This window comes from Melanerpes formicivorus, unplaced genomic scaffold, assembly GCF_026170545.1.
Source record: "Melanerpes formicivorus ecotype bairdi unplaced genomic scaffold, bMelFor1.0.p_v2 SCAF_3, whole genome shotgun sequence".
In the NCBI taxonomy this organism is placed as follows: Eukaryota; Metazoa; Chordata; class Aves; order Piciformes; family Picidae; genus Melanerpes; species Melanerpes formicivorus.
The window spans coordinates 12179737-12301632 of NW_027142355.1; the positions used below are offsets into that span (position 1 = coordinate 12179737).

The window sequence follows — 121896 nt, forward strand, 5'->3', positions numbered from 1 at the left end:
CAGTAGGGGAAAGGCAGTAGAGCAAATTTCAGTTTTGTGGTTAGAAAATAAGAAAGCTTCATTTAGCAATGCCCATGTATTGTTTAAACATTTATCACTTAGCTCTGTCTCAGAAGTAGTTCTCATCAATTTATCATGCGTTATGTTTTGCTACCTACATTCTCTTATCAGCTGCAAGTCACTTTGCAAGCTGGTGGCTGGGGTTCTGAATACCTGCTTCTAAGCACTGAGGAAAATGTGTTAGAAAACCCCAGTGCCTCTCCTCTGATGTGAGCATCCATGTGTTTGCCCACTGCCAGCACCCACCTTCTCCACCAGGACAGCCAGCTACACCCCAGGCACTGAAATGAGACCCCAGGGAGGTGGAGGAAAATAGTCTTGGGTGTCTCCCTTGGCCTCCTCTGTCCACCTTGGCAGCCACGCAGTGTGCAGCATTGGCTGGGGGCACACAGTTGTGCCCATGGGCTTGGAGCTGACCAGTGCCCCACTGCAGGGCTGTGGTGAACAACTGCAGTAGTGGTACCTCCTACCTGGAGAGGTGGTCAGGGTATTCATCAAACACTAAAAGCTACTCTTCTGGCTCTGGGTTCAGTGCCTGGGACGGTGTGCCAAAACCTGGATGATCCCTGGACATATAAAGGCCCTCAGCTACCCTCCTCTACCCTCCATGGTTAACCAATTGCTTCCAGGTACCGTAGGGGCAATGGACATTCAGAAAGCCAGCAAGAAAGAAAGGTGTATCTCCCTGTCCCTCAATGGCACAAGGACATAGGGTGGTGGAGCCCTCTCCCCATGCTGACATGGGGACAACTGGGAAGTGGAATTCTTCCCATACCTATCATCCCAGAGGGTTTCATGCTGCATCAAATTCCAGTTTTGAAGGTTTAAGAGCAGACTGCCTGCTATCCCCTACCATGCAAGAGTTGTTTCTTTACAACGCATGTTTTATTTATAGATTAACATTAGCATTTGCAAGAGGAACGACTTTGGTCTTTGAGTTATCACTTCCTATTAACCTGAAATTATTGAGTGTCTGAAATTTGTGAGGAAACCCAGTGAGCAGAAAGTAACAGAAAAACGTTCCTTTCCTTTCCTTGAAGCACAGAGAGTAAACAACCTCCTCCCTTTGGAGGGGTGTGCAAAACCACAGAAATGTCAAACGAGACTGCCAGGCAGTAGTCATTCTAAAGAATCACAAACATTATCCAGTTTTCATCTAATGTGTGGGCAGTCCTTAATATATATTGCATATCATATACATTATCAGATTCCTATTTGCCATCAATAATTGATTTTAGACTACACAGAGGAGCAGACCCTGCAGCCTTCTGCTGTGTGTTACAGCCCTCACTCCTATGGAAATGTTCCCCTCTATCAACAATGCAGCAGTCCTGGGGTTTTGTTTGAACAGGCTTTGAGAGGCCTGGGGGTGGGAGTGGTGGGGAAGGTCCCCATTGAGCTATGCACAGAAGAGTATGGGGAGCTGCAATGGCTCCCTTGTCCCATAACAGTGGGGCCAGCCCCACTCCCATCCCCCTAATAGGGGATTTCTGTGCTGACTTGCAGACAGCTTGGGACATAGGGCAGGACTCATCTCAGCAGGTTTAGACACTGACAATTTATGCATCTTGTTAATCTGATTGCCTAGGTCCTTCATTCATCCCATCTGGGTGTTAGCTACCCCACTCTGAGATGGCTGAACAGTCAATAAATAGGTGGGCTGAGCTTCTCCTGTCTTTCTCAGTGATAACAGGAGGAACTTCACTGATTAGCTCTTGAGAGATGTCTAACATTTTTTTGAGATGTCTAAGCAATGCAGCATGAAGCTTTGTCTGTGAGAACAGCAGTCCTCATACCCTCAGGGTAACCCCTGCAATTACACAGAAAGCCACTCACTGTCCCTGAGCCCAGATATTGGTGCAAGGCAAGCAAAGGAAGTTTACTTTTGTCATTTAACCTCCACATCTGAACTGCAATATTTTTAGTGCCTCATTTTCAAGCATTCTTCTTCTTCATTCATTCAAATCAGGAATAATCACTTGCATTTATGTAACAACTTTCAGGCAGAAGAAATGTGAAATGCTTTAAGGATCTAAGATAGCTATTTACATTGCTTTTTTTATTTAATCCTCATGCTCTGGTTAGGGACAAACCACTATCAATCAATTCTTTCTATGCTTATGCACTTTCATGATCTGTGACTGACAACTTTAATAATCCTCATTATGAAGCCTAGGCAGCATCCACGGCAGCACCTAAATGGTCCCCACGAGCTGTAATTAAAATTAAGCTGCCCATGGGTTGCTTTGATTGCAACAGGGCAGGCCAGCTTAACCTTCAATTTATGCTGAGTTGAAAGATGGTTCATACAGAGAACCTGTATGAGAGAGAGAGAGAGATTTGAATTAATTATGATGATTCTCTGTTTTTATTTTACTATCTGATTAGGATTACAAATGAAATCACAGTCCCCTTCACAAAAGCTTTATTGCAAATGCCAAGTTCCAGCAGCCTGCTGTGGGTACCTCTGGGCTTTCCACTAATTCTCAAGCACAAGAGATGTGTTTGGGCATCTGTGGGAGGTGGTGATCTGTCACACACCCTTTGCTAATTTATTGCTGGATGCAGACACAAAGCTTCTAATCTGATCACATAACTGATGTGTGTGTTCTGAGCATGAGCAGCCCCATGCAAACCCCAGCTCAACCTGATCCACCCTTTCCTACTGTTTCTCAGAAATGGTGAAGGTTTTGGATGTTCCTTGTCTTCCAGCCACATGGGAATAGGCATTTGATTAGCATTAACTATATCTGAAAAACTAATTAGAAAATACAGTTTCCTAGGTAAGGTAATTTTCTAACTTCTGTGTACTAAAAAATAGCTTTATATGGGGTGTTTAGCATAAATTAAGCTGGGTGTGCCTCATGTTGTGTAGTTTGAAAAGCCAGAACTGCAAGGTGGTGGATGTATTTCAGCAAGGCTATAATTTTGTTACAGTCAGTTTTAGAAAATACAAAACAGAGATATGAAACCTTCTCTCCCACACAAATTTAGCAAAGTCACTAGTACCAGAAGATTGGTATGTCTCATACTTTGTATTCTTGTTCAACGTATTAATAATCGTGTTTTTAGAGGGTTCTTTCTTTTTCTTTCCTAAAAGCTTGTATCATATCACCAACTGAACTACAGTCTCCTGCACACAGTATTATTTTCCGGTCTGTTGGCAAAGAACAGCTAGAGAATTTATTTGAATGCCTGTTTTTCTCCTGTCATGGTTTAACCCCAACACAGCCACTTGCTCACTCTCCCTGTGGGATGTGAGAAGAGAATCAGAAGAGTAAAACAGCAAATGCATGAGTTGAATGAAAGACAGTTTAAGAGGTAAAGCAAAAGCTGGGCACACAAGGAAAGCAAACCGAGGAATCCATTCACCACTTCCTATCTGCAGGCAGGTGTTCAGCCATCTCCAGTAAAGCAGGGTTCCATCACATGTGATGGTTACTTGCTAAGTACCATCACTCTGACAGTCCTTCTTCCCTCAGCTTTATATGTTGAACATTATGTCACATCCTTGAATTGGGATCTTTGGGATTGGGGTGAGTTTGGGTCAGCTGTCCCAGCTGCGTCCCCTCCCAGCTTCTTCTGCTACCCCCAGCCTACTTGCTGGCAGGGTGGTGTGAGGAGCAGAAAAAGCCTTGGCTCTGTATAAGCACTGCTCTGCCATAATGAAAATGCATCTGAATTATCATCACTGTTTTCAGCACAAAAGAGCCTGATACTAACTACTGTAATGAAAATTAACTCTATCCTAGACACAACCAGCACACTGACAAAATAACACAACATCCTTTTAGAGTGGCAAAGACATGGTATGTACTTTTGCTGCACCTCATATAGGTCCAGCCTGTCCTTTTCACTGGAATCTTTTAATGCAATACATAAAAAAATCTACTATGCCCTGTTATTGCTAAGTATAGCATGAAATAGGTTTACACTCTTTTTCTTGCTGCCTCTTGTTAGACCATGAACAGATGTGCAGGCTGAGACCAGAAAGTAACCACTGTTGGATTCCTGGGTACTGGTGTCCCCAGAGACCATCTCATAAGGGCAAAACTATCTCTCACACCTCTTTGCTAGGCAGCAGTCAGGTGTCCTGACTTGGCTTATTGAAGAAGGAGAGATCTTCATCCCTCTTTGCATCTGCAAAGTGTTTGGGGACATAGAGAGATGTGTCTTGAGAATAAGGGCACCCTGTGAGCAGACTGCAGCAGCAGCACAAGCTCAGTGATACACCAGAATCTTGTTGAGGATAAGAAATTAATGCCAACCCTGTCTTATTGCTCACATTCATTCTTTAAAGTTTCTCCTTAAACTAAAGGCTGTTCAAGACACTACTCTTGCAAGTTCAGGTTGTTGATATAACAATTTCTGCTGTTTTCCTGTTGAACTGAGGAGGTATTTATGGGGAATTACTGCTCATATCCTGTATGGTTTTTGGTCCAGCAGCCAAGCAGTTCCTTCAAACATCAGCTTAAAATGTCTGCCACAAAAGATGGCAGAATCATATGTGTTTTGGTAGGCAGCTTTTAGAGAGTTCAAGTGTAAAATTATTCTCCTTGTCAACTTCAGGCCCTGAGCTCTTGCAGCGAGAGCCACAGTGCTGGAGAGGTAGTAGATCTTACTCTGAAAAGGTTGTTCAGGAACTTGCCAGGTATTTGTCTTATCCTGCACTGTCTTCTGGGTGTTTTAGGAAGGCTTCGTGCCTGTTGTCTGAGCTTTACTTCTTCATTTCCACAAATTATTAAACTGTCAGTCTTCATATTGCTAGGGAAATCTTATTAAAATGGTTCAAATTATCATCACAAATTGAATCTTCTCTCATGTGTCTCATATACTATGAATCCTATTTTATTAACGTTGCAATATTCCAGGTCTAGAATTAAAGTCAGATGGGTTAGTATAGTAATTAGTCCTTGAAATAATTTTATCTCCAGTGCTTTGATGCCGTTTAACATTTGGTGAGTTAATGACAGATCTCTTCCTAGCAGTGCTTCTGTATTGTCATGATATTACAAATAGAAACTCATCTAACTGGGAAAGGGCTGGGTCCAATTATCCACATCAGTTGAGGAATGTCTTTGGACAGTGGTTGTAAAGGCAAGAAAAGGGGAAGGGCCAGGCTTTGTTTTCCTTTCAGAGAACCTGGGACACATGCTCAACATCACAGCCTGACAATGACAGAGCATCTCTAGGGGAGAGAGATGGTGGCAGGAGAGAAAAGATGTGAAGGAAAGGGCTGAGAGAATCCTTTGTCAGTCTGTGCGGTACCTCAAACATTCCTGTGCAGCAAAGGAGGAGCCCAGAGCTTGTCTTTGCCTTGGCTGCATGTGAACTCCCAAAGACATTTCTAAGTGATCAGTTTCAACCCTACACCTTCTGGGACCACCTTACTTGCTAAGTCCTGATCTATGGCAGCTTGGACCATATCTTCTTTCTAGGGTGGCTTCTCGATAAAGTTCCCTTCACTGACTAACTTGACCTCTAGAAACCTTAGCCACAAAATCACAACTAATTGGTGAAATATACATTTCAAAGAGGGTCTTAAACAAGCAAGACTGTACAGGGAGGAGGATCAAGAACCACAGCCCCAAACTAAGCTTGGATGTGTGAATTATTCCTGAAGGCAAATATATCACTAGTACCTTCTAGTGTTTCAAAAGGGTGACAGCTCCCTCCCCTCCCTCTGCTTGTATCCCAGTCTTGTATTGGCTTAGGGAGAATGGGAAACTGGCTTAGGACCTTCACAGGTATACTGGTTGGAAAGGACTTCAGGAGGTGGCTAGCCCAGCCTCAAGAACAAGTAGGACAAGACACAATCAGCTTTTTGTACACCTGAATCTTGAGGACCCCCATGGACCATGCTTCCACAGCCACTCTGGGTAGCCATTCCCTCACTGAATGTAGCCTTACTACGGGTGATGTGCTGAGCAGCAGGCTTTGGTGTATCCTCTGCCACCAGCAAACAGCTTGCACTGCTGCCAGGGTGGAGATGGGTATTACTCCACAGAGGGATTGTGCTCCACTACTTTGAATACCTAGCCACAATTGGGTTTGATTGCTAAGACATTCTGCATCACTACTGGGAGACACAGCTCTTGTAGATGGTCTCTTAATATCAGTAGAAGCTAAAGCTGCAATTGTTACCATTAATTACCTGAATATATCTTTTGCGCAGATAGGTTAAGTTTTAATTTACCTCCTGCTGTGACTGTGAAATGTCAAGAAGACAAAGTACATTATGAAGCACCACGTAGAGACAAGGTAGATATGGGAGGTCAGTTAACAGTTCAGATCCCTTTGAAATCTTTTGGTTTTCTTTTCATAATTCAAATTAATGTCTGTTTTCATGGCTGCTTTTTAATATGTTGTTAATTCCCCCATAGAGCTCTTGGTAGTGTGCAGCTGATAGGCTGATGTTAACTACTAAGGGGTAGATTATTTAGTGTAACGGCTCTGAGAAAAAGAAAATGGGAAAACCAAACAAAACAGAATTAAGTCAGTTTGCTTTGGGAAACAGATTTCAGTAACTAAAGAAAGAGAATAGGAAGTAGTTTGTAAAAAGTAGTTTTGAAGAAGAGATAGTTCAGGAGAATTGTCAGCTCCTTGCAGAAAATAATGTTATGATGCATCTGGAAATCTTGCCGAGGTATAGGCAGGCTGGAAATTGCAGAAGAAGACCAGTTTGGATACATTCCAACTCTTCAGTGGACTCACAAGAAAGAAGTACCGAGAAAATTGGGCAAAAGGTCAAACGAGTAAGGATGACTATCAAATGACAGCATGTGCTGGAGGGGAGAAAATCAAATTCAAGTGAAAAAGAAATAAAAAATAGCAAACCCCACAGCCTATGGAAGCACTCGTAGAAAAAGAAATAGCAGAAGACACATTGGTCCACTACACACTGCAGAACCAAAGTTAATGGCAATCAGTGCCAAGAAGGCTGACCTGCAGAATGCCTTTTTAGCCTCAGTTTTCACTAAGTGCACCAGTAGTGATCAAACAGCTAATATAACAGAAGGGAAATGGTAGAAAGGAAAGAACAGGAGATGTGTTAGAAAGCACAGTAATACACAAAATAGTTTGAAAATGTAGGAGCCTGATGAAATCTGAAAGTTGAATACTCTCCCAGAACACTTTAAGAACTGTCTGGGCAACTTCAGAGTGGAAGTGAGCAACTAAGAAACTACATAAAAGAAAATTGTATTTCTTGCTAAAGAGAGGCACAAGGAGGCTCTGCTAAATGCACATTAGTCATCGATAGGTGCTGCAACAAAAAGCGTATACCAGTTACAGCCACTAATAATGTGTATTGGTGGTTTTGATACCATCTTATGTGAGATTTTCCTTAGTAAAGTAGGTGGATAATACTTAGAAAAAGATGAGGGTGGGCACAAGTTTGGTGTAGAGATCAGCAGCTGTAACTAGGTCACTGCCCAAAGGAGCTTGTGGATCAGTTGCAGTTTCAGAGCAATCTTGCTGAGACCAGGGACCTACCAGCATTTTCACCCACAGCCTGGGTGATAAAGGGTTTATGCACCAGGTTTTTCAAAACTTTACAGAAGTGGAACAGTTACTGAAGGAAGGGAACTGGACTCAGTGCTATCTGTGAATATAGTGAAAATTACCTGAAATTTTTAGTTCAGTTCAACAAAAAGGAAGTCCTGTGTCCAGGCAGAGCCACTTAAATGCACAAATAGACAGCGCATGATCCCAGGTGTGTGGCAGTCCTGCAGCACAGGCTGTAAGGTTTCAGAGGACTAAGTGGAGCCACAGCATGCTGCTTGGGAAGGCTGTGGGTAAGTGAGCCCACAGGTGGGAGAGGAGGACCATAGAAATGGATCAGACCAACATCCTATCCTGCTACAGGACACAGCCTTCCCTGAGTGAACATGGAAAAAGGCTTGGGCCTGCCAACGTGCTTCTCTGACAAAGAACCTAGGATAAACTGAATTCATGTCCAGGCACCCATTCTGCCCTGCGTAATGCATATTAACAAAGTATCGGCTGGTGGCAGCTGTGAGGGCTGGTGGCAGCAAAGGCAGGTGGTGCAAGAGTGACTTCAGATGAGCCAGGGACACCCTTGCACTCCTTCTGCATGTGCACCCACAGGTGTTCTGGAGGAGTCCCCCTGCCCCAGTCCCTGTCACAGGAGCTGTCCACCTGTTATCCCACTCCCTGCTCTAGCGTCCAGGCTAGGAGCTGCTTCCCCTCTTGGTGTGGGGATGAGTGGAATCACAGTTGCAGGTGTCCTGAGAAGTTTTGTTCCTGGAGACACTAAAAAATTAGACAAGCAAAATATGAGCAGTTTGGTTGGAAGTAGGTGAAACTGAACCTAAAGCTGTTCCAGGACATATAGGAATTAATTCAGATAATTGTCAAACATGACTGATAAAATGATGGAGGAAAAACTGATTTGCATGCATTCTGCTTCAACAGGTCTTAACACCTCAGCTTTTTCTTTCTAGCTGGTTTTTAAGAGATACATGAATAATTTTAACCCTAGCTAGAGAGTACTGAATAGTATCCTTCCATTTATTTAAATTATTGCACATACTGTCAGTGTTTTCCAAGTTTCATTACTCAGATGCAGCTAGCAAAGCCTGATCCACAAAAAAAATTAGACTGTGCAATGTGAAAAATTAATTCATGACCACTGTCAAGGAATGTGGATATAATAAATGAGGAAAAAAGTGTTTCTTGCAAAGCTTTGCCTAAAACACTGTTCTTCTGGAAAGAACATTTTAATGGGACTCTGTAGGTGAAAAATGCATTAAAAGCAATTATCTCTGTAATTACTATCTTGCTTTCTTGACCTCAAAAAACACATTCCAGCACTCATTTTTAAGGAATTATTCTTGGGACAGATGCCTATATAAATGGGGTCAGACATGAGAGACATTTAAGATCAACAGATGAGAGGAAAGCAGAATGATCAAAGAAAACATGCATTGTTCCTTGATGAGGAATTGTGCAGAGGCTGAGCTCGCAGCATTTCTCACCTCTGCTGCTCTATGCACTCACACGACAACCATGTCTCTGGCACTGAGCAGCCAGTATTGAGGCTATCTGATTGCAATAGTATTCTGAACTGCTTCCAAACACTGCATTATTTATGACTGCAAAGAAGTGCACACAAGCAACTGAGGCTCATATTCCACTTGTGATGGTATCTGGCAGTTAGTCAAAATGTCCTGGCAGCAGCCTTTGTGTCATAAGACAGATGATGACCCACCCCAGATGTGCATGGAAGCTGCTGCTTTCTAATGAGAGATATATTTAAAAAAAAAAAAAAAAGGGGGGGTTGTGCGGTGGGTGGGTGTGGAGTTTTATTGTGCCCTTTAAGTATGAGCAGATTAATATTTGTGGTGCATTCCTGCTACCTACCAACAATAGCAATTCTGGGGAGAGCCAGTGCTTGTGCAACTTGTCAGTGCAACCCCGATCATGTCAGGGCAGACCTGGCTCAGGGCTGGCCCATGGATCAGGAGCTGTTACAGCAGCACTCCCATACCTGACCCAAATGTCAAGGGGCTGATGTGGCTTAGGAAGCTCCAGAAACCACTTAGCTGTTGGAAGGATGCAGCTGTTCAGATGCTCAGATCTAGAGGTTAGGATGAGCTGTCCCCAGCACAGCTGCTATTTGAATCACTTCAACCATTGCATCTAATTCAACAAGAGAACCTAAAGTACTGTTAGCTGTGTCTGTCCTATAATGCTTAACTAGGGAATCTGGGGATGAAACAGAGGGGGCAACAAAGCTCATGAAGGGTCTAGAGAATAAATCTTGCAAAGAGTAGCTGAGGGAACTGGGATTGTTTAGTCTGGAGAAGAGGAGGCTGAGAAGAGACCTCATTGCTCTCTACAACTACCTGAAAGAAGGTTGTAGTGAGGTAGATATTGGTCTCTTCTACCTAGTATGAAGTGATAGAATGTGAGGAAAGGGCCTGAAACTGTCCTAGGGGAAGTTTACTTTAGATATTAGGAAAAAATTCTTTACTGAAAAAGTAGTTAGGTGTTGGAGTTGTTGCCCAGGAAGGTGGTGGAGTCACTGTCCCTAAAGGTGTTCAAGAAATGTGTGGATATGGCACTTTGGGACACGGCTTACTGGCCATGGTGTTGCTGGGTTGACAGTTGGACTTGATCTTAGAGGTCTTTTCCAATTCTATGATTCTCTGATATACCTATTTTTTTTTTTTTTTTTGGTCCAACAACATTGAGGGGTGTCCATCAGCCTGGGGCTGTGTCAAACATGTTCAGGTAGATGGGACACTAGGTGTTAGGTCTAGTCATGTCATAAAGAGCTGAAATGACAGGGCTGAAGAGACTGCTCTAATTTTTTCTTAGAGGTAAGAGCTTTAAACTCCTGATATACTGGGGCAGACAAGACTGAATGCCCTGAGAATTACAGCCCATCAAGAATGAGGAATTAGGGAACATGCAAGGAAAGAGGTACTCTTGGTCTCTATTTTTGACTTAAACTAAGGGCAGATGATTGAAAACAGCATGTGTGACAAGGTTTATCTATAGGTATGACACCTACTTGTAAGTAAGCCCTCATTAATCATGTCAACTTGACACAACATAGTTGCAGCAATCTCCTCTCCACACAGCCAAGAGAAACTTCTAAGGAAATGATCTGCCTCCACAGATAACCTTGTTGTAAACCATTCTTCAGGGTGAAAGTACTGCTGGCTCCTCTTCAGAAGGAGAACCAAGTTCCCAAGCAATGCCTGTATTGTCTTCAGGTGAATTGTCTGCTCCTAAGCAGGAGTAAATTAGGTTACCCAAGTTACAATTCCTGGGTCACCCTGGTGGTGAAGCTTTTTATGGGTGATGTCAAGGGACCTTTCCAGTGATATGAAATGCAGATTTGTAAAGAGTAAAAAATTCCTTTACTTGCTTCATCTAATTCATCCATTTCTTTTATGCTTGGAGCATCTTCTGGCTGTTAGCAAGAAGGACAGAGGCTGTCTGGTATGCTGGATGCTGGAGCTGGAGGGGACATTACCAGTTCTATGCATTGGTCTCACTCCTGAAAAATCTCAAGAGGAACTATTATTTTATTTCTGGTTAGGCTTTCAACCCTCTTGCATCCAGAACAGGTTTTTTCTGCACTGTTCCGGGCAGTATAATAGTCAGAATCCTTTTCAGAGGCGCCTTCATACACTGAAATTGGTGTACTGGTGAACTGGCACATTGCCAGTTATTTGTCTTGGAAAACAATAAGACATATTTATTGTCTTTGTATTTGTAATAATGGCAAAATACCCTACCTTATCTTCTGAGATGCTTATGTGGCAACGCTGGCATTTTCTCCAGGAACTCTTTCAATGCTTTTAAGTCTATTAACACTTTCACATCCACTTTCTTACAGCTGTATTTGAGTTGAACTATACAATCTGCTCAGCAGAGTATGGGCTTTGTGCTTTGTAGTAAGTTCTGTGTTTACATGATAAGGGGTGGAGATCAGTGTTTTTGCTTGGTAGATATAGAAGAGAAAGGAGCAACATTCTCCTGCCCCAGAAATGTGAATGCCTCCAAGCAATGATAAATCCCTGGGGTCCACACCCTGCAGGGAGGTGTGCAAATCAAAAAGCAAGGCTTTTGAGGGCTGTAAAATAACACCAAAGCACAGTAAAATAGGAAAGCACAGGTGTGTGGAGATTGCACTAAGGAATGAGTAAGTTAAAGTACAGCATGAGAAAAGAAAAATGTATAAGAAAAACAGGAAATATTCTGATGCATTATCAGTGTGGACTAAAAGGAAATACATTGGAGGAATATTGCCTTGTTGTGCCTCCTGTATTAAACAATTATCTCCCATTAAGATCTTCAAAACAGCGTATTTTCTTGCTTTAATTTGTGACCTCACCCAATTCCCATTGATTAAACACAACTAAATAAATTTAGTGCAACTTTAACAATGGTCTGAAAGGACACAAAGCCATCGTGGTTCTGCTTCATTACCAAGCAAGCATTTTATTTTTTTTTAATGTCACATGCAGGGGTATAAGACTTCCTGCTAGTTGTGTTCTTTTCAGATCCTCATTGCCCTTTGGAGACTTCTCATTGATTTTTCGCAAGGCTTTGTGTACTTCAGGTGTGTGCATGTGTAATCAGATCATGCAGGTAATTTTTCTGCCAGGCTGGAGAGTGAACGAGTTGGTAATGCAAAGAGAAACAAACAACTGGGAGAAGCAGAAGTTTTTAGTTAAACTCTCTTGAAAAAGTTTTACTTTTTCTTCGGTGCTTACTATCTCCATCTTCCCACAGTGATCTGGGAATATCACTGCCTGCAGGAAGAGGTAGAGCCAGTGAGATGAACTATTAAAAGGTCCAACACTGCAGACGAAGGCAGCATCTCACTTCATCCCTAAGCATCTGGCATCCTGGCATGCATCAAGAATAGTGTGGCCAGCAGGAGCAGGGAAGTCATTGTGCCCCTGTACTCTGCATTGGTTAGGCCACACCTTGAGTACTGTGTCCAGTTCTGGGCCCCTCAGTTTAAGAAGGACATCGAGACTCTTGAACATGTCCACAGAAGGGCAACGAGGCTGGGGAGAGGCCTTGAGCACAAGCCCTATGAGGAGAGGCTGAGGGAGCTGGGATTGTTTAGCCTGGAGAAGAGGAGGCTCAGGGGAGACCTTGTTGCTGTCTACAACTGCCTGAAGGTTGGTTTCTTCTCCCAGGCAACCAGCACCAGAACAAGAGGACACAGTCTCAAGCTGTGCCAGGGGAAGTTTAGGCTCAAGGTGAGGAGAAAGTTCTTCACAGAGAGAGTTGTTAGCCATTGGAACGAGCTGCCCAGGGAGGTGGTAGAGTCACCATCCCTGGAGGTGTTCAAGAGAGGATTGGACATGGCACTTTGTGCCATGGTTTAGTCATGAGGTCAGTGGTGACAGGTTGGACTTGATGATACTTGAGGTCTCTTCCAACCATGGTGATTCTGTGATTCTGTTCAACATCTGCAGGGAAGGTTGAAGCTTCTTCCATCGTGCATTATTGGGATGGCAGGTCAATCCGTTGCTATTTCTAAACTGAGATTTGTGATGAAAGGGAGTGACACAGACAGTCTCAATAGGGATGAAAGACTTGGAGGTGTCAGAGGGCAGCCACAGTCTGCATGTGTAAATACCAATGTCTGAGATGGTCTTCCTTTATAGTCATCTCCAGAGAGAAACAGGCACAGCCCCTGTGAAAACTCGCTTCATCTTAATGAAGCTGCCTGAAATAGTCCAGTTAAGTCACACCCAGTAAAAATCCATTTCTCACTCTTCACTAGAAAGGGAGATCAGAGTGATGGGCTCATCTGTAGTTATTTGCACCACAGACATCTAACATTAAGGCAGATGAATCCTTTGATTCCTTCATAGCTGGCTCCAGTTCCAACATCTTCTGCCTCTGTGTGTATATTTTCCTGTCTTCAGAAGTATTATATATAAGTTTCCTCAGGAAAAGAACAAATAAAATTAATCAAAATGTACAATACACTCTTGATACAGCAAATAGATGACATGAGATGAAAACCTGTCAATATTTAAAGGCCTTATAAATGGATAATTTTAGCACAGTTGTGCTGATTTGCAGCCTGCCTGCTTCTGTAGAGTCTAGGAGTGGCCCCTTGCTCCTGTTATTAGTAGTTGTTGATTTTCACCACACTGCAGACATGCAAATTGTTTTGCAGTCAGAGAAACTGACCTTTGGAGGGTGTGCATGGTCCAGAAAACCTCTTAATTGCCCTGAAAACTGAAGCAAATAAAGTAGAGGCCAAACCAAAATCCTAGTCATGGTGTGATGCCCTTCTGGCATCTCTCTTCCTCTGGAGGTTTGACTATCATGCTCATACAAGCTCTTCCTATATTTCTATTTTCTTCCACTGTTTGTTGCCTTTGTCTTTGAAAGGACATTAGTTAACAGTTTTGGTGGTTCCCCAGCTGCTCTGAACTCTTTTCTCCCTGTATGCTGAACTTTTGGTGAGACTAGTTTGACATGGTGGGACTGAAAGCTGGGAGAGAGAAAAAAATATGTGGTATGTGACCCAAGCGCTTTAGAAACCAGCTTAGGAGTTATTACTGAGAGGAAGTGGTCTGTGCTCTTTGGTCCATGACATTTGGAAGAAAACTTTACAGGACTTTGAGATTACAGAAGAGAGAATCGAAATAGATTCAAACGGTAATTTAAAGACAGACTTAAGAGACGAAGGCAAAGCCGTGCTGCCCATGGCTGGCCACAAGCATCAAAATTGTGTTCGCAGTTGACCGATAGCACAAAGGTAGGATGGGAATAGGTCATTTAGCACAACACTTGGAGCCTGGCAGGAACCAGAGCCAAAACCTGCAGACTGGAAAAAATCTCATTCCAAGGTTAACAAAGTCCTTGCAACAAAAGCCCCCCATGCTTGGGGTAAATGGCAGCTGGTAGGGTCCTCTTCCTGCAGTGAAGCCATGTGCTATGGTGAGGGGGCAAGTAGGCATCCCTCTGCAGGAGACAGCAGGGCTCCCAGGCTGCAAGTGGAGTCTCAATAGCACTTTGGGAGCAGTGAGCTGCAAAGATTTATTATCTATCCTGTAAGGCCTCTTTTCTGTTATCAGTTTTAATTTGGACAGGGGATGCATTGCATTCTTTCACTATATCACCCTGTTCTTTGGGGAGAAGCTTCAGAGAAGCACCTGATTTATCTTCTCTCTAATACTTATTGCTTTGTGCCTACTACAGCATCCCCTTTTTTTTTGTCTTAGTTAAAGCCTAATGGATCCAACCTTCTTGGTCCCTTCACATGGCAGTCCCAAGGCATTTCTAACAAGAATAAATCATAATTTCACATTAAAGTTTTTGAGATCCAGGGGGAGGCCTAAGGTACAGTAATCTAGAAGATGTGTACTATCAATTTGTGCAATGACATTTAAATTGGACTCCAGTGACTGGAAGCTGATCCTGGATAAATTTAAGCTAGCAGGAAAAATAAGGACTTTCAGCAGAGTATTATAAAATGGCTGGGGAGGTGATGGAATATTCTGTGCCAATTGAAGATCACATGCCCTCTTTAGGAAAGATGAAATACTTGAATGTCTTTTCTGGTCTTCTCCTTTACTGGCATTTTCCCCCCCCCCAGATTTGAACACTTTAGAAATTATTTATTCTAACTGAAGCAAATATTAGCACAGTGTAGTCCACAGGGAAGTGCTATGATGTGGGGCATGCTGAGGGAAAGACCCTAATGGTTGCTATCTCCCTCCTATATTTGTAGGCCTGATTTTGAGTCCATGCTCTTCTCTGCATCCAGTCTACTGCTCTGTTTGCATTTTAACCTCCAAGTGACATCACTACTCACAGCCTCAGGAAGCTAGAGCTGGTACCTTGTATTTCAGCAACACCTAGGGCTTTAGAGAGTGTGTGATGTCTATAGACACATACAGATCAAGTAGCTGCTGTTGAATATCCATCTGCATATCCAGGTTGCCTTGTGAGCTTCCAAGCCTTGGCAGTGCTGGCTCAGGAGTCACCCAACACAGTTCAGGCAGGGAGGTCCCGAACTGTGTCAGATTGGTGCTTGCCCTGTTCAGAGGATACTGTTTACAGAAACTATGTTTTACCCTTTGGCATCTTCTTTTCCTTTGTGCAGTTTTCTCAGTTTGTGATTGGGGTTTGAGCTACTTAGTAAATTAGTCTGTTGAGATATTCAAATTTTCTTCAACCTGTTTGTTTGGCATCCAAGTGTTTAATGAGTGATTGCACGTAAGGGTAGTCTGCATTTTTATTATGTGCTTAATCAGATGAAAGAAGGGTCTTGTAGAGGTTTTCTTTCTTTGTTTCTTTTATCTTTCTTTATTCTTAATGAAGAAAATGCCTAGAGTTGTTGTACAAAAGGTGTAGAGCCTTGTGCCTCCTAGATAGGAGCAGGCAATGATGACAGCGGAAATGTAGCAGATCCTTTCAGATCTGGTTATGGAGGTAAGTGGCACTGACATGATAAAAGTGGTAAATGTCAGCTGCTAACACACTGAATGCTCTGCCAACCTTTGACGACTGCGAATGCACTCATTAGAACAATGTATCCCCATTTATTTTTATAGATAAATACATAAATTAATATATGTAATTATTATATGGAGGCTCTGTTCTTTGAGGCTAGTATTGATTTAAGCAAAGCAAGAGTATGAGGAAGGAGGGGGAAAAAAAAAAGGTTAATTGAGAATTAAAATCCCCTTGAAGAGTTCTCTGCTCTGCTCAAGCCATCTGCTTCTCAGCTGGGTTTCTCCTGCCCTTGCAGCAGGAACAGATCCCTGGCTGGACACCAGGCCCTAGAAGGACCCAATTTTATAGCAACTTCCCCACTTTTAGGTCAGCAACAGTTTTATCCCTTTAATATTCTCTTCATAGCTTTCTGTGGCATTGATATTCCTTTTGGGAACTGAGGCTGTGCTCAATTATTTTTCCTGTTGCTACAAAGAATTAGATACTAATACCCCTACAGTTTCCCTCTTCCTTAAGGGAGCCCCCGTGAGCCACCTGCTTTCCCCAGTGGATGGGTTCACTGGGAAATAGCATCACCAGTGTTGGCCTCTGTGAAATCCAGTCCCCCAGTGTTGTGGTGCCCATAGGTGACTGCAGTGGTGGGGCTGCACTACTCTTCTTATTCTGCATTTGTCCCTGCCATAGTACCACCACAACTACCCTTTGGCCACACACCCACCTAGCCACCAGCCCACTGATGTTCTGGCAGCCACCTGTCTACTAGCTGCAGGGCTGCCTTCTGATCTGGGAAAGAAGTGATAGGAGTTTTTGGGTCCCTTTGGAGGTGTGCCTGTGTTTGCAAGTCCTTGTGCTATCCTCTAAGCCCAAGACAGATGCTCATGTGCACACAAGTACTGGCACCTCTTTTCTGTTCTGCTTCTTCCACAAGAACCCGGGACAACAGCTGAAAACCTCCCAGACAACCTTTCCTTGCTCTGCAGCCAACACTTGACTTGAGAAGGGCTTTTCATTAGTGTCAGGAAGCACTGCTACATTACTTCAAGTGTCAAATAGTTCTATTGAATTTAAATCCTGGAGACTTTCTTGGAGAGGCTCCTTGCAGGCCAGGACCCTCTGTAAAATCACTCCCTGTCCTCCAGTGACAACTGGACATCATTTGAGGTGCTAGCCAGAGGCTCTTGTCACAGGTTGTTGAATTTCACCTGTTTTCCTATCTTTGATTCTTGTGAAATTTGCTTCTGGATGGTGGGCTATTCTTTTCTCTCCTCCTGTAACTTTTCACCAGAAGATGAGCAAACGGTGATTTCCTTGTGAAATAAAAAAAAAAAAGAAAGGTAATTTTCCAGAGATCACTGAGGCTCTGGTTCTGCCTTAACTCTATTCAGGTTTTGCTTTGGTTTAACTGAAGGTTCAGCAGCAGCTGCATAGGTGTAGTTAGAAATAGCTTCATTCCTGATTCATTCAATGCTCTACCGCATCTCATATAATCAAGCAAGAGTTCTCATTCATATACTTCAGCACAGACTTTGCTCCCAAGAAGCAGAACCGTGGGCAAGAGTGGCTGGAATGTTAGAAAAGACTTTTAAACTGAGAGGGCTGGTTCTGGCCTCCCTGCCAGAAATGACTTTTTAATCTGGGAGGTCATCACTTGTCTCCCATCTCCTGAGCTCTCTGCACCTCTTGACAGACCTGACAGTTCCCCCTGTTGATGGGGTTCTCCCAACCACCTGGCCCACAGGTCTTCGGATGTCAGCTTTCCTCTTCTACCAAATGGAAATAATGGAGGAAACAAAAGAATTCACAAAAATAATTCCTTCCTTTGTGGCTTTGATCAGCTGTGTGTCACTTGTTCTCCTGCTCAGTCTGGCTTTAGGTACAGCTGGCTGCTCTATGTAAGGAGAGCTATTACTTCTTCCTAGAACAGATTGTCTGTACAATGGATAGACTTTATATGTAATGACTCAATCTCTGTGAATACAAAAACAAAACCAAACCAACAACCAAAACACAAACAAACAAGTCCAGGAGAGGTGCTGTTGAACCAGCCTGCTGGGCTGGGGTGGAGGCAGTACAAGACAGCCATCCAGATGAGAGCCTAGAAGAAGGCCCCCACTAGCCCTGCTCCACTCACCCAGAGCCCACTGATCTCCTATCAGTCAAGCCAGATAACTGTGATGCACCAAAGGGTGGCTGTCACAGTGATGTCTCCATGCTCCAGCCCTGGGTGCAGAAGAAGGTCTCAGACCAGATGAAAATAATACCAGAAGAAGGGAGCAGAGGAAAGTATGACTGCTCTGGCCCAGTGAAGCTTTGATTTAAGGTTAAACACAGCACATAAACTTCAAACAAGCAGGTAACAGAGTGTTCAAAGCATGTGGGACCTTATTCCTCCTCCTCTGCCCAAGAAGAATAGGCATGAGCATGAGCTGGCAGGGAAGGCAAAGCAGTGCATCCACCCCAACCCCTGCACTACAATTCCTAATGAAATTTATGCAAATTTTAGAAAGTGATTGAGATGGCTGCAACTTCCTCCACCTGCTTGTTTCTAACAGAAACTGTAATGAGGCACCCTGGAGGACAGGATCATTTCGTTTTCTTTACAGTAATCACAGTTTTGATGCTCTGTAATATAATAAGAGCAAGAAGGGAATGGCAGCTGGAACAGCTCTCCAGCTTGTCAGGCCTGATGAGCTTCAACACAGTGGCCAGGCCAGCCCTGTCCTGCCAAGCTGGGAATACAGCTTTGCAGTCCTGTCTTGCAACAGAAGCTACCCATTGTTGTCCTCGCTGGTTGAGCACAACTGGAGGCACAGCCACCCTGTGGCCACACACCATGTTACCCTGATTGCTCTGTGGCACCTCTTGCAGCATACAACAGCCCAGCACACAGTGAAAGACAGCAGCTGCCAGAGGCAAAAGCACATTGTTTCAGCTCTTACTGACTCATCTGAGCCTCTCCAAGGGCTCTTGGTCACCCAAGTGTGTGCGCAGCACAGCCTTAGCATCTCACAGCACTGAACCTAGAGCACAGTGGCACATCTGTCCTTAGAAAGTCCCAACTTGTGTCACAGAGCATTACCTTTAAGCTCAGAAATTTTACCTGCAAACCATGAACACAGATCATGGTGCACCTGTTTATGTATTTTATACAGGAACTTCCATGCACCCACCTCTGCAAAAGAAATATCCTCCCTCCTGCACTGTGCTGACCAGTGACCATTTAGTTTGTTCCTTTCATGTCTGAGCAGGGCTGGCATTCATCAGCTGCACAAAAGCTGCAGCTCATGTGTGTACAAGGTATAGAGCAGAGCTCACCCAAGCTGCATCCTTACCTACTCTTCTGAAGAGCAAAAAAGCCCTTTTTTACTGATTAAAAGGCCCAAAAAGGATCTGGCCCTTCCTCTCCCTGAGTAGCTGCCCGCACTGTTAGCACAGGACAACTCTGCTGTTCTGTCTTTTCCTCCTGAACCTGCAGGAAAAAGAATGGGAGAAGTAAGCAGAAACCAGCAACCCACAGACATGTCTCACTGGGTGTTTTCTTGGGGGGTTGAAGCAAAGAGCATGGCTTGAGGAAAGCAGCTGAAGGCCATGTGCAGTCTCTCAGGGGCAACCAGCATGGGGATGTTTAGTGTCCACCCAGCCCACCTCCAGCACAGATCACTGGCTGCTCAGGGGATGCAGGCGGGATCTGGGGCTTATTGCCTCCAGCCCTGCCAGAAGTAAATCAGCTCAGGCACCAACACTGCTGCCACCTTCTCCCCGCTGGGACTGTCATTCAACTGATTTCACCTTCTCTAACACTCACATTGGCAGCTTCATCAAAAAAGGGGCTTCAGTACCATCTACTTCTGCTTCATTTTCACCAGTAGTAACTTCTCTACCTCCTTCCTCTTAAGGCATCCTGCTCTGTCAGGCTCAGCCATTTCCTAAAATGCTGGCTTATCATTTTGTGGGAACCTCAGCCACCTGTGCAGCACAGCAGGAGCCATGCTGCTTAGGTCTATCAGCATGCAGGTGTGAAGGAAGTAATCAAAGAGGATACCCCATGCCAGGAGATGTCCTGAAGGTCCTAGAGGAACCATAGCAGGCAAAAAGTCCTTGGGCTAGGCCATGGTCTCAGCAGCTCTGTGGCAGGCAGCTGTGGGGCTCTTAGCTGGAGTGTCAGTCCCACCAACAACATTGTAAAGTAAGAATGTGGTCACTAATTATACAAAAATCACTATTTTTTTAAAATTGTGTTTTCTTCAGCAGCACTTTCAATTGTCATGCATATCCCTCTCCTGTAACACCCCCTCAGCTCTCTGGCATGTCTCAGCTGCCAGGCACCTGGCACTGATCTCTTTCCATCCCTTGATCCCTCCTACACTGCCCAGCAATTCTGGAAGAGGGCCAGGCTCATGGCCTGTGGTTCTCATTGCTGGGGCAAATGATGCCGCAAGACCACCCAGTTCTGATGTCTCAGTTACAATGAAGCTAGCACAGGTTTTGCGTATCACCAGGGTATATATCGCCTTGTGCTGGGGTCCTTTCCTGTGTCCATAGTGGTTACTAATTAATGTATTTTAAAATGTGTATGTTACACTCATAATAATAAACTAATTAGGCTTACTGCTATGATTCTTCATTGTAAAACTGGACTTCCACCCACAATACAAAAGCGAGTCCTATGTGCCTTATTGTGTACCAGGGTGTGCTTGCTGGTGATGGTGGATGATTTCCCCTTGCTTCACACAGCTTTCTTGATTCACTGATGCCTGTGCTAAACCAGGATAGCTTTACAGGGCACTTTTCTGTGAGAAAATGGCCCCCAGTGGTTGGCTTTTATGTTATTTGCTGTGATGCTCGTGTGAGTATCCTCAGGCCTGAGCACTGTTCTGGCTTTCCCAAGCAGAGCTAGGAGTGTGTACACTACCCGGGGCACTGGCTGCAGAGCTTTGGTGGCATGGGATGCCCAGAGCATGTGTACTGGGAGGGAAATGCTGTGCTTAAATTGCAATCCAGATTCTGGGACATGACTTGGCAGCTCCGCCAGATACAACTTCACATTGGCTGGGTGTCTGAGCTCATTTAGCACCTCGTTCACTATGCCTACCTGAGCTGCATCTGGCTCTGTGAACACTGCCATCACTGCCGTGAGACAAGTGTTGGAAGAGCAGCTCCTCCCTCATGTTTGTGATCCCATTCAGCACATCAATGGCACCAAATTCAACATTCATTTAATTTTGTTCATGCAGTGTGGGGTAAGGTTAAATGCCCATGCAGAACTGGGGAGAAGGAGCTTGTCTCTGTGGTACATGATGGGGATGGAAGAGAATACAGGAAAGGGAGGGAGAGCAAGGGAGCATCTGCCCAGAAAGTACAGCAATTCTTTAAATATCCTCTCTTTCCATTTTCAGTCTAACAGGTTTTATATAAAGCAACACCTCAGCTGTTGTTGCTGTTGGAAAAAAAAATTGGTTTTGGGAGTCTGTTACTTCCTTGCAATGACAGGTAACAGACAGATCTATTGATAATGACAGTGCATGCATGAATGAGCATGTACAATGTCTCTGTACTGTGAAATACCTAACAGTACCAGAAAAAAATAATCTCTAATACTGTGGGTGTGTGCTAAAATGTGCATTTCTTTTCTTTCTAATTCTTCCAGGGCGGTGGGAAATGTTGCAGTGCAGTTGACAGCATCTTTGAAGTAATGAAATGCTGCGATTCAATGGTTTTCCACACTTGCAATGGCATCACTTTCTTCCCATTTATATTCCTCCAAGAGGCTTAGCAAGATGAGAAAAGCTACTTCAGAAACAGTTGTAGCGTGTCTGCAATTGGCTGGTGAGTTTGGGTGAGTTTTCTTAAGGTGAGTTTTCTTGAGTTTCTCTTATGCTGGAGAGAACTTAGTGAGGGACAAATAGCTAGTTTTGCTAGCAGATGTAATTTCTCCATAGTCTGAGTTCTACTGATTGAATCACCAAATAAAATACTAATAAGAAGTTCTATTCTAAGCTTTTTGAAGGGCTACAAAAGGGACATTTGCAAATTAGATTTGTAGAAGTCTAAGTTAAAAGTAACAAGTTTTGAGATCTCAGTATGAAAAAAAAATGAGGATAAAACCAGTGGGGTGTCTTTTATCAAATACTTGTCATGGGTCCAACAAAAGAATGTCTGCAATTCTAAGAGGAGGAGGGAACTATTAGCTTGACAGAAGGTCTGGGGGAGACAGCATGATTAACCCATGGCTTGCATTATAGAATGATTTTCCCTCCACACCATGGAGGTATTTATCTCTGAATTTTCACATCATGAATGTTGATAATGCTAATCCAATTATAGTTCTATTCCAACATCCATTAAACATTTCTTCAGTTCTTAGAGAGTTAGTTGTCTATTAGAAGAGAGTGAAATAGAGATATGAGGAAAATACTAGTTTTGTTACTGAAAAAAAATGTGTGTTTCAGTAGTCCAGTGCTATGAATCTCAAAGTTCTAGTTCTAAGGCGCTCTAAGTAAAGGATTATAGGGAATATTTCCCTTGAGTTTTTTGCTGGTGTTTTTGGTTTTAACAGTGTCTAGAATGTGAGTTCTGTCTCCCAAGCTACTATGTATCAGTCACAGTAACATGGTGTGGTGTTTGTTTGTTAAATGACAGATAATGATATCTCACTGAGTACATTGAGCCAAGGTATTATGACTGTAGAACTGACTGTTCTTAATTACCAAAGGGAACTGAGGGCTAGTGACATTGAAAGATAAAGTACAGAGAGATTTTGGTGCCCAGTTTGCCATGCCACTGACTTGGCTTACAGTAGTACCCAGAACCATGTTGTGGGCCACACTGGACACAGAGATCCTTTCAGCTCCATTGCTTCACGCTCTTTCATGAGACTCCCTCTCTGAACAGGTGCTTTCACACCCAGCTGGAAGCACTGATGACAGCAGCAAGCTGGCCATGCTGCTTGCCTTCTCCACCATCCATTCTCCAGGAGCCTCTGTAAATACTCTGATGAAAGAGAGTCTCATGCTGTGAGTGAGTGAATATTGGGGAATTAAACTCTCAAGTTATCACAGGCAATAATATAATGCATGCTTTTTCATAAACTCATTTTATCTTGGAAACAGGACAGATTTACTGCTGTCTTAACACCTCATTGTAGTTATGCTTGAAACTTCAGATGGGACCCCTATCCTGTTGTCCTCTTGCACAAACTCACTTGGCATGTCTTGCTCCTCACCTGACATTCACCATCCTAGTGTGACCATTGTGAGACTTCTCCTTTCCTGTAACCTTTGGTCACACACATGTATGGTCATCTCACCTGTGAACCCATTGGAAATCTACTAAAAGCCTTTCTCTTCACCAGCCTGTTGAGTACCTCACTTTGAAAACGGATGACTGTAAGATCACATGCATGAAATCTTACCAGAGCTCTCCTACTGCCTTCCTACCCACTCTCCCAATGTGTTATCCTTGCCTCTGTCTTAATTGGGCTTCCTACATTTGTGGGATTGACAAGTGTGGCTTTGGGCGGATATTTAAGTATCTAATGTATTATTTCCCTGTTTGGAAGGAGGCCACACAACTAGGCTATCCCCAGTGGCTGTCCAGCCTATTCTGAACAATTTCTAAGACAAAGTAGATGTAATTTCCCTGAGATGCGCTAGAAGGGGCCTCCTGTTTGCTAGGGAATTGTGTCTATCAGCCCATATAAGCCTTCCTTGCTGCCAAAGATGATGTCACCTGTCATTGCCAACATTTGAGAGTAGCTCGTTATAGCACTCCTTTACAGAGACACACCGCTAGCAATTCTCTCTGGTCTTTTGCATATGAGACATACCCAGATACTTTAATTTTTTTCCTCAGAGATTAAAAACCATTTCTCCCTGCCTTCCCTGAGGTCTTTCAAAATTGCCTGCATCATCCTGCAAGTGTGGCCCCACAGTCCAGACACAGTGTCAAGCTAAGTTTCAGCACATTTTAGCCTGGAGCAATGATTATCTCTCTCCCCATGTGAACACAACCACTGTTAACATCTACCAGGGTGATCTTTGCTTTTTATGCAGCAGTACCACAATTTGATTCATATTCTGTTTGGAGCCTAGCTGTAATCTGCAGATTGTTAAATCCAGAACTGCTGTTTATCCCGGTATTTTTCATGTTAATCTCATTTGTGCTTCTTTATTTCCCTCCTGAATGCTGTATTTTCCACTTTTTTTTTTTTTTTTTCCACAGCAGTTTATCTCACTGATTCCTCACCTTCCCTCCACTTAAGCAAAACCATTTCTGAATGCTAATCAGGCCTCCCAGCCCACAACCCTGGCAAGCCAATATATTCCTTCAATCTATAAATGTAGCCTCTAATCCATTTGTTAATTGCATTAATGACAACATTTGCCAGAAAAAGACATAAGACTCCTGTTGGGTTCCCATTTTTGCCTCCAGCTTTGACAACCTATTGGTATTTCCTGTTCTCTCTTGCTCACAGAAAGCAATCAGTCAATGCTGTGTGTTCACTCCATACTTTTGGGGGCTTTGTGCCAGTGGAAGTATCTAATGACTCCTCTGCAGTCTCCTAGTCTGCAGTACTCCTCTGCTCACAGAAACTTGCCAGTTCACTTCCCCATGAATTCCCTTTGGCTGGTGATTGCATCCTGATGTCCCACTTAAGTTGAAGACATAGTGTTCAGTGCTCATCACTTTGCACATGCTGTCAGTTGATTTCATGATCACCTTGAAGCAAACTGAACTATGTAACAGCCTGTGGCACAGGGATGCACAGGCCACCCAGTAATTATGACAATCACGTCCCTTTCAAGGCTTGGTAGACTTTTTGTTCCCTGGGTAACAGACCAACGCAGAAGTGATAGAATTACTCAGCATACAAGCACAGCCTGCCGTGGCTTGGGCCACCCATGGCACAGGGAATCATGCTGCATGCTTGTGGGGCAGGTATCTCACAGCAGTTGTACACCGGCAGCATGGAATATCTATCAGAAAGCTCAGTCACATCAATGTCTTTGATTGTCTGCAAAATAAAATCATCAAATAAGACTCCTAATAATGAAATTTATTATTGTCAGATGTTTGTCTGTAGACATATGCTTGGAAATGTAGTACTCCATACCCTTTGTTTCCCTGGTCAGCCTGAAAACACCAATCATCTACAATCACTAATGGCAATGAGCATGAATGCACAATGCTGGCTTGAAATAAAACCTGAAATTATGCTGCAGCAATCCAGTGGCAAAGAAGAAATAAACCACCATAGAGTACCAACAAAAATTTATATTACTGCCATAAAACATTTTAAAATAAACTAAGAGTGCGTTTCACATGAAAACCATAAGTGGCTGAACAACGTGAGCAGACATGGTTATTTCCTCCTGAAAATGTTTCTGTAGCAACAGCATCAACCTACTTCTCAACACATCAGTGAGGCTTATCCTAATCTCATGCAATGACCCTTGCTGTGGTAGCTCACTGTGGGCATAAAAAAAACCCCCAAACCCAAACAATAAAAAAGGACCTCTGGAGTGGAGGCCAACTCCAGAGAAACCTTCCCTGATTATTTGCTCTATTTGTTGCAACAGTCCTTGGTAACTTAACAGCCCATTGTGACATTTTCCAGTTGCACTGTGACATTTTCCATCTTACCCCAAGTCTCAGAACTGAGTCTGGTACACTCAGGCTTTACTATTTTGAAAGCAATGAAAAGGATCATATCAGCTGGCCTATATTCAAAATTGTACCTAGACACCACCTTCTCACTGTCTGTGGTGATCCACTATAACGCAACTCAACTATAACTCAACTTAACTCAACTATATATATATATGTATCTCTTCCAACCTGGTCTATTCTATTCTATTCTATATATATATCTGTGTATATATATATATATATATATATATATATATATATATAACTCAAGTATAACACTAGAACTGTTTTTCAGTGCAGTTTTGCTGCACAGCCAGAAACTACTGCAGCTGTGTAGTAGGTTTTCGTTACATAAGTCCTCTTACTTAACAGCCTTAATTGAATTTGCTCCTCTTCCAGGTATTTTTGCTAATTAATAAATTCAAGTTTTAATTCCATCTTGGGGGGTGATTAAACTATCTCTAATTTATATAAGATGCTAATTTAATAACCATCCTTTATCTACTGCATCATCAATGGAAATGACTGAATAATACCAAGGGGCAAGACAGGTCTCTGTGGAATGTCAGTTGCTGTATTTTTCCAGCTTGATGGTGAAAGACTGATAGCATTGTTCTGAACAGTCTAGCATGCTGTTTCCATAACACCTCAACTGAGGTGCTTTGCTTTTAAAATGTCATGTTAAAGCAGCTGTTTCTCACTTGGATCCTGAAGCTCATTATATTGACTTTCAAGAAAATTGTTTCAGAAGTGTATTATTAACAATTTATTTTTTAATTGTTGGGGGGTGTGGAGTGTGTGTAGATGTAAACCAAGGCCTAGATTTTATTTTTCAGTGTACTACTTAACTCAATCATTTTCCCTCTTCTGTGAAGTCAGCAGGAAAAAAACACTGAGCATTTCAGTTTTCCCTGGTTTTACTATTCTTTTGTCAGCAGTGCATAATAGAATAGGCTGGAACTAGACATGATAGAAAAAATAACTTTGATTAGGTCATACCAATCTTTAGACATTCCTTACCTGTTTTTGCACCTGATCTTTGGATTGATAGTAGGTTGTGGTTAAAAGAGAACTAATAAAGTACCTGAAACGAAAAATAAAGTTTGTCGGTTTTGCCTTAGAATGAGAACTTGTTAAATACATGGGCCAGTGGGAACTAATACAGATGCTGGCATAAACATTTGTCCAGCCAAATTAAATGGAATCATAATATCAACTTGGTTATTTATAAAGTGCCAACGCTGCATGAAGAACAAATGCAGAAGACGGAAGGAGAACACCACCACCATTCAGCAGATTTAAAGTTTATGATGCACTTTCATCAAAATTGGTAGTTGCCAAGTATCAAACTCCATTCATGCAACATCAATCCACTAAGAAATACACATCTTGGTGAGAAAAATTAAAGACCAAATTCATGTAAAAACTGTTTCCAAATAAAAATAAAACAAGATTTATTTTCAGTTTGTTTTTTTTTTTAACTAATAGGATAATTACCTCAAAAAAAAAAAAAAAAAAGGTAATTTTCCACATCAGATAGTTAAAGGAAGTTAAATATATTTAAAAATGGAAGATTCTGAATTTACACAGTTATATGCCATTAATACTGAAGATATGTTCTTCTGGCAAAAAACTTTTCATGCTTAAAAAAACCGCACCTTAATTCTTTACTGTACATTACAACATACAGTAGTAAGAAACAAAGAGTAAACAGGTTATGTGCAAAGGAAAAGTTACATTACAAGACAGTTAGAACTGTGACACCAGAAAAATTTAAAGTGTTCAGTTTTAACAGTACTTGAAGGCAATTCACAATCATTGCAGGAATTTTGTGAAATTTAAGGCCATTAGTTCTAAACAAAATGTACCCGACACGAACTCACAAAACCGTGTATTTTGTAAAAACTGTACATGCAGAACCATTTTGTATATATGTATATATGAACAGGCATACAATAAAATTTTTGGGTAGTTCTGTACACAAAAACTGTGCACAAAGCAACACGGTTGTGCAATTCTTAAACCAGTTAATTAATATTATCGTTCATGCATCCCGAATGGAAATGTGATTGAACAACAATATTAAACCCAAATACTAAAAAGCCAGCATCCCTTTGAATGGGCAATCTAGACAGAAAAAAAAGTTGCGAGTTTAAATGAAGTTTAAAATGATCCATTATAAAACAGCTGTTGTAATCTTTCAAAAAGAAAAACTTTTCTGATGCAAAATTTCCAGTGCTTTAAGGAATGCATGACAAGATTTAATGAGCTCAGTGAGTCAACTATAATAGTCTCATAGTTCAGCTTTGAGGTAATTTTCTTGATTACTTATAGCAAGTAACCCATCTAATTTGCTCCAGTAACTAGTTAAAAAAAACAACCTACAAACTGTAAACTCAGATAAACTTAGAAATTGAAGAATCTCTGAAAAAATACACATGCCTCCCTCTCAAATTTTGGAGTTAGTCATTAGTCGTATAAAATGATGTTATTCACATCTTAGGAGTTTATTCTCAAACTATGAGATGAATGGGTCACTGAGCACTCACTGAAGCAATTCAGGTATTGGAAAACACCTATTTGTCCTTTTCTTAGCTTTCATTTGTATTTGTCTGGACAAACATTCAAAGAGATATTGCTCTTCTTGTTATCTTGTGGCAAACTATTGCAAGCTAGAAGACACATGAGTCTATATTCCAAACTTTTATTCTTAAGAATAGTTATAAAAGTACTGAAATTTAAAAATAGTAACATGTAAACATTGATACAGAATAACAGCATTCCTGTACATTTATATATACACAGTATTTAGAGAGGACAGTGTCTTCTGAGTTGAAATCCTCACTTGTGCTTTCCCCTCCAATAAATACATCAAAAAAGTAAGGGGTTTTCTCAAGAAAAAAAAACCCAAACAACAAAACAAACAAAAACCCCAAACCCGAAACAGAAGACTCAGAGAGAACAACAACATTTGCTCCTAGCATTTAAAAGCTTCCCAGTTGCTCATGCAACCATAGGAGAATTTTGGTATGTGAAGACAATTTTTCCATCTCCAAGAAGTTATCCGAAGCTACGGCTGCATCCAGAGACTCCTGACTTGTGACAACTGCTAAGCACTATGGAGCAGTCAGATCTGAGTCTGCAATACATGAATTGGAGGTGTATAGGGTGGTGGTGCAGGTGATGGCTTTATTCCTCTGACTCTCATGTAGGACAGAAACTGCTCTGGGATCTCAGCTAAAACGTCTTTAGCAAGTCTTGCCATGCTTAGCACATGGTTTCCACTTCTGTCAATATAATCCCGGAATGGCACAAACTACAAAATGAGAGAGACGTTCACACAGGTCATTATGCAGACATAGAACGCACAACAATAAGTTTTATCTAGGGAGTCAAAGTGCATGAATCTGCAGCCTTACATATTTTATATACACATATTTTGTACTTCATATTATATATTTTATGTATACATATTGTATCTCAATTAAAAACAAAAAATATCTGTCTTCTGCTAGAAATAGTATCGTGCTTTCACTTGGATGAAATTCGTCACATAAGCCGTGATGCACTCGGGTTGCTAATTATCTGTTTCATTAATATAGTTGGATTATCTCTCAACCTTTTTTTATACAAGAAGATAATTCTGTCTCAGAAAGCTATTCTTAGTTTATGTTTCCTGCTCATGAGGTTCTCATACCAGACTGCCTCTGCTCTGGCAGTTTGTGAAGAGAATTTTCGCCATCTGGAAGTGAGTACTCTTGGCCATTTTGCATTAGACCCAGGAGAACTATGAACCACCTTAACACTTTTTATATGCTGCTAACAAATACATAAAGAGTCTAAGTGAAAAGAATTGGGTTCAAAAAAGAACTTGATACCCGTTTGCAACACCTATGAAGTTAGGCACTCAGCTCTGGCTTGGATTTTGTAATAGTGAATGAGATGCCTGTGCTACTACTATCGAAAAAAAGAAACAATTTAGTCTCCTTGCCTTTTATTCACAACAGATTGGATGCAGACATATGGTGCGTAAAACTGGCTAATAGGTTATGCCAAAGGGAAGAGTGATTTGAAGTTCTGCTGCTTGCTCAGGTTTTGGAGCCTAAGTGCAACAGCTGGGTGACAATTCAATGGCCAAAGCTACTTCTGGTACTGATATGCGAGGCCAGGCTATGTTGGAATCCAAAGCCTAATGATGCCTTTTCCCCCATCACAAACAGGGAAGATTTATTAACTGCTGTACCCCAGGATAAAACTAGAACTGAGTGAGAATTCAGACCCACATATATCCCCATCTTCTGGTCAAACTCTAATACCTGAAGACTCTTTTGCCCATGATAAGAAACAGTCAAATTTTGCTTTCTTGAATGCACAACCACCAATACTGCTGGTTAAATTCTAGTTTATGCTGTATTTCAGAGATCTTAAGAATCTTAAAAAAAAAAAAACCACAAAAAACCCACCCAAACAAAAAGACAGAAATAAACAAGTCTATTAAATATATTAAACAACTAAAAATCTCTTGGGAAAAAAAACAAACCACACCACCACAAAACCAACAAATGACACAATCAAAAAGTCAATCAAACCACACATATTAACAATAGCTAATGTGAACTTAATTAAATACATTTTAGAACAACTTTGGGAAATACTTTTCACTCTGAACTTACAAAAATCTATCTAGGCATCAATCTTCTGTTAAAAGATGTCTTTAATTCAAGTGAGAGATGACTCACTGCATAACTCTCCTGAAAAAGGATCTCAAATGACCAGTAAAAAAAAAAAGGTGGCTTCAGGTATTTGAACTATGTTAATCAAACTGAAACCTGTCACCAAACTTAAGTGTAAACATCTACAGCTTCGGACATTTCTATAGAAAGCAGCTGCTTAGAAGACGACTACTTAGTCACAGAACCACTAAAGCTAGAAGTGACCTCTACAGCAACATCCTTTAGTTTTACCTTGCTGCTCAAGCATAGCCAGCTGGTGAAGGCTGCCATAGTCAACACGATTACCAGAGCAGTCAGCAAGACTCTTCAATGAGAGCAACCTTTTTTCCAGGTAGGGACCTCCTGTACCTCTTTGTTGTGTTGTGTCCAAGAATGTATCAGGCATAAGGGCAGGAGAGTAGTAGGAAAAAAACTCTTGATTTTTAGGGTATGAAGCCAGGAAGCAAGGTATATGCAGTTCCATAGTTAACTGTCTTCACTTTATCAGTGTTTATTCAGTAACTATTCACAGCACACACTGTGACATTTATTAGTACTGATTCCTCCATTTCATAAAAAAAACCTCCAGCAGTTTTCAGAAGTCAGCCCAGTCCTGCCCTGTTTCAAGTAGTTGTTCCTTCTTGAATGTCATCGGTATGCATGTAATAGAGAGTCCCTACAGTAAGTATGTATACTAGAAAGGAGGAAATAATGAAGGTCATGCCTTTACATGAACTGCATTTGCCAGTAAATATAATAGACAGTGACTCACTGTTAACAGAAGAGTATTTCCTTTACTAGTTTAATTAAAACATTTCAAAATACTTTTAAAATTAACAGTTAACTTCACTAGCTAGTTTTAACTGACACACCCAAAAGAAAACTTTTCTATTTGAATAGTTAATTTCATAAATGCAAATCAGTTTTATCCTGCCAGATATAAAATAAAGGTCATACCAAACCTGAAGGGTTTGATATTATCCCTTTTAATTTTTTAAGCTAGCCTACAATGTGTTTGTCAGCATTTTGACAGAAAAAGAGCACAAATAATACTGCCTTCAGGTCATTCGATATGGCTTCAGACAAAGTTCTGATTGAAATGTGTTAATAGTAAATAAATGTTTCATTACATTTCTGTAATGTTATGCAATGAATCCTAAAGAAATACAAAAGGGTATTCATTGCATATTACTTTTTATTTCTCAGCAGGAATTAGAATATTTCCAGTGCAAAGCATTTTCACAAATATTGTTTCTAACGTCTGAAGAACTCTCTCTTCAAATGTAAAGTCATTTGTTGTTTGGAGAAATTATGTGGTGGCTCAACCACTTCCCTGGGCAGTCTGTTCCAATGCTTGACAATCCTTGTGGTGAAGAAATTTTCCAAATTTCCAATCTAAACCTCCCTGAGGCCATTTCCTCGTTACGTTGAAGACTAATCCTCACTACAACTTCCTTTTAAGTATTTGTAGAGAGTGATAAGGTCTCCCTTAAACCTCCTTTATTCCAGGCTAAACAACCCTAGTTCCCTCAGCTGCTCCTTCACCAACTTCATTGCCCTTCTCTGGACACGCTCAAGCAGCTCAATGTCCCTCTTGTAGTGAGGAGCCCAAAACTGAACACAATATTTGAGGTGTGGCCTCACCAGTGCTGAGTACAGTGGAACAATCACTTCCCAAATCCTCTGACCATATTACTTCTGACACATGCCGGGATGCTGTTGGCCTTGGCTACCTAGGCACACTGCTGCCCCATATTCAGCTGCCTGTTAACCAACACCCCCTTTTCCTTTTTTTGCTGAGCAGCTTTCATAGAATCATAGAATCAATAATGTTGGAAAAGACCTCAAAGATCATCAAGTCCAACCTGTCACCCAAGACCTCATGACCACTAAACCATGGCACCAAGTGCCATGTCCAATCCCCTCTTGAACACCTTTCTGGTCAGCCCTGAAGTGGTGAGGCAGTTGGATTAGATGGTCCATTGTAGGTTCCTTCCAACTGAAATACTGTATTTTATAAATGTACTCTGACACTTCCATGAAAATATGCCTTCCATAAAAGTTTTAGTTTTAGACAGATATCATTTTTTCTACATCATCTGATTGATCAAATTTTTCAGTAGTTTGCTGCTTTTCAAATGTCAGCTTCTTTAATATTCTGTTTTAGCAAGCACAGATTATTAGCATGTGGAGAGCCATCAAATGTCTTTCTCTGATTTTGATATAGCAAATAACTATGAAATAAAGTCTGTCCAGGGAGGTAGGTAAACAAGATGCCATGCCTGGAGCACAAATGAAGTAGATAGTTTGGACAACCTGCGGAGTTCTAGGAATCATGGTGGGTGCATCCAAAACCACTATAGCACCATGCCAGTGGTTGCATAGGTCTGAATGACAGCTACTGGGCTGACTGAATGACTGTAGAGAACAGGAACAGAACCAGAGAACTCTGGCCTGGTTCAGTCATAGAAATACAGATTGCAGAATCACAGAACAGTTTGATTTGGAAGGGACCTCTAAAGGTCACCTGGTCCAAACCCCCTTGCAATAAGCAGGGACATCTTCAGCTCGACTAGGTTGCTCAGAGCTCTGTCCAATCTCACCTTGAATGTTTCCAGGGATGGGGCATCAAAAACCTCTCTGGGCAACTTGTTCCAGCTATTATCTGAGGTTCATGAAAGCATGAGCTATCTGCATAGTTGTATGTGGCAGATGCAGTTCAGGCTCTGAGAGACACTGATAGTCTTCTGGATTGGCAGTTTGAAGCAAATGAAGATACCTTAGGTATCTCAAATGCACTTGCTAGAACTCTAGGTATCTCCAACTTCCACAAAAGCCAATAGTTTTCTTTATGAAGTTACAGCAAAACTGCAGTACAGAAGCAACTCTTCTCCCATTCCCTAATGAATGCAGCTCCACTACTGTGTGTTATATAAAGGCTTACAGGTATCACAGACTTGTTATGAATATTCCAAGATAAAGCATGTCAGTGTTAAGGTAAAATGGAAGGCAGGAATATAGATAGAAACAAGAATTCAAAATAATCAGTAAAATCTAACCAAGAGAGTAAATTTTCTCTCCCACCTGTACGATGTCTCTTTCTGCAAACTTCCCTCTTGAAGAAATCCTCACGACATCACCATCCAGTTCTTCCATAGCTTAAAAAAAAGAAAAAAATTAATCATCTATCTACAAGTTCAGCTACACAACAGAAACAATCTTACAGTGAAAAACTTGAGTCAGTTTACACTCTAGGGCAACAAAACCAACAATTGTAATTTAAGCAACTCTTTATGATTATTTGAAGCATAAACTACATCACGTTTTGTAATAATTTCACACTTTTTCTTGATGGCAATACATACTCTTTGCCTTTATTGCCATCTTCAGAACAAACAAGACAATGATGAGGTCCTTATCCTTCCAGCTCTCAAACCAACAAGTCTATCTGTTTCAGTAAGGCTACGTTTACACTTTCACATGTGGAGCAGATTTCATCTTCAGTGATTATTCTTACAGAAGATATCACAGAATACAGCACGAAGAAGTAATAACTTATATTCATATTGGAAGTGATAACTACTAATAGAAAGCAATGAGAGGTTCTTAAAAAATAAATATAAATTTAATGAGTAACTCTTGCATGTTTCCAAGTGGGGTCTTGGAAGACTCTAAAATTTTCTCGATAGCCAAAACCCATTCTAGTAGAAAGGCATGTGCACTCTCTGGTCAGTGTTGAAACAGATGGACTTGGGATCACAGATTACTGCTCAGCCAATGGATCTGAAATTTAACAATCCTCCTTTCAGTATTTGCTATGAAAATCCAACCCCTGCATCACTGAGCTTCTCAAGGGTCTACAATCTGAGCTGGCTTTATCGAAACCAGCATTTCAAAACCTAGTTCTTCCAATGCATGACCTAGAAAGCATAAATTATGCTATCAGGAGCCAAACAAGCCAAACAAAATAGCATATTTGTTCAAAGCAAAAATCAGTAGGTCTGTGGAACACAGGTGATGCTGTTGATGCAAAAAAATGCATATGTACTCAAATCAGAAGGCTGGACAAGTATTTGAAGGAGAGATCCACTATTTTCAAAACAGTGATGAAGCACATCCTGCTCAGGAAATTCAAATATAAAAGCAATGTTCAGTGAAGTATCATATTTGCTCACTCTGTTTTTAATGGTCTCTATATACCCAGGCATGACCATGTCAGACACAGAATACTGGGCAAAATGGAGCCTCCATCTGATCTGTTATAGTCATCCTCATATCCCTAACTAAAGTTCTGTCACATATATGTGCCATCTATCTGCCTCTGGTAGGCCCCAGTGGCTGGGAGATTGAGGAAGCAGTGGTATCTAGAGAGGATTACCTCAGTCTCTCTACTGCAGATGAGCTGGCATTCAAATTGGAAGGCACTGTGCCTGAAACATACACCCTCCCCCTCTCCCACATACCCAACCTCCCTCCCCACTTCTTCAGCATCCATATAAGACAGTCTTGTATTTTTTCCCAGAGAGAGCTTCTGTAGACAGAAAGGTAATTTCTCTGCCTTTGGAACTACAGATTTAGCAGGTGAATTTCACTTAGGCACTCAAGGACTGTAGGTCCAAAGATAGAAACTGTATGTGCAAGTACAAGCAGAATCCTGTCTTAAGACAAGCAACATGGAGGACACTCCAGGACAGAGCTGTCTAAAGAAAACCTTCAGGAGTAAAGACAGAATCTGGACAATCTCTTCAAGGAATAAGATACTTACAATTATCACTAACACACTTTGCCAAAAAGCATAAGTCTATCAACCCCCAATAAATTTTATGCATGTGTGTTATTTTTTCTTCTTGTTTCCATAATCTTAGAATATTCATATAAGAATTAACATGTACACTACTTACATTATACATCTCTGGTAGTACTAAGTATATTTCATGTACAAAATCATGCATACTGCCTAACCAGAAGTACTAGAATGAAAAAGAAAGGCTACAGGACTTTGAGGAATAGATATACAGAGAATATCTGCACTTCACAGTGTAGTGATACATATGATGGCACTTAATAAATTAGTCCAAATAACCAAATCAGCTTAATGATTGCAACAGATAATGATGTTCCAGAACATCACATGAAGGAGTATGTAAATAATCCTGGTAATTTATCTTCTGCTGTAATACGCTGCCACACAGTAAGGCTCATTCCTGTTATCTAGTGTAACTTACTTTAGCTCAGATCATCTCCTCAAATATATTTATTTTTCTCAGTATTTTATTACTGCAATAAGAACAGATGATCAATAGCTCCAGTCAACTGACACTTCACAAAGCAACTAAATACCCATGCTGAAGAAATTCAACATTATTTGAGTAATTATTTGTTGTTGGGGGCTTTCCCACTCATCTTCTGGAGCTCTGTAAATGCTGAGCCCCCATATGGTTCTGTGACTTGAATAGAGAGCCTGAGGGGCTCCACAGCTCCACATGGTAGCTTGTAATCATACCGAGTCACCAATCAATCCAACTGGAAATGTCAACAGTGCTTACTGCTTGCTCCATGTTATGTTCATCTAAAGAACAGTATTTCTTTGAAAAGCTACATATTATGAAAAGGTAAACAAATTACAAAGAAAAAAATCCAGTAGAACACTTACCATCAAACTCTGCTGGTCCTACCCCAACTATAATTATTGACATTGGAAGCCTTGAAGCCTTCAAAACAAGAAAAAGAGGTTTAACATATTGTATAATATCTGCCAATAATATGTGAGATCTGAGGACAATCTGAATAAAAAACTTGCATAACATATGTTTTAAAGAACAATTTCTTTTTTTCACCTACAAATTTGTGTGGTTACATCTTGGAAGACAGATGATTATTTTAATTTACTTTACAAAGTTTCTGAATAGCACAGGATTGCAATTAAATACAACAAACTATGTTAGGATTGACTACTAATATGACAACCAACATGCCAAATTTATCTTAGAAACTTCTGTAAGCTGACAATAATTGCAAATATGTGCACTGACATTTATTTAAATGTGCTTTGCTGTTTCTTGATATTCACCATCTGATCAGAATTATATAGGTCTTATGCCAATTTTTCTTAAGAGAATAAATAAACTATTTGAGCATTTGTCTTGTATTTCTTCTATGAATGAAATATTATTCAAGTCAGTCAGTTATGCTACAAAGTAAAAAAAGATATTGGTCTGGCTTATGGTAAAGTTTTTAATTTTACTTAATCTTTTTCATCCAAGGAAACAAGGCAAAGATTGCATCTGGCTTTCCCTGAATAAAGCCTTTAAAATTATGAAGAGAGTATTGGATTCTCTTGCCCCGATAGTAAAACCAGATATCTGCTGGGTTACAGAAATAATCTGAAACCACCATTGTTGAAGAGGAAAATAACTCAAAAACCTCATCTACCAAATGTCAGAATTGAAAAGTGTTCCTTATTAAGATATTCTGGGGAATTCTGAAATGTCTACAGTGATCTGGCCCAAAATCGTAGATGTACACTCTCTGCTGAATTAAACTTGCCTTCACTGAAGTCTGAAGTCAAGTGGTTTTAGAACATACTATTATATTTTTCATTTGGAATATAAAAAGTGGTTTTCTCCCTCATTTAAAAGATATGCTCATTTAAGATATAGTATATCCATTTCCCATTCTTTATCTGTTGTAATGCTACATATAAAAGTATGTGTTTTTTAAGCAGAAGATTTACAGTCAATTACTATGCTATTTAGAGCAATGCAAATACACCATTCTACTTAACGTTCTAGAGCTCTGTGCATTCTACACTGTAAACTATACATTGCCTGCAAAATCATCTCAAAAGTATTACAACATAGTCAATATTTCAGCTGAAATTTTGTAGTAGAGTAAAAAATAAAATAAAATAACCCCTTGTTATTTAAACACTAATATGGCTATGGTCCTGGGCAAACAGCTTTAGGTGGCCCTGCTCAGGCAGGAATGGTGGTTGAGGTGATGCCCAGAGGTCACTTCCAAGATCAATGAGTTTGTGATTCTGTGATTAAGGCTAATACATACAGGGTAACTGTAAGTGAATTACAGTGCACTGCATAAGTCCGTAAGAGTGACTACAACATATTTTTGCAACATGAAGGCACATCTTAGAACAGATCATAAAGAAAAAATCCTTTTAAGAGATTCCTACTCACACAGGCACAGTATTATGTAACACAATGCATATGAAACAGTAGGGGAAAGGACAGCATAAAGACAAAGAGTTAAACTTTTGCATGTGAACTGAAGCGTTGGCATTTCCTGAATGGCAGCATAACCTTTGAATAGTTTGGTAATACAGAAATGTGTCTGACATACATTCTGTAACAAGAAAGATGCCTAAAAGCATAATGAGTGTTAAAAATGAAATATAATTTTTCTGAGCTTTATACATATCAAGGTGCATTGAATATCACTGCCCTTTTATTATTTTGGGTGTTATTAAGACTAATACTATTGAATCACACTTAATTAGGTCTTTCTGTGCTTGCACTTCGGGAAGCATCCAGGAAAATGAACGCATCTTCATAAAAAGACAAGACAGCAAATATTCCCAAATAGCCACTCAATCCAACAAAACAATGCATCTGTTGCATTGCCAGACAGTTGCACACTAACCTGGAAATCAACTATTATTGGAAGAAAGATTTTTCTGTATGCCTTGGTGGCAAGTTACTTAATCTTGCAAGGTATCAATCAACTGGACTTGCTAGTCTCTTACTTAGGGACATTTTTGTCACCTTAAAGAACCTACGTTCCAAACTTCTAGGCTATACTAGATGATGAACTTCCAAGCTAAAAGCTTGTTTATCTCCTTTAAAAGTGAGTGTCAGTTTGTTCTATTTAAATAATTAAAGCTGGAAGAGGAGAGGAAGTAAACTGGTACCTTCAAACACAGTTACAGCTTTGGGTGCAAAAACTTACCAGGTGGGCTGTTAAGAGCTCTTATTAACACAGACTCTGTCTACATGCTGCTGCCTAGACCCTGAGGGCATCTTGCTTTCCAGTGAAAGACAGAACATTTCAGTAATATTTTCATGTGCACCCTACAAAATGGAACAGTACCACATTTCTACAGGAGGTAGTGAAAGTAAGCTTTCAAAAACAGGCCACCTGCGCTACTCATTTCAACATGATGCTGAATTAACACAGGTTTTTCATCCATCATTAGCTAGATCACCCACAATTAACTAGATCAGCCACTGCAGTATGGTCAAAACTATTGGTACGTATCTTTTCAAATCATCTCTGGAAATTGTTACTGTGTGTATTTTCATCAGACATTTCCCAGGGGAAAAGGCAAAATGGAACTTGTTCATAATACAGAATATTACTTATATGCATAATAGCTTTATTGAGAAAAATACTGAAAATAATAATATAGAAACTGAAATAACATTAAGAACTTCCAAAATTCCACTGGACAATTTGGAAGGAAATCAGATGACTAGTATGCTTTACCATTTGAGATGAGAAACTTAGGGGTAGGTTTTTAAAAAGCACAGGAGAACAAAGCTGTTTGCAATTGCTATTCAGTATGAAAAACTGTGTGGTAGGATGTGCATGAAGGAGGAGGGAAGAAGCAGAAAAAAAAAGTCATAGAAACACACAGTGCTAGAAAGAAGAGTATCATTTCACATAGAACACTGACTAATCAAGCTGAAATTCAACTTTTACTTTCTTTTTTAGTTTTCTTTAAGAATAATAAACTTTGGCTGTTTGAAAAATTACTTAATTTATGGGAAAAAATAGTGCCTGAACTCTTAACTGATTTAGTTTACTGCCTAAAATATTAATTCCTAGAAAGATATGTCTTTTAATTTTCAGTACTTTCAGCAAAACTTACGTTCACTATGGATTCTTTTGTCTGAGCCATATCAGAAATAACTCCGTCTGTAATAATGAGAAGAACAAAGTACTGGGAGCCATCTTTTACTGAAGCAGCATATCTAAAGGAAGAAAAAGCAACATTATGAAAGTACCAAGAAACCCTTTAAGAATAGGAATTAATATGACAGCTCTTCCACTATAATGTTTTGTTATTTGCTACAAGAAACAGTTCCCAAAGTTTGCAATAATTTGATATTTAGACAAAAGTGAAATGGAAGTACTACAAAGGCTGGTGACAGGGCTCTGTAATTCTGCACAACTGACAAATATTCCTGAGAAACAACTGGTGAGAAAAAGAACTCAGATTGTGCCAATGCTAGATCAAGTAATTCAATGTTTGCAATGAACTTGAGACTGATTGCCAAATCCTGAACTACTCCGTTCAGCTGACGCAACCAGTTGTAAAGAAGAAGAAAGAGCCAGATATGTTGATGGGTTAGATTTCCAGCTAACATGGCTAATGAAGACACTGAATGACACATATACAGAATTCAGCTGTCATAAGGATTGGCACATTTCCTTACAGTCTGAAAACTGCTACTGAGGGGATCCTGTCAAAGGAAAGATTAAAAGGAGATAGATAATTCCTAGACAGTCAATGGTATATATAGATGCATAATCTGAATGATGTGACTTGAAGATGGGATAGCTAATCCTAGTAACAAATAACTGAAATTAGTTCTCTACCTATGTTGGCATGCACAGAAAATTATTGTCAATATCAAATTTGGAAACTACTTTTCATTGGACTGTAGAACTAACAACAGCATGAAGAGATAGCAAACAAACATGTCTTGCTACAAAAATCAGGTATTTTGCAAGCTCATAAATAATACATTAACAATACAATGATTTACACAGCTGTATTGCTTTATTTTATAAACATTTCTTTCTCTGTATCTATAAATAAAGTGAAATCTAGTCAGGTAGTTACTCAGCTAAATTATCTGAGCCATCAAAACAATGCAACATTTTCCTTCTTAAGAACCATATTGTAGAAGAAGGAGAGTTTTACTTTGAGAAGTTACATGAGGTATTGCATAACACAACACTGTGGCTCCTCAGCATTGGCTGCTGTACTATTGCCTTAACAGTACCAGCTGGAAATTGCTGCCACAGAAGGCCCTGGAAAAAACTGTCCATATTTTGGGCATTTTAGAACTAAAGGAACTATATCTGCCTATTTTTATTTTTTTTTTTAAATGAATTTATCTTTCCTACAAAGCAAAAATTCCATGCTCAAAAGGGCAAAAAAGAAAACATGGCAGAGTGATCTCACAAAATTTTTTTTTTCATTATGGTTTATCCTAACATGGGGTGGAGCAATTAGATCAGTTGTCTTTCTTTTTAATGAGTGATGAAATTCCTCATAATACTACTAGCAGGTGATCTTCAGACCCACTCAAAGGTACAAGTTAACCATGTTAGACTAAATAAACAAAAGAATTGTAAACACTTTACTCATTGTTTAGCATCATGCAACTGTTAGTATTTTATAAGTTGTACTGACAACTGTTTCTGCAAAGTATCTGTTCCAGTCCTTACCTGGCTACATGATTAATTACAGGGGCAAAGTTTGTTGGTCCATAAAGCTGTACAGATTTTAGACTCATGTAATATGCCTCCATTACACCATCAATTCCATGGCAGTATGGATTTTGAGGGTTTCCGTTCTAATGAAAATAAGAGATGATTAATTACTAGAAGTAATTATGAAGCAAAAGGGATATAGGTGAGTGAACACGACCTAGTGTGCATTTCTAAATAGCAAAGACCTAAGCATTCTAGGATCTGTTCATAGAGCTTACTACAAATGCCCAATGCCAAGTACCCCGGCTGGTTGTGAGTGCTAACTGCCTAGGAAAGGAGATTCTAGCAGCCTCACTGGAACCGGTTCCAACACATATATACCATCTTAAGTGGAATTAAGCAATCCTACACAATCCTAGGAGGAGACTTGATAGGGTGCTTGGTTGCATGGTTTAGTTGATTAGGTGGGTTGAATAACAGGTTGGACATGATGATCTTGAAGGTCTCTTCCAACCTGGTTTATTCTATTCTACATGCAACAGCAATGGACATTTTCTTGTGTGGATTTGAATATGAAACAGAGGGTGGATGTAAACCTGGACTCTTGTTTAGGAGCACAGTTTTCTGGTCCTATGATTTCTTATTTTAAAATGTTAAAAAAATGAATGGTAGCCAGACCTTGACATTCATACTCTGTATGTGTGCAAGGTAAACTCTAAACTTCCTGATGGAAACCTGATTTTCGATCTGGTAGAAACAAATGAAGAGAAGAACTTATTCTTTGGGAGCCCACTAAAATGGTTGATACAGTGAAGTTTTTGGTTAGGCATTTTACTACCTATGTCCACAATGCCTCTATAATGAGGATGCCTATTTAGAGATGACAACAGAAACATAAACTGAATGCCAGAATAATGACCCACATAAGACCAGGCAAATGATATATGTAACTCTTCAAAAGCTTCCAAATCACCATACTTTCCTTTATATACCAACATCTCATTGGCTTAATGGGTCAGTATCACATTCTGAGGCAGAGTATACATCCCTGAGAGTCTAGGAAAGCAAAGGGGATTTTTCACAGAATGTGGTGGGTTTAGGCTATGCCCTTAAAATTTACTTACAGGTTTTGAGCAGAAAAGTAGAAAAACATAAATAAATCACTATTAGGTGTAAAAAGGAAAACAAAAGATTATTCTGAACAAATTCATTGGGTAAATATCTGGAATAAGAGGAGCTGTACCATAACAATTCTTCCCTTTTTTCTCTTCTCTTCTGATCTCTGGATGTTTTGCTTTGCTTGGGAGAGACGACGTGCTTCTGGCTGGCCTTGGATAAGTCTAACCCAGTGCTTCTCTCTCTGCTACTCTCTCATTTGGGACAGGGAGTGGGGGGGAAATGGAATAGCTTCTCTGGTCTTTTTGACCAGGGTTTTTTTCCTGTTGTTTACTAATTGTAAATATCTGTATAATATTGTAAATACTGTATGTTTTGTACATAGTCATTGCATTCCATTGTAGAGTGTAGTTTTTGCTTGTAAATACAGCTTCATTTGCTTCTGAGTTGGTCTGGCTAAAAGTTAATGCTGGGGGGAAACTTCAACCCACCACACAGAACCAATCTAGAACATTGAAAAAGTGCTGAAAATACTGTGTTAGCATTAAATAGGAGACACGTATATGTTTACACATGAAGGAAGGAAAACAGACCATTTTTTCCTCTGTATACCTTCATAATGCCTCATGAATTAACTGAATTAATTTTAGCAACAGCTTTTAAAATTGAAAGTAGCCAAGAATAAATCTGTTGTTTTAATAGCCTCAAGATGTGTGTGTATGATCTTGCCACACAAAAAGTCCAAAGAAAGTCTATGACTCAAAAGAGTTATCTGTAACTAAACCTGTTTTAAATTGCTACCCATGTGGTAAATGTCTTTCCTTCATAATAAGACATGTGACATCGTTTTCCAGCACAGGATGACAGAAGAAATACAATCATCAGTCTTCTGCTATGTCTTTGCTGCCATCTAATTAAAAGTCACGTATACTTGTAATTCTGACAAAACCCTCAAAATAGGCAAGTAGATAAATATCCACATTATTCACAAGCATAAATATAAACACATCAACTTTTCTGGCTAATCTTAAATTTTTATAATTTAACTGGCACATGGACCAGTCTTAGATTTGTTCTTGTCACCCCATTTTCTAGTCCAGTCAGTCATATCTATGTCTCTAAACTAGCAGCCTGTACAAGATAAAGAAATCTTAAACAATGAGAGAGAACAATAACAATAATAATGAAAGATTATGGATCATGATTCACTTGCTTCTTAAAATAGATAAGCTTCAATTTCAAGTGTTTCAAGCATCTGTTCCTCATGCTGCTACAGCTGAGGTTAAAGATGATTACTTTTCTTTATTACTACTTTCAGCCTACAGGGACTTCTTGAGTCTGGATTTTTCTCAGTAACTTCACTATGATGAAAAATTTTCCTTGAAGAATTAACACATTCTCTCTTCTTTACTTTCCCACTGATTGCTTAAGGCTACACCCTAACTCTCAAAACTTTATTGAAGTGAAGAAATTAAAACTATATAAAAACATTTACTTACCAGTGCAAATTCATGTGATACCCTTCCATCTGGAGGCAGTCTAGCTCCAAAACCTAGAGCTGGAAACATTTTATCACTATCATAGTCCTGAATTATTTCACCTACTGCTTTCAGTGCCATGCCATAAGCATTCAGCTGATAGGGATTCATGTAGTGCAGTGAAGTAGGCTGTGAAGGGTTACCTGTTGAAGCAAGGACCAGATTTACTTTAAAATTGAATCACTTATAAATTTTCTCTTAAAAATGACAGACATTTAAAGAAAGCAGAAACTGAAAAGAATGTTAAATGACTTTGAAAACTCATGAAAACGTCTCTGCTTCACTCCACGTCATACTTGTCCCCCCGAAATTCCTTTCTTTTCCTCTCTCAATATGATCTTCTAAGCCAGAGATAATAATCAGAAGTACACAAATATTAGCAAAATGCTCATACTTATTCAATTTGTTATGTTGTAGCTTTTTCAGATTTTATCTGCTATTTTTGCCCTGCTTTTTTTGGACAGGAATTGGCCTCTGTTCTGTTGCTCAACAAAACTGAATCCTGATTCCAGGTGGTGTCAGGCATACTGATAATCAAAAATACAGTGGAAGTTAAGCAGAATACTGACATGGGTATGAACACACACACACGCACACTTAAAACTGAACACAGCATATGCAAACACAAAATATTTCTTTTTATTCTTACCATTTGAGGCTGTGAAATCAATAGCTACTGTGAAATTGATTTGGGTTCTGCAGAAAAAACAAATACAGATCTTATTAATAGTTTTATTGTCCTATGAAAAAAAAAAAAAAAAACCAAACAAGAAAAACATTGTTTGTGGACAAACTGTAGGATACTGACTTTCTAATACAGAAAATAAACACTAAAAATACTCTTTTACATGGTTTCAGCCAAGAGCTACACAGCACTGTTTTATTAACGCACTGAAAACAGTTACTTCATTACATCCCTCATTTTTTGTTAATGAAAAATTCTAAAGCACTAATAAAGATATTGATATCCATAAATATTATTAATTTGTCAGTAATACTGACTTTTCCTTGGACATATTTTGGCCCCACTCATGGAAGTCTTTGACAAGGAAACTAATCTTTAACTAATCTTGTCCTTAACATTAAAACTGTGTCTTCAATTAGAATGCTTTTGAAAGCATGCTGTTCACAAAATCTTTGGACAGGGTATCACAGTTTTTGGAGGTGAATTACTTTATTGTGAACATAGCCAATACTTTGAGTAAGCATATCCGGGTAATTCTTTGAAAAGGAAAGTAAAATCTGGACACAGAAATATAAAGATCTATATTTGGAGTAATAGCTAAATAAAGCCATTATTGTGCACAGATCAGTTGTTTGCATGGGTTTACTGTCAGAAAAATTAATCATTAATAAACTTTGACAACTCAAACTGTTCTGTTTTGCAATTTCCTTCATGACAAAATACTATCATTCTGGAAATAATTTCTTAGACACTAAAGAAAAACTTGGTACTAATCTGAGAATTGACTGTTTGCTCAGTCTTTTACATCTTCTTTCAAATTTCTGCCTCTCAGTATGTGCAACTATGAACTTAACATCCATATTTGCAGAGGTTAAAGGTCTTCAAAAGTTACTGAACAGATTAAACTCATGCATATTTAAATACCAACAGTCTGATACCTGGCCTTGCAGTAGAAGTCTTACTGCTCAAATAGAATCATAGAATCAACAAGGTTGGAAAAGAGCTCAAGGATCATCAAGCCCAACCTGTCACCCAAGACCTCATGACTACTAGACCATGGCACCAACTGCCACGTCCAATCCCCTCTTGAACACCTCCAGGGTCGGCAACTCCGCCCCCTCCCTGGGCAGCCCATTCCAATGGCCAACAACTCTCTCTGTGAAGAACTTTCTCCTCACCTCGAGCCTAAACCAGCTACACCCACAAAAATTACTATTTATCTCATAAAAAGCTGTGTGTGGAAAAAAAAAAATTCCCATAGAATCATTTTATCATATTGATCCAGGCTAGTAGAAACTAAATGAGGTTACGGGTGGACTCTGTCTCTCAAAAGTGGTAAAAGCCTACCAGTGCCCACAGCATCAAGAAGAGTCCTTGGAATATAGGTAGCCTGGAATATGTCTGCAAACAATATGGCCTCAATATGGACTTCCAACAAATAAAAACTAGTGAAAGTTGCTGCAATTTCTAGAAAGTTCAGATTCCATCTATAGCTTTATGAGAGAAGTTTTCAGCCAATACTTCTGCATCCTGCTTTATACAGATTCACCCAAAGAAAATTAATGGCATGACAAGTCACATTTTTTTTCATTTGTACTCAAAATGTCAGGTCTGATGGCTTCTTCAACACAATGTATTTCTGCACTGTTGGTTGCAAGAAAAAAAGATCCTAAGAAGTGCATGTTGATCAGTTTTCCATCACCTTTACCACAGTGTACAGAAAAGTTTTCCTCCTCACAAATTAAAAGGTTAGGGAAACCACCAAAAGATGTTTAATACAATACCATTTTTCCAAATTTATGCTCAGAGTACTTATTGACACTGCTAAAAAAAAACAGCATTTGGGCTACAATTACCCTGTACCTAAACTTAAAGGGCTTTGGTATGGTGCAGTGTTTGAAGAGTAAACCAAGATTCTTCCAAGCTTTACCTATCAGGTGCATCAAGTGCAGAAATCCTTCAGCATGCTGCAGAATGAGCTGCTGAGAAAAAACCTGACCCACTCAAACAGCTTTTCCTCTGCATAAGAAAAGCAAAATTTATTTCCAAACTCATTTTCTGGATCAGCAATTCGGATCCAGTTGGTAAGAAGTTTCACAAATTCTGAATTCAAAACAGAGAGAAGAGAAAGCACAGTAATGTAAGACTGAAAAGGAAAATGGCTAACAAAAGAAAAAACAGAAAACTTATATCTAATGGCAAAAAGAACAAAGCCAATTTTCATATGACTACAAGTAATGACTGACAGCATTAGTCCTGAGTATTCCTCAGGGTAACGTATCTGTATTAAATGTATGCAGGTTCAGATGACAGAAACTCATCTAGGAAACTAAAGAAGCTCCCTCTTCAATTTTTTTTCATCCACTGTAATGTGGACTGTGAATTTTGCACAAGCAGAAGAGTGTGCATGTTACAGTATCTACCGATTTGACAACTACAAAAATCATTTTATGTAAGATCAAAACAGATCTCTGTATCTCTAGAAGTTGTTTCCATCTGTATGTATATTTCACTTGATACCAATACAGAGAAACATGTAAAAACTTAAACTAGATACTGAATTTCAGCAATTTACAGATGACTGTACATAGATTAGATTTCAGTTTTCTAAATATAAGTTCCTAATACTATTTTAGAGCCCCCAGGGTACCTGCTACACCATGGAAAATTTTTGGTATTCTAAAATGCCATTAAATGTCCATATAGTTCAGGAAAATGGATCATGCTCTTTAATGAAACTGTCACTTTGTGTTATGGACTCAGTGACCCAGGGAATGTCATACATGTCTTACAGAGAACAAACTCTCTTAGGACAAACTTGTACTGTGATTGCCTTGTGTTTCCAACAACCATTTTGTTTCATATATTACACAACACAAGTTGTATGGAGAAAAGGAAGTGGCGGGGAGACCTCTTCTCACAAATTAGAAGTGATAGGTCAAGGGCAAATGGGCTCAAGTTGTGTGTGGGAGGTTTAGATCGGAGTATTATGACAAATTTCTTCACTGGAAGGCTTGTAAAGCACTGGAACAGGCTGCCCTGAGAAGTGGTTGAGTCACCATCCCTGAGATATTTAAAAGACATTTAGACATGGTGCTCAGGGACATAGTTTAGTGGTAGACTTGGCAGTGTTAGGTTTATGGTTGGACTTGATCTCAAAGGGCTTTTCCAACCTAAATGATTCTATTGCTCTATATCAGAAACATCCTTCTGAGTATGATCTTATGGAAGAGAGACACAGAAGACTAAGTTTCACAAGGCACCATTGTCCTCTGAGAAAAAGAGTAATACGGTGTAAAAAGGTATAAAATAAAGGTCGACCCTTGTAGTCAAAATGTACTTGAACATTTTTGAACACAAAACTGGGTCTTTCAAACAAACAATTCAATTTCAAATTAGTACCACTGGGGAAAATACTTTCAAAACTACATATAATACTCTGTGCATGTGAACATGTTTATTTTGTGTGAAATTTATCCACTGTTTCACCAGGATGGAAAATATTAGCTAGTCATAACTAAAAAAAAATAAATACAGGAAGACTAATTTGAAAGCCTTGTGTCATGGCAACATCAGATGCATCTATGAAAGCCAAACAAGATGCCTAGGAAATTAATTTGGATGACATTTTAATAAGTGTTTTCATGGTAACACATTATTCTAGAACCAAATTAAATGCAGTTAATTTATGTGAAATACCATCTTCTTTTTCTTTCTTCTGCATCTTTTATTTCTTGATGTACTTAAAAACAAGGAAGAACTTCACTGTGAGAATGATAGCACCACTAGAAGAGGCTGCTCAGAGAGGTGGAGTCTCCTCTGGAAACACTCGAAACTGACTTGGAAACACTGCTGTGAAACTTGATCCAGGCAAACTTGCTTTAGCAGGGGGTTGGGCTAGATGATCTGCAGAGGTTCCCTTTTGAGTTGTTGGACTTGATCTCAAAGGTCTTTTCCAACTTGGTTACTTCTATTCTATTCTGTTCTTACCATTCTGTGATAAGCTTGCCTGGCAGTTAGTGGACGTGATCCTGACCTGTATCTGCACTTTGCATTCTCAGCCTGGCCACTTCTTGATGATCTAGACTCTAATTAGAGCCTGGCCAGCATCTCTGGGCCAGCCCTGATTGCCTTGCCCATGTAGTGTACAACTGGGAGCTAGCTAGTGAGACATATTGCCAGTCATGATAGCCAATCCCGCTCCTAGCTCCCCAGAAAACCTGAGGAGTGATAGCTGTTCCCTGACAAAGCTCCTTCCCTCCACTAATGTGTCCCACTATTTATATGTCTCAGTAATGGTCCTATACAACTCCCTGTGAAGGCCACCTATAACCCCTTCTATATACACCATGTGACACTCTAATATTAAACCATCATATCTGAAGTCTTGCAGCTCTGGGTTCTATCCAAATGAGAAAATATGTTCAGCCACCAAAGAATGAGCAAGTCAAATCTCACATTTCTTTAAAGATATTCAATAAGAATTTTAAAGAGAACATATTTCCACCCCTGTTAAAAACCTAGTGAAGGATTCCCATTTTTTAGTACTATGCATAAAATATTCTTGTCAGGTTTAATCTTAAGTAAAAAGACACAGTGTTTTGAGATACATAACCTGAATTCATCCTCAGTGAAAATATATATTTTTTAATGTTCTCACTTGAAAATTTAACTGTTTGGGAGAACTGAAACAAAAAGGCTGATAGTTCTTGGCAGAGAAAAAAGAAATCCACTCTGCAGCAGCCTGTGGGTTAAGGGTCAACAGTTGGCAGTATATCTTAACAATGATCTACAAGCTATCCATTCAGTAAGGAATATAACTTCAAGTTTTATGTTTTTAAACCCTTGCCTTGCTATGGCAGTCAAGCTAGCTTACTGACAGTTTCTCTGTAGCTAACAGTTATGATTGGGAGTGTCACTTAACTTAATAAACGTCAATGATGAATATTTTAGGAATAAATCTTAAGCAGTTTCTCAGCTGATGGATTGCCACTGTTGGGAACAAAGGTCAAGTCCTATACTGCTACCACCAAAACACAACACAGATTTTTTTCAGTTCCACTGAAGTCTGGTTAAAGACTTGTTGAAAAATTTCTTTTTTCACAGATAATCAATGCTCTAAAATAAAGACTGTGTGCCTCAAAAATCCACATTAAGTGACTAGCAACATCTAACAAATTATTTCTATTTACCTTTGAGATTATTTGACAGGCAGCTTAAGAGCCAGGAATTTCTGAGATTTGATCTGATTTCCAGGCATATTCTAGGCTAAACCATTTGATACTTCTGTCTCTACTTCCCTTTTGGGAAAATGACAATAAATGAGAAACTGAACATGGTATGAATCTCCCATAATTAGTATTGAAAAGATGCCTTTGAAGTGGAAAAGCTCTATATAAAATATTAAATACACCAAAGGTCAGTGTAATTAGAGAAAATAAAAAGGCATTTTACTAATTTAATAGTATACAGTTAATTCCCTTCTGGTTAATCCAATTTTCACTGGCTGATGTCACAGACATCACTACTCAGTGTTTCAGTACTAACACCAATTCCAACACTAGAAGCGAAGTTCCATAACTTAACTTACATCAATAATCATCTGCAGGTATTATTTAGGAAAATACAGCCTCTAAAATAAGGAAAAAACCCAGCCCTTCACAGATACTACAGTCAATATATGCAAAGTACACAAACAAATTATTAGTGCAGCACAATGAGACTGTGAAAACACGAAAGATTTGTTGCCAATCACATACCCGCCTTTAATATAGTCAAGGAATGAAACTTCTGTTTCAATTAGGAAGGAAAGCAACGTTACCTGAAAACAAATAAAAGACAGTCAGACACGAATTGTCATTTCCCAGTTGAACAAGTAGAGACATAAGCATAATGTGTTTAGTGTTCTGCCCTTAAGATGCAACTTCCTACAGTATCAGTGAAAACAATATTTAAAAAAGAAAGAAAGAAAGAAAGAAATCAACAATTATTTCAACAGGCAGATCTTGAAAGGGAAGAGACAAATATGGAAGCCTGCTACAATTGCTGAGGTTTTGTGTTTAGGGTTGGTTTGTTTGCTTCCGTTTTGGTTTGTTTTTTTTGTGGTGGCGGTGGTTTGGGTTTTGTTTGGTTGTTAGGGTTTTGTTGTTATTGCTGGGGTGGGGTTTTTTGTTTGGTTATTTTTTGTTGGTGTTGGCTTTGTTTGGAATTTTTTTGTTTGTATTTTTTTGTTTGTTTGAGTTTTTTTGTGTGGTGGGGTTTTTTGTGGGGTTTTTGTTTCTCTCTCTCTAGTAAGGTAAGGGATGGTACACTGTATTCCAGGGCAGGTTACCATATGCACATCTTCTGGTCACTATGCACTATATTATCTTGCCAAATATTAGAGAGTAGATGATAATGCATCTATTCAGTGAAGAACACTGAAGAACTCAGTTGCAATTATTTATGTCATTTCTCATCGCACATTAAAAGTAGAATAAAGTACTGATACAAAACAGGAATGCAAGAAGACAGTAAATTATACATATATGACACAAAAAAATTAAGTGGAGAATACATATATGTATTTATTTATATATATTTAAAAGCAAAGATTAATTGCTTTAGTGACAGTTTTTATCATTCAGTAATTATAGGCATCCAAAACACAGGCAGTGGTCTAAAGATATTACTGGCATTTCCAGCACAGAAGTCAGAGAAGTATAAATTCAAGTGTGAAAGATCCAGTATTTAAGATCTTCACACATCACACAACATTTATGCAGCAAAGAATTCAACTTCATTTTATTTACAACTTGAGACAAAATTCTCACAACAAGAAGTGAAAGCAAATTTACAGATAATACAAAGAATATAAAAGGGATGGAAGTTGGTAACAAAATTTGATTTGCCTCCAAGATAAATATTGAAAATATTACTATGTTGTAAATTTGAAGTTCAAAATTATCCAACTAGCCTTCTTGTAGAGAACAGAAGACCATAACAAAGTTCTAGTAGTCCAGCTGCACATAACACTGAAATGCCTACACATTTTCCCACTGGACAGCTATTTTAATGGTTCATCCATTACTACAGCTGGTCACCTGGTTCCTAAGCCAGTTAAATAACTATTTTCAGAGAATCTGATTAAAAATTGGTAAATGGAAACAGACAAGACCCTTCCAAAGTGGCCAAAGTGTTTACTTCCACACAGACAATTACCACCAAGATTATTTTATAGTGAATTTTAGATTTCACTGCTTCACTATGTTCAAAACTAATTATGTATTCTGAAACATTTCTGCTTATAATGTAGTTTATCTGTCTGAATTTAAATTGATCCCTTAAGTAATTATGAATTGGCATGGGTACTATATGCACATAGTGCTTAAAAGCAGCAGTGAGAGTGCAGTCAATGCTCTATACAGACTTTAAAGTTCTCCAGAAGCCAGCTTCACGTTTTGGTGTCTGGTTTGAAAATTTTGAAATCCGTAGGATAAAGAATATTTTGGCTGAACGGCAGGGATAAGAAAAACAAAACTGCAGGCAAACACATAGGAAACTGTAAATTGGGAGAAGTGTAAGGGAGGCATAATTGAAGTAAGGGCAAAAGGGACAAAGAGGACTTGAAAAATTACAAAACCAACAGTGGGGAAGGAAGGAGGAAATAAAATGGCTAGGTTTTGGAAGTTTGCATTAATTGAGACAAAGGATAATAAGGCAGTTGATTTTGTCTGTTCAAATACGAGTTAAAACATTTAAAACCAAAATAGACTAGAAAATTTAGCAGGTAAACACATTTTTTGCTCTTCTGCACCCTACGCCAGATTTCATGCTTACAGTTTTGAGTACACTTATTTTCAGTATTGATTTAAAACAACAACTTTTCCTACGTTCCTGACTCCCTAGATTAGCAGAGTAGGACTTTATTTCAACATGCTGAATTGTAGGAAAAGGTATGTTAGTGAAAAACAAACCTCAGTCTAACAAATAAGACCTTGTATGGTACATTTTCATAGGCAAGCTGCTTCTCCTTATTTTTTATGATTTAAAGCAGAGATAGAAAATAATTGTTTATCTTGCTCCTGATGAGCAGACTTACACAGAATGTTAGAATGATGTAACATTCCTTCAAGGCTACAGTTCAGAGTGAAAGCAGCCCTGCTCATTTCAGTGACACTGTTCATGTAGAAAAAAAACCCATGTGCTGGGTGTGTTTTCAAAAACCATTTTCTTTTATCTGATTATGTTTTACAACATACAATTCTTTTATAAAAAATGAAGATAAATATTGCAGAATTTAACATCGTGGATGCCAGAACACCAAAGCTGAAAAGGTGCTGAAGTGCTTTGTTAGCAAATTGTTCACAAAACAGAAAACAAAATATGAACAAAAGCACATTAAACTCTCATCCCAAACAACACTAACAGATCTTTCAACATAAATACACAAAAAACCATTGGTAATAATTAATGTTGTCTCTTGTTGGTTTAGCCATGATAAGCATACTAACTTCTACTGATGCTAGCCCAGCAGTTAAATGTAATAAGAAAATTTACTTTTAAAAGTGCAGATTAAAATTAATAGCATTCAGTCCAGTAAGTTCAAGAATTAGACTGAAATTTTGGCATAACTCAGTCTGGAAGCCACTGGCAACTTGAACAGCACACTTGGACAGAGCTTTTATCAGACTCAAAAAAAAAAATAATTCTGAAAATAAATGCTTTTGTAAAACAGTTTATTGTTGTGGCATTCTATATGTTCTACTACTATTACATTACAAGTCAATTACACTGTGTTTCAAAGGAAAAGAAGAAAGCATATGGTAGCATAAAGTATATTTACTTACTGTTCCAGAATTAACATACTTTTTCTTTTTTCCTTTTTTCTTTGGATTTATTACCTAGAAATATAAATACAAATATTAAAGCAGTATGATTTATGATTTAACATAAAGAGAAGTGTTAGATACTTTCAACACAGAAGGGAGTCTATTTTTAGTGGATTCTAAATTTGTTCAGCTACTGTTTACTTGTGTATTTCAATGCTGGTATATATCCATACTTGAAAACTGGTGATTTTTAACTCATGGTACCCACCATGCAAGCCAGTGCTGTTACTTGCATTTGACAAATAAAGAACTAAGGAAACACAAGTGAGAGTGTTCATTAAATCTGAGTGCTCAGTGAAACACTTTGAATTTTCACAAGAGTCTGCATTTTTCTGCAATCCTGATTCCAGTGTTCCAGTGTACTGTCACCACTTCATCTCACAATGCATCTTCTTTATATTCCAGTTATCCTGTTTCCACATTCTTCTCAGCATTATCTAAGAAAGAGAAGAGTTGTTTCTCCTGGTTTCTTTATTTGCTGTAATGACAGGATCTGTCTGACAGCAATTGAGGGGACAGATTATACAGTGCCAGAAAACTGAAAACAGCCAGACTACCATCTCACTAGTGTACAGCTGTGGAGGCTCAACCCACTCCCCATGCACATGAATCTTGGTGGGACGGGACTACAAAGAATGAAACAGATTTCTCGAATGTCTTGAACCCCCACTTAAAAAATTTCTTACTGTAACCACCAATAAATAAATATATATACACCTTCTGAAAACCTATCCATTTAAAGGTAATTGTCAACTTCGTCACATTAATAGCTACTCTTGTTTTTTTTTTTTTCTTTCCAAAATTGCACATGGAATTGGAAATAAAACATTAGTTTGTTAATTAGGTTGATTAATCTTCTGTATAACTAGGAAACTCAAATCCTTATGTCTTACTGCCAAGTTTTACTGTAAACTATTCACAGATGTTCTGTCAACAAGAAGAATTAAAACATTCCAAATTGAAATCTTAGCCACTTAAATGCTATAAAATATTTATCATAGAATCATTTGGGTTGGAAAAGACTTTTAAAGGTAATCTAGTCTGACCGACCCACAAATAGCAGGGACATGAACTAGATTACGTCACTCTGAGCCCTGTCCAACCTGACCTTGAATGTTTCTAGGGAAGGCTCATCTGCCACCTCCCTGGGGAACTTGTTCCAGTGTTTTACCACCCTCATAACACAAATAATTCTTCCTTATATCTATTCTAAATCTACTTTTTTTAGTTTAAAACCATTAATGTTTGTCCTGTCACAAGAGACCCTGCTAAAACGATTGCCCATATCTTATGTTAGTCAGTTAGAGGGTAGAAAGGCTCTGCAGAGGGACCTCGACCGACTGGACAGATGGGCAGAGTCCAATGGGATGGCATTCAACAAGTCCAAGTGCCGAGTGCTGCACTTTGGCTACAGCAATCCCATGCAGCGCTATAGGCTGGGGTCGGAGTGGCTGGAGAGCTCCCAAACAGAGAGGGACCTGGGTGTGCTGATCGACAGCCACCTGAATATGAGCCAACAGTGTGCCCAGGTGGCCAGGAGGGCCAATGGCATCCTGGCCTGCATTAGGAATGGTGTGGCCAGCAGGAGCAGGGAGGTCATTGTGCCCCTGTACTCTGCTTTGGTTAGGCCACACCTTGAGTACTGTGTCCAGTTCTGGGCCCCTCAGTTTAAGAAGGACATCGAAACACTTGAACGTGTCCAGAGAAGGGCAACAAGGCTGGTGAGAGGCCTTGAACACAAGCCCTATGAGGAGAGGCTGAGAGAGCTGGGATTGTTTAGCCTGGAGAAGAGGAGGCTCAGGGGTGACCTCATTGCCCTCTACAACTACCTGAAAGGTGGTTGTAGCCAGGGAGGGGTTGGCCTCTTCTCCCAGGCAACCAGCACCAGAACAAGGGGACACAGTCTCAACCTGCACCAGGGGAGGTTCAGACTTGAGGTGAGGAGGAAGTTCTTCACCAAGCAAGTCATTCGTCATTGGAACGGGTTGCCCAGGGAAGTGGTTGAGTCATCGACCCTGGAGGCGTTCATGGGGAGATTGGACGTGGCACTTGGTGCCATGGTCTAGTCATGGGGTCTGTGTTGATAGGTTGGACTCGATGATCCTCGAGGTCCTTTCCAACCTAAGTGATACTGTGATACTGTGATCTTTCCTATAGGTCCTCTTTAATTTGGTCTCCTTAGAGCCTTCAGTTCTCCAGGATGAACAAACCAAACTCTTTCTGCCTTTTTTCAAACTCTTTCAGCCTTTTTTCATAGGAGTGATGCTCAACTCCTCTGATAATTTATGTGGCCTTCCTCTGGACCTGATCCAAGTCCATGGCTTGCCTGTGCTAAGGGCTCCAGAGAAGTAGTAAACCATACCAAAGTACGAAGGATTGTAACATGGAGAAGCAAACACGAGATGCTATTGCTGGGTAAGATTTTGATACTATATTTAAGACAATGTAAAATTACTTAAGACAAAATATTCTTGGTAGGGCAGGAGTAACGTTAGTTACGTAAGAAGAAAGCACTTGCCACAGTTATCTGTGCTATGACACTATCCATAGGAAACTGCTGTAAATTACAGTAACTCTGGGGTTGATCCTGGATCTAAATAAGAAAACTCCAAGGCTTTTAGTTATCTTTGTCCTCCTTTGCACAGCAGCACCTTTGATCATCTCGAAATAAAAGCAAAGCATGTAATGGGAGCACCTTTCTTCCTCTATTAGTGCCTGCCTAAACCATGTTTATGTTTTCCTAATCTAGGTGAACAATATGTTACAAAATACTGAAGTTTAACAGCATTAGTCCAAGACCAATTAAAGGATAGCTTAAGGAATGAGAAAGGTCTGTACACCACAGAAGAAGAAGAAAAAAGCAGGCTTATAGCCACATAGGCTTGGCTTCTCATTATTATCAAGAATTTTTCCATGAAGAAGAAAACACATTTCAGTTCTGAGAGACACCATGCAAGCAAACAGCATGATGCTGGTATTAATGATGCAAACACAGATGCTGACCTAAAGACTTTAAAATAATCATACCTAACACCTCATAAAAATGTATCAAGTATTTATTCTGAGGGACATAAGTGGTTTCAATGTTAAACTGTCTAACCTAGTTGTCTTTAAATATCCTTATGAAGCAACAGTTTCGGATTCTTTGGTCATAAAAAGAGAAATGTGAAGTAATTCTGAAGCTTGACTTTGACAAACACTGTGCAGGTTTGACCAGTTTGCCACGTAAACTTTGAAACTGTTCTCGTTTCTTTGCTGAAAGTGAGGAAATACTTGCCTCATACACGTTGAACTGAGACTGTCCTCTTGACAACTCTCTGTAACTTGTTGTGAATTCCCCGATGAAGTCATGGCTGTATAAAAAAAAAGTTTCAAATCAAATGCACAGCATTTACTAATTTAAACACTAATTTAAAAGAGAAGCACAGTCAGTATGCTCTGTCACTCCAGAAAAGAGCAATGGCAAAACATATCACTGACTTTAAAAAATAAATAAATTAAAAGAACACAGTATTTCTTCCTCTATTGTGTGGTCACTCTATTAGTGATAAAATATGTAGAGATCAAAACTCAAACGGTCACATTAGCTTAAGTCTTTATTACTTCTTCTCAAACTAGCTGCACAATGAGAACTGGACTGTAAATTAGTGATCTGACTCCACTATAAGCTTACAAAATCCTAAAAAAAAGGATAAAGGTGGGCTATCAAAGATTATCACCATTTTATCACTGAATGACCACTGGAACCACAGACTGCATTGTATGTAAGACTACCGGAGAGAAAGGGAGGCATTAAGTGTGAAAGGATGCGAAACAGAGACCTCACCAATGTGTAACGTGACATTAAAAGCATTAAGAAGTACGTTCAAGGGGAATACCCAAAGCATATTTCAGCTGCTGTGTCTTCCCAACTGGGAAGCAGTCCACTGAAGCCACTCAGCTTAGGATATTAGACACCATCAGAGCCCTGGTGAGACACCACCTGGAGTACTGTGTCCAGTTCTGGAGCCCCTATTACAAGAGGGATGCGGAGGTGCTGGAAGGTGTCCAGAGAAGGGCCACGAGGATGATCAGAGGGCTGGAGCACCTCTCCTATGAGGACACACTGAAGGAGTTGGGGCTGTTCAGTCTGCAGAAGAGAAGACTCCGAGGTGACCTCATTGTGGCCTTCCAGTATCTGAAGGGGGCCTACAGGAAGGCTGGGGAAGGACTTCTCAGGATCTCAGGTAGTGATAGGACTAGGGGGAATGGAATGAAGCTGGAGGTGGGGAGATTCAGGCTAGATGTGAGGAGGAGGTTCCTCACCATGGGAGTGGTGAAACCCTGGAATGGTTTGTCCAGGGAGGTGGTCGAGGTCCCGTCCCTGGAAGTGTTTAAGACCAGGCTGGACGAGGCTCTGTCCAGCCTGATCTAGTGTGGGGTGTCCCTGCCCATGGCAGGGGGGTTGGAACTAGATGATCCTTGTGGTCCCTTCCAACCCTGAATGATACTATGACACTATGACCTTCTGCTTTATAAATTCTGTTTCTGCTCCAGGAATATGTACTGTTACCCGTATTATTATGGTAAACTAGAAAAATAGAAAGCCAAAGTTTTATGACTTTGTGACTGGTAAAATTTGTTTTTAAGAAATATAGCACACTTTTAATTAATCTATAAAAATTAAAAGCAAATTTAAATTAATCTGACCACTGCAAGAATAAAAATGGAAACAATCCACAGCAACATGAACTTTCTTGATTAATCATGAAATGAAAAAACAAATCATAACAAAAAAACACAAATACAAACATCATTATCTGAAACCAACATAAAATCAAAAACATGTAAGCCAAACAATTAGAAGACCAGTCATCATGCTAATGCACATGAAATAAGCAAAGCGTCCTGTAAGGAAGTTTGAGAAATACAATATGGTGAAGATATTTCTGATTACTCAGATTCAGAAGGAACCACCTCTCATGAAGCACTCCCTTTCCACTCTGCAGGTTAGGAAATTGCTTCTAAGACAGACTAAGAATTTTCTTAAGAAATACATTGATTAAATTTAAAAAAAAAAATAAATGACCAAACAACATTGCAATGACTGTTGAAGTAGGGGAATAGTGGCTATAGCTCATTATGAAAAACAAAGCACCAATCCCTCTCATTAATAACGATCACACTTCACCAGATGGATCTCTCTGCATTGAGAATTCAGGAAAAAAATTTGTGCTCTCTTCCAAACACCAAATACTCCTAGGCTTAAAAGACTTCTGTCCATGAATGGCATGTCAGAACACTGAATCAGAGATTCTTAGCATATAAATCACCTGAACCCCATCTCCCTAAATCTTCCATTTTTGGCACAATGTGTTTAAGTGCTGAAAAAACACTTTTGGAGTTCTACTTTATTTTCTTCTTTTTTTTAATGATCAAAGGAAAAAGTCAACAAAACTAAAACAACCAACAAAAAGAAAGGACAATCGTCATCAGAAATATGTCAATGAGTAAAGTGATAAAGTACAATAATTTAAAAATCATCTATCCACCTGGAGAAGGAGGAAAGGAGGATGAAGATGGAAGTCAAGAAATGAGGTGAGAAAGCCTGTAATGTGACATTTACAGTCTCCTGCAACATTTAGATTCTCAGATCCATGTTTTCGTTGTTCTAACTCATTATGGAAAAATACCCAAACAACATTTCTTGTAGGTTCAAGATTATAGAGACATGGACTTGCTGGAGTGGGTCCAGAGGAAGGCCACAAAGATGATCAGAGGGATGGAGCACCTCTCCTATGAAGACAGACTGAAAGAATTGGGGCCGTTCAGTCTGGAGAAGGCTTCAGAGAGACCTTATAGTTACACTTCAGTATATGCTGGGGACCTAGAGGAAGGCTGGGCAAGGACTGTTTAGAAAGGCCTATAGCAATAGGACAAGGGACAATAGTTTTAAACTGGAGCAGGGTAGATTTTAGCTAGACACATAGAAGTTGTTCTTTACAATAATAGTGAGAAATACTAAGGTTGCCCTTAGCCACATCCCTCATCCCTGGAGACTTTCAGGAACAGACTTGATGTGGCCTGCTTACTGCTGGGGAGCTGGACAAGATGACCTTTGAGGGTTTCCTCCAACGTGATCCAATCTGTGAAATGGCTTTTGCACCATGTAGGTTAAGTAACAATTTCTTTGAAATTAGTGAAAAGGCCTTCATACAGAAATAAAAGCAGAGTGTTGTTGATGTGCTGATGGGAAGTTGCACATCATCTTTTTTCGTGCAATGATAAGGACACAGAAGAAAAAAAAAGTAGTTGCTGTTCCACAAAAGTGGCCTTGTCCACCAAATATTTTGGGTGTTGTCACAGCTCTTACAAACAATAAAAGATACTGTTTAGAAAAAGTGTCTCACATTTTGAGCAAAAATTAGTTTGAGGCAAAGAACTGTTTAATAATCACGTTAATGCTACAAAGGTCCTGTATTTAGTCAAGAAATTTTAAGTGATGTTTGAACAAAAGTGAGAGCTAATAATATATAATTACTCTTAACAATATAATTCATGAACATGACAGTATGAAGCTCAATGCAAAGCACCCTAGAGGCATTTTTTTTTCAAAGTGCAGATAAGAGAACAGAATCAGGCAAAAGGGATAAAAAAAAACCTCTAATACAAGACTCAAGAAGTCAAGAATCATGTCAAGTTTCATGAATCAAGTATAAATCAAATATATGTACAGGAATGTTGCCTTACTGATTGCAGAATAACCTGCATTATTCAGTATCACTTGCTCTGCTATCCAGCAGGCTCTCTGATGTCCTTCCAGCAGTCTGCTTTTGCCTAGTCTGCACATCTCTGGAGCAAAATTCAGCATAGTGAGGTGATCAGCTAGTGTAACAATTGCTTATAAACAAAGAGTGCATAAAAAATGGAAATTAATATAAACTGAGTAACAACAGCATGGTACTAGACTAATACTTGAGTAGGATTTACTTCAGATACATTTGGTAATGTCAAATTTAAACTATGCACCTAGGTTCTTGCTACACTCACTAGGAAGGCATACTGGCAAATTACTCCAGTTCAGATGGAAACAATCAGACCATTTCCCCCTGCAGATACTGAAGTAGCTTAAATGATTAGTTCAATCCAGTTGTCTGATTTTTACATTGTTTGAAGTTACATGAGATGAGTGCTGAGGAATTTATCATGTAAGATGTCAATGTTCTGGCTTCTTCTATAGTAAAAAAAAAGTAGAAAACAAAAGGCAACACCCCCCCCAGTTAGAATAAAAAGGCATATATGTAAAAAGTATCCTTAACTTTGTTTTTTCAGTTTTTCATTTACAGATATGCAGAGAGGGATGTGAGCAATAATCTTTCAAACTGTTTGGGAGAGTGCAGAGGCTGATCATTACCTGAATTCCATTTTTTTTAATTTGTTTAAGATTTCACTTAGAATTGCAGCTACACAATATTATTTGTCTAATTTCTTCCTTTGCTTGTTGCTTAGCCTGGAGAGGAGGAGACTCAGGGGTGACCTTATTGCTCTCTACAACTATCTGAAGGGAAGTTGTAGACAGGTGGATGTCGGTCTCTTCTCCCAGGCAGCCAGTATCAGAACAAGAGGACACAGTCTCAGGCTGCACCAGGGGAGGTTTAGGTTGGATGTTAGGAAGAAGTTCTACACAGAGAGAGTGATTGCCCATTGGAATGGGCTGCCCAGGGAGGTGGTGGAGTCACCATCATTGGAGGTGTTCAGGAGGAGACTTGACGGGGTGCTTGGTGCCATGGTTTAGTTGTTTAGGTGGGTTGGATTGGTTGATGGGTTGGACACGATGATCTTGAAGGTCTCTTCCAACCTGGTTTATTATTATTCTATTATTATTATATGTCAGCTTCAGATTTTGGAAGAAACATTTCATTTCAAACACATGGGGTTTAATAAGAAATAAAGGTTGTATTTTATTAAGGTGTTCACTTGGCAATATAATTTCATTTTTCATTATTAGTTTTGCCAAATCCTTTAAAATGTGATATATTTACACTTGATCATACTACAATATTTTTTTAAAGTAATCTAAATGAGGAATAGAGGATATTTACTAATATGGCTTTTTTAATTTTGTATTTCCAGCAAATATCTAATAAAGAAGGATGAATTTTCACTAGCAGGTGTTTATAGAGCATAAATGTGATAAGAAAGCTTATAAATCAGCATGCTTCACAATGGAACCAAAAAGGCTGAGAAAACTGAAATTGGTTTTGGATCTTGTCAACAAGGAAATGAATGGCAGCACAGGATAAATTTGCCTATTATCATTACAAGATCTTTTGGGATGCAGCAGCACAGTATTGTTAGCTATAATACTAGAAGGAAATTGCACAAGCAGTATTAAAGACATCATAGTAGAATAAATAATATACTCGTAAAAATCCAAATGTAAGTGTACATCTATATATGTACAATATAAATGAAGTTTAATAGGAAATAGTTAAGACAGACCATTTTAAAAATAATGAAGCATCATCTTATTCTTGTATTACATGAAAGTTCTACTACCATAATCTATAAGTACAGTTTCTAATCAAAATATGCTCAAATATTTTTGAAAGAACAAGAGGTATCAATCCAGTCTGACCAAGAATTCCATTTTGTCTGTCAAAATAAGGGTAATTTGAAGGGCTGACTTCTTCAGAAAAGAAGTTACACTCAGTACGGTCAGCGAGCCTAAGAAAAGACTGCTCCTCTTGAATCAAGCAACAGAAATTCCACATATATTCCACCATCCTCTTCCTAGCAGTCAAGTTGTTTAAAACCCAGGTCTTCCAATTCCAGAGTTTATAATAATGAAGACAGGCATGGCAATGAACATTCAAATCCAATCTGAAATTTTGATCTCTAATAGGCAGTTTCTCCATTGCAATATTTAAGTGACCTTGAAGTAGCAACTGCAGGCTCATACATTTTACCACACTTAAGAATCAACTTTTATGAAGCAGTATTTTAAGCAAAAGAAAGTAAATTATTAAATGGATATGTCTCTCTTCATATATGTACTTTAACTGATAATATAATGAGATTCATGAAACTGATTTTACAGATCACAAAGCATTCCATCTTGCTGGCTCTGTGTATGAATATACACACATATCTGAAACCGGCTCATATATCAACACTTACTGCAACTACAGAAGAAAACAGAACTGTAGCACAGCAAAACTGCTTCTACATATTGATAAATACCATTCACTAGTGCTGTTCCGGGCACTGTATATATATTTTAAAACTTTCATAAATATGCATGGATAATCCTAAACAATTAATGTCTTACCTTCCATCTCTATCCCAATCGTACACTTCTACTTTAATTGTCCTACAAAAAACCAAACACAATGAACATATTAAAAACATATTTAAATGTACTAGTAATGTCTATAAGATTTGTATTTTAATATCCTATGGGTACATCTATTGTGCCAAATCCATAAGGCAGAATTCTTTAAGCCTTAAAGCATTAGCAAAGTTTTTCAGAACATTAACAAACTGGAACTTATTGTGGAGGTTTCTTCGGTATCTGCTGGAAAACAGGTATCTACTGTGAGGTAATAACATCTTACAGGGAAAAAAGGGCAATACATACATATTTGAGAAGTATGCAGAGTTTGAGTGCCTTAGGAAACAAAATTACTAAGCAGTAAAGTACAGATTAAAAGCAATGCTCACAATACAAAGTAAAGTACATTACAGCAGAAAGGAATTCTAGTCAATACATTTTGGTTCTTGAATGAAAATAACTACTTCAGAATAAAATAAAACTCTGGTAGACAATATTAATACTTTCTAAACATTTTACAGTAGTGAAAGATGAAAACTGTGAGACACACCTAAGATTTTGTGAAGGCCCTGTATGTGGTTGCAGATGAAAGAATTTGTAGTTCTTTAAAGACTGCATTTTTCATCTCCTAAAATAATTGCTAGCTTGCAAGAGAGGAGGAGGTTGCTTGGCTAACTGACTAAAGAGGACAGAAAAGAGCAGCATCTTTTTGTTTGTTTGTTGAGAAGGCTCCAGGGAGACCTTATTGTGGCCTCTTAATATATAAAAGGGCATTGCAGGAAAGACGGAGATTAAGACTTCAATGAATCCTACCTGGCCTAAAATTAATAGAACATGACAGAAAAATAACACCTGTAGATTTCATATATTTCAAGCAACAACTTGTTAATTCTTATTTTTCAGAACACTTTCACATGAAGTCATCAGGCCTGTGGCATCAGAGGGGACAGGAAATTACTTTAAAATTCGCTTCCAGAGAAGTTGTTGCCCATTCTTCCTGTGAGATACAGTTTAATAGATACTTGGAAGGGAATCGTTGGGTTTTTAACACTAGGTTTATCAACATGTGGTACTATGTATACCAACAGATTCATGCCTCTTTTCCACCTTTTCTTGTGGTAGTCTCAAAAAAGCAAAGAAGGAGTTGCTTTATCTTGATGTTTCTCTTTTCCACTCAAAGTTAATGGTTATGACCACAACATTTGTTACTTTGTATCCTGCTTGTGCAATTTCAGTTTGGGGTTAAGTTACCTCAGAATGAAAACTGCTTAAATTTCAAGTTACACTGTGCAAAGAAGTCAAGAACAACTCCAAGCCTACTTCATCCCACCCAGTTTTTGACCCCTGAAAGGAAAATTCATTTAATGTAGTAAAAAATATGCAGTAACACAGAGGCCTTTTTTGTTAGAGCACCATTATTTGATTTCTGTGTTGTTACTATTAATGCTAACCAGGATACACTAGTAAGTTAAGAATTACCTAAGGTTTAGTGTGACTTAAATTTTGAATTGTCTTACAAATCTGTGTTCAAATAGCCAAAGAATCTCAGTAAGAAAGCCCAAATTGAGATAAGTTTTTGAGAAGCATCTTCAGACATGCAACTTCAGTAAGAGGAGCTCTTCCTTTAATAAAGTTCCTCTCTCCCAAAATCTTATATTAAAAGGATTGATCACAGATCTTGAGTTTTACCTACTTTGCATGACATGCAAGATATCAGAAGGTCTCTCAAGTCTTCATATGCTAATATTTTACCCTTTTTATTCTGCTGGTTGAGCTTAGAGGATGGGTTCCCTACATTCTAATTATTTTTTTTTAATCTCTTTAATTTAAAAATAATAAAATTAAGGTTAGAGCAGCCCATTCCAATGCTTAACAACTCTCTCTGCGAAGAACTTTCTCCTCACCTCGAGTCTAAACTTCCCCTGGCGCAGCTTGAGACTGTGTCCTCTTGTTCTTGTGCTGGTTGCCTGGGAGAAGAGACCAACCCCCTCCTGGCTACAACCACCCTTCAGGTAGTTGTAGACAGCAATAAGGTCTCCCCTGAGCCTCCTCTTTTCCAGGCTACACAACCCCAGCTCCCTCAGCCTCTCCTCATAGGGCTTGTGCTCGAGGCCTCTCCCCAGCCTCGTTGCCCTTCTCTGGACACGTTCAAGTGTCTCAATGTCCTTCTTCAATTGAGGGACCCAGAACTGGACATTTACTCTCCCCAAAACCAGAAAGATCATTTACTGTGATATATTCTTAATAATGATGTTATACTCACTTTTTACATCTATCACAGAACCCAGAGGAACCAGAAGCTGATCTCTGAAAATATCATTTTTGGAACAGACTTTTCAGGTTTATGATTTTTAGAATTCCCACTTTGGTCTTAGGAATCTAATTCTTACCTTTAGAAACTAAAGTTTTCAAATAAAAACAATCTCAAACTTTGGATGCTTTTTGAGGACTATCAGCAGATATTAACAAGCATTTCTTAATTTATAACTTGATTGGTTTAGGATGGATAGTGAAATTCCATGGAGCCTTTGATTCATAAGGCATTCACTGAGCTCCTTGTGGTGAAGGCATTCAAAGTAGAATCAACATGAGAAAACAGTAGTTAGACAATAATTTGAGTCATATGATTATAATTTTAAATTGTCTTTTGAAATGCTGGAGTTATTGTGGTAGAGGCATATTGAAATATCTTTAATTATTATAAAACTCCTTTTTCTTTAATATGATAAATAGTGCAGCATCTAGAGACACTAGTTCCACGAGCACTATTTTGCTTATGCATTATGCACATAAACCCACATATGAGTTACAAATTCTATTTGATTAGAATGTACTAATTATGAAATTGCTGCACTTTTATTTGCGTCTAACTGAAAGAGTATCCAACATGCCCAACAACTGTATCAAGTATTTTCACATGGAGGATGTTAGGAACACAGAAGAAACCTTCTTCCTTCAATTGGAAGGAGTATGACATCAAGCACCAGAGGAGTATTCCAGCTCAAAGCAGCTAAGATCTGCTAGGAAAGACTAAAAACAGCCATTCCTCCTGCAAATGATTTAAAAATACCACTTTCCCAGGGAAAAAAACCAAATAAAAAAAACAACATGGCAACCTTACCCTCCCCCACCCCTCCTCATAACACACCCTCCCTGCCCCAAACACAAGTCAATTAGCTTTACCTTTTAATAAAGACCTTATAAAGAGGGCTTGAAGTTCACTACTCTGAAAACATTGTTTATCTAAGTGAATACAAGCACTTCTTACTCCCTTGCTCCTTCATATTGTCTACCAAGATTCAGTCAGGGTATTCAAGAGTTGGTTTGGTAATACCAGAGGTATTACCTCTGTAAATTACCTAGTAATTTAGACATTCAGGAATGCCTTCATGGAAAGTGATAATAGTAATTTTTGTGTACACAATTCACTGAATAATTAGCTTGATAAAGCAATATAATGGAGTTATTACATTACGAAATCATGTACTGCTTTAACATAAAATGTACATGAGTGGAGGGTAATCACACACATGGAAGATGAAAATACTGCCCAAAGAATACAGATCATTGTTTTTCATTGAAACTTCCTTAAAACTAGTGTGAATGCTAGTCATGGTGGCCATTTTCCAAGTTACTGTCTTCTCTCTCTAATTGCTTCTTAATCACACCATAGAGATGAAATCACCACTAATGTTTCCTGCATATTTAGTATATTGGCTTTATTTTACTAAATTCCTTAATGTGATGAATGGTTTTGAATGTAAGTCCTTTCAAAATGCTGATAAAATAATCTAAATAGCATCTCCTAGGAACTGAAATGCATAGAAAAACTTTCACATGAAAAGATACCTGTGTTAGAAGGAAAGGAAAGTTTAATCTATAGCTTACCGGTCATAGTCTCCATTACACAATGCTCTGACAGAAATCTTGAATGCTTGCCACACGGGATTTAATGTATTTTTTACGACTTCTGTTTTGTGGCAGATTGTAAAACTGCAGTAAAACAAAAAGATACATTTTGTATTTACTACTTCTTCTGTATCATCAAACTCAACTCCCAAGAGCTGTAATTTATACTCACTCATACAATATCCACATGAAATTAGAGATAAGAAGAACAGAAATGCAGAGAAATCACAGAGAAAGGAAGACTGAAGAGGACAGACCTATTTGGGAGAGATTACAGACTAGGGTGCTGAACAACTCCAAATCAAGAATCTTTTTACCCCAAACTTTGATGTGAATTACAACCATTCAGTGAGTTATTTCAGGCAAAAGCAGTCTCCACCTCACTTGCTTAAATGGGCCTTGTACAGCCAGGAATCATTCACAGATACAGAAGGAAAAGTGATCTGCTAAGGATTTGATTCTTGTCAACTAAGTTAGAGAAGTCACAGCTTCCTGATTCTTGTTCCTCATTTTGTGTCTGATTATTTAACCAGGGCTCTTTCCGGTAACATATAAGCCTCTGTGATATCTCATAATCACCTCCTGTCAGGTGAAATACAATTTATTGGTTTAATACCTTCTGTTTTCTCTAAATGATGCCACATGAAAATACTTCTTTTGAATCCTAGTCTTGCAAACAAGTTGTTCAAAAGAAGGTACGAGGCAAGTTCAGTGGTGAAATCGCTACTGAAATTCTACACAAAGACATAATTAAAGCTGTCCTTTGAGGGAATATCTTAAGTTCCAAAGGTCTACGTTTTTAACCTGGATACAGGCCTGAAGGCATGCCTGAAGCTAAGAGGCAGAAAAAAGGAGCATCCTTCTGCCCATGAGTGGCAAGTACTGTCTTGGTCTCCTCCCAGATTGAGGAGACCAATAAAGAATCCATGGCTCAACGCTTGCCTCTTGGAAGACAGTGAAGAGGCATCACACTCAAGGCTAATAAAAACCGCCTATAGCAGTACACCCAGTAATGCCCAGAGAATTTCCATTATTGACCTTAATGTCACTCACAAAGGAGCCATAACTCCTTCAGGTTTGGAACTGAAGATATTCAGCATCTATTCAGGAAGTTGTTCCTATAATCTGTGTCCAAGAGGAAAGAACCAGGGACAGACATATATACCCATAAACAGGTTTACATTAACAACTGTTCCACTTAAGCTACTGAAACATGCTAACATGTCTGGTCTTTGGTTTCATACAGTGTTACGTGAGGACTATCAGTAACCAAGAAAAATTAACCCCACGTAAGCAGTATGCTGACCAGAAGAGTGCATGTCAAGTCTTAGCAACAGAACAGGAGAGACTAGCATACTTTAACAACTTAAAGCATAAACATAGAAAAATCTAGTTTACAAGTGGCTATTTGCTATTTAAGGCTTCTCTGAATTTAATTTCCTGGAACTCTGTCAAAAACATATTTCCTAATTTGCAGTATTTTTATCTGAAACAAGTTCTAACCGTTAACATATTCTGCAGCTACAACTTTGAGAATTCTGTTTGATTTAAAGGCATACTCTCTCTTAACAGATGTAATGCCACTTAACTATTTTTATTACAAGTAATTTTCATAGTGCCCTAGATTTAGACACATTTAACTCTTAAACCCCTGCACTGCCATTCGTTACAAAGTTTTGTTACAAAGTTTTGTTTCTAAACTACATAACGTGATACACTTAAAACCAAGCAACATTATAAAAGAAACACATTAAAACTGTATTATAAGTCAGTCATCTACTGTTTAGCAGGAGAAATATTTAAAAAGCATCTACCTGCCATCTTCATTGCTTCGATGAAATACAAGGAAAGGGTCAGATTTCCCAAAGAAGTCTTTCTTGTCTAGTTTGTTTGCACAAAATTGCATTAGAACTGAATCCTGAGTGGATAACACAGAGAAATTACACAGAGCATGTAGTTTACTACACTAAAAAAAAGCAAACAAACAAAAAACCAACAACAAACAAAAAACCCACACTGACTAATATATATAGGCAGAAAACAAAATAAATTAGGATTTCTGCCTTCTAGACACCCTCTACACATTTGCATTCCTCCAATGTCCTTATAGTACTGAATCCAAGAATCTGCTTAAATGCCTCCAAATTTTCCCAGTTTTATGACATCTGAAGTTGGGGGTTTGAGTAGATGACCTTTGGAGGTCTCTTCCAGTCCAGACTATTCTATGATAAATTGCATTCTGAGGGAAGTAGGAAACTAGGTGACAAAGGAGATGGAAAAGTCCATGTTTGAACTAGAGTGGAGCGAATCTGGAAGAACACAAAGGCCTTGGAAGGCATCTACTATCTGTCTTCATTAAAAGAGAAATAATAAAAAAAATCCTGCTCTGATTATGGTGTTTATTGAGAAATGCTTAGGGTGATGTCACACATCTCTTAAGAATGATAGGAGCTTAACTTAAGAAACATAGAAATAGAGTTTCTACTGGAAAGCAATTAAATGATGCACTCATTGTGACATATGATAAAAGTGTGAACATTTTTATCATGTACTATGTATAAAAATATGAGCCAATAAAACAAGAGGGAAAAGACAGGCATTTTCCATGACCACACTTCTTCATTTGTACTAGTGACACAGGAATTTCCTACTGCTAAATGGAAGTAAAATAAGAATGAGTTCATGCAGCCTATTAACATAACTGTGCAGGACCAGTATGTCCCCTGGAAAGGTAATAAGATTTGAGCTCATGTGCTGTTGAAATATACCACTTATACCACTTCTGCACAGAAATAATGCAAACTTCACTAAGCTGGAAATAAGGCACAAAATTAATGATTTCTTTTTACTTCAAGTATCTAATGAAAATAAGGCCTAAGCGGACTAACTATTGGAGGTGTTAGCAAGTAGTTAATTGCTATTACATAAAGAGAAAAAAGTTAACCATGTATGACATGGCATAAAAGTTAGAAGTTACAGGATCACAGGATGTCAGAGGTTGGAAGGGATCCAAAGAGATTATCGAGTCCAACCCCCCTGCCAGAGCAGGACCATAGAATCTAGCTCAGGTCACAGAGGAACACATCCAGACAGGCCTTGAAAGTCTCTGGAGAAGGAGACTCTACAACCTCTCTGAGAAGCCTGTTTCAGTGGTCTGTGACCCTTACAGTGAAGAAGTTCCCCCTTGTGTTGAGGTGGAACCTCCTGTGCTGCAGCTTACATCCATTGCCCCTTGTCCTATCACAGACAGCAAGTGAGAAGAGTCTGTCCCCTCCCTGCTGACACTCAGCCCTCAGATATTTATAAACATGTATTAAATCCTCTAAGTCTTCTCTTTTCCAGACTAAAAAGCCCCAGGTGCCTCACCTTCTCCTCATAAGGCATGTGCTCCAGTCCCCTAATCATCCTTGTAGCCCTCTGTTGGACCCTCTCCAGCAGATCACTGTCCCTCTTAAACTGGGGAGCCCAAAACTGAATGCAGTACTCAAGGGGCAGAGTAGAGGGGAAGAAGAAGCTCCCTTGATCTGCTGGACACACTCTTCTTAATACACCCCAGGATCCCATCGGCCTTCTTGGCCACCAGGGCACATTGCTGTCCCATGAATAACTTCTTATCCACCAGGATTCCCAGGTCGCTCTCCATGGGGCTGCTCTCCAGCAGATCACCTCCCAGCCTGTATTGGTGCAGGACTGGGCAGGACTGGTGCTGCACAGCCTTCAGCTGTATCAGCCAAGCCTCCCAGTTTGGTGTCATCAGCAAACTTGCTGAGCAGACACTGTGTTCCCTCATCGATGTCATTGATGAAGATGTTCAACAGCACCAAACCCAGCACTGATCCCTGGGGTACTCCACTAGTTACAGCTCTCCAGCTGGACCTGGCATCATTACACAAAAGGTGAAGCATTGCCACCTTACACCACCCAGAGAGAAATCTCTTCAAATCCCAAAGGTATTTTTGAAGGTTTATGCAAAAGTCATGGCAATCTGGTGAAGTCCCCACAGACTGGAAAAGGGGAAACATTGCCCCCATCTTCAAAAAGGGCAAGAAGGAGGAACCAGGGAACTACAGGCCAGTCAGTCTCACCTCTGTGCCTGGAAAGATCATGGAGCAGATCCTCCTGGAGTCACTACTCGCTCAAAAGAATAGTGAAGAGGTGATTGGGAACAGTCAGCATGGCTTTGCCAAGGGCAAATCCTGCCTGACCAACCTGGTGGCCTTCTATGAGCAGGTGACAAAATTAATAGATGAGGGGCGAGCAACTGATGTCATTTACCTGGACCTGAGCAAAGCTTTCGACAGTGTCCCGCACCACATCCTGGTCTCCAAACTGGTGACACATGGGTTTGATGGGTGGACCACTAGATGGATAAGGAACTGGCTTGATGGCTGCACCCAAAGAGTGGCTGTCAATGGCTCCATGTCCCAGTGGAGGCCAGTGACAAGCGGAGTCCCTCAGGGATCAGTCCTGGGACCTGTCTTATTCAACATCTTTGTGGGGGACATGGACAGTGGCATTGAGTGCACCCTCAGCAAGTTTGCTGATGACACCAAGCTGTGTGGTGCAGCAGACACGCTGGAGGGAAGGGAGGCCATCCAGAGGGACCTTGACAGGCTGGAGAGGTGGGCACAAGCCAACCTCATGAAGTTCAATAAGAGCAAGTGCAGGGTCCTGCATCTGGGTCAAGGCAATCCCAGGCACAAATACAGGCTGGGCAGTGACTGGCTGGAAAGTAGCCCTGAAGAGAGAGACTTGGGGGTGCTGGTGGACAAAAAGCTCAACATGAGCTCTCAGTGTGCACTTGCAGCCTGCAAAGCCAATCAGATCCTGGGCTGCATCAGGAGAAGTGTGGCTAGCAGGTCGAGGGAGGTGATCCTTCCCCTCTACTCAGCCCTGGTGAGACACCACCTGGAGTACTGTGTCCAGTTCTGGAGCCCCTATTACAAGAGGGATGTGGAGGTGCTGGAAGGTGTCCAGAGAAGGGCCACAAGGATGATCAGAGGGCTGGAGCACCTCTCCTATGAGGGCAGACTGAAGGAGTTGGGGCTGTTCAGTCTGCAGAAGAGAAGGCTCCCAGGTGACCTAATTCTGGCCTTCCAGTATCTGAAAGGGGCCTACAGGAAGGCTGGGGAAGGACTTCTCAGGATCTCAGGTAGTGATAGGACTAGGGGGAATGGAATGAAGCTGGAGGTGGGGAGATTCAGGCTAGATGTGAGGAGGAGGTTCTTCACCATGAGAGTGGTGAAACCCTGGAATGTGTTGTCCAGGGAGGTGGTCGAGGCCCCGTCCCTGGGGGTGTTTAAGAGCAGGCTGGATGAGGCTCTGTCCAGCCTGATCTAGTGTGGGGTGTCCCTGCCCATGGCAGGGGGGTTGGAACTAGATGATCCTTGTGGTCCCTTCCAACCCTGAATGAAACTATGAAACTATTTAATCTTGTACTCTCCAGATCCCTTACACATTCTCACCAATGCCTGATACTACTGCTTTCTTAAGATCTGTGATCTTGTCAGTGTAAATTCTTCAAAGAAACACTCTACAGCCCCATCCAATATATATATCACACTTTGACAAACTAACTGCTTCCGCAGATCCTAATCAGTCTTTATCATCCCCCACCTATAATCCTTCCTAACTCTTCCAGTCTCTTATTCCCTATGATTTACAGACTGCTGCTAGTTTATTTAGTGCTGGGAAGCAACCTAGCTGGCTGTCAGGTGCTTTCTGACTAGTAAGCCTCTGACCAATCCACTTCTCCATGAACTCTAGGAGGCCAAGGAGCAGCAACACTCATGGGGAAGACCTTGACCACATTGTATCCCTCCACTTAACTGGTCAAATTTATCTCTGCCCCTCTTCCCCCAGCTTCTGTTCTTCACTAAATAAGGAGGCATCTGCCATTAATACACCACTTAAGTGTTTTTTTAAAGAAAAATTCCATGGCAATTCTTTGAAGTATCTTACTACTTACCCCCCATAAACATTAATCTCACTTTTAAACATGACTTAGTATAACATCTTTTATTGTATGGTTAAAAACCCAGAATATTACTTTGATGTTCATGCAATGTCAGTATTCCATAATGGAAGTACAATTCCATGGCTGAAACAAATGGATCTTTGTTAAAAATCAGATACTAAGAAATGAAAATGTGATTAATTACTTGAGGAAACAAACACTAGATTTAAAACTCATCTAAGAATTAAAAAAATTATGCTTCCTATTGTTTCCTGCTTCTTCTATCTAGAACTATGAGAAACTGTTAGGAAAAAAGTATACTAATTTCTTACATAAATGCCGATTTGTTCATTATACCTTTGACAATCTGGTGCAACATAAATCACAAATTTCATTTAAAACAAACAAACCAACCCAACAAAAGCAATCCACACATACTTACTCGGCAACAGCCTAGCTCCTCTGCTGTTACTATGACTGTTCCACATTTCTTGCCAGGAATTCCTCTGCAACAAAACACACCTCAGTTCCTAATTATCATTTCTGAAAGTTACAATTGACACAGATAAGCACAAGGCAAGCCATCAAGACACAAAAATGATGGCATGCTATACAGTTTCCTTTTTTTATCACTTGTCCTGTGTAAAAAGTTGGTTCATCATAAACAAATTGGTAAATGAGCTGCATATTTATCCTAACTAGCAAGAAACATATTCATTGCAACCTTACAGGAAATCATATAAAAAGTTAAAATAGAATGAAACTACAACCTAAGAATTTTATTTTCCATCTCCCTATTTTATTTAGGGACAATGCCACAGCTTACTGATTTGTGAAAAGCATCCTTTTGCAAATTTTCCTTAAACAAAATACCTAAGACATATTAAAAAATATACACCAGCCTTATTGTGCAACATTTTCCCTGAACTGTTTATGAAGCTGCAGCCTCAACATCAAGTACAGTAGCTGCAGAATAAGTTATAATTTATCCAAACAGTCCCTAAAAACATGCTGCTGCAGCAGCAGCAATCAAAACTCAGACCCTTAGCATAAAGAACACAAAGCCATGCATAGTCTGATTGTGTTCAGTGCCAGTAGCCTTTTTCAGTGGTGTGGGACAAGGAGGGAAGTACAAATATTGAGATGAAACTTTTTGTATGATGCAAGTCTAGAGTTTTTTCCATAATTAATGCTGTTGCTTATGCTAACTTTATTTCTAATTTTTTATTTCTTTATGTATAAAGTATTCTAATAAAACTACTTTCCAGTAAGATATTAAGGCACAAGCTTGGGGCAGAGCAGTTGAAAAGCTGCCTGCCAGAAAAGGACCTAAGGGTGCTGGTTGACAGCACACTGAACATGAACCAGCAGTGTGTTCAGATGGCCAAGAAGGGCAACAGAATCCTGGCTTGTATCAGCAATAGCATGGCCAGCAGAACTAAGGAACTCATGCCCCTGTACTCAGCACTGGTGAGACTGCACCTTGAATATTGTGTTCAGTTTGGGGCACCTCACTACAAGAAAGACACTGAGTTGCTGCAGTGCGTCCAGAGAAGGGCAACAAAGCTGGTGAAAGGTCTGGAGAACAAGGTTTCTGAGGAGCAGCTGAGGGAACTGGGATTGTTTAATCTGGAGAAAAGAAGGCTGAAGGGAGACCCCCATTGTTCTTGGCAACTCTCTGAAAGGCGGCTGTAATGAGGTGGGTGTTGGTCTCTTTACCCCAGTATCAAGTCTTATAATGAGAGAAAATAGCCTGAAACTGTGCCAGGGAAGTTTAGATTGGATATTAAGAAAAATTTCTTTACTGAAAGTGTGGTCAGGTATTGGAACAAGTTGCCCATGGAGGTGGTGAAGCCACCATTCCTGAAGGCGTTCAAGAAATGTGTAGACATGGCACTCTGAGACATGGTTTAATGGCCATGGTGGTGTTAGGTCAACAGTTGGAAATGATCTTAGAAGTCTTTTCCAACCAAAACAATTCTATGATTATATTTCTTAATTGATTGCATTGTTTAGCTTTTTCTATAAAAACTAGAGGACACTCCTGTACTTCTAGGGCAATATGTTAATGTGAACAGTTATTATTGTTCTTACTTTGCTTGCTAGTTATCTTAATGCTTATGAATTTTTGTACAATGCTCTACCACATTAAACAAGTTTAGCAAGACTGGTATAATAAAGAAATGGTAGGAAAACAATTTGTGGAAGCAGATGAAAGTTTAGGAGTAAATACTAATTTATGCAAGCTTGCCAAACAACTTGTTTAGAAGTTGATGTTTAAATGTGTAAGCAACACGTCAGAGAATGACACCCCTATACTGTTGGAGTCATTTGCCAGTAATCAGATTGACACATGACTGATCCCCTGGACCTGCTCAGTGCTGCATGGTTAAGTCTGAATTTCACAAGAAAAAGAGAGGACAGAGAAACTATTCAAGTTTTTGTGTGGAAATTTTAAATGACAATTTAATACATACAAAACTTCTGATACTCTTCCATTTAATGTGGCATGATTTACAAAGTGCAATACTTTAAGACCAAGCTGGAGAATTTCCTTGAAAGAACAGAAAGGAAAATCTGATAATTCTAAATGTTACATGATATGATTCACAGTTTTATCAGCATCTTCAAATCACATTTTTAAATTTGTCACCATTCAACAGCTCTAGACTGAAAATTACCTATTTTAGTCTCTGTAGTAACGGGATATTGATATTGCAATCTCAGATTTTCAAAAGATGAGAAAACAGCATTTCTGTTGAACAGTACTTCTTCAAAAACTTCTAAAGTTTGCTAGTAACATCAGCAGTAGAAATTAAATAGTTATCAGGGTGATACTGACTTCATATAGTAAAAGGTTTTAAAGAACAAATATCCATGACTCTGGCTTTGGCAGGGAAAGTAGAAATAGAAATCTCAGAAGCACAACTAAAAACTCAAAAATCACCACCTCTACAATTCTGTAGGTTATGGAAATTAAAATAGAAATCACTGTTATCTGAATTACTGTTAGCTGAACCAAAATTCTTCCTACTGAAGGTTTTGAACCCAGCTAACCATGCCATTGCAGACAGTCTGGGCGGTGAATGCAGAATAGAATAAACCAGGTTGGAAGAGACCGTCAAGATCATCGCGTCCAACCTATCATCCAACACCACCTAATCAACTAACCCATGCAACCAAGCACCCTATCAAGTCTCCTCCTGAACACCTCCAGTGATGGTGACTCCACCACCTCCCCAGGCAGCCCATTTCAATGGGCAATCACTCTCTCTGTGTAGAACTTCCTCCTAACCTCCAGCCTAAACCTCCCCTGGCACAGCCTGAGACTGTGTCCTCTTGTTCTGGTGCTGGCTGCCTGGGAGAAGAGACCAACCTCTGCCTGTCTACAACTTCCCTCCAGGTAGTTGTAGAGAGCAATAAGGCCACCGAGTCTCCTCTTCTCCAGGCTAAGCAAGCCCAGCTCCCTCAGCCTCTCCTCATAGGGCTTGTGTTCCAAACCCCTCACCAACTTTGTTGCCCTTCTCTGGACACGCTCCAGCAAGTCAACATCCTTCCTAAACTGAGAGGCCTTTGAAGAAAAAGCATCTAACCTGTCCTTTAGTAAGAAAAGTCTAATAGATTTATCCCACTTGTCAATGATTGTGCCAGATAATAAAGATTGCTAAAAATAAAGCTCTGATCACTTTGTGAAGACCTGAAGTAAAAATAAAGCTCTGATCACTTTGTGAAGACCTGAAGTAAAAATAAAGCTCTGATCACTTTGTGAAGACCTGAGGCTCAGCAAGCCTCATTTATGACAAACTGGTCAACAAATGGTTGCCATTTGATAGAGACCCTTGCGCCAGCCATCATGCAGTTGTAACACATAGCAGCCAGTATCTGTCTCAAACTGAAATTTGCACAGGAAGACATTTATGTGAAGATGTGCTTCATTTCAGCTTACGAACACAAAGGCCAAAGGATGCCAGAGAGATAAATGTGTCTGGCGTTTTCACCCTGAAGGATGAGGAAATCAGGGAAGCAATCCCCTGAAGACATCTGGGTATATATGTCAGAGAAAGATTTAAGATTGAATTCTTGATTGTGTAGTAGATGTGAAAAGTACACACAGTATAGTTGTATCTGAAAGCACTGGGTAAGGTCTGGTCTGATGTAATAACTAGGGTTCTCAAGGACATGCATCTTATAATAGAAGTATAATAATACTATGATGGTTGCCAAAAAGGAGAAATGCTTAATTGAGTTTAGCACAGAATTTCTTCACAGAACAAAAAGTTTCATTATTTAGGAACTAAAAGCTCTACTAAGTGATCTCTACAGTTTGTGGTGCTAATAAGTATGAACTTTGTATGCTCGTCTTGAGACTACAAGTGTGAAAAAATACTAGACCACTAGAAGACACTAGAGAATTTGTTCTCTTGCAAATTCTCTTACAAACAAATGTACAGTCAGCACAATATAAAATCTTCAGTGGTCACAGATCAGACCTAACAATAATACCTTGTGAGAAAACAACAACAAAATTTCAAGTTGATTTTATCACTGTAGGAAAATATATTTCTTGAAGATTCAACATGACAGACCAGTCCAACTGCCAGAGAAATATTGACTAATACTCTGTTTAAACCTAGAATGCAGTGTCAGTGCCAATCTTCTTTAGCTTTATAGAACAGCTGGTATTGAGCTACCCTGCAATTAGTTATATTGTACTGAAGCAACAACATAGAATTTATGTTTAGGCAACCAACTTCTCAGGGTAAGTTTCTCTGGAAAGGGTCACAGATTGCAGTTTGTGGGGTAGTAATGAGGCAATCTATGTCACATAACCACTGACAACTTCTGAGTTATCTGACACTCAGATATAGAAAATGTGCCACAAGGTGTGACTAAAGGTGCAAACGGAGTAAAGGAAGGCAGGATGTGAGGAAGAGCTATATTTCAGGCAGTCCTATTGGTTTGAGAGCCCAGGACTTGCAGGTGCTCTACAGTGATCACTTCTTTTTGGACAGTATTTGAAAGAAAGTATCTGGACAGTATTTGAGGACGTAAATAATTTGACTGTTCGAGAAACTGAACAAAAAATTATTATCAAATAAAAGGTCCTCAACAATACCTGCATGTCTCTAGACAAGGTACAATCTTGAGTAACTGTTTCCTTTAAGCAATTCCATAATTGAGACACAGTATCTCTAGCACCTATAGAAGTTTGAAATGACCCTCCAAAGACCACCTGGGTTTTAACAAGGACTAAAAGAAGAACCTTTCCACAGTTGCTAAAAGTCAGAGAAAGATGACAATTTACCTGGGAATTCAAACCTGAGAGGTTAAACCAAGCCTCTAACTCTACAAGCTAAAACTGCAATGAGGCAGAGGATGAAACATTTTTGGGATAATTAAAAAATTTACAGTGTTATCCCTGAACTCACACAACTTAGCTCACTGACAATCACAACCATAGATAAGAAGAATTAACAAATATATATAGGAAGTCCCAGTTCTACCGTTCAGATGTTTTTCTATCAATTATGTTCACAGACAAATTACAGGATAAAGAACTTCCCAAAATAGGCCAGCTGGCTCCAGTACAGCCTCATTAGAAGGCAATGCCACTCAGATGTGAATAACTAGCATTGAATGCTCATTAAGCTTTGCAATGACTCTGCCTCCTCGTTAAAGGGAATCCCTGCAGGAATGCACTTAGTAGATCCTGAAATAAGCACTGCTGAGGGTTTTAAGTGTGGCTAGCATCTCTGTAGAAAGATAGAACATGTAAATATCTAATTCTGAATAATGTCTGGGAAGGTGACACCCTCCTGAGGAGAAAAAAAACTGTCTAATTTTTGAAGTAGATACATCCGCATCTCATCCTTTCGTGCTAATAAAACCAGAGCATGAAAGGCCAGTCTGAGCAAATCCCACACATGTAGCTTGTCTTGAAACAGCTTTTAATGAATCCAGTAACCCAATAGGTAAAGAGAGTAAACGTTGCTGTTAAAATGTCAGATTCTCCATTTCATCTGCTTTGTATGACTAGATGTATTTTCCAAGAGAAATTATCCAGAGCAAAAGTTCACCTTGGCTCCTGGCCAGTCTGTAAAATAAAGTGCAACACTGATGTTTTTGAACAAAAAAACTAATAGTCACAGGGATAACAGGTAGCACACTAACGTAGTGTGAGCCAGTCTTCTGCAACAGACTGCACTGAATTCAAAGCCCTTAATGGTGTTGGAAATGGAGACAGAGGTTCAGGAGACATTCTCATACTTGCCAAGAGAAAATACTATCGGGTTTATGCTCCACAGGCATCTGCTGATGCCTTTAAAGTCAATGAAGGTGCAAATCATGTCTGTCATGAAGGCAAAGAAGTAAAATGTGTGTGTATGCTTTCACTTCTGCACTGCAATGGTGACCCTCTAGGCTTGAGATGTTTTGCCTTCATTTTGACAAAAGACAAGTGCATCTTTTCATGGTAGACTTTAAGGGAATTTTCCCAGGTTATATATAATCTAACTTGGAGTTGGCCAGCTCATTAGAGTAATGGAATCATAGAATGGTAGGACTTGGAAGAGACCTCTGGAGGTCATGTAATCCAAACCTCCTGCTAATACAGGTGCTCCTAAATCAGATTATACAGGAACATGTTCAGGCAAATTTGGGAAGTCTTCAGAGAGGGAGACTCCACAATCTCTCTGGGTAGCTGGCTCCAGTGCTCTGTCACCCTCAAAGTAGTTTCTCCTTAAGTTCAAGTGAAACCTCCTGTCTTATAGTTTGTGCCCACTACTTCTTGTCCTGTCACTGGCCACCAGTGAGAAGATCCAAGTCCCATATTCATGACCTTCACCCTTTAGATAGATATTTATATGAATTCATAAGATCCTCTTTCAGTCTTCTCTTTTCCAGGGTAAAGAGACCAAAGTCTCTCAGCCTCTCCTCATAAAAGAGATGCTCCAGTCCCCTAATCATAGTATCGTAATCTTGGCCCTCTGTTGGTCTCTCTCCAGTTGATCCCTGTCCCTCTTGAACTGAGGATGTCACAACTGGACACAATACTCCAGGTAAGCTTCAACAGGGCAGAGTAGAAGTGGAGAACCACCTCCCTCAGCCTGCTGGCCACACTCTTCTTAATGCTCCCCAGAATATCACTGGCCTTCTTAGCCATGAGGGCACATTGCTGGCTCCTGGTGAACTTGTTCTCAACCAGCACTTCCAGGTCATTCTCTGCAGGGCTGCTTTCCAGCCAGTCAACCCCTAACTTGTACTGATGCCTTCGGTTATTCCTCCTTAGGGGCAGGACTCCACACTTGCCCTTGTTGAACTTCATGGGATTCACCTCTGCCTGCCCAGGTCTCACTTCATGGTGGAGCAGCCTTCTCTTGTGTTAGCCCCTCCTCCCAGTTTTGTATCGTCAGCAAACTTGCTGAGAGTATACTCAGTTCCTTCATTCAGGTCATTGATGAGGATATTGAACAAGACTGGACTAAATAATGACCCCTGGAGGAACACCACTAGCCACAGGCCTCCCACTAGACCCTAACTGCAAGTGGAGAGGAATTAGAGGAAATCAGGAGTGTGCAATTACTATTAAAAGAAAATAAAAACAAACAAAAACTCACAAAAAACCAAGATATATTACCATCATATGAAAAATCTGGCTCTACCTTTAAGTGTTTGCTTTTTTAATGTGAATTTGTAGCACACATTTTGATAAAAATTGTAAAATATTCTCCATTTTATTCAAACATTATTTATGAATAGAAAACGAAGATGGTTCAAATAGTTCGTATTTTAATTCTCTCTACGTCTCTGTGAACAATGGCCTGCAAGCATCAAAATCCTTTCAGTGGGAGAAAAATCCACTGAGCATAAGAAATAATAAATAGAAAATATTTCATAGTATGGATTGCCTCATTGTTTGGGAATTGCATTATTTGGAAGAGCAGAAATACAAGTAGGAATTTCTGGACTTGAAAGAGTGAGAGTTTTCTTCCTTGATGCTTGAACAAAACCAGTAAATGTTTACAAGGTGCTAATTTGTGAAGTAAAATGAAAAACGTTTTTAAGATTAGTATATTCAAGCTATTGTAAGGCATAATGAAGTTGACAAAAATTGTGGACGAGTCAATTCCTTTGCTAATTGTGTATGAAGATTTCTATTGTTCCTAATAATTTATTCTCTCTGAAAAGCCACATCTGTCAATTCTGTATATCAAGATACCTGAAAAACAAACCAAACCCACAACTCTCACCTTGTGAAGCAGTACATACTCATCTAAAAATCAAGAATGAAATACTTACACAATTGATTTTTGCAGTCTGCTACCCTGTGATCCAACTATTTCTCCCAGCGTACAAAACATTTGTCCCAAAAAATCCTGAAAAGCAGTAACATAAAACCTCAGAATTCACATTTCACTGTTGTAGAACACATGCTGATGAACACAGCATCTTAATAATAATTATTCAATGATGAATCATAAACAGACTCACTTCTTTATGTGCACATTATATGGCATAATGTGGATGTCTTCAGCACATAGTCTATCTACACCAGCTTGTACAGATTTCCTCTTACAGACAATGATGGAAAATAGATATTTCTGATATTAATGTCTAATGAATAAAGCTTCCTTATACAGTTGAAAAATTCAGGAGACAGGCACTATTCAAAAAACAGGATCCAATGCATTTGAATATGTTGATGGATGAAACTGATGAATGTATAGTTGTTTTTAAATGGTATATAGTCTTGGCATGTGGGCCCTTTTACAAATGCAGCTGTGTTTGCAAGAAAGGGAAAGTGGAGTCAAACCACAGAAACAGGATGACCCTGAAGATAAGGATGTCAGCAAGATGACCCTGAAAATACAGAGGTCACAAGCCAACACAGCTGCCAGAGAATCAGTTTATGTCACCTCGAGTCATCAAAAGACCACCAGACTAAGACTGAAGTGAGCAAGTGACATTGGGTGGGGGGATATGATAATGGATCCTCAGGAAACTGTTGAAAATGTTCATTGGAAATAGAATGAATATGTATGTAATCTGCCTATATAATCTTGCTGTTTCTAACCCTTGGTGTGTGCGTTTTGGAGAAGTGACCCCCTACATGTCCAGCATTGCAATGAAAGAATACCTGCTTGATGACTTTGGTTATTTAGTTTTCACTATGTCAATGCTTAGCCTCTACTAAGTAGAATGTAACAGGTACATATTTTATTCAAAATCTACTTGAATAATCTTCAGAAGAACATTGATTTATTTTCTCATTGTTTGTTCTTTTCTTCCTGCAGGTTCAGCTAAATACTAACCCTTCAATTCCTGTTTCAGTAATCAAACAATGAAACCTAGGCTGTGTATTTGCTTATATCTATGATCTTTGTTTGCACTTCCACAGAGACCAACCTAACTTGTGTATTATCTTTTCTCTTAAAACTTAATTACAAGTTTTTTTCTACAAAGTATGTTTCAGGGAAAAAAAGAGTTCAGATATACTAGTTACTACAGAAAAGTACAAACAATCTTGGGCAGAAGCCCAGAATGAGGCATTGTTCTTGTTCACAATGGTACATGGAAGACTTCTATTTCCTGCATCCTCTTAGTTAGCATTGTAGATGTTCAGAACACTTCCATGATGACAGAGACAGAAAACAGTTTGCCAAGGACTTTAAATGTTTCCAGGGAGGATCTAACTGTAGTCTTTTCTTTTCTTTCCAGTGTGAAACAAACACACACATCCTTCCAGTATTCTCTCTTACTTTGTTCCAGGCAGTTATAAAAACCCAAACAAAACACTCAGAAGTCCCTGAATTCTGCTCACATCTCTCTAAATTGTAAAGCTGCAATTTAATTCCTTTGTCCTGGTTTTGGCTGGAATAAACTTAATTTTATTCCTAGTAGATAGTACAGTCCTGTATTCTGGATGTAGGATGAGAATAATATTGGTAACACACTGATGTTTCAGTTGTTGCTAAGCAGTGCTTATACTAAATCATGGGCTTCTCACACTGCCCTGCCAGCAAGGAAGCTCAAGAATTTGAGAGGGGATATAGAATGGATAGCTAACCCCAAATGACCAAGGGGGTATCCCATACCATACACTGTCATGCCCAGTATATAAACTAGGGGGAGATGGCTGGATGGCACTGCAGTTTGGAAATTGTCTGGGTATTAGTCAGCAGGCAGGGAGCAATTGTACTGTGCATCACTTGTTTCATATGTTCTATTAATAGTAGTAACATTAGTATTAGTGTTATTTCCCCTTCCTATTCTGTCCTATTAAACTATCACAACAATGGAGTTTTATATTTTACTTTTTTTTCCTCCAATTCTCTCCCACATCCCAGTGGGAGTGGTGAGTGAGCAAGTAGCTGTGGGGTGCTTAATTGCCAGCTGTGGTTAAACCATGACACCCTTCCGCTTCAGATGACATGAGCATAAAAAGGGATACAATCAAAACATTTACAACTTTTAAGACCTAAAATGCAGCATATCACATATCAGAAAGGTATACACATGAGCTTAAATATGCCCTTTATAGGAAGAATATCCCATTAAAATTATGTTAATGAGCATTTAATATGTTACTGGCCACTGCACCACCACTGCATTTGTCTCTATGCATCTGATACTGCTTACAGTCAAAAAGAAAATAAACATATTTAGGAAAGTGTAAGCATTTCAGCACATGAAAGCATAAGAGAGAGGAAAAACTTACATGTTTTGATAGGTTAGGACTCTTAGAGTCAACATCATAGCTTGAAAAACACAAAAACAAAGATGTTATATCAGGAGTTGCACAGTTCCAAGGACAACACAGAGAAACAAAAATCAAACAATTCTTTCACCTATTTCAATGTGTGTACTTTTACAGAAACAGATATGTTAATTAATGGAAATCTCACCACTAAGGAAAGCAAATGTAATTATCATAGACCATAGGATTATAGTTCACCAGCTACTGGAAATGAAACAGTTTTCAACTGCAGGCTTCTGAGAGAAATTATTGTTGTATTCTGTTTGAACAACTACATATACACCTCTAAATTAATTCATTAATCTTAAAAAGCAAACTAAGATGTGAATTATTGTCTTAGCTAATTTTTCAGTTGTTGACTAAATAGAAATAACCAACAATAAACTAAATTGCATTTAGCAAGAGTTTGACTTGTTATTTTCTTTTTACCATAGCCTGTTCTTCCTCCAGACAGAAAATGCCATTGTTTTCCTCCCACTGAGTCCTTCAACATTTCATTTCTCTTCTATCACTGCTATCAGGTTCTCAAGTAAATTAACAGACTATGACTTTAGGTCACTTGCACACAAGTACTTAAAACAGTTATTCATCTTTTGAGTTTGGAATGGATTTGCATCCAGGGTAATCCAGAACAGAAGAAGAAATTCTTCAAGGCCTTCTGATAAGAACAGAGTAGGTTTGATATTTAGAGTTATTCATAAATAAAGAGACAGGAGTCCATTTCTCTGAGTGCATGAAGAATCAAACAGGAGACTGCATTTTCCTTTCCAGGTCTGAATCCTTTTCAGGTAGCACTTACACAGAATACTTTACAGACATTTCTTTTTTAATTTGCTTAGACTGAGCCTAGCTTTATCTTTCTTGGTTCTCATCTTTTGCAATTCTCTTCTGTTGCATTGCCTCTTCCCCACAATATAAATGCATCTCATGAGGAGCAAGAGGCAACCAAATCAAGATTCCTACATTGCTCCACCTGTGTCTTTACTTTAGGAATGCTTTACCTACACTTCAAGAAATATCTTTGGTTTCACAAAGTGACCAGCTCTTCCTAAAATTTATTTTAAATACCAGGCAACAGTTATACTAATCAGATTTAATTGTTTTTTGTTTTTTTATTTTAGAAGTTGAGTTTAATGCAAAGTCTCCCCCAGGCTTCCATGGTGAAGACCAAATAAATAAATGTACCTACCCATCTAGAAGCACCCTGTAGTATCATTATTATTTCCTTTCAATCCTTGAAATAACTGAAATCCAGGTGTAATGAGCTAGCTGTATCTGTGTACTAAACACAGCATTACTTTTTCCTTCACTCATCCATCCAACACTTTTTGTTAACTTTTGATGCGTTCTGAGATGCTGTAAAAGGACATTTATAGCTAAAGAAAAATTAGACATGGGTAGTTTGTTTTTTTTCCCTGTTTCCACAATATAGGAAATGCTGCCACTCAAGAGCATTTCATTACTCTGCCAGCAACTTGAAAGCAAAATCAGCCAAATAACACTTAACTTTACTAACATTACTGAGACACATATATAAAGCATCTTGCTTTCTCTTCTACTGCTATGGGAAAAGTCATCACTAATGTGATCACTACACTATTCATTCTATGCCATGCTTAATGTACAGATTGATTTGCATCCCAGAAACTTGGGGAGGGGGCAAAAAATAAAGACACTGTCAGAGTTGATTTAAAGCAACTACTTGGATAAGTAAATGGCACATTGAGACTAAAGCCTAGAAGAATTAAAAATGGCTTTACCATGAACTTGCTGGGAGATTTTAGGCAAATTATGAAGTCTTTCCTCATCTGTATTGCTGTCTACAAGACAGAAATGCAACAAATGCAGTCTCTATATGAAAGCAAATTTGCAAGGTAACTTTAAATTGGGAAGCAATAATACTACAATTTACCACTAGTATAATCAACACCTGAATGGTATTTGTTGTGATTCTGTAAAGTGTATCAGGAGACCTCAATCTTTAGCATAAGAAAGTATAGGAAGGCAGACTACTTTGTAACTGTCTTGATGTATCTATTCAGTAAGCAACTTAGCAGTTGTCCTCCTAAATCTTTCTCAAGAACAAATAAAATAAATACACATGAAGGCAAAAATCTTAGGAACAAAAAATAAGCATTAACAAACCTCACACTCAAGTACAAGGAAATGGAAAGAAATAGGGAAAGGACATATAGAGATAAACTGTGGTCACTACACACTATACTACAAAAGAGTGAATGGCTTTCCCTTAATTAACTCTATGGGTTATTCAAATGCTTTCTCACAGGATAATGTTGAGAAGAACTAAAAAGGAGAATTGAAAAACAAGACAAACTTCATTATCACAAACACTGAAATAATACCTATGGGGTAAAATGTAATGGATGACATGCAAGATGATCTGGTAACTGGATTGTCAATTCTCTTTTCCAAAGAATAAGGAGAAAATCAAACTAATTCCACCAATGGAATGAAATACGTACTTCTGGAATAATCTCAAAAGCTATCTACTTCTAGAACTCCTGCCTTCAGTGTAAAAGCTTAGAATCTAGTGTACTTAGATGGACACTAGCATATACTTTAGTAAAGAAAATTTTAGCTCTGTAGTATTTATAAAAATATTTTATCTCTGTACAGTATGAGTCTGCTGCTAGAGTATTGTAACATTTGGACATCCTTAGCTTTCTAGCTATTTTCTAAAAGTAGTGACCATCAGTACTGTGGCTAGTTAACACCCGCCAACTGCTTAAAACTTGTTTGTTATTATGTCCCATGTTTATTCCCACAGAAGCAATACTAGATCAGTTATGTTTATTAACTTATTCAATGTCAACATGTACTATCTCTTTGCAAGTTAATTCTATGCAGGACAAAACTTAGTATGATTACAGAGGCTGCAATATTAGAGTAAAAGATGTCAACTTACAAATCAAATCGCAGATTCTCTCTTTCTTCAAAGAAGTAATCCATTATAAATTTTCTTACAAAGTCTGGATTTAAAGTATTATCAATTACTTCTGTTCTTCCAAACTGTAAAAGAAAAGTTATTTTAAGCCACATGTTATAATGTATAATTAAGTAGACTGCCAATACTTGCAATACATGAGATGTAAGAGAGCCTGTAAAAAATTCCATTAAACAAATGCCATTAAAGATAGTCACTATATCCACACAAATAGATTAGCTACCTGACAATTAAAATAGACTGGCAGAAGACATATTTCCATACAGCGAGTGGTGCATGCCCTGTATGATATAAATCATTGAGAGGATTTAACTGAATCAATAAATATGGACAAAGAAAGAATAAGCCTTCTTGATTGGAATACTTGCCTGTACTAAAGAGCCTTTCTTTCCTCTCTGAATAGTAGCATTTCAGTTTTATATACTTCAATCAGTTTCCAGGTCAAATAACTCCCAATGTTCATAAATAAAGTCTCCTCCTGTCAGCTGCATGCTTTACAGTATTCAACAACACTGAAGCCAAGAAAACAGAAAGCTGGAATGGCTGATAAAATGAAATATGCAGCAATATGTAAACATTCAGTGCTGTTTGAAGGTATACACTGAAATGAGAGGCCACTCTCTGATACAAGCCAGTTCAGGAATGAGAAATAAAAACAATGGGCTCATAAGGACTATCCATTTTGCATTTCTGAACAGGAAAATACTTTGTGCATTTTTTTCCCTCCTCAAGTCTTCTATTTCTTCCTTTTGCACTCTTACAACAAACTATTCAAATTCCCTCAAACACTCAGATCAGCTGCATAAAGAGAGATTTACCCTTAGTACTGAAATGCAATTACCACTGACCTACTCTAAAAGCAAAAGACATAGAACTTCAAAAAGAAGATTCATGGATGACTGCATTGCAACAGAATAAAACACATATACATATATACACAAAGATATCCATGAAAATATCTTTCAGGCTGTGCAGATTCAAGTAGTAAATTGTCCTGGGAGATTTCTTAATCACTAGGCAGGAGTAAAAAGGTTAGTGAAGTTCTTTAAATCCTCAGATTATGACAAGTTTGAAGGAAAGTATAAGAATCTTCCATCATGTGGGACCTACATCTCTATATACATGGAAGACACAGAGAAACAAAGAACAAAGGAACTTGTAGCCTAAAAGCAGCATCAGTCAGGTCATCATAGAATCATTAGAGTTGAAAGAAAACTTGAAGACTATCAAGTCCAAACATAAACCTAAATCTGCCAAGCACACTACTAAGCTGTGTCCCTAAATGCCACATCTAAGCATCTCAAATAACCCCAGGGTTAGTGACTTAACCACTTCCCTGTGCAGCCTGCTCCAGTGCTTAACAACACCTTCAATGGAGAAATTTTTCCTAATATCCAATCTAAAGCTCCCCTGGTGCAACTTGAGACCGTTCCCTCCTGTCCTATCATTTTTCACTAGAGAGACACCTCACCAAACTAGAACCTCCTTTGATGCAGTTGTAGACAGCAATAAGGTCTCACCTCATTCTCCTTTTCTGCAGACTAAACAACTCAAGTTCCCTCAGCCACTTCTCATAAGGCTTGTTCTCTAGATCCTTCACCAGCTTTGTTGCCCTTCTTTGGACACATACCAGCATCTCAATGTATTTGTTGTAGTGAAGGGCCCAAAATGGAACACAGTATTCCAGTGCTGAGTACAGGAGGACAATCACTTCCCTGCTGCTGCTTGTCACACTATTTCTGGTATAAGCCAGAATTCTGTTGGCTGCCTTGGCTGTCTAAGCACACTACCAGCTCCTGTGCAGCTCATGATCAATCAGCATCCCCAGATCCCTTTCCACAAGGCAGCTTTCCAGCTACACCTCCCCAGGCCACTAAGGTTGCATAGGGTTGCTGTGACCCAAATGCAGGACCTGGCACTTTACTTTGCTGAATCTCATACAGTTGGCCTTGCCCCATTGATTCAGTCTATCCAGATCCCTCTGAATCGTCCTAAACCTCAAGCAGATCAACCCTCTCACCCAGCTTGGTGTCACCTGTAAATTTACTGAAGGTACGCTCAACCCCTTCAACCAGATCACTGATTAAGATATTAGAAAGAACTGGCCCTGAACTGAGTCCTGTGGAAAACCATTATTTAGTATCTTATCACAGAAGGGGAGCATATTTGCCTCTTGGACATCAATTAGTTATAATGTAGAATAGAACAGAATAAACCAGGTTGGAAGAGACCCTCAAGATCATCGCGTCCAACCAATCATCCACCACCACCTAATCAACTAAACCATGCAACCAAGCACCCTATCAAGTCTCCTCCTAATGTAGTACTTAGATTCATTATTATAAGAATTTATTGATTTACTAGTAGATAGGAAAGAAAACATAGGAATAAGCAGTCAATTTGTTAGATAAAAACCCCATGCAAAGTCTCAGCAAGTTCCTATGGACTTGGACATCCAAGGAAGGACCCAGGGCACTACATGCCTAAACAATGTGGAGTAGAGACTGAAAAAATAAAGTTACAAAACAAATATTTTACATCATATTTACAGAATTAAATAAGATAAATGTATAAAAGGTAATTATGAAGACTTGGCAGAACAGTATTATTCATACTGAGTGATCAAACAATAAAATGGCATGGATGAATGAGACACTATTTGCACATGAAGAAAAAATTAACATACATCTTAATACAAAAATTAGAACAGCCAGATAAGTAATGTAAATATATAAAAGAAGTCATCTTTTTGCTGATAAACTATACAGCATGGGGACTAGGTACCGTTTATTACAGGTTGTTTGGGGTTTTTTTTATTTCCTTACAAACTGGTCATCTTTACTAGTTTAAGATTTTACTACAACCTTGCCTAACTCCCTTCTCTCTCAATTTGATGACTCAGTCAAAAACCCTTTTTCTTGTATTTAGCATATTTAGTCCACATTAAAAACAACAAAAAAATCAAACCCATTGTGAGAGACTAAAAGTTGGCTCTCCTGGTGTGACTCAACAAAGATAAAATCACTTGCTGCTTGCCCAGACAATAGCTGATATGTGTTGGGCAGAGCCACTGGAAGGAAGGTGCAAAGATCATGTAGGAATCCTGTCTACCAATCCTGGATGGAAATCACCTTGCGATTGCATCATGGTAACACTGGACTGCAGCTGGCCTACAACAATGGCCCCCAGCCATCAAGCCTTCAGGACAAGATCATTTTCCAGCCATCAGATACCCCAGGAAGGGAGGATGGTGAGACAATGGATTCACCACCTGTTTCCTGATGTACACATCAGGAGTGTGGGGGCATGTAGATGGAGAAGGAGGAGGTGGAGCCCCCCCCCATCCAGACCTCTGCCCAAACACACAGAAATGCACAGAAAGATTTTTTTCCTGGGGAACGATACCTGGATACTTGCCTAAGGATGATTTCTTGGCCCCTGATTTCCTGAGGGACAATACTTGGCCACATACCTAAGGACTAAAAACTGTATAAAAGACTTGAGCAACTACTGGCTTAGAAGAAGAAAAATGCAGGAGAAAAACACAGATGAAGGAAAACACAGAAGAAGGACCATGCCGCTGAGAAGGAAAAGCCCGGGACAATGCTGCTCCGGAGAAAAAAGGCCGTGGAGCCTGGAAGAAGCAGACTGAACCCTCTCTCCGTGTCCTAAGTTCCACCTGCTAAGTTCCACATGGAGCTGAAGAGGCTGCCCAGAGGAACACATCTCTTCTCCAGCCAAAGCCTCAGCACCCTTTCTCTACAGACCCAGGCTGCCCAGAGGACCACAGCTCTTCTCCAGCCAAAGCCTCAGCACCGTTTCTCTACAAACCCAACATCTCCTGCAGCACCTTTCCTCCACAGACTCAAACTGTCTTGGGGGAATGAGGGGTGTGGTAATATAATTCCTTTCCTCTTCTCTCTCTCCCTCTCTATTTTGTCCCTCTCCGCTTCTTATTTCCACTTTATTTATGTAATAAATAGTTTAGCTGTTGATATTTTGGCCTCATTTGTGCCTCTAATTTCACAACACGGGAATATTTAAAAGAACAGGAAGGCATGAAGAATGGGAAGCCATGAACAATTAGAGAAGACATGATGGAAGTTTTCTGAGGATATAAAATAACATTTGGCAGCACATGAAACTGGAAATCAGCACAATGAGGGCCAGTGAGAAAACAGACTTTCTGACAGGTAAATAAATTTAATGTGCATCCAATGCTTTCTTACAGTAGATGGGCCAGAGGTTCAGCACCTCACTTCACAGGCAGCTCCTTAACATTTAAGAGTTGGTAAAACCATTGCCAGTAAAATTGCAGTTGATTGTTTTACAATGTCTGTTATTTAACCTTCACCTTTTGGGTGTACCCTCTTGTTCTCTGACATATTGCCCTTTTCAAAATGAAGACATTCTGATTTTTTTCAACACATTATTTAAGGGCTCTGCAGATAACCCTAAGTTATACTTAGCTATATTTCTAAAATGTGTCCTCACAGAGTAAGGGGAAGTATTTTAAAACCAAAGTTCAGGTTCTAATGATGCACTTGTTACCAGTTATATTCATTGAAATACCCAATGATCATACTGTAAGAGAAAACAGGGAAACTGTTTTGGAAAGCAACACTCTATTAAAATAAGAACAAAATATTTCAATTCTTTGATGAGGCTCTGGTGTGCAAGAATAACACTGGGCAAAACCAACAGAATCTGTTCCCCAGGCAAACAGGAGTTAGTACCTCGAAAACATTTACCCTTCATTAAATTAAGAGTCTATTTAACTATTATGTTGAATCCACCTGAATAGCTTACCTGAAGGGGAAAAAAGATACTGCTAGATTAGAGTGCTAGGGAAATTATGGAGATTATTAAATTATTTACTGTGTTTATGATCCTGAAGCATTTTCTGCAGTGTTCAAGAGAAAACAATCAGGTAAAAGAAGTAAAAGAATTATGCATAGAAGGATATGGAACAAGAAACAAGTTAAAGTATGTTGCCATGACTGAACACCATTCCTTAATGCCTACATATATCATCATCATTATTTGTCTCAGTTTTGACCTTTTAAAGCAATTACAGGTGACTTCTGCCCCTACCCTCTACAAGCTAGTAAAATGTTGTTTGAATCCACCAAAAGAGACACATATACAAAATGTTATTGAAAAACACAGTATTAGTGCATTCACCACTGCAGGTAGAAAAAGCACAAAAATATATACATGAGATGGATTATACTATAACCTTCTACCCACTACCTTATTTTTTACTGGTGGTATAAATATAATACATCACAATACATGACGTGCAATCGTGATTCAGTTCCTTTATCATGCCAACCTCTGAATTTTGAATCTCATAACAGCTAGTAGGAATGGGACTCTGCTTGCCAAACTTTTACATCTGCTATATATTGATATACACCAAAAGCATAAGCTTTTGATGGTCTCTTGGAGGCATTTTTAAAGAATGATTCATTTCATCTAATGCAGACATCTAAATTAGCTCTCATGAACTGCCCTCAGGATGCTATCTTTCCCCATTAACTGTAAATGGTGTAAACAGTCACTGAGTTGTAAATACGTAGATCTAGACCTTCTCCTGATAGACAAGATAATTATGTCTTAAAAGAACAAAAGCTGCAAGATGTTTTAGCAACTGCTATGTAAAAGTATGTTTTAACGTACTTCCTAAACTGGCATATGATAGCATAACCCTATGACAAAATGCATCACCTAACCAAGATACTCTCCAATCAGTGCAAAGATGCAATACAAGCAATAGCATTGCACACTGCCCTGGTCAAGAAATAACACCAGCTACCAGCACAGATTAGGGACTGACCTGCTGGAAAGCAGTGCCATGGAGGACCTTGGAGTCCTGATGGACAGTAAGTTATTGGTGCAACAGCAATGTGACCTTGTAGCCAAGAAGGCCAATGGTATCCTGCGGTGAATTAAGATGTGTCCCGCAGGTCAAGGGTGGTCCTCCTCCTCCTCTACTCTGCCCTAGTGAAGCCTCATCTGGAGGACTGTGTCCAGTTCTGGGCTCCCCAGTTCAAAAGAGACAGGAAAGTACTAAAGAATGCAACAGAGGGCTACAAGGGTGAAGGCTGAGAGACCTGGGGCTGTTTACTCTGGAGAAGGTAAGATTTGAGATGTGATTTTATTAATGTTTACAAATACATGAATTGTCAAGAAGAAGGGGCTAGACTCTTTTCAGTGGTGCCATATGACAGGACAAGGAGCAATGGACACAAACCACAGGAAGTTCCACCTCAACATGAGGAAAAACTTTACTGTGAGAGTGATGGAGCACTACAACAGGCTGTCCAGAGAAGCTGTGGAGTCTCTTCTGGAAACTTTCAAAAACTGCCTGGACATACTCCTGTATGGCCTGCTCTAGGCGATCCTGCTTTGGCAGGGAGGTTGGCCTCAAGGTCCAGAAGTCCCAACCCTTACCATTCTACAATTCTAAGGAGAAAAAAAAAATGCAGAAGACAATACAAAGCTACAAGGTGGTGGACACACTTCAACCCTTACAAATGTGTTAAAATGAAGAGCAGGTATAATCCTCCCATCAAGAGTCTCCTAAATCAGCTCAAGATGGGTACAAGGAAACATCTTCTAAGTAAGGTGATAATGTTATCATTTCACCACAGAAGTAGGAAAATTCCATAAAATTCCATATAATCTTTAGACAACAATAAAAGCCAGAATTTCTGACAAAATCCTCCTAAGTCTGTATCAGAAAAGGACCTGAATGTTTCACTGATGATCTAGGCTTGAGTATGAGCTACACCTAGTCACCTAAGTATCTGAAGACCCTTCTGTTTTCAGAGTTGGCTACCCAGGCATTTAGAACTCTCTGCCAATCTAAGTAAGATCAGTGAAATCACATTTAGGGTCCTCAAAGTGACATTTCCTCACACAAATCATCAGATGAACGTGATCCAGTAGGTACTCTGAGAGGTTACCTAGTACACAGAAAAACAGAGCAGCAATTTCACAAAAAACTACAAATAAAATAAACAGGCATGCTTTTTCATGCCAAGGGAGGTTTAGGTTGGATGTCAGGAAGAAGTTCTATACAGAGAGAGTGATTGCCCATTGGAATGGGCTGCCCAGGGAGGTGGTGGATTCACCATCATTGGAGGTGATCAGGAGGAGACTTGATGGGGTGCTTGGTGCCATGGTTTAGTTGTTTAGGTGGGTTGGATTGGTTGATGGGTTGGATGCGATGATCTTGAAGGTCTCTTCCAACCTGGTTTATTCTATTATTCTCTCATCTCAACAAGACTGAAACCAACATTCACCATGTTTCAGCAAAACAGAAAACACATTTCTCCACCCAACTGGGAAGAACACCAACTGTAAGGGAAGAGGTCTGGTTACTGTGCCTCTGGCCCCTCCCCTGGATTGTGTTTTACACAGTAGTAATGTAATCACATAAAACATCAGTGCTCTTACAGAGAAAGTCAGTAAGACATTTCTATGTTGGCTCTGTTCTTAGAATGCATGGCCACAAAGTGGACCATCTACAGTGAAGAAGAATTCCATCAATCCTCTCTGTAAGGCAGCTAAATAGCACAGTTTATCAGTAGAAAAATTACACTTTCCCCCTAATACTGTCAACTCTTTTGAACAATAACATAAAGGAGACAGTTCCAGACTATAAATGTTGATCTGCTGTAGATACCTGATTTAGAGGTACTTGATTCAGTTTAAGACATCTCTCCCCAGTGTTTACACTGACAGCTTAAAAAGACCTAGCTCAGTCTATGCACACAATACATTCCCTCCATTGCTGCCTGGTGTATACATTATTCAGCACCATCTAACTTCCCTCAAACACTACACAGGAAAAGCAAATCTCTACTACAACTACAGACTAGTTTTGTTGATGCTGACTATCACAACGCTTGTGTCTTTCCATAGATGATGTATTGAGTGTCTTGTGCTCTTGATATCCACAAACCATATACAGATTGATTGCTAAGTTTGATTTTGTTTATGTCAGGGAGACAGTAAAACAGGAAACTTAGGTATTTTCTCTGATTTTCTGATTTTTTTCCCTTTTGATGGAAATACATGATAAAGGTATAGAAACTGAGTTTAATGTGACGAGGTTTTAAGTGCTTACTACTAGATAGGACTCCTATTGTTTAGCATGGCATTCAAGAGGCTATGCCATCCCCTTTTCTGCTAGGACAAGTGTAGGCCTTAAGCATAATCAAAAAGTTTATACATCTATGAATATGTATCTTACCTCTCTCCATTCTTTGTTTCCAATAGCTTGTGTGTACAAAACACAGACTGTGAAAAGAAAAAAAGAAAAAATTGGTCATTTTCAGATTTAACTTATTCTTAAAATTATGTGAATCAGTTTTGTAGTCTGTTGTCCTGTTGAAATTGGTAACTAGGACAATCAAATCACAACGTGCTTCCCTCAGTTTTCAGCATGCCTAACCAGATTAGCAACACATACAGTCTCATTGTTGCAGCAACAAGCTAATAAATATGGTGGCTCTAAAAAGGGAGGCAACGCACCTTGACCTCCAGCAAATCACTTGACAATTCTTAGCAGTAAAGACCTTACTGGAAAAGGAGACAGGAGAAATAAAATGAAAAAAAAACCCAAACCCAACAAAACAAAACAAAAGGTAACTTCTCATATTTTCTTCCTTAATTCTGCCTCAAATTATTTATATCTATTTCTCTTACACATGCATAAGTACCCTTTAAAAAAAAAAAAAGCACACCCTAGAATGTAATAAAAAAATTGCATCAGTTGTTTGTTGACCTAAGTTGTTTTTGAAAGACCAAACAGCGTAATCCCATACGCATCACTCTCTTCACAGATATGTTCTTCCAGTACAAAATTCACTGAAGCTTCTATCACAGGGACTGATAACAGAGGGACAATGATTACAATGAGGTCTTTTAAACACTATTATAAGTATCAATCACTTGCACTGAAGGACTACTATTAATTTGATTTTTTACAGTCTTGAACTAGTTGCAGCTCACAACCATACAGCAATTTTTACCTGAAATTCCACTACAAGTTTTTTCTAAACAATAGAAATACAGATATTGGGATCCTTCTTTCCTGACACCTTTTTTTCCTGTGCCAATCATTATTTTTCAGAAGGTTAAAAATAATGCAGTCTTGAACAATAAAGGTAGAAGCCTGTGTTTGTTCTCAATGAAAACAGAATAATCAGACCAAACCAGAAATGAAGTCAAGCTTCAAACTGCATTTTCTTCTTACTTGAATGGTATGTAACACATATACACACAAAAAGTCTCAGTAGGCAGCAGCAAACAAGAGGAAGAACAGAAAAAAGCAAATTCAATATTATAGCTCACATAGGAGTTAGAAGTTAACACAATTCAACTCTTTCTTTCTAATAAGATGCCTTGTAGAAGGAAAAAGCGTTTACAAAACATTTCAAAATCATTCTCTGAATTCTTCCTCCATGTACAATAACTGAAACTGTAGCCATTCATGTTCCTAGCTCTGGTTCCTGCTTATATCATGATGAATCCATACCAACAAGCCTATTTTTAGAAGACACTGTGGAGCACATTGTTGAACTGTATTATACGAAGAATGAAGCCAAATGGGAGCTACAAAATCAGCTACAAAAGCATCTGAAGGTTGCTGAACTTCAGACTAACTTTTGCATCTACTAAGATTTGTGCCAAGGTAACTCTCAGAGAAGTAAATGTTGTCAGTTTCCACAGATAAAACCATGAAAAAAAATATTCTCTGAAAATACCCCTAACTAGTATCGCTGACACAGAATGAGGTAGGCTCACACACATATTCCTTTTGCTTTCCTTACTACAAACTCTTTCTTTAAACTAAGGATACTGCATCTGCAACAAGTATTTTCCAGTTTTTAGTAGTGCTTTCCAAGAATGCAAATTACTAATTTCAAAAGCAGATACAATTGTGGATTTAGTGCATTTTGCCAAGAGATTACATCTAAGTTTTCAACTAGAAATTTATCATACCTATAATCCCAGTTGCAAACAGAAGTGAAACTCATTTAGAGGAAAAGCTCCTCATTACAGATCATGTGTACTTTTTTTACTGTTCAGATATTGTCTGTATTTTTCTTAAACATAATAATTTTTCACTATCAATTTGCTGCTTAATTTTTTGTACTACATTTTCCCTTTATGTTTGTGTTAATACAGTAAATCAAGTAATAATGGTGTATTGCAGCTGTGGAACAAAAAATATATTAAAAAATAAGAGAGTTAATCCTGAGGAGAAGTAATAGTAGAACTGTAGAATATCCACTACCATGAAATTTTCAGAAAAGAAACATTCTGGCACTACTTTATCTCCCTACCTGATGAAATCATATAAAAGAACAGTTATGGAAAAAAAATACTAAAAAAATATTACTGTAGGGTAAATTTAGTTTCTTATCATGGCTGATCAGAATCACACAAAATAAATGGGGGGGTGTAAAGCTCCATCTCAAATCCAGTTCAGCCTCTTACTCTGCTCCTGCTTATACCTGCCTGTCTGTCAGAATCTTTATTTCCAAATCCAGTTTCCACAGAGTCTGTTTACTCTAATTTGTTTTTTATATCGTTGGAGGGCTTATAGTAACCAATGCTATCATTTACATCTTCTCATTGCTGAAGCAATAGTAAAGTTCTGTTCCCCTCCACTACCAGTGGTTCTTCAGTGCTGAAGGTACATCCCAGGAATGGAACCACCTATGTACTTTAAGAATCATTTGCATAAAACCTTAAATAAGGAGAAAAGAGACAAGAATTTGCAGTATGACTAGATATTTTCTAGTCATTATCTATCTAAGCTACAGTTGTGGCAGGTACTTTAAATGTAATAAAGATTTAGTAATTTAATAACAAAGATTTAGTAATTTAATAACAAAGACTAGAAATAATATCATGTAATATTTATTTTATTACCATAGAATAGTTTTGACTGAAAGGGACCTTTAAAGGTAATCTAGCTCAATCCCCCTGCAGTGACCAGAGACATCTTTAACAAGATCAAGGTGCTCAGAGTGCTGTGCAACTTGACCTTTAATGTTTCCAGGGATGGGGCTTCTACCCCTGTCTGGGCAACCTCTTCCTGTGTTTCACCACCCTTGCTGCAAAACCTTTTTCCATTTATGTAGGCAGAATCTGCACACTTTTAGTTTAAAACCATTACTCCTTGTCCTGTTGCAACAGCCCCTGCTAAAAGCAGTGTCCTCATCTTTCTTATGGGCCCTATTTAAATGTAAGGTGCAAGTTTGACAGTGATAAATACATGTGCATCTCAAACAGATACTTAAAAATGGAAAAATTGGTTCTAATGAGACATATGAAAAACACAAAGATTCCAGACTTTCTGATAAATAGTTTGTAAATTTAGAGTAATTTATGAACTTTTCACCTTTCCTCTAAAACTCATCCCAGAAATTTTCAGGAAACTGTCTATGATGCTGATCTCCATTAATGGGATTGTTCAGCCTGGAAAAGAAGAGGCTCAGAGACCTTATTGCTGTCTACAACTACCTGAAGGGAGGTTGTAGCCAGGAGGGGGTTGGTCTCTTCTCCCAGGCAACCAGCACCAGAACAAGAGGACACCGCCTCAAGCTGTGCCAGGGGAAGTTTAGGCTCGAGGTGAGGAGAAAGTTCTTCACAGAGACAGTTGTTAGCCATTGATAGGTATGGTTATGACACTTCAACAATATCTCCACATACTTTGAATCCATAAAAAAATAGCAGCAGTTTACTACTTAGAAATATTTTAAAGATAGATATTAAGATTTCCTTATGCTTTCCCACCATTCTGTTTCCCTGTGTTCCTTCCCTGGCATGGGTAACCTACCAGCCACGATCACTTGAGCATGCCTATCTGCCCCAGCTTGGGCCACAGACCCGTCAGAGGTGTACTGCCTTTTTCATGGACAGTCTCCCTTTCAAGAATGAATTTCCAGCAGTGCATCTTCAGAAGCATGGCTGTGGCAACACAGAATCATAGAACAGTAGGGGTTGGAAGGGACCTCTCAGAGTTCAACATCCCTGCCAAAGCTGAATCACCTAGGGCAGGGCACACAGGAACACATCCAATCAGGTTTTAAAGTCTCCAGACGAGACTCCACAACCTCTTTGAATAGCCTGTTCCAGTGCTCCATCACCCTTACAGTAGTGCTTTTCCTTATGTTGAGGCAGAATGTCCTGTGTTCTAGTTTGTACCTGTATTTTCAGCAGCTGCACCTCTAGCTCCTAGCTGCTAATACATTTTTCTAAACTATGTTTGGGCAAGGGTACTGTGTGCTCCTCTGGCTGGCAGATGTTCTGGGAGGCTTTCAGAGCTAACTGGAACCAGTCTGACAAGAATCAAAAGTTCCATCATATAAAAATTCATAGGTACAAGAGTGTTTTGCAATCCAGACAGACATTAATAAATCTTATGGGGAAAGTGGGTGTCACTAGCTTACGTATCTGAGAACACTAACTCGTAAACCATATTACTTTTGATCATAAAAGTTTGTGTTTAGGTACAATTTGCCTTAGTGTTAATTTTCAGTGTTTGACTCTAAGATTAGTGAGTGCTATGTACTAGCAGAAACAAGTGCTTCTCATTTATTTATAAGTTTTTTACTAGCTTTGAAAATTATCCAGAACAACAGATACTTTAAAAAAACCCAACCCAACAAATTTTCTGCATTGATTAATTTTAGGAAAATGTAAGTTGACTGCTAAATAAGGGACCATATAGCTTAGGAAAACAATAGTGAATACATTCTAGTTCATGCAACAAAAATTCTATGTGCAACTTATTCAGGTGTAAAGACTTAATTACTTTAAATAATTGTCACAAAGGTAATGTAAACCTAAGTGACACTGAAGAAAAATCACTCACCTAATTTTTAAGCCAGTGTTTACACATTTGGAATACATGATATGAAGAAGCTATATACTTACTTGGATCAGATTTAGAAAATGTGTCTCTGTCCAAAAGATTTCTGTTAAAAGAAAAAGAGATTAAAATCATTTTATTCCCCCCCAAAAAATGGTGAAAGATACAAATCAGATACTAATGCATACATATTTTTACTTTTTAAAAAAATATCAAGATTCAGCTTAGTTTTCTTCCCTCCTAATACATAGGACGTACTCAAGGTCAGTCACACTAACACTTGAGTTGTCTTACATTTTACTCTACTATACAATTTGGAGTTGACAAATTCTGGCTCATGTACTCCAATACCATGAATTGAAAAGCGACACACAACTAGTACATTAAATTTAGACATCAGGAACAGAAATACTTTTACATCACTATATCTACCAGAGATTAACTTGCTAGTTGAATACAAAAACTTAAGCTTTACTTAAAAGAACAGCTAAGAGATCTCAGCCATGGTGAAATATCTATAGAAATCTATCATGGATGACTAACATAAAGAAAACTAAAGCATATGCGGAACAGACACCAACATTAGGATTTTTCTAAATGTCTACAAAATACCTAGGTATAAATACAAATAACTAATTTCTTCATTATGCAATGCAGTGTCAGTATCATAGCCACACTTCAGCCAACTGAGAACCACAAACAGATGAGAAGATTCAAATCGGTATGAATGAGGAAAACACTGCTGCAAATTGAAGTCAGTCACCACAGAGCAAGTAGGACCAGGTTTTACCCTAAATGGAATCTTCTGTACTACAGGTGCAGAAGTTGAACTTTCTTCCATTGCTTTAGCAGCTTTCATTGCTAAAAGTAGCCAGACATGATGTAAAATCTCCAACACTGAAGGTTTTTAAAAGGACTCATAGCTACTTAACAAGTTATTTGATCCTACCCTGGAGCAAGAGGAAGGATTACATAACCAGTTTACATCCCTTACAGCTTATTATTTTTAGTAATTAGAAGAGTCTCTTCAAAGGTCACCATTTATTACTCTCCTTCAGATTTAAATCACATTATTTTTGTGGTACTGAACAGCACTGAAAAGTGTATTAATAAGTTGTTCAATATGGGTGTTCTAAGCAGTCCACTCATGCTTCACCAAAAAAGATGCTGTATTTAGGGACTGCCAAGTCTGCATTTCAGAATAAGCAATAAGAACAAAAGATAGCTTTAAAAGAAAGTTGGACATACCTGTTTTATTTACTTTAGCCAAAGTAGGCATTGGGATTAAAATTAGTATTTGCAAATGAACCTGAAACCTGCACATGCTATATCTTAAGAACTTCTCTAATCCATTCAGAAGTGGGATTTTTATATATGCATCCAATTACACCCAGACTGTATTTTATCTGTGCTAAAATTGTGCAAATTGAACTTAAGTATTAACAAGCCTGGGAAATTCCAATTCCAAGTCTGTATTTGACAATGACCACTATTAGCTGCTTTGAAAGAGAGTACAGTAAGCTCTGCAATATCAGAATTCACAATATCAAGAATTGGTTTTAATATTCCAAATGCAATAGTGCATTACATTTTCAGTTAGGCCCCCCACACTCACCATTAGCATTCCAAGCAATTTTAATTCCTCTGTGATGACCTGATAATTGGAATCTAGTGTTTATGAATGCAGATTAAGACTAAACCATTTTAATGACTCATATTGAGCTAAGGAGTACTGAGTTTTAAAAAGAGTTCCTACTATTACTTTTAGAGTTTTCTTCCTATGTTTATTCATGCACATAAGAACACAGTCATAATAGCTACTGGAAAGCTCAGTCTAGCCCAATACTCTTACAGTCTTTCAATTGCAAAAAGTAGTGTCATGGTTCAGACCCAGCTGGCAGCTGAGCTCCACACAGACGCTCACACAACTGCCCCCAGCCACCAATCCCCAAAGGAAGAAGAGGGAGAGAAAAACAAAGCCCCATGGGCCGAGATAAACTTTAATAAGAGATAGTGCAATCTGCCTGTCCCTCCTTATGTAAGAAAAAAGAGAAAGAGAAAACCAAAAGAGGAAGAAAAAAGAATCTCTATGTCAAAGGCACAAGGCTCAGTCTCCTCATGTTGCCCACGCGAGCCCATGCCTTATATAGCAGGCACAACATGAGCATGGTATCAAATACCCACTGGCCTGTTCAGCTGGCTGTCTTTGCTATGTCCCATCCCAGTTTCTTGTGAAGGAAATAAAAAACTTAAATATATCATAGTTGAACCCAGGACAAGTAGCTACTATGTGAACTGCATAAGAATGAGGAGCAAATCTGTAGTACTTCTGGAGAACATTTCTGGTCATTGACCGTTAGCTGCTCAAGGACTTTCTGAATTAAGACTGTTTCTACACAGACAGTATTCCCTGATGGGACTGTAAGGATTAAGACACCAATGTTTAACATTGCAATTAAAGTCAGTAAGTGTAACTAATTCACCATTTTGAACTAATACAGCTTGTAATACTCTGTTTGCCCCTTCATACATTTTACCATAAATAAACAACGTCTTCAGCAAAGTTTGCAGACATGCCTAATCTTCCAAATCATTAATAACCAACTAGAATAGTGCCTAAGAACTTAACATGCTGTTCAAGCAATGCAGCCAGCTTCAGAAGGAACTTAGTGCCAAGACTAAATGCCAACAGGAAAATCACTAATCACCTGACAGCTCAAGAGGCTGCTCAGTTTGACTCATTAATATGCATTTTACAGTGAAAATAATCAAAATACTCCTTTAAATATATGAGAATTGCATGGCACATAAGCATAGGACAAGGTACAACTAAAACAAATGCTAAAAAAACAAAAGGAGAAAGAAGACTGTATACATCCCTGCAACTTTATTTAGCCATTATCCCCTTAATAGTCGATGGCACTTTTGGCACAGGGTGAGGAATACAGGGTGTAATTTTTTCCCTTTTTCCTCAGAAAAGCTCTCTCTTCAGCAGTACACTATTTTCTTTGAGAAAACAGCCCTAGGAAAGATCACAAATTCAGAAACCAGAAATATCTGATAATTCTGGTTTTTCTTCCTAATCTAAGTATCAAGAGAAACACACTTTAACTGAACACAGGAAGTGTGTGTTCTATGCCCATTAAGCCTTTCAGATTAAAAAAATGCATTTTCTGGAGGCACACATACATCAAATACCTATAGTGGAAAAGTCTAGCAATGTCGATGTGGAAGCACTACTCCACCATCATTCTGCACCTGTCTATTCTGGGGTAGACCTTTCAAAATTGTTGCAGTAGCATAGATGACTAAGGGAAACAGAAGAAACAGAAGTTATGGCAGTAACACCTGTTCAATCCAAACTGGAAAACACAAGACAGACCAGAAATGGCAGGATAAAGATTTATTTTTTCTGTATAATGACAGAAATTAACACGGGGGGGAGGGGGAGGGGAGGGAGGAAGGTAATCAGTAAATAAAAGTTAAAACTTACAGAATTATGCTGTTCATAGTTCCATGAACTCATAAAAATTTGTCAAAGTAACTGCTTCTGGCCAGTGTTTTGCTAAAAAATTGCATTAGAAAAGAACAGAAGTCACACAGGCCCTACAGTGATCATCTAGCCCAACTGCCTGACCAATTCAGGGCTGATCAAAAGTTTAATTACATTATTTAAGGGCATTGTCAAAATACCTCTAGAAAACCTGACAGGCTGGGGCCACCAACCACCTCTGTAGGAAGCCTGTTCCAGTGTTTGAATGCCCTCTCAGTAAAGAAACACTTCCAAATGTTGAGTCTTCTGTACTATGTTCAGTGGAAAAACATCTCGTATGTGTAAGTCAGACTCAGTGGTCTAGTTGCTGTGGTAGCTGAACAGAAATCATTACAGTCTATGTGGCTTTGTATGATCCCACACACTCCGTGCGCTATATGAGTGTTGACAAAGACTGACTTACATTAAGTAGTAACATTTACTCACCTTGTTCACATATACTTTGCTTCAAATCTGACTTTATTTTAATAATATCTGAGCTTCTTGCTTTATAATTCATTTTTTTTGTTTTAAATTTAGCTCTTTGTTAAACCCAAATTCTAAGCAGAAGTAAATCCAATTCCCCCTTCAGAAATAGCAGAATTGTGGCACTGAAGAACAAACTACAATAATTATAGAGTGAATAGTTTAAAATCTATTTCTCTAGTTTTGAAAAACAAAACAAAAAAAACCACAAAGCATTCAACTGTATTCGTATGACTGGAAAAAATATTTATTTATACATTCCCTTCAGCATCTGTGAAATCCTTAATGATAAAAATGTGGTCTATATCAGACAAATTTGTCAGGCTCTCTCCAGGTGTTAAGGTTTTATGTTTCTCTTCAGTTTTAGATTATATTTTAGTGCATGCAAAAATTCCCTGATGGTGAAACCAAGTACTCAGCAGTTTGCAAACACAAAATATAGTTATCCACATAATAGAAAATAAACATTTCCAATATATTATATTCTCATATAAGCATATATTATTTTTCTCACTGTATACATATATCACTCCAAGGGAGGAGGAATTGTCTCTAGTTCATAAAACAGTTCATTAACCACATGCATTTCCATTTCCCTCACTGAACGCTGGGCCTATATGCCTTTTTCAGAAAAGATTCTGGAGAGTAAAAAAAGAAACTCCTCACTTTTTACTGTGCAGAATATCATCCTATTCTACTATTAATTGTAACATAGCTATTACACCCTGGTATTCATTGTTCCTCACCCTTAACTGATAATACTGGACTTGCAACAGTAAGTCCGAGGCAAGACAATGTACGACCCAAAGAGCCTACTTGAGTGAAGAGTCCACTTGACTTCCTGCAGAGTAATTTCACTAACAACTTTTCATTTACAGTGCTAGCTGAAGTACTCACCCTTCCCTAGCTATTTACTCTCTCCTGTATTCTGTAAGAATACAATAAAAGCAAGCTTATTAGACTCCAGACCTCTAGGCTCAAAATGCCCTGGACCTAAAAACAGATTAGACAATTACTCAGAAATCTATCTTCTTCTAAAAATAACTAAGAATGTGGTGGGTCTCCTCACTAAGGGGCAATTAGGATGACCACTTACTTTCTGGTTAGACTGTCTTCGCTCCTTGGAGCATTAGAAGGACTGGGAAGAAAGCAAACATATCTCTGATATGCAAGCTTAAGGAAATATCCACAATACCTCTTCATAACCTTTGAAGAATTTGCTCTTGTTCACAACAGGATAAAGAAATAATTTCCAGCCTCCCAGTAACTTTCACTGTCAATTTAAACATGTATTGGTTCAGAAGCCATTCTCTTAACAGAAAAAGAAAAAGGAGAAGTAACAAGAAAGGTTAGACCAGAAGTGCTTTCATGAGTTTTATGATGACCTACAGAAAGTCTTCTCTGGATAGATCTACATAAACAAGTTTGGGATGAAACCACTACTCCTGAGGTTTGAAAAATAAACAACAAAGGAATCGCCAAGTTTACTTACTTAAACTTAGTAAATTTGTGAAAGCGGAAAGGAAGTACTGGATTATGAAAAGACAGTCTTGCAGATGAAGCAGACCTGAAGGCTCCATGCAGGATTATCACAGTGTTTGAACTCTGCTTCAGTACCAACCCAATTAGTATTTGAAACCAACAGAATGAACCATCTATATTCCTGTTTCCAAGACTGGGCAGGCAAAGTCTCTGGTTCTTGAGCTGCTAGTGGTGGTGCATCCTGGGGGGATGGCACTAAGGATTTATAGTAGTCAAAAATCAACCAACCAGTCCTTTCCAGCTACTTTCATCCAGCCCACTGAAATCCATGGATACGTTGGCCTGTTTTATATATGATTTCTTTAGGAATGTACAGTTAAAAACGTGTTTCATTAAAGTATATTAAACATACAGACCGATTTTGCACAGTTTTTTGGAAGCTACTCTTTAAAAGAAGTAAATTAGAAAGCAAATGTATACCATCAGTGTAATACTCCTCATTCTTTCTCAACCATTGTAGAGGTGGTGGTGGGTGAGGCACTGCTTAGATGGGCAGACACTGAAAATAATACTACTACAGAAAGCCTACATAATAATACATTTAAAGTTGTTACACAGTTCCTAGTACCTAGCCCTTCCCGTACTGTCAGTCTTTTCTTTGTATTACCCCTCTGAGACCTAAGACCTTTGGCTTCATGTGGGGGAGGGTGTTTCAGTGAATCGTCTGTCAGAATCCCACAGTCTGGCACGAAGTTCATAAGGATGGAGCAAGTGGTTTCAGATGCTCTTACATCTTGCCCATACTTCATAGAATCATCATAGAATCACAGAATGGTTTGGGTTGGAAGAGACCTTAAAGATCACCTAGTTCTAACCCCCTGGCCATGGCCAGTGACTCCTTCCACTATACTAGTTTGCTCTAGGCCCTGTCCAATCTGGCCTTGAACACTTCCAGGGAGGGGGTATCCACAACTTTCCTGGGCAATCTGCTTCGGTGTACAGAATTTCTTCCTACTATCCAGTCTAAATCTACTCTCTTACAGCTCAAAAACATTCTACCATATCCTATCACTACAAGCCCTTGCAAAAAGTCCCCCCACAGCTTTCTTGGAGGCCCCTTCAGGTCCTGGAAGGGGCTACTGTAAGGTCTCCCCAGAACCTTCTCTTCTCCAGGCTGAACAGCCCCAATCCTCCCAGCCTGTCCACACAGGGGAGATGCTCCAGCCCTCTGATCATCTTCGCAGCTCTCCTCTGGACTTGCTCCAACAGTTCAATGTCCTTCTTGTGGTGGGGGACCCAGAATTGGATGCAGTACTCCAGGTGGGGTCTTATGAGAGTACAGCAGAGAGTGAGAATCACCTCCCTCATCCTGCTGGTCACACTTCTGATGCAGCCCAGGATACAGTCAGCCTTCTGGGCTGCAAGCACACATACATAGCTCATGTTGGGTTTTTCCTCAACAACTCCAACTCCATTATACATCCAAATTTACTGTATATGGTGTGGTTTACATCCATTTGAGACATGCTCAATATACCCTTTTTGTTTTGTTTAGCTCCCAGCCTGCACTCCTTTACCATCCACTAGTGACCCCTTCACAGCACTGGGGTTCCCAGCGGCATCTTCAGCCCCCTCTTTTCAGCCTCTGCTCCTGCTCCTCCACTCTGCATCCTGTCTCCCCACATGCAAGACCTCACCTATCACACCAATGCTCTTCTGAGCTATACTGTTCTTTGAAGATCACAAATTTCACTATATACAGAATAACTACTTGCTACTACTATTTGTAGAAAGAAGTAACAATTATACCACAGTTACACCAAAGCAAGAGACAAAGTGAAACAAACTAAGCAGCAGCCACCTGGTCATTAGAAAAAACACCCTGCATTTGGGTTTTCAGCTAAGGCAAAGACAAAGTCACATAAATCTGACAAGTCCTGAGACCTGCACAGTTAATGTGAAACCTGGGGCCTCCCCCTAGCAATCTCAATACTGAATTTTCAGGGCAAGAGATCTGCCTTAAATTCTGAAGTCACATACCTGCATGCTTAATGTTCAAACAATACAGACATACAGAAGGAAACACACCATATGGGCTATCTGGTATGCATGTCCATGGCTATTTTAATGGACAGTGTCACTTATATATGTTTTTTCTCCTAATACACTCATTTTCCTCAGCAGAAGCCAGCTCATTGTCTAGGTGGCTTCATGTCAAAGAAAAACCAACAAAAAACAACTTTGTGTTGTTGGTCACACAAAACCACTCCACAGAATTTCAATATAACCTGAACATACACAACAAATAGGAAAATGAAAACCAGACTTACAATCTGGATGAACTTTATATTCAATATTTTGTACTACACAGAGATACAAGCTCAAATAATTTGTTATGGAAATCTTTTTTATCATTGCATCTTTCTGCAACAGGGATGTCTAACAAATTATTAACATTTAAAAAAAAATCACACCACAAACAACACAAAAAAACAGGAGGTGTATATACACTGGCTGGAGAGGAGTAGTCTTGTCAGAAATAAACACCTAGGGCAATCAAAGATAGAATTAGACATACTTTGGGGTACCACAACTACTAGAAAGTGTCTGGTTAAAATTTTCAGATTGCTAAACAGAAGGAAAAGTAAAAATTCTGAAGCAGTACATTTTGTTCCTCTGCACACGAAACCTGAAATTAAATTATCTTTGCCACTGAGAATAAGAGCTGCTTAATTCCATCAGCCCATTCATTAATACTAGATTTCTGTACAAACTGTGAAGCAGCATAGAACTGATCCAAACCAGGCATGGGCAACCAATTCTATTCCTGCTGAATTAACCATGATAAAGAATTTATGCTGCCTTTATGCACCTTATGCCTGGTGTGGGAATACAGCCAGCGTAGAGCCTATCCAGAACAAGCTGCCTGATTGAGCATAAAGCCTAGCACAGCAATAGGATTATAACAAACTTTCTGAACTAGCAAAGCAACACTGTACTATGCCAACGTTTCAGATAACCATATAGTCTTTGATACAGTACTAGATGTCATGAAGTGATCAAACTACAGCTTCATCTTCCCATGGATATTATTGAAAAATCACTCTCAAGAAGATAATTCTGATCAACTCCTCATTCAGCAAGCAACACCAGGCATAATGAAACTGTTGACCTTTCTTGTAAACTTTCATAAAGGATGTGGTTCAATCAGGAGTCTATGGGGGGGGAGGGAACACAAAACAAACCCACAAGAACTCCACAAACCCAACAAACCAAAACCCACTGCACTAATAGTAAGTAAGATAGGAACAAACTATTACGTATTTCCAAAATGTAACTAGATTGGAATCAGTCAATAGCATCTCCAGAGTGAGAGAGATACAGAATGACACACATGTGGCCTGGAGCTTACCTCAAACTTCCATGAGACCCCAAGTTTACACATACAGCTGCTAACTAAAGATTCAAGCCTAGGCACACACCTATAATCAGTATGCAATCAAATACCCCTTTAGAGGAAGGGGAAGCAGCCTATATCTTCTCTTCTAGACCAAAATGAGGGCCAAGATCATGATCCTTTACCACATGACAATTGTGCAAAATTATGCCAGGCTGCAACAAATAAAGATCACACAGCAAGTGACAGTGACATTTTCATCAGACCACAGATGTCCCTCAGGGGATGTGATGAAAGAAGCTACAGCACACAGAGGGAGATGGCTACTGCACCAATTGATCCAGACAACAGTGGATTAATACTAACACCTGAGGATCCTCTGGGGTGACAGGTTTAAGTTGTTCTGCCACATTAGATCTTATCTTAAGACAAAGAATACAGATTCCAAATAAAAACATTCAGAGGTTTGGAAATCTACATCTTACAAGGTCAGAAAAGAACCATGAACTTTTTATTTTATAAGCATTAATAACTAGAAAGAATTAATTTCTTGCTTTTCTAGCATTTGTAAAGCTACAGCAAATGGCATTGAATAAGCCATGGGAATTATATGAAATGTTATTCATAAAGAAACCCCAGAAAGTGAGGATATCCAAAACATCTCTGAGTTTATAATTTTCATAGAGAACATGAGCTGCATATCTCCTAAAGGCTACCTGATGTTCCCCTGAAGATAAAACTGTCTGCCTTAGTGAGACCTGACCTGGAATACCGCACCATTCTGGACTTCCCAGTTTAAGATGGACAGGGATCTTCTTGAAAGAGTCCAACAGAGGGCTACATGGATGATTAAGGGTCTGGAGCACATGCCTTATGAGAAAAGGCTGAGATACCTGGGGCTTTTTAGTCTGGAGAGGAGAGGATTGAGAGGGTATCTAATAAATGTATACAAATATGAGGGCTGGGTGTCAAGAAGGAAGGGACAGCCTCTTCTCAGTTGCACCCTGTGATACGAGAGGGCATGAAGCATGTAAACTACAGCACGTGAAGTTCCACACAAACATGAGGAGGAACTTCTTTACTGTAAGGGTCATGGAGCACTGGAACAGGCTCCCCAGAGAGACTTTCAAGATTCATCTGGATGCATTCCTGTGCAACTGCACTAGATTGTATGGTCCTCCTCTGGCAAGGGAGTTGAACTCGATCTCCAGAGAGCCCTTCCAACTCTAACATCCTGTGATCCTGTGACTTGCAGAATAAGTAGTGGTGCAATGACACCTGCATGGGAACCCAGATAATCTGGTGACACTGACATGCTGGGCAAATTAACTTGGGAAGTGCTGACAAATGAACCATAGGGAATTAAAAGCTAAGGGAAGAAAAGCTGGCACCTTATTAAACATGAAGATAGAAAGAAGGAAAAAAATAGATGAAAGAATATTGTCTAGTATCACAGATTTGGTTTATGGCATGAATAGCTTCCCTTGCTTCACTAACCACCAAGTTATACCATCTGTACACACTGGAAGAAGTTCTGTATTTTCTATAATGTAGATAAGAAAAAAAATATCTAGGAAGACAGAATCATTAACAGCTGATAACTGTTGCTGTAAACTAGCCATCAAATTGGTTCTACAATCCCTCAGATTTCAAGGGGAAACTAGTGCCATTGCCCAAATGATTTTAAAAGCATTTATCTTCAGGTTTTAAGGAATACACAACTACAAATTATTAAAGAATTGTCAGCATTCTCTGAACTTTGCAGTTTGCTCTTGCCGTGTTTCACAATTTCACTGAGCATTACTTCCTGAGGACCTTAGCCAATGAATATGTTTACAAATCAATCACAAAAAAAGTGTTAATCATTAATCTCTGCCCCAATGTCACTCATTTTACACTCAGTTTTAAAGCAGGATTTTATAATCAAAAGCTGTCAATTCATCACAGAAAGAAGACTAAACCATGAAAATTCCTATCCTTCTGCATTTGTTAGCAAGACATATCAAGATGAGAGACCATGTTCTTAATCAATAAAGCAGTTTTAGCAAACCAGACATGGCTTTTGAAGAGAAATTAACATTGTAGATTATATACTGAACTGAGTTGAGGTAGGGTAATTAAGATCATTAATTACTATGTCATACACCTATATTTCTTTATAACTATGTGATGGATTTATAAATCACTATAAAACTAAGGTTTGAAGTAAACATTGGAAGTATATATACAAACAATATCTGGAATGAGAGAAATTCTCATTAGTACTGAATTAGGTCAAATCCAGCAAAATTGTTCCAAGACCTGTAATTGTAACAGGTTACCCGAAGAACCTAAAAGTAATATTGAAGGTCCTAGATCGTTTTTAAGCATAGCAGCAAGCCCTTCACGGGACTGGGGTTTTTCTGTGGTTGCTCCCATTAACTTTGCAGAGACAAACAGGGAGTACATTGGAGTGTCCACACCTTAGCTGAGTGACTGTCCTAGTATTACTCTATTTCTCATTGTCGCAGCCTTCTTTTGATATGCACCCTTGATTAAACATCAAATTATGCTTTATTCAACAAGGAAAGAGAGGGAGTGGTCCGACAGTTTAGAGCACTGCTGTTCTGTACTCGGGTTAACATTAGGAGCAGCAACTCCCCGACAGCTACGTAAGAAAATGGAGCAATGGGCTGTGCCACAAACTTTCTCATTTCCCAACAGGAAACAACACTGAGAGTTCAAATTTTCCGCTAAAAGCTGCCAAGTCTGCTGGTGAATCTGCTAACAGGGAATACTTGAAGAAGCTATTGAAAGTGAATGACGACACAAAAAGTTCACCACCAAAAAAAATAATAAATCTTTTTAGACCTCTAATGGGAAATTCTCTGTGCTTCAAGGCAGAAAGCAAGATTTTTGAAATACTGGTAAACACAACACGGCGAAATAAATGTTGAGTAACAAACTGCACACACTAAGTTTTGTGCCACGGGTTGGCACTTTTTAAATTTACGGTCAGCCGCGTTACGATAAAACGGGACAAGGTAACACGCCCGGTTTGGTAAGTTCTGCAAGAGAAACAAACTATCTGCCAAAAGATGACTCTGGATGGGAGTTCTCCCTGTCCCCACCCGCGGCACTTGGGCTAGCTCCAGAAGTTAAATGCCCGCCGGAGAAAACGCTCTGCGCACATCGCCATGGCACTCCCGTCCCCCACGGCCAGCTTCTCTGCTGCAGGCGGAGGCACGGGAAGGATTTGGGGCGACAGCAGCAGCGGCTCCTCTCGGCGAAGCCGGCCGCTGCCCGCAGCCTCTGCGAGAGCTGGCGCTTCTCCGCGGGGTCCGCCAGCAGCACCTCCGCCGTGGGCACGCCCAGCGCGCGGCAAGCGGACTGCCGCGGGCCAGTGACCGGTTCCGCGCTGCCCCTGGCTTTTGCGTGAGGCTAAAGATTTCCAAGTGCCCCGCGCAGGCTCGTCCTCCGAGGACTAGAAAGAAAGCGCCTCGCACAGTGCCGAGCATACGGAGGGCAAGCCCGCGCCCGACCGCTGCCCCTTCTCCTCCTGCCTCCACGGACAAGCCTGGGGCGAGAGGCCCCCCCGCCCCGGCACACCGCGGTGACCAGCCCGCTCGCCCGCCTGTCCCTTCCGACGCCCCGAGGCCAGCGGGCAGTGTGGTCCTGAGCCGCCGCCGTACCTGCAGGACACGGAGAGCTCCACCTTGGTGGCCGGGATACTGGAGCTGAGCACGTTAAAATCCCCTACGCACGCCATGTTTGGAAACCCACCACTCCTGCCCGGCTTCTCTAGCCCGAACATGGGGCAGCGCAGGGAAGGAGGGAGGGAGCGAGGCTGCCGGAGAGAGAGGGAGGGAAAAGAGAAGAGGAGGCGGCGCCAGGCGGCCCTCCACAGCGCGGTGCCGCTGGCCGCCGCCCGTGACAGGGAGCACCGGACCGCACCACCGCCCGCGGGCTGCCACCTCCGACTGAGGCGGGAGTGGGACGGTGACGTCACCCCGAGCGGCAGCCCCGCACGACTGTCCCAGGCGAGGTGCGCGGCTGCCCGACGGCCGGTGCGAGGGTCGGCTAGCGGTGAGGTAGCAGCGGTTTGGCTGGTCGCCGTACCACCGACTTGCCCCGCTCGCGCACAGAAGTCCCAGGGAGAGGAAACGGCACAGAGGCCGACTCGAGCCCCGAGGCTGACCCGGGAGCGGTCCCGAGCGTTGTCGGTCTCTTGTCTCTCGACCCCCTGTCCCGCGGCACGGCAGGAACGGGACGCGGCGGCTACAGGACTAGGCGTGGGACTCCATGCCGCCAGGGGGCGCGGCAGAGAGGGCGTGCGTGGTGGGGTGCACGGTCATTTCGGTGCTGCCGCTGCGCACCCTTCTGCGCGGCGCTGGGAGGGAAACGCGCTGTGCGGCGGCCCTTACAGACACTGCCCGGGCCAGAGAAACATAGAAAACAAGCCTAGGGAACTAGAGAGTAATGTTAATTGTCCTCGTAAAGCTAACGGTAGTTGTCATTACAGGGGACTTCAGGGACCAGACGTGGTTTTATCTTGGTTATGAGTAGTAAGTGACACATTTCACCCTCTCACGTACTTATGCAAGCCTTCCCTCCTCCCCCCTCCGAATTCAGTCGCACGAAATTCCAGGAAGAGTCTCCTGCCGAGTTGCGAGGTTCTGAGTGGACTGCCTTGCTTTCTAAACTTCCTCTCGGAAGTCCAAGTATGGCTAGATCCACTCAGCCCTGCCAGCTGCAGAGAAGAGTTTGGACCCAGGGTTATAGCACAGAGTCAGTTCATTTCAGGCTCGATCTGGGTGCCTTCAGGGAGGCGCCCCCTCAGTTGTTTCCCAGTGCCTCCTAAGGCTTCTCAATCAATTACGAGATGCGCGTGGACCTGTTCTTGTGTCATGCATGGGCTTTTTGTCCAGCTAGCTTGCTAAATAGCCACTCTTTCTCCACAATAATCAGAGTAACATCTTTCAAATTTTATCTGCTCACATAGTTTCATCACTCTCCTGTCTTACCTACACTTGTGTCTCTTCTATTTTCTATTCAGAGTTAATGGTTTCTCTATTTTCTTGAAGGTCTTTTCCTTGAATTATACATTTGGATCAGTTTATCTCATGCAAGACTCCCAGTACTCCATTTCAACGAAGATGAAGTTCAGGTAAAGTTTGATTATGGTTTTGCAGCCTAAGGCATCAGTACCAGTCACTTCTGCTAAGCAGTCACTCATGGTAGGCAAAGCAAAAGTTTCAGTTCCACCTACTTTTAGACAATCAGACAATTAATTCTAATATTCTATGAGTAAACAATTTTAATCCCTAACAATATAATAATAATAATAATAATAATAATAATAATAATAATAATAATAATAATAATAATAATAATAATAATAAACAACCAGGTTGGAAGAGACCTGGAAGAGACCTTCAAGATCATTGGGTCCAACCCATCAACCAATCCAACGCACCTAAACAACTAAACCATGGCACCAAGCACCCCATCAAGTCTCCTCCTGAACACCTCCAGTGATGGTGACTCCACCACCTCCTTGGGCAGCCCATTTCAATGGGCAATCACTCTCTCTGTATAGAACTTCTTCCTAACATCCAACCTAAACCTCTCCTGGCGCAGCCTGAGACTGTGTCCTCTTGTTCTAATAATTCACAATGATAATAAAAGTTACATTGGTTTATTTCTCAGGTATTTAATTTGTATCCATTATCATGGCATCTAGGTAGCCTCCAATATTAATTTCACATCACAGCAGTTTGATGAGAAGTGGAAGTGCTATCACAGATGGGAAAGTAAGGCATAGGCCAGTTAAGTGCCGTGTCTGTAGTTGGACAATATGTAGGACAGGTCAAAGACCACAGGCTATAACCTCAAATCCTATAGAGAGGTCCTTTACTCCTCTGGCAATTGATGATTTTACACATAGTAATGAAGACATGTAATGTCTTTATTTGTAATAGACAAATGTAACTCTGAACCCACAAACATCAGAACACAATTTATTTTAATTTCTAGATTCTTGTTGGTATAATTCAGTGCTTGATTTCAGGCAGTACATTCAAATAGTGATGGTTGGAGAACTTGACACTTGGTCAGCTCCTAGTGCATGAGTTAAGCATTGGGAATTCAGAAGACAGTTACATGGTCTTATTTACAGGATGTATATTCCCCATACACGGCACACATCTGAAACAATTTCAGTGACAAAAACTCAAGGAAGATGCCACTGATGCTATTCCTTGTAAAATTCTAGCCTCACACCCTACTTCAACCCTTCTACCTCTGTTTTCAGGAAGGCATCATGTGGTTGTTGAACACAAAGCAATTTCTCATCAGTCATCACCAACTTCCTCTTAAACCAGCTTGCTTTTAGTTTTGGTGCAGCCAAGTAACCACGTACCTTCACAAGTATTCTAGGTGTGTCTGCAGGCAGGCAAACCAGTAAACCTACAGGTGAAACTGTGAAGGAGAAGGGGAAAAAAAAAGGGGGGGGGGGGGGGGGGGGGGCAGGCAAATACAGTTCATAATTTTCTTTTTCCTTACAGTAGTGTGAAAGGCTGGGTGAAGGATCTCTGGTGTCTTGAGAGGTCAGTATTGAGTGCAAGCGGGTAACTGCATGATTAGTAACTAGAGAACAGTTTCAAAGAAAAATAAATAAAACTGTTCCTCCTTCTTTTGTAATCTACACATAATCTTATGTAATCTATACATAATCAGTGGATCCCACAGGTTATGGCATGAATAACTTAAAAGGCATGAATAGTTATTATTGTAACTGTAACATATTACTACGTATTATTTAACTAATAACTATAGGCATAGGTAACTTAAGAGTATATCATGTGTCATAGGATTTTATATTCTTCCCTGCTAATTCACTTTAGGTCACTGCTTTGATTGAGGTGGAAGTTTGTTTTGATCATTTTTACATTATCTGATCTTATGTTTTCTTCTACTTAGAAAAATGGAAATAATTGGTTATTTGTGATATCCTATACAGATCATATAATGAAAATAATAGAAGAGTTAAAGAATTCAGGTCTTTAGTGTTTCTGGAAACTTATCCATCTTCTATCATCATGGTTATAAATGTGCAAATACTGTGTCTTCTGATGTTTTAGGTTAAGGTGCATAGTTCTCAAGCACTGAGAGTTAGATGGGAAAGAGAGAAACTTAAGTCTAAGATGAGGAAAACTTCAAAAATAGGCACCAGCATGGCTAAATATACATTATTATAATCACAGAGGCACCTTGTATTTGCTTATTCATAAATGGCACTGAGGTGAGTGGCCTGGAATATTACCTAAGTATTAGGACAATATCTGGAATTTATGTACAAAATAGCTGTCAGATTACAGTGTGGTAGAAGCATCAGGGCGGTGTATTGTATGTGCTCTGCTGATGTTTGAGATCACTGACTCAAAATTTTGCAGTGAAAGCAGGAGGTATTTTCTTTGCTTTCTTTTGTGATTGTTACTTCATTATAGTCAGCTGTTGATAATTATCAGATAGCTACATAATTTGTTTCAGTATCTGCAACCTAATTTAAGCAATGAGGGATACACTCACAGTAATTACAGAATAAACTATGAAAAAACTATAGTTTTCAGAATTGCTGTAGTGTGTAACACTGGGTGATTGCATTAAAACATCACTGCTTCCAGGTTCCAGCAGTATAATTGAACCAGAAAGTCACAGGATGCAAACACTGATTATTTCCCTCCACCCCTTCAGCTTTCTGCCTTGTAGATCATTAATTAGACATCTTGAGAAAAGAAGTTTTATGACTCAATCTTTGCACTCCTGAAAAAAAACCCACACAAAACCAAGACAAACTAATCTGTAGGAACTTAAGGAACTGGAAATGTCATCTATTCTTCTGTAGATGTGAAAGAATATGTGGATGAGTACAGGAGTATGCTTAGCAGTGAGCTTCAGAGTTACTGGAACAAAACAGCTACAGCTATAACACAATACCATTTTCATGACAACTAAAATACCACTTACTAAGTCTGAATTTGTGGTGAACATACCATATTCTCTGGTTCTTCCTCAAATATTTGTTCAGTAATTCCCTTAATTATCTGCTGTCAAACTTTCTTTAAAGAGCCTGAAGAATGGAGTGAACTCAGCCAAGTTGGTCCTTCCTGATAGCTCAGCATAGCACTGAAACAATGGCAATTTCCTAATACATGCTGCAGTTTGAGAACTGCTACACCTTTTGTTCCTGCCTTTGATTACTAAGATTTCTCTTTCTTTGCTACTGCTGATTATTTTAATTCTTTGACTAAAGACTAGGAACTTAACATTTGCTAGGACAAGTGGAAGCATTAGCAACATGATTGGTTGGAACTGATGATCTTGGAGGTCTCTTCCAACCTGGTTGATTCTGTGATTCTGTGACATCCTTATTACTGGAACCATCAGTAAGCATCATGGCTGAATCCAGATAACAGGCTTTAGAAACTGTCCGTGATACAACATATGGATAGATACATTTATTGTCTACTCTTCTGGTATGAGTTCTCTCATCCAGCTCCATGATTTTGTAATGCGCTCTCAAAACACACAAATACTGAGGAAGCTCTCTTTTTTTGTGATGGTAAAGTCTAAAGGAGTTGTCTGACTCAGACATTAGACATAAAGAAAAAATCTCCACTCCTTCAAGGTTTTAACTTGAAATGCTAGTTTTTCAAGGGCTTATGTCTGCAGTCTCACAGGTGTCAAGAATATGTTCTTCAGAATAAAAGTGTCTAGGCCTATGTTTCAAAGCCTTTGAAAGCTATCCTTGCTCTCTGCAGGAAAAAAAGAGCACTTTGTCACCATGGCATAAGCATGAGGAAGTTAGTGAGTCATCAGTGCAGAAACAGCTAATGATTTCACCATTTCTCTGCCATGACAAAGTTAGCAATGCATTTATTTGCATACTTTTTTACTGATTCCCTGCAGAATAAATAATGAAGTATAAATACGACTCCCCCTCAATGAAGACACAAAGGATAACTATCCAACAAATATTGTCATCTCACTATATTGTATGTATCTAAGCTAGAACTGGCTATATTATCTATCAAAACACCTTTAGCACTAGATAAAGTTTCCTGGATTATTTCAAACTTTCATCCAATTTGATACAGAAGAGACAGATCAGCAGCAGAACCTTCCAAATCCTAAGGAAAGCCTTCATCTGTGGGATTGAAACAGCCATTCCATGTTAAGTAGTATCAGTTCCTGACACCATTTTTGGTTTGTTCAAGAGCTCTTTAAAAGGAAAAGACCCCTGAAGCACTCAGAGTTGTCCAGGAAGTATTATGGAATCACTTTCACATCTTCGATTTAGTGCTGCATGGTAAGATCTCTCCATCTATGAACGGAGGAATTTTATGTCTCCTGAGTATGTTTTCTGGTTCTCATCTCACAAGAAAGCATGCAGTATGGATCTCAATTTCTAAACACGTGACTTGGGAATAATTTTAGTAGTTGTTTTTAGCAGTCAGTTAAGTAAATTTTTATTTTAAAGGACAGGGAATCAAACTGATTAGGTCTTTCTGAAATGAAGAAATATTCATGAACCTTCATCTAAGCCATGGGCCAGAGAGATTGCCAGAAAAAATTATTTAAAGATATTTTCCTACACTGCTTCATTGCAGCAGAAAATTCAAGGTTCTGTTAAAGTAAGAGTGTTTAGTATGGTGGCAAGGAAGGTGAGATAAAGATTGTCTGCATACGGTTTATCACAGAAAGTCTAAGTAACAATGTTCTTTTCAATAATCAGACAGCCCCTACATGAAACCTGTTATGGATCAACTGAATACTTGAGGAATGTATTCTAACTTCAGAAGAGGGAATCTACTTTGGTCACTTCCCACACTCCTGGATTACTCATGATGATTGGAATTACTTTTTCTGTCCTTCTGTGTCACACCCACTCATCTCTAGGCCTTTCAGATTTGCAGAAAATACATGAGTATAACAAATCTTTTAGGAATAATTTACTTCCTAGTTTCTTTCTCTGTCTAGTCTTTACCCACATCTTTTCCCTCAGCCTGCTTCCAGAGTGTTCATAAAATCACTGCCACTGTTAGCAACACATCTTTGGAGGCAGCGTCTTTGTATGTACAACTTGCTTTGTAAACTGGCTAATGCAGAAGAAATTAGAGCACTCAGCCTCTACAGCTTATAGGTATGTTCTCCAGTTGTTTTCTTCATTGTGACTAATGTCAAGATCAGTTCTTTCAGGAGAAAAACCCAACCTTACAGCAATTCTGAACCAAAGAGCAGCAAGACCCAACTGCTGTACTTGAGTCATCCTTCATCACTCAGATTGTGCCTTTCATTACTCAAGCACATGACTTCATATATCTCCTAATAACACAGAGGAGACATCAGCTCATACTGTTACAGGCATGGAAGAAATCAGTATGTCTAACAGAACTGACACAGATTTAATCTTTGAGAATAGACTCTACCACAAATTTCATCAGGGAACATCAATTTCTGCTCTGTTACTTACCTGTAAATATTCAGACAAATGTGTGCCTGGTGAGGGTAGTGACTTGGACTAGTCTGGGAAAGCGCTGGATATACTGCCTGGCAGTAGTCACACACTCAAACTCATGCAAATATGTAATCTGGGTGGTATATCATGTTCACATATAATTTTGGCTTCCCAGAAGGACCCCAGTGGAGTCAGGGTAATACTATACATTCTAAATAGCCAGCAAGAAGCAAAATCAAATTTCTGTCAATCACTTTTTAAGACTCTTTCATCAGTTTCTCAAGGTAAGCCCAAGATAGAGGAATTTTAATACATGTCATCATTTGTGCCGATACCATGTCTATGGATTCATCATTTAGATTAAGTGGTGGGTGGGTTTGTGTTCCTGCAAAGATGAATGAAACACTAGCATGTTGCCAGGTCTCCCTTATGTACTGTTTTTCATTTCTGTCCCAAATTAGTTTTGGGAGCTGTGTTTGATTTTTATGTTAATTTTTTTTTATTAACTTTTTTTATTAACTTCTAGATTGGTTTTTTCCCTAGGAGTACCCTTGTTTTGTGGAAGAAACCAGCAAATGCCCTTTAGGCATAGAGAGCATGTGGCTTTACTTTCGTAGAGGAAAAACTTTATGGCTCCTTAAGGTTCTGTCAAATTTGATAACCCACTGTTAGGCTTGGAACCAGAAAGTGCAAGCCTTTCCTGAACAATGGGATGTAAGAGACAGATTCTTCATTTTGTCTCAAGTCGCTGTACATAAGACCACCAACTGAAACCACCACCCTGATGATGGAGCTAATTTCAACTAAACTGTTAGACTTCCTGTTTTCTGAATGTGATACCAATTCCAACCCAACCATGGGACTGATGGCTTCCTGTTTTCTGAATGTGGAGCTAATGCTGAGAAATCAGCCATAACACCTGGGAGACTGAGGGTCTTGAAGAAGCCTGAAGACTTCTGAAGAACCCCTCAGTGACAGTACTGAGCATCTGCACTAGCACCAGGTGGTTGGTGTGGTTAAGCAAAACAATTCTTGGAATATTCTGAGTAGTTCTCAGAACATGAATATACAGTAAGGCATCCAGGTAAAGGAGAGAGACCGCCAACTTTGGGTGGAACATTTCCCCACTGACATGGACTGCTGCAGGGACACCCCAGATCCACAGTGGTGTCTATCCCCAGTTTTTCTTTTCTTTATTGCTTTTCTTTCTTATAGTGCTAGTCCTTTCCCTCACGCACACACAATTAAAGTAGTTTTCTCAACCAAATACTTGTTTCTGTCTTGGTTTCATTTGGGCAATCTCTAAAAGAACTTACTCTCCTGCAATGGTGAGTTGAGGCATGGGGTCTTGTCATCTGAATTCTGGGAAGAGAAGAAATTGTGTCTGGGAAGATATGTGAAATTGTGAGAGGATATACAACATTCTCTGTTTTCCAGCTGAAAGACTTTCTGAGTGGATTACAGACCCTATCAGTACCATCTCTGATGTTGATTTGGCTTCTGCAATTGATTTTATGTCTCAACCTATAAGGACTCAATCAACAGTAACTGAAATACTACAAATACTATTAAAAACCTCCAGTCCCACAATTATCAATCATTATTCCTCAACAGGAACTTTAAGGTCAGATGTTCAGTCTGGTAAAGCAGACTTTAATCCATTAAATCACTTTGACTTTCACCTCCCAGAAGGGCCTCCAGCAGTAGGGTCTCTCTGTTCAGATACTCAAGGAAAGTTTATCATTTTAGAGTAAATGTAATTTCCTGAGCAACTCAATATGGTTGGGTTCTACAGAGCCCATAGTTTTCTTGCAGCATGCAGGCACCAGGTTTCTGTACAGTGAAGGAGTTGTGCAGTGGTCTGGGTTGCTCTGCCTCAGCAGGGGTGGAAGGTCTGCTATCATGTGCACAGGTGGGAGATCGCTCCAGCAACTATGAGGTCCTCGTACACAAGATATTTCAAAGAATTACAGTTACTGCAAGGCAAAGTCTGGTTTTGCCCATTTACCAGAAGCAGGGTCCAAAGAGACTACACTAACTTTCTGAGAAGCTAATTTTAATCACTCATGACTGATTTATATCTATGAACTAAATTTTCCAACTTTACAGCATTTATTTTGATTGCATTTATAATGCCAATTATAGTCCCAGTTATCAAACATTCATTTATGATATAGGTTGATTTTGCCTTAGTAATGAACTATCAAAAAGGCAGCGTGACTTGCAGTAATGACATTTAGCAGCCCACTAAAATATCTAGAGAAGAAATAAGAACTTCAGAGAGTTGTTTTTCTTTCATGGAAACAGAAGAGGACCTTGTGAATTAAAAAAAAAATAAATATATATATATATATTTTCATCCTCATTTATTCCCTCATTCATAAATTTCAATTTTATATTATTTTTGTGATGTTAGAATACTTTAAACAAACAATTGACAGCATGAGGATTGTCTTTTGGGAACACTGTCCCTTAGATTTTCCTCATTTCATGGCAACATACAAGCAATTAGGCTTTTAATGAGGCTGAAAATTTGTAGCCCAAATAATGTAATGAGTTTGACTATCTTCCAGAACAACTGTGGTAATAATGCAGGAATGCATTTAACCGTGTGCTTGAATCCATAACTGTGCTGTTGAGCAGCAGCAGTCTGCCTGGCTTAAGTGATACAGAAGCCCACACTTAACATTTGCTGCATTTGAAGGATTTATTGTCCTATTTCTTTGTCTGTGTGAAAAGTACAATATTTCTGGTTTTTCATATGTCACATTCTCCTGTCCCATTGTACTTAATCATATCCACAAATTATTCAAATGAGTTTAAAATACTACTTAGAACTGCACAATATTTCACAAATGGGAGGTAAATTAGATTCTGTTTCTTAACAGAATAGAAAAGATTAAACTGTATCAGTACCATAGACTGAATTGTGCTGATGACTGTCAGGATTTCTAATTTTGTACCTGTGAAAAATGAGAACCTTTTGTTTCCTCTTCTTTACAGAAAGGTCTTGCACCCTAATAAACATACATATACTTTATTTATCTTAATTACTTAATGTACATTGTTTGTATTACTATAACTGTAGAATAGACATCCATCCTCAAAAGTAAGGAGCTAATTAGTTGGGGCAATTGCCAGATACCAGCAGCATACATTCCAGAATCACAGTAGCAAGAATTCTATTAAAATTATCCTCCTATTTAGGTAACCATAGCATAGTTCTGTTAAAGTTACTCTGCACAAAAAAAAAAAAACAAACACAACAAAAAATGCTGGCAAGTTACCAGCACAACCAGCATTCACTCTCCAAAACTTAGCTATGTTTCACTATGTGCTGAATCTTTGCACTTCACGTTTGTTCTACTTTTCATATTGTCTGATAATGAATTTCTAATATTATCCTTTTTGTTTATCTTTGAAAAGCTCTCATAATATGCTATTCATTGCATAGTTTCTTTCCAAAATAAGCTTCTTACAGACATTCACTATCTAAATCTAATTAATTAAATTGATTCTTCTTTTGTAGTAAAGGAAGACAATGTGAGAAATACAAATACTAAGACACATCAAATATCCATCAAAGGCTTCAAATATCCATCAAAGGCTGTTTTCCCCAGTACACTTTTTGGGAAATTGCAT

The 121896-nt window shown here is 39.3% G+C and overlaps 1 protein-coding gene and 1 long non-coding RNA gene across 5 annotated transcripts; one reads left to right on the forward strand and one right to left on the reverse strand.

The window, feature by feature from the left end:
• Nucleotides 1-26236: 26236 nt before the first annotated feature.
• CPNE8 (copine 8) lies at nt 26237-111995 on the reverse strand. 3 transcript variants are annotated; one of them, XM_068166569.1, is made up of 20 exons: nt 111428-111995; nt 98925-98965; nt 94225-94271; nt 85923-86026; nt 82958-82997; nt 80539-80615; nt 72683-72746; nt 68099-68202; nt 66264-66368; nt 62373-62414; nt 56340-56415; nt 53021-53074; nt 49952-50013; nt 44157-44203; nt 43469-43650; nt 40869-40996; nt 39280-39382; nt 36049-36106; nt 33480-33553; nt 26237-26767 (listed from the first exon to the last, which is right to left on the reverse strand). In XM_068166569.1, exons 1-20 carry the CDS (start codon nt 111547-111549, stop codon nt 26756-26758), a joined length of 1542 nt encoding a protein of 513 aa, XP_068022670.1. In that variant the 5' UTR covers nt 111550-111995; the 3' UTR covers nt 26237-26755. The 3 variants fall into 3 exon arrangements, with proteins under 3 accessions (XP_068022670.1, XP_068022663.1, XP_068022680.1); XM_068166562.1 differs by lacking the exon at nt 26237-26767 and adding an exon at nt 26972-28999; XM_068166579.1 differs by lacking the exons at nt 26237-26767; nt 72683-72746; nt 82958-82997; ... (2 more) ...; nt 98925-98965; nt 111428-111995 and adding an exon at nt 26972-28999 and having other exon boundaries at nt 80539-80612.
• Nucleotides 111468-114121, forward strand: LOC137455604 (uncharacterized). Of its 2 annotated transcripts, none has more exons than XR_010990853.1 (3): nt 111468-111780; nt 112820-112902; nt 113146-114121. It is a non-coding gene; the product is annotated as an uncharacterized lncRNA (long non-coding RNA). The 2 variants fall into 2 exon arrangements; XR_010990854.1 differs by lacking the exon at nt 111468-111780 and adding an exon at nt 112196-112300.
• Nucleotides 114122-121896: the final 7775 nt, after the last annotated feature.

Bases quoted from the DNA above. Each gene is read 5' to 3' on its own strand.
- CPNE8 (XM_068166562.1), bottom strand. From the start codon at position 111,549: ATGTTCGGGCTAGAGAAGCCGGGCAGGAGTGGTGGGTTTCCAAACATG. The intron at 98,966-111,427 runs GTACGGCGGCGG...TTCTTTTAACAG, and splicing joins GAGCTCTCCGTGTCCTGCAG to AAATCTTTTGGACAGAGACA. The intron at 43,651-44,156 runs GTAAGAATAAAA...TTGCTTCAACAG, and splicing joins TGATTTCACAGCCTCAAATG to GTAACCCTTCACAGCCTACT.